Here is a 144,179-nt window from a genome sequence, read left to right on the forward strand (position 1 = left end):
CCACTTTGATGAGGGTTTTATCATAAGTGGATGTTGAATTTTGTCAAATTCTTCTTCTGCATCTATTGAGATGATTATGTGATTTTTATGCTTCTTTTTTTAACCCTCGTGTATCATAGTGATTGATTTGCCAATATTGAACCATCCTTGTAATCCTGGAATAAATCCAATTTTACGGTGTATGATCCGTTTTATATATTGTTGGATTCAGTTTGCTAATTTATTGTTGAGCATTTTTACATTTATATTATAAAAGTAGTCACTTATATTTTTCTTTCTCTGGTTTTGATATCAGGGTAATTGTGCTTCTGTTGAATGAATTTGGGAGTGTTTCATTCACATAAATTTTTCGGAATAGTTGAGAAGAATAGGTATTAGCTTTACATTATAATTTTGGTAGAATTTCCCTGTGAAGCCATCTGGAACTGGACGTTTGTTTGCTGGGAGGTTTTTATTATCATTATTATTATTATTATTATTATTATTAGTTTAGCTATTAGTGATCAGTCTGTTTAAATTGTCTGTTTCCTCTTGATTCAGTCTTAGCAGATTGTATAAATTTGTCCATTTCTTCTAGGTTGTCCTATTTATTGACATATAACTGTATGTAGTATTCTCATATGATTTTTTTGTGTCTCTGTGGTATTGGTTGCTGTTTCTCCTCTTTCATTACTTATTTTGTTTATCTGACATCCTCTTTTCTTCATGATGAGCCATGCTAAAAATATGTTAATTTTTCTTATCTTTTCAAAAAACCAGCTCTTGGTTGTATTGATCTTTTCTATTGTTTTTTCAGTCTTTATTTTATTTATTTCCTCTCTGATCTTTATTATTTCCTTCTTTCCACAGATATTGTTCTTTGTTCCTCTTTTATTAATTCCTTTATTTGAGATTTTTCTTGTTTCATGAGGTAGGCCTGTATCACTACACACTTCCCTCTCAAAACTGCTATTGCTGCATCGCATGGGTTTTGGAAAGTTGTTTTCCCATTTTCATTTGTCTCAAGGTATTTTCTGATTTCCTCTTTGATTTCTTCATCGGCTTATTGGTTTTTTAGTAGCTTATTGTTTAGTCTCCACTTGTTTTTGATTTTCTCCTTTTCCTTTCTGTAGTTGATTTCTAGTTTTCTAGTTTCATACTATTGTGGTCAGAAAAAATGCTTGATATATAATGTCTAGCCTCTTAAATTACTGAGACTTGCTTTGTGACCTAGGATGTTGTCTATCCTGAAGAATGGTCCATGTGTATTCTACTGGTTTTGGATGGAAAGTCTCATATATTATGTCCAACTGGCTTATTGTGTTATTTAAGACTACTGTTTCCTTATTGATTTTCTGTCTGGATGATCTGTACACTGATTTAAGTGGGGTGTTAAAGTCCCCTCCTATTATTGTATTGTCAAATTCTCCCTTTATATCTGTTAATATTTGTTCTATATATTTAGGTGCTCCTGTATTAGATGCATATATGTTAACAAGTGTAACATCCTCTTCTTGTACTGATTCCTTTATCATTATATAATGTCCTTTGTCATTTGTAATAGACTTTGTATTAAAGTTTATGTTGTTTGATATAAGTATTGCTACCTCTCCTTTCTTGTCCTTTTTATTTGCATGAAATACTTTTTTCCATCCTCTCACTTTCAGTCCATGTGTGTCTTTAGTTCTGAAGTGAGTCTCTTGCAAGCAGCATATAGATGGGTCTTTTTTTTTTTCTCCAATTAGCCACCCTATGTCTTTTGATTGGAACATTTAGTTCATTGACATTTATTACTTGTTTTACTGTTGTTTTTGTAGTTATTCTCTGTTCATTTCTTCTTCGTTGTTGTTTCTTCCTTTGTGGTTTGACGATTTTCTTTAGTGGTATGCTTGTGTTCCTTTCTTTCTAGCTTTTGTGTATCTATTGTTTGTTTTTGATTAAGGATTACCATGGGGTTCATATATGTTGACCTATAACTGTCTGCTTTTTTTAAACTGGTAGTCATTTAAGTTCAAGCACGTTATAAAAGGTCTACATATACAACTGGACTTCCATTTTGAAAATCTCTTTTTGGCAGCTGTTTTCAGTATAGTTTGTAGGAGCTCAAGAATGGAAGCAAGGAGACTATACAGGAGAAATGGTGGCTATTAGGATATTTCCTCTCAGCTTAAACCCATTCTTCTATGTTATGCCTTGTGATCTGTGGTAGTACTCTCTAAACCTGCTAGCTTACAATTAGTTGTGTCAATAGAGGTGCCAGTGGCTGCCTGGAAGCTGAAGGAGAAAAGAATGACACTGTCCTTCCCTTTTGCCTCTTCCCCCTTTGGCTGGACCCCAGCAGTTCACTAATAGTTCCAGAGGCAGTAACTGATTTCAGTTTGTAGGTTCTTCACAGCTCCATTAACCAGCATCCTTGTGCCTTCTCTAAGCATAAGCATCAACATTTCAGTGATTCTGAGTCTCAGATCCATAAGTCCCCTGCTTGAGCTCCTGGGCTACCTTTTTTTTTTTTTTTTTCCCTTGTCTATAGCACCATTTAGACCTCATGAAACACATACACAAACACTAAAACTGAAAAGAAAAGCAAGAGAGTGACTACTATAAATGTCAGAACAGTGTTTACCCCCAAAAAAGGTCAGGAGGATCTAGAAGGGGAAACTTGGGGGGATGGGGACTTCTGCTGTGATTGAAACTTTATTGATATGGGTAATAATTTTATGATAATTTGTTGTATAATTATTCACTATGCTGTATATTTCTGTTTTATACACTTTCCTGTGCATTTTTTTCACAATAAAAATCATAGAAAAATTTAATGTAATTGAAATATTCTCTCAATATGTGAACAATATCAATAAATTGCTTAATAGATCTCTAAGTTGTTAAAACAAAAGCAAATCTGGGAAAATCTACCAAATAATTGGGTTAACAATGTTCTCTCCTCAATTCAAATTTGTATGCAATGTTTTGATACATGTCTTTTGAATTTTTTTCCAATCTTTTTCTTCTGCTATTGATATATATATGATGTTTTTTCCTTTTATTTGTTATTGCAATGAATTGCGTTTATAGCATTTTAATGTTAAATACATCTTTCCTTCTTACATTAAAGACAATTTGTCCATTGGCTTCTGAAATTTAAATTGAAGGAAGATTAAAAATACGAAATTTCATTTGAATGCTTATAGGATTACTCAGACTTATCACTTTTGCATAATTTAGTTAGTAAGTAATTTTATTGAAAACTTAAAATTCATTTGTTTTGATTTATTCATATAAATACTGTATTTTAGTTTTTTAATATTTAATTTTATTTTATACTGTAATTCGTTTATTTGTGCATTCTATATCGGTCTCAAAGTTATTTTTTAGCTATTATTCTTTTAAAAGTAAACTTTGCCTTTGCTAACTCTTTACATCTTATAATTTTACTTTTCCATTCTCTTTGCCTTCATCCTCTTATTCCTCTTCTAACTTACCTCTGTAATTAAAGCATTAATTATCAGCTTCTCTTTCTCTTCTAAGAACATACTATTCTTTAAAATACATTAGAAACTCATGTTTCTATATGTAACAACTTCTGTTTCCTTGCATTCTCAATGGGTTTTAAACTTTCATTTTTTGGATATTTATATTTCTAAATGTATGGAATTTTAAGTTGGCTTTTGCTTACTTTTTAGCTTAATTATATAGTACATAGAGAAGGCTGCCTGTATGTTACAGTTATTTGAAATTTGTTGATATATTTTTCAGGGCCTAATATATTATGACTTTTTGCAAATGTGTGAAGTGTTCTTGAGAAGAATGTGTATTCTGTAATTGTTTGGTGCAGGATTTTATATGTGTACTTGTTAATTGTACATTAAAAACATATTATAGCTCAACTATCTATACTTGGGATATTTGTCTTGGCAGCTCTCACAAGATAAAGATTTAGCTTCTCTTTGGACTTCTATCAATTTTTGTTTCATATATTTACCAAAGCTCTCTTGTTACATGCAGACAAGTATAAAATTGTTAATGCTTTCTGAGTAATTGAGTTCTTCATCATTACATAGTGATTTCTAGATGATGATTTTGCATTAAAATCTATTTTGTGTTAAATCAACATAACTTTATTTTGATTAACATTTTAGGGGGGTTTCCATCCATTAAATGACTTAAAGGCATTCAATGTTAGAACTTTCTGGTGCCTATCTCATACAAAGCCTGTAGTTTGATTTTGCATTTTCATCCAGACTGACCATTACAGTTTTGTGTTTTTAATCTAGCATGTCTAGTTTGTTGGCATATTGTATTATTACTGATATTTTGCACGTAATTCTATATATTGTGTACTTCCAAATCACCTCTCTTTTTTTTATCCTTCTTTTATTCTCTTTTATTACCATATTATGGACTGCGTAAGGTTACCCTTTCCCATGCCACTTTATTTCTTGCCATCAATTTGGATGTATATAACTTAAAAAATTCTTTTAGTTGGCACTTTAATATTTTTACCTTGCATACTTATTTTTAAATTCTAGAATAAAGTGGTATTTTAACCTTCTCAATACCAGATTTTAAAACATTTTAACACACCTCCCCATCCAAAATTACAAGATTTTAGTTTTGTCTTTTTACTGTCAAACACATGTGATGCATTCTGTAGTCTTAGAGTTTATTGCATATTTATTGCATTAACATCACATAATAGATAATTTTACAAATTTCTGAATATTTAGCCTAATGTTTGATTAGAAAATATCTTAAATTAAAATTTATTTTACATTTGAAAGATAATTTTCTTCTGAATTATGTACCTTTTTATGGGATGCATGCATATATTTCTCAAATCTTATTTCCCTTTAGAATTATCTTGTAGTATTTTAGGTCATAGCATTCAAAGTTCCTATCTTTAGATAATGTTATTTAATTGGTGTAGGTTGAAACCTGAGCATCTGTACTTTTATAGACGACCTCCCCTCCACTCTCACTCAGGTGATTACAATAGCAGCCAAGTTTAAAACAACTGGTTAAACTAAATTGTGGGCTCTTTGAAATCTGAAAAAAAAATGTCTTGCTATTTTTTCTATTCCTAGTACACAATACATCAGACACAGTGGTTGCATATTAGACAAATAAGAGAATAACCATGTATCATAATGACATTCAGAGCTCATATAGTACCAAAATCCAGCATGATAACACAGTTCTTCAACTCAGGTTAAAAATTAGAAACAAAAGTAAACAAAACAATATCCATTCACTTTTCTCTTGAAGTGGTTTTTTTTTTAAGGTTTCACTTGCTTTTTGAGAATAGGATTATTTCCATCATCATAATTTTCCATCTCCCTATTTTATACATCTTTTGAAACTGTTAGCCATTGTTAGTATTTCACAATGCACCTATTTATCTTCATTCTATAAAATCAGACTTATTTATTTGCTGAATATAACTGAACAAGTTTAAAGTTAGTGATATTTTTAAATGCAAGCAGCAATTTTGACTTGCAGCTTATTCCACAGGACAGCTCTGAACTAAGGTTTTTTTAGAACTGCTAGATCTCTGATGAGGTAGGTAGGCTTAATTAATGCCAAATGATGCTCACACCAGGAAAGAGACTTCTTGCAGTGAGGGAGGAAGCAGCACATTTAATTTGTTATTACTAAAGGAAATGTGATACTGGGACTGGATGTTGTAGAAGGCAGAAGGGCCTATCTAGCAATCTGTCAATTTAGGCTCATTTGCATTCAATAGATAATAAAGCTCTATTTAAATAAATATCAATACGAGCTATATTTGTGTTAGATTGATTGCTCTTAATTTTGGTTTCTAGCATTTTTTGAAAGTCAAATTCAATGTGGAGAGCTACAGGGGAAATGTCATTCAGTCACATCTCACCATTACTATAGATCATTCTGGATCTTCCTTGATTGCCAGTTTACATATTAAACTTTCTATGTAATCATTAATTCATACTCCTGGTTGAAGATATATTGGCACATATAATAAACAGAGTCTACGTATATTTGTATGTGTGCATATAATTCTCATATATATGTTTTTATTTTCTTTAGACACATTTTCTAACATATCTAGGAATGAAGTTTACAGAAGTCTATTAATAAGACTGAAAATTTTTTCAAGGTTTCATTGTAGTTCTAAACTTTAAAAAATGTATTTAACTGATTTTTTATTTGGTGCATACAATTTTATAACTACTGTGTTTTCTTTATAAATTTTGAACTTTATCATGACCCAATGTCCTTTTATACTCCTCAGTGATTTGTATTTTAAAGTCCATATTTTCTTTTATTTTTATTTTAGTGTACATGACTATTGATAGGTACTGTTCCTTGGAATAACACCTGTAGAAAGAAGGTGAGAAGACACTGCTGTATACATCTTTTAGCATGTTTATAATTGTTGCTTTGAAAGTATTGTGTGATAACTCCAACATCTGTGTCATCTCAGATGGTCTTTGCTTTTGAGAATTAATCCCATTTTTCTTATTTGCCATATGTAGGCTCATTCTGGATTTTATCTTGGACATCACAAGTATTATATTGTAGAGACTGTACTGTTACATGACTCTGAAGAGTGTGGGGTTATTGATGTTATTGTTGTTGTTGTAATAAACACTTAATTTTGTTGCATTCAAACTTCAGTTAATTGAGATTTAGATGTGGTTGTTAGAATTATTTTTAAAAAGTAGGAATCTACATGGGAAGAGCTAAGAGGTCTCTATTTCTCTGAACTTGGCATGCAGAGGCAGGCTTCCTGTGGAACCTCTGTTGATGGTTTCCTGTTAGCACACATAAAGAAAGGCTCCTTACTCTCCAGGCTCCCTGTACTCTTTGAGGTAGGTAAGACTTAGCCTACATAAACAGCTTCTTTTGCTTTTAGAAATCAGAGTGTACTTAAACTCAATGAATTAAAAGAAGCTAATATTTGCAATGATCCCTTTAACCATAGATCTCTGAAGCCAAACTCTGCCGCTTTCCTCAAACCTACACTCTAATGCACTTCTCTTGATATTTTAACAGGTAATGAGGGAGAAAGCCCTGTCCTGTCTGCCAGTTTTATCTGCCAGGATCATAAGAGTGGCCCAGTTCATTACACAATGCTGCTGTGTAGATCCAAGAAATCTTTTGGCTTTGAAGAGTCAAATAACTTGAAGCTGGGCATGGTAAAAACTGAACCATATTCAGATCAGCATGATTTTAGAACCCCCAGATTTTGCCTATATTCTCTACCTTGGCTAAATGTCCTGCTTCTGTAGTTGACCAGTTTTTGGTTATACAGACCAGGCTGTACCCTGGTTTTGGTCCTAACACACCACAACTTACTCCACTGTATCTGATATTAGGTTGTTTAATAAATACAAGTAAAACATTCCTGGTCTATTATATACAGAGAAAAACTATAAAGATTTTATAATATAGATGATATGCATATATGGCAATATGTTTAAGTATACAAATTAGTAACAGTTTTGAAAAAATTATAAAATTAATAATCATTATTCAAGGGATGTGACTATGGCTTTGTATGTCTTCCAATAAATTGCTACTCAAAATGTAGTCCACTAATCAGAGCCAGTCTGAGAACTATTAGCTGGTCTGTCACAAGGTAAGTGCAGACATCTGCACAAGAGTGTTTTTTAACACATTTCTATAGAAATTTTTGAAGCAATTCTTATCTGAGAAATGTAAAAATAATTAAAAATGACCTTGCATTTTTATGTCTTTGTTTCTCTATTTTCTAATAGTCCCTTTTTATTGTATTTTATGGCGTTATTTGTCTGCAATTGTTTGGAAATTTTAAAATTATATATCATATTCTTTAACCAAAGACAAATTATCTTTAACACTGCCTTAGCAACTAAGGATATGGCTGTAAGTGTAAGTATATTGATAAAAGCATGCCTGTACCTGGTAGAGAATAACTCAAGAACTTCAGTCAAGAAAAGAATTTGAGACAACAGAGTTTAAGAGGATCATTGCAGTGTCAAAGTGAAGGATGCCTAAGGACAAGAAAAGACACTGCAAAACTTAGTGTATGACGTGGAAACTGAGAACCTGGTTCAAGATGACAGTGGGGTAGGAAGAGTAGAAATAAGACTTGAGGGATATTGATAAAAAACATCAGTAGGCCTGGACACATTTTCTCAAAGGGTATTGTTATACTGTCAAATAAATCCAATAATACAAAGGATTTTCCTGTGGGACATAATGAACTTTGTGACAGTTTTGGAGTCACAAGGCTTCAAAGAAATAAAATGAATAACATTCTACATGTATATTATGCCTAAAGACCCATAATCTCAAGAGTATAGTACTTTAGGATTCTTATTTATTTATTTATTTATTTATTTATTTATTTATTTATTTATTTATTTATTTATTTATTTATTTTAGGCCATGCCATGGGGCATGCAGGATCTTAGTTCCCTGACCAGAGATTGAACCTGGGCCCCCTGCACTGGGAACGATAAATTTTAACCACTGGACGGCCAGGGAAATCACTAGGATTCTTAAAATGTACAAATTTGCTCTTATTATAAAATTTTCCATGGAAAAAAATTTTTGAGTACAAATTTAATAAGACATTTCTAACTTGAATATAATTTTAAGAGAAAAAACAGTGAAGAAAAAATACTTGTTTTATGTCTGATAAAAAAAAACTGATGGAGGGGTGATTGTACAGAAATGTCAATGTCAGTCTTTACTTTCTTCTATTTATAACAACTCAAAAATAATTACGAAACACATGAAATATATTAGGAACATATTTTATATATCTAATCAAGCTGATTTTTAAAGTAAATGCAACCAAAGCATTTATCAACAGAGATTATCTTTCCCACAGTCTGTTAGAACAAGTTTAGCACAAATAAATTCCAAAGATGATTAAGTTCAGAACAAATAAATATCTCAAAATCTAAATTAATGCAACAATTCCAGTACAGTCAGAGGATATGAGATAATTATTCTTACAAGTAGCATTTATTAATTAATTTATTTGAGAACCTCTGCAAGTTTTTTTTTTTACTTTATTTTACTTTATTTTTTATTTTTTCAACATCTTTATTGGAGTATAATTGCTTTAAAATAGTGTGTTAGTTTCTGCTGTATAACAAAGTAAATGAGCTATACGTATACATATATCCCCATATCTCCTCCCTCTTGTGTCTCCCTCACACCGTCCCTATCCCAACCCCCTAGGTGGACAGAAAGCACCAAGCTGATCTCCCTGTGATACACGGCTGCTTCCCACTCTCTATTTTATATTTGGTAGTGTATATATGTCCATGCCACTCTCTCACTTCGTCTCAGCTTACTCTTCCACCTCCCCGTGTCCTAAAGTCCATTCTCTATGTCTGCATCTTTATTCCTGTCCTGCCCCTTGGCTTTTCAGAATTTTTTTTTTCCTTTTTTTAGATTCCATATATATGTGTTAGCATACAGTATTTTTCTCTTCCTGACTTACTTCACTCTGTATGACAGTCTCTAGGTCCATCCACCTCACTACAAATAACTCAATTTCATTTCTATTTATGACTAATATTACATTGTGTATATGTGCCACATCTTCTTTATCCATTCATCTGTCCATGGACACTTAGGTTGTTTCCATATCCTGGCTATTGTAAATAGAGCTGCAATGAACATTGTGATACATAACTCTTATTTGAATTATGGTTTTCTCAGGGTATATGCCCAGTAATGGGATTGCTGGGTCATACGGTAGTTCTATTTTTAGTTTTTAAGGAACCTCCATACTGTTCTCCATAGTGGCTGTGTCAATTTACATTCCCACCAACAGTGCAAGAGGGTTCCCTTTTCTCCACACCCTCTCCAGCATTTATTGTTTGTAGATTTTTGGATGATGGTAATTCTGACCGGTGTGAGATGATATCTCATTGTAGTTTTGATTTGCATTTCTCTAATGATTAATGATGTTGAGCATCCTTTCATGTGTTTGTTGGCAATCTGTATATCTTCTTTGGAGAAATGTCTATTTAGGTCTTCTGCCCATTTTTGGATTGGGTTGTTGTTTTTTTGATATTGAGCTGCATGACCTTCTTGTATATTTTGGAGATTAATCTTTTGTCAATTGCTTCATTTGCAAATATTTTCTCCCATTCTGAGGGTTGTTTTTCATCTTGTTTATGGTTTTTTTGCTGCACAAAAGCTTTTAAGTTTCATTAGGTCCCATTTGTTTATTTTTGGTTTTATTTCCATTTCTTTAGGAGCTGGGTCAAAAAGGATCTTTCTGTGATTTATGTCATAGAGTTTTCTGCCTAGGTTTTCCTCTAAGAGTTTTGTAGTGTCAGGCCTTACACTGAGGTCTTTAATCCATTTTGAGTTTATTTTTGTCTATGGTGTCAGGGAGTGTTCTAATTTCATACTTCTCCATGTAGCTGTCCAGTTTTCAGAGCACCACTTATTGAAGAGGCTGTCTTTTCTCCATTGTATATTCTTGCCTCCTTTATCAAAGATAAGGTGAACATTTATGTGTGGGTTTATCTCTGGGCTTTCTATCCTGTTCGATTGATCTATGTTTCTGTTTTTGTGCCAGTACCATACTGTCTTGATTACTGTAGCTTTGTAATATAGTCCGAAATCAGGGAGCCTGATTCCTCCAGCTCCGATTTTCTTATTCAAGATTGCTTTGGCTATTCAGGGTCTTTTGTGTTTCCATACAAATTGTGAAATTTTTCTTCTAGTTCTGTGGAAAATGCCACTGGTAGTTTGATAAGGATTGCATTGAATCTGTAGATTGATTTGGGTAGTAGAGTCATTTTCAGAATGTTGACTCGTTCAATCCAAGAACATTGTATACCTCTCCATCTCTGTATTATCTTTAATTTCTTTCATCAGTGTCTTATAGTTTTCTGCATACAGGTCTTTTGTCTCCTTAGGTAGGTTTATTTCTAGCTATTTTATGCTTTTTGTTGCAGTGGTAAATGGGAGTGTTTTCTTAATTTCTCTTTCAGATTTTTGATCACTAGTGTATAGGAATGCGAGATATTTCTGTGCATTAATTTTGTATCCTGCTGCTTTACCAAATTCATTGATTAGCTCTAGTAGTTTTCTGGTAGCATCTTTAGGATTCTCTATGTATAGTATCATGTCATCTACAAACAGTGACAGTTTTAATTCTTCTTTTCTGATTTGGATTCCTTTTATTTCTTTTTCTTCTCTGATGACTATGGATAAAACTTCCAAAACTATGTTGAATAACAGAGGTGAGAGTGAGCAACCTTGTTTTGTTCCTTATCTTAGTGGAAATGATTACAGTTTTTCACCATTGTGAATGATGTTGGCTTTGGGTTTGTTATATATGGCCTTTATTATGTTGAGGTAAGTTCCCTCTAGGCCTACTTTCTAGAGGGTTTTTATCATAAATGGTGTTGAATTTTGTCAAAAGCTTTTTCTGAATCTATTGAGATGATCATATGGTATTTATCCTTCAGTTTGTTAATATGGTTGATCATATTGATTGATTTGCGTATATTAAAGAATCCTTGCATTCCTGGGATAAACCTCACTTGATCATGGTGTATGATCCTTTTAATATGCTGTTGGATTCTGGTTGCTAGTATTTTGTTGAGGATTTTTGCATCTATGTTCATCAGTGATATTGGCCTCTAGTTTTGTTTTTTTGTGACATCTTAGTCTGGTTTTGGTATCAGGGTGATGGTGGCCTTGTAGAATGAGTTTGGGACGGTTCCTCCCTATGCTATATTTTGGAAGAGTTTGAGAAGGATAAGTGATAGCTCTTCTCTAAATGTTTGATAGAATTCACCTGTGAAGCCATCTGGTCCTGGCTTTTGTTTGTTGGAAGATTTTTATTCACAGTTTCAATTTCAGTGCTTGTGATTGGTCTGTTTATATTTTCTATTTCTTCCTGCTTCAGTCTTGGAAGGTTGTGTTTTTCTAAAAATTTTTCCATTTCTTCCAGGTTGTCCATTTTATTGACATAGAGTTGCTTGTAGTAATCTCTCATGATCCTTTGTATTTCTGCAGTGTCAGTTGTTACTTCTCCTTTTTCATTTCTAATTCTATTGATTTGAGTCTTCTCCCTCTTTTTCTTGATGAGTCTGGCTATTGGTTTATCAATTTTGTTTATCTTTTCAAAGAACCAGCTTTTAGTTTTATTGATCTTTGCTATCGTTTCCTTCATTTATTTTTCATTTATTTCTGCTTTGATCTTTATGATTTCTTTCCTTCTGCTAACTTTGGGGTTTTTTTGTTCTTCTTTCTCTAATTGCTTTTGTTGTAAAGTTTGGTTGTTTATTTGAGATTTTCCTTGTTTCTTGAGGTAGGATTATATTGCTTTAAACTTCCCTCTTAGAACTGCTTTTGCTGTATCCCATAGGTTTTGAGTCATCGTGTTTTCCTTGTCATTTGTTTATAGGTATTTTTTGATTTCCTCTTTGATTTCTTCAGTGATCTCTTGGTTATTTAGTAGTGTATTGTTTAGCCTCCATGTGTTTGTATTTTTTACAGACGTTTTCCTGCATTGATATATAGTCTCATAGCGTTGTGGTCAGAAAAGATACTTGATAGAATTTCAATTATCTTAAATTTGCCAAGGCTTGATTTGGGACCCAAGATATGATATATCCTGGAGAATGTTCCATGAGCACTTGAGAAGAAAGTGTATTCTCTTGTTTTTGGACGGAATGTCCTATAAATATCAATTAAGTCCATCTTGCTTAATGTGTCATTTAAAGCTTGTGTTTCCTTATTTATTTTCATTTTGGATGATCTGTCCATTGCTGGTAGTGGCATGTTAACGTCCCCTACTATTATTATGTTACTGTCGATTTCCCCTTTTATGACTGTTAGCATTTGCCTTATGTATTGAGGTGCTCCTGTGTTGGGTGCATAAATATTTACAATTGTTATATCTTCTCCTTGGATTGATCCCTTGATCATTATGTAGTGTCCTTCTTTGTCTCTTTTAGTAGTCTTTATTCTAAAGTCTGTTTTGTCTGATAGACAAAATAGATATATATATATATATATATATTTTAAGCATCTTTATTGGAGTATAATTGCTTTACAATGGTGTGTTAGTTTCTGCTTTATAACAAAGTGCATCAGTTATACATATACCTATGTCCCCATATCTCTTCCCTCTTGCATCTCCCTCCCTCCCATCCTCCCTGTCCCACCCCTCTAGGTGGTCACAAAGCACCGAGCTGATCACCCTATGCTATGCGGCTGCTTCCCACTAGCTATCTATTTTACGTTTGGTAGTGTATATATGTCCATGCCACTCTCTCACTTTGTCCCAGCTTACTCTCCCCCTCCCCGTATCCTCAAGTCCATTCTCTAGTAGGTCTGCATCTTTATTCCCATCTTGCCCCTAGGTTCTTCATTACCAATTTTTTTTTATATTCCATATATATGTGTTAGCATATGGTATTTGTTTTTCTCTTTCTGACTTACTTCACTCTGAATGACAGTCTCTAGGTCCACCCACCTCACTACAAATAACTCAGTTTCATTCCTTTTTATGGCTGAGTAATATTCCATTGTATATATGTGCCACATCTTATTTATCCATTCATCTGTTGATGGACACTTAGGTTGCTTCCATGTCCTGTCTATTGTAAATAGAGCTGCAATGATCATTTTGGTACATAACTCTATTTGAATTATGGTTTTCTCAGGGTATATGCCCAGTAGTGGGATTGCTGGGTCATATAGTAGTTCTATTTTTAGATTTTAAGGAACCTCCATACTGTTCTCCAGAGTGGCTATATCAATTTACATTCCCTCCAACAGTGCAAGAGGGTTCCCTTTTCTCCACACCCTCTCCAGCATTTATTGTTTGTAGATTTTTGGATGATGGCCATTCTGACTGGTGTGAGATGATACCTCATTGTAGTTTTGACTTGCATTTCTCTAATGATTAATGATGTTGAGCATTCTTTGATATGTTTTTTGGCAATCTGTATATCTTCTTTGGAGAAATGTCTATTTAGGTCTTCTGCCCATTTTTGGACTGGGTTGTTTGTTTTTTGATATTGAGCTGCCTGAGCTGCTTGTAAATTTTGGAGATTAACCCTTTGTCAGTTGCTTCATTTGCAAATATTTTCTCCCATTCTGAGGGTTGTCTTTTCGTCTTGTTTATGGCTTCCTTTGTTGTGCAAAAGCTTTTAAGTTTCATTAGGTCCCATTTGTTTATTTTTGTTTTTATTTCCATTTCTCTAGGAGATGGGTCAAAAAGGATCTTGCTGTGATTTATGTCATAGAGTGTTCTGCCTATGTTTTCCTCTAAGAGTTTGATGGTGTCTGGCCTTACATTTAGGTGTTTAATCCATTTTGAGTTTATTTTTGTGTATGGTGTTAGGGAGTGTTCTAATTTCATTCTTTTACTTGTAGCTGTCCAGTTTTCAGAGCACCACTTATTGAAGAGTCTGTCTTTTCTCCACTGTATATTCTTGCCTGCTTTATCAAGGATAACGTGACCATATGTGTGTACTCCAAGCTTTCTTTTGATTTCCATTTGCATGGAATATCTTTTTCCATCTCCTCACTTTCAGTCTTTATGTGTACCAGGTCTGAAGTGGTTCTCTTGTAGACAGCATATATACTGGTCTTGTTTGGTATCCATTCAGCCAGTCTGTGTCTTTTGGTTGCAGCATTTAATCCATTTACATTTAAGGTAATTATCAACATGTATGTTCCTTTTACCATTTTCTTAATTGTTTTGGGTTTGTTATTGTAGGTCTTTTCCTTCTCTTGTGTTTCCTGCCTAGAGAAGTTCTTTTAGCATTTGTTGAAGAGCTGGTTTGGTGGTGCTGAATTCTCTTAGCTTTTGCTTGTCTGTAGAGGTTTTAATTTCTCTGTCGAATCTGAATGAGATCCTTGCTGGGTAGAGTAATCTTGGTTGTAGGTTTTTCCCTTTCATCACTTTAAATATGTTCTGCCACACCCTTCAGGTTTGCAGAGTTTCTGCTGAAATAGAAGCTGTTAACCTTATGGGGATTCCCTTGTATGTTATTTGTTGCTTTTCCCTTGCTGCTTTTAATATATTTTTTTGAATTTAATTTTTGATAGTTTGATTAATATGTCTTGGCATGTTTCTCCTTGGATTTATCCTATATGGGAGTCTCTGCGCTTCCTGGGAGTGATTGACTATTTCCTTTCCCATGTTAGGGATGTTTTCAACTATAAATCTCTTCAAATATGTCCTCAGTCCCTTTCTTTTTCTCTTCTTCTTCTGGGACCCCTATAATTTGAATGTTGGTGTGTTTAATATTGTCCCAGATGTCTCTGAGACTGTCCTCAGTTCTTTTCTTTCTTTTTTCTATACTCTGCCTTGTGGTAGGTATTTCCAGTATTTTATCTTTCACGTCACTTATCCCTTCTTCTGCCTCAGTTATTCTGCTATTGATTCCTTCTAGAGGACTTTTAATTTCAGTTATTATGTTGTTCATCATTGTTTGTTTTCTCTTTAGTTCTTCTAGGTCTTGTTAAACCTTTCTTTTCTCCATTCTATTTCCAAGATTTTGGATCATCTTTACTATCATTACTCTGAATTCTTTTTCAGGTAGACTGCCTATTTCCTCTTCATTTGTTTGGTCTGGTAGGTTTTTACCTTGTTCCTTCATCTGTTGTGTATTTCTCTGTCTCCTCTTTTTGCTTAACTTACTGTCTTTGGCGTCTCCTTTTTGCAGCCTTCAAGTTCTTAGTTCCTGTTGTTATTGGTGTCTGCCCCCAGTGGGTAAGCTTGTTTCAGTGAGTTGTGTAGGTTTCCTGGTGCAGGGGACTGGTGCCTGTGTTCTGGTAGATGAGGTGGGATCTTGTCTTTCTGGTGGGCAGGACCATGTCCGTTGGTGTGTTTTGGGGTGTGTGTGAACTTATTATGATTTTAGGCAGCCTCTCTGCTAATGGTTGGGGTTATCTTCCTGTCTTGATAGTTGTTTGGCATGGGTCCAGCAGTGGAGCTTGCTGCTCGTTGAGTGGAGCTGGGTCTTAGCGTTGAGACAGAGATCTCTGGAAGACCTCTCACTGATCGACATTATGTGTGGTTGGGAGGGCTCTGGTGGACCAATGTCCTGAACTTGGCTCTCCCACCTCAGAGGCTCAGGCCTGACACCCAGCCGGAGCACCAACACCCTGTCAGCCACACAGCTCAGAACAAAGGGAGGAAAAAGAAAAGTAATAAAATAAAATAAAAGTTATTAAAATAAAAATTAAAAAATTATTAAAATAAAAGAAATTAAAAAGTAATAAAAGAAAGAAGACAGCATCCAAACCAATAAACAAATCTACCAATGATAACAAGTGCTAAAAATTATACTAAAAAAAAAATTACAAAACAAAAAAAACAGACAGACAGAACCCTAGGACAAATGGTAAAAGCAAGCCTATACAGACAAAAATCATTCAAAGAAGCATACACATACACACTGACAAAAAGAGAAAAAGGAAAATATATATATATTAAAAAAAGGAAGAGAGCAACCAAATCAATAAACAAATCTACCAATGCTAATAAACTCTAAATACTAAACCAAGATAAACATAAAACCAGAAACAAATTAGAGGCAGAAAGCAAACCCCAAGTCTACAGTTGCTCCCAAAGTCCACTGCCTCAATTCTGGGATGATTCATTGTCTATTCAGGTATTCCAGAGATGCAGCTCACACCAAGTTGATTGTGGAGATTTAATCCCCTGCTCCTGAGGCTGCACAGAGAAATTTCCCTTTCTCTTCTTTGTTTGCACACCCCGTGGGGTTCAGCTTTGGATTTGGCCCAGCCTCTGTATGTAGGTTGCCCTCTGGTGTCTTTTGGGATGTCTGAGGTCTTCTGCCAGCGTTCAGTAGGTGTTCTGTAGGAGTTGTTCCACATGTAGATGTATTTTTGATGTATTTGTGGGGAGGAATTTGATCTCCACGTCTTACTCCTCCACCCTCTTGAAGGTCGTCTTCTGCAAGTTTTTAAGCTAAGGGTCACCTAAGTAAAATTCTTCAGTGTATATCTTGCAAGTCAGAATCAATTGCATTATTTATTTCTACATCCTTCTATAAAGAATGAAAAATGATTGGGACTTGATTAGTATAAACAGAAATATGTTGTAGTGATTCCAGGTATTTTCATAAAGAAATTTATTATTGAATAATTTCATTCCTAGCTGAAACAGAGATTTTAAGATATAAGGAGGATGTTTTTGTAAAAAAAATAGATATAAAGAAAATGATAGCAATAGATACATAGTTTGAATTATACATATAACTCTTTGGGTTCACTGTTTACATAGGGTATTTTATTTCTGACTTTTATATAGTCTAACATATTAAGGTAGATTATATGAAATTATGCCAGATTTAATTAAATGGAGATTCTGTTACTATGTGAGTGTATGTGTGTATTTATGTGTGTGTCTAATGTCATATTTTTATGCATACTGGGCATGTCAGCGAATATCCTTAATACCTTAAGCCCAGTTTGGATGACATATGCCTTTAATGCATAGTGTAGTTACAGTCAGTTTTCATAGTTTTGACCCCTAACACAAAATAAATATCTAAAAGAGCACAGCTTTAGTAATTCATTTAAACTCACTTCTTCATGTAAACTAATCTACCTATATAAGGTTCAAATATATTTGGTGCCTAGATAACTGTTCTGTCAATTTTATAGCCCCTTGCTGTCTCTTACTGCCCAAATTCCTCAGTAGGCATCATTTCCATCCATTTGAAATGTTCTAGTAATACTGAATCCCCAAAGGGAACTGGTCAATCTCTCTTCTCCCAGGAAGCTCCTTACTCCTCCACTAATTTACACACAGTGAACTGCATGGAGAAGTTTTGGAAGAGACTGTCTTTGAAAGGGTCTATACAGCAATTTGTGACACCTTTCCACTCTTACAAAACAATGTATTTTACTTTTCTTACACTTATGTTACTTATAGGAGCCTAAAATGGGTTCCACTACAAAGAAGCTGCCTGAGTGTCTAGTCTTCTACATGTAAGATGTTTTTAAAAGTTGGGGGCAATCCAAAAGTAGAGCATTTTTCAGTGAATAAATGAAATTTAAAACTTTAATTTCCCTCTTATCAGAACACCTAGCTACATCTTACTTCTCCACAGATTCAAATTTAGAAGAATGGGTTTAAGGTTCAAATATAAATTACACCAATTTCAGATTATTATTTTTGGTTTTTATGCTTGATCTATCTTTTAATTCCAATGATGGAAAACGACCCTCATCAATGAAAAGCCCTAGATATTCAGGTAGGTGTATGTGTCTGTGTGGTGCAGAGGGAAGGGGGTCACAGAGGCGATATGAATAAGAGGAACCTATGTGGGTAAGTTTACATTGTTCAATATATAATAATATTTGATTTTTGGCCTGTATACTGGTGTAATTTGCTTGTGGTAGAGTAGTTTCTGACATAGTACCTCTAAAATTATTGGGTTACCATCAACAAATTTCTATTTTCTTTTATCTGTGTAATATCTAAGCCATCTGTGTATTCTGCTCTACAGAGGAGAGGAAGTTAACACCAGTAACATCTATTCTGTAAATAAATCCCCGCCAAAAAAAAAAAAAAAATTAAGGAATCATTGTGTGATATCTCTTTACATAGTTACCCAAACTGCATAAAAGCAACAAAGAAACAAACCTAAAATCACCAAAGGCAAAAAAAAAAAAAAAAAAAAGTAAACTATTGGAATTTTTACATTTTAATTGCCAACACAATAAAGTTAAAGAAACATTTTCTCTGGCACAAGCAACAGTGCCCTTTGTTCTCAGCAGAATGTGAAATTTTGCTATTTATGCTATACATGAATAAAACAGATTGCTAGCCTTCGCAGAATTACACTTGGGACAAGCTTTGAATCAAATGTTTTTACCTTTTTTCTTCCTTTTTTTAAAAAAAATAGCAACTATCCCAGCAATTTTGATATTAATTCATTTCTATGGTCCCTGTCTACAACATGCTATGTGTGGTTTATTTTGTTTATCTTATCTTGCTACCTTATTGTTATTATGGCAGTTTGTCCTTTTCTCTTATTTGCCATAAACAGATAATCATTCCTTTATCCTTAGGTATTACGTTTTTCTAACATATGTTAGGGCCTTGTTTTGGTCCTATTACTTAAGATACTCACACTCTTCACAGTTGAATGTTTTGCAGTAGTGGCTGATATAATTTTTTCAGTAAGAGACAAAACTTTCTGGACTTCTTCCTTAGTACTTGGGCATTAACAACCTCTCTAAGACCATATGGTGCAGATGGCCATCCCACTTCATCTGGCACCTTTCCAAATTCAGTTCAAATTTAATTCCAAATTATTCAAAGTCAACTTATTGCAAGAAGTTAATCTGCCTTCTTTTTAGTAACAACTGGTGTGTGGCTATAGATAAATTTAGAAATGTGATTATTAAGTGGACCAAAAAATGCATACATTTGTTCTCTCTGAAGTAATATATTAATATTTTCTAAACTATCATGTGTGGAAGCTGTTACAATGTCAAGGTGCTTCTTTTTTCCTTTTTATGAAGTAACGTTTATTACCACAAACTAAAACCATAGGGCTTTACATCAAAAGCAAATATGTAAAATCTTTAATAACAATATATAAAATAATACTGGATAAAGCCCACAGTAAAAAAATGACTTGTTGTGAAACATTTTAATACTGGAAAAATACTTGACGGATGAAATTCAAAGATAAAATAAAGCATATCCTGTTTCCATTCAGATTTTGACAAACTTAACTAAACTATCATTATCTTTAATAAATTACTAATAAAAAATAAATATTTCTGTATGATTAAATTCCTAAACAGTTAACAAAATTTGAATATTTAAGAGATACTGATTAAACACCTAGTGTGTTCAAAGAATTGTGCTAGATTTAGAAACAAATGATGACAAAAAATTTTTTCATCTTCAAGAAACTCACAGTTTAATGAAGAACACAGTTGAATAAATGAATAATGGCAATATAATCCAATATGCTGAGTGCTATAATACAGATTTTAACAATATGTTGGGGATTTAGAGAAAAACAGCTCTTATTTCTGTCTAAGAGAGTGAGGGAATGTCTGACAAAAGGGAAGATAGGAGCTTGTTTTCATTGAATCCAAATATCCTAACTACCAAGAACATTAAATGGGGAGGAAAAGGTGCAAAGAAAGATATGAACAAATGATAATGCCCAGCACATAGGTTAAACAGAATGTAGTAGAAATAATGTTGGTAAATGTCATAGTGTCAAGAATTTAGCTGAGCTACTCCATGGTATTGCTACCTCAGTCTCCATTTTGTTTGGCCAAATGGTCTACAGAGGTGCCTTAAACTGATATTAGCCCCTCATGCAAGAGCATGTCCTACATAACAGCCCTCATAGTCACAAGTAAATGTAAGTTCCTGATATGACTTCCTCAATGGCCCTTGTGATAAACAATCTCCCTCGCCTCCCAGAGCCTTCCCAGGGCCTTCCCCTTGCACACCCATTGTATAAGAAACTGCAGAGCTTACCAAAACCCCCCTTTTTTTTTTCTGGTTTGAATTGACCAATCTGGCTTTAGCCTGGGAATCCCAAAGAACTCCACCGACAGACCCTAATAAAGGCATGTGCACCAGTTCCTGTGCCTCTCCCTCTAACTGCACCCTGCTTTGACCTCCCCTCACAGTCCCTGAAGGCATGCCTTTTTTCATCCTGGACTTGTGAGGGATAAACTACTCTCTTTCAAGTCCCTTGTGGTCTTTTGTTGAACTCTGGTTCATCATTCAACACCCCGGGCTCTACTTAACAAGTGTTAATTTAACTAAGTCGCAATACACAGAAAAGGAAGATTAGGATATTTTATGAAAGAGCTTTATCTCATAGTACAGGGTTTATGTTTTGTCTTTAAAAACATTAATTGAGTGAAGGTGCTCAAACATAAACATGACATGATAGAATTCCATTTTTAACAAGAAAATTTTGGTATTTCTGTGGAAGAGGGAGAGAAGTCAGAAGAGACACTTTGCAGGACAAAGTAAGATATTGCTGTAATAGAGAATGTTGGTGAAGTAGAAATAATGCAAAATTGGAAATAAAGATGAAGAGAACTATTCAAGAGCTCCCCTCCTCACCTTTGTAAAAGATAGAATACTTGGTGTTTATTGCATGTGGAAAGAGAAAAATAGAAAACATCTATATCATCCAGGTTGGAGGTGATTTTGTGATGGAATTTATACTGGGAACATCCCAACTTTTTTTTTTACTTTACTGGATAACTTATATTTTTCTCTTATATTTTGTTCCTGTTAAAATAATGGGAAGTCAAGCCCTGATTTTCCATCCATCTTCTCCTGTTGTCACTGTCAGAGAACTAGCTTTTTAGTATCTTAGTTTCTATCATATATCTGATGAAGAGCGAATTTTCAAATTATATAAGGGACTCGTACAACTCAATAGCAAAAGGACAAACTACCTGAATAGACATTTCTCCAAAGAAGACAACAAATGGCCAAAAGGTATATGAAAAGATAACCAACATCAATGATCATCAAGGAAATGAAAATCAAAACCACAATGAGATATTACCTCACACCTGTAAGGATGGCTATTATCAAGAAGAAAACAAAACAAGACAAAACAAAAAGATGGTAAATGTTGGTGACAATATGGAGAAATTGGAACCCTTGCATACTTTTGGTGGAAATGTAAATTGGTACAGTCATTATGGAAAACAGTATGGAAAGTCCTCAAAAAGTAAAAAGAGAACTACCATATGATACAGCAATCCCATTTCTGGGTTATTTATCTTACAAAACAGAAATAAGGATGTCTAAGAGATATGTGTACTGCCATGTTCACTGCAGCATTTTTCACAATAGCCAATATGTAGAAACAGCATAAATGCTCATCCATGGATGAATGGATAAAGAAAATGTGGTATATACATATATGGCATATTATTCAGTCTTGAAAAAGAAGGAAATCCAACAATATGCAACAATGTGGATGAATCTGGAGGGTGTTATGCTAAGTGAAATAAATCAATCACAGAAATACACTGTTAGATTTCACTTATATAAAATACCTAAAATAGCCAAATTTGTAGAAGCATAGAGTAGAAATGTAGTTGCCAGGGGCTAGAGGCAGGGGGAAATGGGGAGTTGCTAATTAACGAGTATAAAATTTTAGTTATGCAAAATGATTGTTTCAGGGATCTGCTGTACAACAGTGTGTCTACAGTTAACAATATTGTATTAAACACTTAATTTGGTAAAAGGGCTAATCTCATGTTAAATGTTCTTAATACAATAAAAATGGCATTTTCTATTTTCTCTTATAACATTTATCTTAAAATGATGTAGCATTAGGTCTTTGTTCTTTGGTATGAGTAAATTAAATTTAAAAATATATATGATGCACATAATTTAGCCTGTAAAATTACTAGAGAGATATGCATTCTTAAACATAATTTAGCCTGTAGAATTACTAGAGAGGTATGCATTCTAAAGTTCACATATCTTGAAATATGTGAACTTTAGGATAGTGGGTAATTCAAATTTCCTTCTTTCCATACATGTGTTGTTTGTCAGAGAGAAAGCATTTGAAATTTTGTATCATCTTAATTGGCTTTCCCCTACAACTCTTAGTCAAACTACTCAGTAGGGTACGGCACTTCTGATTTCAAGTGATAATTTAAAGATGAGCCTGTCAATCTTAACAGAATCTATTAAAAATTTTCTAGAACATTTAGAAAAATAACACATTTATCTAGTTGTGCCAAAGTTTGTTACTACAGTCTTTACAATTTCTTTACAGTGAAACTAAGACTTAAGACTCTAAGTCTTAAGAACTTGCATTGTCTTTGTTCTGGGTTTGGTTCTTTCATTATTTCAGTTATAATGTATGAATATGGAATCTCTCTTTTTCTTCTTCTCTCTCCTCTTGCTCTCTATATTGTCCCTAATTTCCAAAGATAACCCTGTTAGACTAGTGCTAATTAGTAAATGATATTAATTTGGCTTTATTCATTGTAACTATTGGCCATCACCTAAACTACTATTACATGCAGAGATAACTCTGGCATCCAGCATTACCAAAAAAGAGATACAAATGGGAGAAAATAAATCCATCCAATCTTGACTCAAATTAACTTTTCTTCCACTTTCAATTGAAATTGTGTTTGAAAGAGAAAGAGAATAGGAAGGAGGGAGGAAGGGAGAAAGAGAGGGAGAGAGGGAGGGAGGAAGGGAGAGAAAGCTATAATACTATATTTTTCCATCCTAAACGTATTATTTTTAAAAGTATTATTACTTTTATAAACTCCACACTGATTATTAATGTAGAAATGTCTAGTGTTGCTTATTTTTCCTTCCTAAAAAGCAGAAAGCTGATTATGAAACAAAATAATTTTTAAAGCCAGTGTAAAAACTCAATAATTTTGGTTACATAGACCTGTAAAATTTAAATATAGGAATATTAAATATTGTGAATAGTATTGACTTCATATAGTTCTAGAAGCTTACAGCAGACACCAATGCTTTGGGCTTTGTTTAGTACATTTTTTTATTTAAAAATAATTTTTTTATCATATCCAGATCCCTTAGGCACCATTCCTACCCAAATAGATTTTAAAATCAAAACTCGTTTAGTGCCATAACAACAGTGCTATTGCACCAGCAACAGCACAACTGAAGAGTTGTTCCTAAACACAAACCTAGGATCACTATTTATTCTCCTTGTGTAAGCACTAGGTAAGCTGAATGACTCAACCTCTGTTTTCACTAATTCATATCTGACTAGATATGAAACCCCCATTGCTGATATACAGTTGACAGAGTCTTTGTTCTTCTCATTATTGTTGTGTTTTGGGGTACACGTTTTATTGCCCCATTAAAAATAATGGATGATTGTATTTAGATTCATTAACAGGATAACAAAATAAAACAATTACATAGGCAATAACATCAGTAACCCAACATGTTCAAAATAAGAAAAATCAACTGGTAACAAGTAAAAGACAAAAACTACAAACTGTAATTTTACAGTTAACTCAAACTTTATAATTTAGTTTTAGCATAATATGATCCTTTACATTCAGTTAAGGCTGTAATTAAGGAAGTTACCTTTTTTCCTTCGATTTGTGTTTACTTTGTAAATGTTTTGTGGTATCCAAAAAACAAACAAAAAAACCGAAAACAAAACATGGACTATAAGCTACCCCTGAACTATCAGCTCAAATAAAGCATACTTAGCTTTATACTTATGTGTAAGTTGTACTACAAGAAAATTATATAAATATCTACAAGAATATCTTTCTATTAAAAGGTCGAGCAATAGTTATTTTTTTAAAAAATTCCTTTAATGGCTGGTGTTACTCAAGGGTATAGCTTTCTTTTTCTCTTACTCTCCTAGGGTGATACATCCAAGCCTTCAATTATAATCTGTATGAATTGCATGTGTTATCTGTTATGTATTATGAATATTGAGTCACTTTATAATGGAGCCCTTTTGAGAAGCTGCAGTTCAACCTTCTTGTGCAATGCACATAATCTTGGTGTGATTTATAACATACTGGATGGTATTATTAATACATATATTTATATGTATGTACACATATATAGAGAAATTACAGGGTAGATTTCATTGATAGCTATATTAAATTAACGTAAAATTCTAACTTATGCTTTCTTCCGGAGAACTTTTTATATAAGGAGGTTTTTATATTGGTACATGTAGTATATGAAAATTAGTGATAAGAATAGTCACCGTTTAATCTGGACCAAAAGCTGTGCTAGGTGCTTTCCGTATGTTACTTCATTTGATTCTAAAAGGAAGACTAAAATCTTTTAAGTTCACACTTTTTAATAAATGAAGTAGGAATTTCTGCCGTGGCTAGTAAATTTAACTACAAAACCAAAGCTTTTCACTACTACATTCTATTAGTATCCTTGGAAAGCGCAGTATTGGGAGAGTCAGGGACCCATAATAAGACTTGCTTGGCAGGGTGGAAAAATTTTGCTCTTAGGGGATGAAAAGTGGTTCAGGATATTCCTGAGTATGTATGCTCAGAACTCTGTCTAGTAGTTCAGAGTATAACTGTGTACAGGTATTTACATATATACATATATATGTAGGTGTGAAAGTGCATGTGCTAAGAACTCTAGTCTGAATTAGAACCAGTATGGAAATCATGCAAAAGTTGGCATTAAATATATACATTCTAAGTGGTGAGAAATTTATATCAGTAGGAAGGGCAATAAGGAATTCAGGGTATACCCAAACTATAAGTATTCAGGAGGTCTTTCAGTAAGTAACAGAGCACTATCCAAAAGCATTCTAGTCCCCAGAGAAGACTGCTGGAAATGATGAGTTCTATCCTAGAGAGAACATACTAAGTCAGGTACTAAACCAAAACTTTGAACCTAGTGGCAAAAATCTGTTTACAAAAATGAACTTGTGGACTTCCCTGGTGGCGCAGCATTTAGAAGTCTGCCTGCCAATGCAGGGGACATGGTTCCGAGCCCTGGTTCGGGAGGATCCCGCATGCCATGGAGCAACTGGGCCCGTGCACCACAACTACTGAGCCTACGCTCTAGAGCCTGAGAGCCACAACTACTGAGCCTTCACGCCACAACTACTGAAGCCCGCATGCCTAGAGCCCAACTCCACAACGAGAAGCCACCGCAATGAGAAGCCCACACACTGCAACGAAGAGTAGCCCCCACTCGTCCGCAACTAGAGAAAGCCTGCATGCAGCAATGAAGACCTAACACAGCCAAAAATAGATTAAAAATAAATTAATTAATTAAAGAAAAATGAACTTGTGTTAAGTGAAATAAGCCAGACAGAGAAAGACAAATACTGCATTGTGTCACTTATATGTGGAATCTCAAAAAGAAAAAAAAAAAAGTCGAACTCATACAGAGTAGAAAATTGGTTGTCAGGGGCCAGGGCAGTGGGGAAATAGGGAAAGGTTGGTTAAAGGGTATAAGCCTTTGAGGTACAAGATGAATAAGGTATGAGGATCTAATGTATAATAAGGTTACTGCTGTATAATAGAAATTTGCTAAGAGGGTAGAATATAAATGTTCTCACCACCAGCTGTCCCCCCCAAAAAACCCACAAAAGAACAAACAAAAAATACCAAAAAGCCAAAGGTAAATATGTAAAGTGATGGATGAGTTAACTCCATGTGGGAAAATCCTTTCACAATGTATAGGTATATCAAATCATCACGTTGTACACTTTAAATACCTTACAATTTTATTTGCCAATTATACATAAATAAAGCTGAAAAAAAATGAAGCTGGACTGGATTATTATAAAATGATATTTATTGGAATTAGTTATCTATTGGTGCATAAACAAAATGTTACTCAAAATTTACTGGATTATGGCAACAATAATTAATAGCTCACAGTTTCTTTGGGTCAGGAATCCAGGCATAACTTAGCTGGGTCTTTTAGTTCAGGGTTTCTCATATGCTGCAATCAAGTGGTCAACTGAAACTGTAGTTCTCTCAGGGATCAATTGGAAAAGGATCTCTTTCTAAGCTTAGTTTCTGCATGGTTTTAGGTATATATCTATATGCTGACAACCTGTATTTAAGTAAACGTCTTTGCAGTCATCAAGGGAGAATACTTTGTTTAATAGTTTAACCAGAAAACATTCATAAAAAAAATAGTACCTGAGTTATTTATGTTCATTATAGTTTGTGCTTCTTGCTTAAATGTCAGTTTGGTTTTATATGAAACTCCAGACTAACATTTTTTTTGAGTATCATATGTGTTAATTATTGTCTACTGACCAAAAGCATATTTGTTGAAAAGTCTGATATTTTGATATTTCAAAATAATTTTAGAAAACAATCTTAAAGTTTAGGTGAAAGAGTGCTAAAAGTTATAACTCTTAAAAAGAGGGAGCAGAGAAAAATAAATGGAGTCCAATACTATGAATATAAATATATGTTTTTTGTTTTGTTTTATCTTTCTAGTAATAAGACCACAACATGAGATCTAATCTCGATAATTTTTTTAACGACTAGAGCTATTTCATTTGAAACATAATTCTGTAGGGTGAACTTTTTTTTAAATTTAATTTTATTTATTTGTTTAAACAGCAGGTTCTTATTAGTCATCCATTTTATACACATCAGTGTATACATGCAAATCATAATCTCCCAATTTATCACACCCCCACCCCCATACCCCGCCGCTTTCCCCCCTTGGTGTCCATACGTTTTTTCTCTACTTCTGTGTCTCAATTTCTGCCCTGCAAACCGGTTCATCTGTATCATATTCTAGGTTCCACATACATGCGTTAATATACGGTATTTGTTTTTCTCTTTCTGACTTACTTCACTCTGTATGACAGTCTCTAGATGCATCCACATCTCCACAAATGACCCCAATTTCGTTCCATTTTATGGATGAGTAATATTCCATTGTATATATATATGTACCACATCTTCTTTATCCATTTGTCTGTCGATGGGCATTTAGGTGGATTCCATGACCTGGTTATTGTAAATAGCGCTGCAATGAACATTGGGGTGCATGTGTCTTTTTGAATTATGGTTTTCTCTGGGTATGTGCCCAGTAGTGGGATTGCTGGGTCATATGGTAATTCTATTTTTAGTTTTTTAAGGAACCTCCATACTGTTCTCCATAGTGGCTGTATCAATTTATATTCCCACTAACAGTGTAAGAGGGTTCCCTTTTCTCCACACCCTCTCCAACATTTGCTGTTTGTAGATCTTCTCATGATGCCCATTCTAACTGGTGTGAGGTGATACCTCATTGTAGTTTTTTTTTTTTTTTAGCTACTTTTTTAAATTTTTATTTATTTATTTATTTTTTATTTTTGGCTGTGCTGGGTCCTCGGTTCGTGCGAGGGCTTTCTCTAGTTGAGGCAAGTGGGGGCCACTCTTCATCGCGGTGCGGGGACCGCTCTTCATCGCGGTGCGCGGGCCTTTCACCACCGCGGCCCCTCCCGTTGCGGGGCACAGGCTCCAGATGCGCAGGCTCAGTAGTCGTGGCTCACGGGCCCAGCCACTCCGCGGCATGTGGGATCTTCCCAGACCAGGGCTCGAACCCGTGTCCCCTGCATTAGCAGGCAGACTCTCAACCACTGCGCCACCAGGGAAGCCCATCATTGTAGTTTTGATTTGCATTTCTCTAATAATTAGTGATGTTGAGCACCTTTTCATGTGCTCCCTGGCCATCTGTATGTCTTCTTTGGAGAAATATTTATTTAAATATTCTGCCCATTTGTGGATTGGGTGGTTTGTTTGTTTAATATTGAGCTACATGAGCTGTTTATATATTTTGGCGATTAATCCTTTGTGTGATGATTCATTTGCAAATATTGTCTCCCATTCTGAGGGTTGTCCTTTTGTCTTGTTTATGGTTTCCTTTGCTGTGAAAAGCTTTTAAGTTTCATTAGGTCTCATTTGTTTATTTTTGTTTTAATTTCCATTACTCTAGAGGTGGATCAAAAAATATCTTGCTGTGATTTATCTCAAAGAGCGTTCTCTCTCTGTTCTCCTCGAAGAGTTTTATAGTTCCCAGTCTTACATTTAGGTCTCTAATCCATTTTGAGTTTACTTTTGTGTATGGTGTTAGGGAGTGTTCTAATTTCATTCTTTTACATGTAGCTGTCCAGTTTTCCCAGCACCACTTATTGAAGAGACTGTCTTTTCTCCATTGTATATCCTTGCTGCCTTTGTCATAGATTAGGGGACCATAGGTACGTGGGTTTATCTCTGGGCTTTCTATCCTGTTCCATTGATCCATATTTCTGTTTTGTGCCAGTACCATATTGTCTTGATTACTGTAGCTTTGTAGTATGGTCTGAAGTCAGGGAGTCTGATTACTCCAGATCCATTTTTTTTCCCTCAAGACTGCTTTGGCTATTCGGGGTCTTTTGTGTCTCCGTACAAATTTTAAGATTTTTTTGTTCTAGTTCTGTAAAAAATGCCATTGGTAATCTGATAGGGATTGCATTGAATCTGTAGATTGCTTTGGGTAGTATAGTCATTTTCATAATATTGATTCTTCCAATCCAAGAACATGGTATATCTCTCCATCTGTTGGTATCATCTTTAATTTCTTTCATCAGTGTCTTATAGTTTTCTGCATACAGGTCTTTTGTCTCCCTAGGTAGGTTTATTCCTAGGTATTTTATTCTTTTTGTTGCAATGGCAAATGGGAGTGTTTCCTTAATTTCTCTTTCAGATTTTTCATCATTAGTGTATAGGAATACAAGAGATTTCTGTGCATTAATTTCGTATCCTGCAACTTTACCAAATTCATTGATTAGCTCTAGTAGTTTTCTGGTGGCATCTTTAGGATTCTCTATGTATAGTATCATGTCATCTGCAAAGAGTGGCAGTTTTACTTCTTCTTTTCCAATTTGTATTCCTTTTATTTCTTTTTCTTCTCTGATTGCCATGGCTAGGACTTCCAAAACTATGTTGAATAATAGTGGTGAGAGTGGACATCTTTGTCTTGTTCCTGATCTTAGAGGAAATGCTTTCAGTTTTTCACTGTTGAGAATGATGTTTGCTGTGGGTTTGTTGTATAAGACCTATAGTATGTTGAAGTAGGTTCCCTCTATGCCCACTTTCTGGAGAGTTTTTATCATAAATTGGTGTTGAATTTTGTCAAAAGCTTTTTCTGCATCTATTGAGACGATCATACAGTTTTTTTCCTTCATTTTGTTAATATGGTGTATCACATTGATTGATTTGCATATATTGAAGAATCCTTGCATCTCTGGGATAAATGCCACTTGATCATGGTGTATGATCCTTTTAATGTGTTGCTGGACTCTGTTTGCTAGTACTTTGTTGAGGAGTTTTGCATCTGTATTCATCAGTGATATTGGTCTGTAATTTTCTTTTCTTGTAGTATCTTTGTCTGGGTTTGGTATCAGGGTGATGGTGGCCTCATAGAATGAGTTTTGGAGTGTTCCTTCCTCTGCAAATTTTTGGAAGAATTTGAGAAGGATGGGTGTTAGCTCTTCTCTAAATGTTTGATAGAATTCACCTGTGAAGCCATCTGGTCCAGACTTTTGTTGGAAGATTTTTAATCAGAGGTTTAATTTCATTACTTGTGATTGGTCTGTTTATATTTTCTATTTCTTCCTGGTTCAGTCTTGGAAGGTTATACCTTTCTAAGAATTTGTCCATTTCTTCCAGGTTGTCCATTTTATTGGCATAGAGTTGTTTGTAGCAGTCTCTTAGGATGCTTTGCATTTCTGTGGTGTCTGTTGTAACTTCTCCTTTTTCATTTCTAACTTTATTGATTTGAGTCCTCTCCCTCTTTTTCTTGATGAGTCTGGCTAATGGTTTATCAATTTTGTTTATCTTTTCAAAGAACCAGCTTTTAGTTTTATTGATCTTTGCTATAGTTTTCTTTGTTTCTATTTCATTTATTTCTGCTTTGATCTTTATGATTTCTTTCCTTCTGCTAACTTTGGGTTTTGTTTGTTCTTCTTTTTCTAGTTCCTTTAGGTGTAACGTTAGATTGTTTGTTTGAGATTTTTCTTGTTTCTTGAGGTAGGCTTGTATAGCTATAAACTTCCCTCTTAGAACTGCTTTTGCTGCATCCCATAGGTTTTGGATCGTCGTGTTTTCATTGCCATTTTTCTCTAGGTATTTTTTGATTTCCTCTTTGATTTCTTCAGTGATCTCTTGGTTATTTAGTAATGTATTGTTTAGCTTCCATGTTTTTGTTTTTTTAACGCTTTTTTCCCTGTAATTGATTTCTAATCTCATAGCATTGTGGTCAGAAAAGATGCTTGATATGATATCAATTTTCTTCAATTTACTGAGGCTTGATTTGTCACTCAAGTTCTGATCTATCCTGGAGAATGTTCCATGCGCACTTGAGAAGAAAGTGTAATCTGCTGTTTTTGGATGGAATGTCCTATAAATCTATCTGGTCTATTGTGTCATTTAAAGCTGTTGTTTCCTTATTAATTTTGTGTTTGGATGATCTGTCCATTCGTGTAAGTGAGGTGTTAAATCCCCCACTATTATTGTGTTACTGTCGATTTCCTCTTTTATAGCTTTAGCAGTTGCCTTATATATTGAGGTGCTCCTATGTTGGGTGTATATATATTTATAATTGTTATATCTTCTTCTTGGATTGATCCCTTGGTCATTATGTAGTGTCCTTCGTTGTCTGTTGTAAAATTTTTTATCTTAAAGTCTATTTTACCTGATATGAATATTGCTACTCCAGCTTTCTTTTCATATCCATTTGCATGGAATATCTTTTTCCATCCCCTCAGTCTGTATGTGTCCCTAGGTCTGAAGTGGGTCTCTTCTAGACAGCATATATATGGGTCTTGCCTTTGTATCCATTCAGCAAGCCTGTGTCTTTTGGTTGGAGCATTTAATCCATTCATGTTTAAGGTAATTATCGATATGTATGTTCCTGTGACCATTTTCTTAATTGTTTTGGGTTTGTTTTTGTAGGTCCTTTTCTTCTCTCGTGTTTCCCACTTAGAGAAATTCCTTTAGCCTTTGTTGTAGAGCTGGTTTGGTGGTGCTGAATTCTCTTAGCTTTTGCTTGTCTGTAAAACTTTTGATTTCTCCATCAAATCTGAATGAGATCCTTGCTGGTTAGAGTAATCTTGGTTGTAGGTTCTTCCCTTTCCTCACTTTAAGTATATCATGCCACTCCCTTCTGGCTTGTAGAGTTTCTGCTGAGAAATCAGCTGTTAACCTTATGGGAGTTCCCTTGTATGTTATTTGTCATTTTTCCCTTGCTGCTTTCAATAATTTTTCTTTGTCTTTAGTTTTTGCCAATTTAAATACTATGTGTCTTGGCGTGTTCCTCCTTGGGCTTATCCTGTATGGGACTCTCTGCCCTTCCTGGACTTGGGTGGCTATTTCTTTTCCCATGTTAGGGAAGTTTTCAACTGTAATCTCTTCAAATATTTTCTCGGGTCCTTTCTCTCTCTCTTCTCCTCCTGGGACCCCTATAATGCGAATGTTGTTGCGTTTAATGTTGTCCCAGAGGTCTCTTAGGCTGTCTTCATTTCTTTTCATTCTTTTTTCTTTATTCTGTTCCGCAGCAGTGAATTCCAGCATTCTGTCTTCCAGGTCACTTATCCATTCTTCTGCCTCAGTTATTCTGCTATTGATTCCTTCTAGTGTATTTTTCACTTCAGTTATTGTATTGTTCATCTCTCTTTTTTGTTAATTCTTCTAGATCTTTGTTAAACGTTTCTTGCATCTTCTCGATCTTTGCCTCCATTCTTTTTCTGAGGTCCTGGATCATCTTCACTATCATTATTCTGAATTCTTTTTCTGGAAGATTGCCTATCTCCACTTCATTTAGTTGGTTTCCTTGGGTTTTATCTTGTTCCTTCATCTGGTACATCACCCTCTGCCTTTTCATCTTGTCTATCTTTCTGTGAATGTGGTTTTTGTTCCACAGGCTGCAGGATTGTAGTTCTTCTTGCTTCTGCTGTCTGCCCTCTGGTCTCGATAAATTTTTAAGTGCACAAAAACTATGTTTTGAGGTTGTAATAACTGAAACATACTAAGTTTAAATGTAACTTAAAACAGTAACATTATGTTTCAGGAGTTAGAGTGAAAACCAAATGTAGCTATTGGTTATTGTTGATACTAATTAGTAGCATTAATATTTGATGGAATGTTATGCAAACATTAGACTGAGGCATTTGAACTAATTATTATTACATTTTCACTAAAAATAAATTATACAAGACTATCAAAATCATATATATGTAAGTGCATATACATACATATGTGTGCATACTTAAAACTGAAGGAAAGTCATCAAAATTAAAATAACTCTAGGTGCTCTGATTTTAGGTGACTGTCCATGTTTTACAAATTTCTAAGATACATATATGGCATGTGTCATACATACAATTCATTTACATTACATATTTATTGCATGTAATTTCATTTAGGCATGTAATAAATAGTAATTTGATTTGCATGTAATATACTTAAGGTCATATGTGTCATATTCTAACATGTATAATTTAATATAAAAAGCATAACATTAATAAAAGCAGCTTTTGCCTTTGTAGATAAGCACTTCTTTCACCCCAGTCCCTGCCAACCACTGACATCAGTTCTGTCCCTCTAGTTTTACCCTTTCCAGAATGTCATATAAATGGATCATACACTTGCAGTCATTTTGAGTCTAGCTTCTCTTAAAATAATTCATTTCTGATTAACTGATGTATTTGTATCACTAGTATGTTCCTTTATATTTTTAAGTAGCATTTTTTCATTTATATGCACAAGAGTTTGTTTTTCCTTTCTCCATTTGAGGGTGAGTTGCTTCTAACAAGTAAATCTGCAAATAGCATTTGCATTCAAGAATTTGTATAAACAAGGTTTTTATTTCAATTTGCAAGTACCTAGGTGAGAGATTGCAAAGTCATCTGGTAAATGTTAACTTATAAGAAACTGGCAAACTGTTTTTCAAAATGACTGTACCAGTTGCATTTCCGCCATAAAATATGAGAGTTCCAGTTGCTCAGCATTCTCATCAGCAATTGTTAGTATTTCAGAAAGATTTATTCACTCTAATAGCCATGAATGGTGAATTAAATAGATCACTTTTCAAAGGATAATCTAGGCTTGCATTACTTGGGTAAATTCCACTTGGTCACTACGTATTGTCCTTTATACATATTGCAAAATTCAAATGATTATTGTTTGGGGATTTTTGCATCTATATTCAGGATGAATATTGTATGGCAAATTTGTTTTTCTTTTACTGACTTCTGCTTTGGGATCCAGGTAATACATGCTTTATAACATGGATTATGTGTTACTACCTCTTCAATTTTTTGAACAAAATTGTGTAGGATTCGTATTCATTTTAGAATATTTTTATGAGATATAATTCACATACCATAAAACTCACCCTTTTAAATGTACAAATTGGTGGGTTTTCAGTATATTCACAGAGATGCGCAATCATCTCCATTATCTAATTACAGAACATTTTCATCACCACCGTGAACAAACATGTGCCATCTCTGTGTCAATAGGATAAATCTGACTTCTTCATGGTGTATAAGGCTTTTAATATATTGTTGGTTTCTATGTGCTAATTTTTTAGGACTTTTGCCTTTACTCTTATAAGAGATTTTTTCTGTAGTTTTCTTTACTTGTGACATCTGGTTTTGATGAGAAGGTAATGCTGGCCTCATAGAATGAGTTGGTAAATGTCTCCTCTTCCCCTTTTACTTTTTGGACTATTCTGCAAAAACTTCGTGTTAATATTTTCTTTAAGTATTTGGTGGAATTCAAGAGTGAAGCATTCTGGGCCAAGGTTTGTGTTGTGAGAAGTTTCTCGATTGTTAATTCAATCTCTTTACTCATTACAGATCTATAGCAGTATGTCTATTTTATCTGTGTTAACTAACTTGTTGGCTTAAAGTGTTCACAGTATTTCCTTATAATCCTTTCTATCCTTTAATATCTTTTAGTCAATAGTAATGTTCCCTCTATTCCTGATATTATGAATTTGAGTTGTTGGGTTTTGTTTGTTGTTTGTTTGAGGTCAGTCTAGCTAATTGTTTATCTTTTCACAGAACCAACTTTCGGTTGTGTTGCTTTTCTTTATTGTTTGATTTATTTTCTAGTCCATATATTTCTGCTCTAGTCTTTAGTCTTTCCTTCCTTCTACTTGTTTAGGGTTTAGTTTGCTCTTCTTTTTCTACTTTCTTAAAGGTGAAGTTTAGGCTACTGATTTAAGATCTTTCTTCTTTTTTAATACTCATGTTTCCCTCTATATACTGCTTAAATTGTAAGCTATAATTTTTGGCATGGTGTGTGTTTGCTTCAATCAACTGAAAATATTTTCTAATTCCCCTTTTAATTTCTTTGATGGCCTATTGGATATTTAGGAAAATGTGATTTGGTTTCTACACTTTTAAAAGTTTCTCAAATTGCATTGTGTAGTTGTTTTCTCATTTCATTTGATGAATATACTTTGTATTATTTCAATTATTTTAACATTTATTGAGACTTGTTTTATGGTCTAACATACAGTCTATCATGGAGAATTTTCAATGTGCAGTTGAAACGAATATATATTCTTTTGTTGTTATATGGAGTGCTGTATAGATGTTTAATTGGTTTATAGCATTGTTAAAGCCTCTATTTCTTTATTGATGTTATACCTACTTGTTATATCCATTATTCAAAGTGGGATAATGAGCCCTCCAACTATTATGAAATATTCTATTTCTCCTTTCAATTCTTTCCATTTTTTACTTCATGGATGTTGTGGCTCTACTGTTAGGTTCATGTATGTATTTATAACTGTTTAGTCTTCTTGATGAATTGACCTTTTTATCAACTAAAATATCCTTCTGTGTCTCTAGTAAAACTTGTTGTCTTAAGAGTCTATTTTCTGATATTAATACAGCCACTGTCACTCTCTTATGGTTACTGTCTGATAGCATATCATATTTTACCCTTTTACTTTCAATTATTTGTATCTTTAAATCTAAGTTGTGACTCTCAAAGACAGCACAGAGTTCCATCATGTTTTTGTTTTTACCCTTCTGCCAATCTCTGCTATTTCTTGGAGTGTTAATCCATTTACACTTAATAACTAATAAGGTAAAATTTATGTCTGCATTCTGCTATTTCTTTTCTATATATCTTATTTATTTTTTGGTCTACCTCTCTATCATTTTCTACTTTCGTACTAAAAAAGGTATTTTCTAGTATACCATTTTATTTCTTTTGCAATATATTTTTCAGTTATGGCTCTGTGTTTTCCCAAGGGGTTACAATAATCAACAATCCAATTCAGATTATTACCAACAATCTCAATAGTACACAATAACTTTTCTCTAAAATAACTCTATTTCTTCTCCCTTTATGGTGTCATGATTGTCATACAAATTACATCTTTATATATTTTAAACCCATCAACACAAGTTTTATAATCATTGAATATATGCTTGTATCACTTAATAGTTCTGGAGTTTGTTGGCAGTAGATTCCTTGAGATTTCTTTGTAGAAAATCATATTATCTTCAAATAGGGATAGGTTTACTTATTCCTTTCAAATCTGTATGACTTTTCTTTTTCTTGCCTTATTGCAATGGGTTGAACTTCCAGCACAATGTTGAATAAGAATAGTGAGATCCTTTGCCTGTTTCTGGTTTCAAGGGGAAGGCTGTCAGTATTTCACTACTTGGCATAATGTTAGCCGTAGAATTTTTTTGTGGATTCTGTTTATCAAAGTCAGGAATTCTGCTCTATTCCTCCCTTCCTCAGAGATTTTTCTTTTCAGTGCAGTTTTTTTCTATTGTTTAGAGTTGATCATTTCTATTGTTTTATCTTTCCAGTTCATTGATTACTTCCTCTATCCCCTCCAATCTATTGATGAACCCATTCATTGATCATTTTAAAAATTTTTGTTAATATATTTTTCAGTTATAAAATGTTCATTTGATTCTCCTTTATATTCCTTGCTTAGAATTTCTACTTGTTTTCTGAAACTCACTATTTTTCATTTGCTTTAAATGTTTTCATATTTACTTGGTGAAGAATTTTTATCATGGCTGCTTTAAAATCTTTTGTCAAGTAATTCTCATGTATTTCTTATGTTGATGTTGGCACCTAGTGATTTTTTTCTAATCGTTTGAGATCTTCTGGGATCTTATTATAATGATTGATTTTCAGTTGAAACCAGGATATTTTCATATTATGTTGTGATACTGTTGAAACTTTTAAAACTTTTAAAAAACTTAAGCTGGCTACATTACTCCAACAAGGGAAGGGGAGAGAGGCACTGTTTTGTAACTTCCAATTAATGGTAGAAGTATAGGTTCCTGATTCAGCCTCCATTGTCATTTGAGTGAGTTGGGCATCTAGGTAGAGTTGGCAGTTCCACATCCACTGACATAATGGTGTGGTGGTAACTTCTGAAAGTGCTGACTCTCCATAAGGTCTCCTCTGAGAGCACTACAGTGGGGAAGGGTAGGATTTCCCCTTAGTGCTTAGCGCCAGTGAAATTCCAGGCTTCTCTTGTAGTCTCCACTGAAATCATGATGGGTGGAGGCTTTGTTATCACTGATGAAGTTGAATGGTCTCTCTACTTGGCTTTATCTGACAGCACCCAGGTGAGGATTCTGGAGATACTAATTATAGCCTCATGAGTGTGGAAGTTCAGGCTCCCCATTAACACTTTGCTGGTGTAGGTGAGTGTATGGCCACAATATTTTCTGTGATGTTTGTTTGGAGTATAGTGGGTATCGTCTAAAGTTTTTGTCTTGCTAGATTCTCCCTTTTCCTGGTCATTTGGCTAGAGAGAGAAGACTTTGGTTGGAGATTTACTTCTGTCTGCAGCCACAGGCATTTCCATTTTTTGTTTCTTCAGCTCCAATTGTGACATACACGAGACAAAAAGAAAACCCAGGAACTCAATGTACTTTGCCCCTTGCTCCTAGATTCGTAGCTTATCTACCTTCTTTCTATCTCTCAGTCTTCTTATATTTGTTTTGTATACATAATACTCTTGGGATTTAGTTATACTTAGTAGGACGATAGGAAAAAGTATATATGTCCATCTTCCTAGATGTGGAAGAAGCTCTTCTTCATATTTGAAGAATTCTTTTCTTGGATATAGAATTCTTAGTTAACATTCTTTCTTTTCAGCACTTTGAATATCATCCTTTTCAAGATTCTCTCTTTTCTTTGGCTTCTGACAGTTCAGCTATGATGTGGCTTGGTGTGGATATCTTCAGGTTTAGGCTCTCTGGAGTTTGTTGAATTTGCTGTATATGCAGATTAGTTTTTCATCAAAATTAAGAAGTTTTTGGCCATTATTTCTTCAAATATAGGTCTGCCCCTTTCTCTATTTATTGATATTTTCTACTTGTCAAGATATTGTTCTCATACTTTAATTCTTTAGACATGGTTTTCTGTTATTTTTTAAATATACTTTTAACAGTTGATTTAAAGTCTTTGTCCAATAGGTCAATGTCTGGGCATTTTCAGAAAGAGTTTCTATTGACTTTTTTCCCTTTCCAATTTCTTTACATGGTTTGTAATTTTTTGTTGAAAACTGGACATTTTAAATAATATAATGCAGCAATTTTGGGAATTAAATCTCTTCCACTCTTCAGGAATTACTGTGGTTGTTTTCGTGACTACTGTTTTTTTGTGATTTCCCTCAATTAATTCTGTAATGTTTGTATTATTTGTTGTATATGACCATTGTGGTATCTGCTTGATGATACTAAGAGTAAGCTAATGATTGGACACACATTTTTCTTAAATGCCTTGAACCAGTAAGTCTCTGAGCCTTTGCCAACAGATTTTGTGAGTACCTTGGGGGACACTTTAAACACTCTTGTAATTTAAAATTCTTCCTTCGCTTTACTTACTGCTATCACTTATCCAAAAGATCAGGCTACGATTATATACTGGGTGGGGTTGCGTATAGATCTCCACATGCATCTGGCTTTTTAGACTCCCAGGAATAGGCTGGAGCTTTTCAAAGGTCTCTACTGACGTCTTATTCCCAGCATTTTATTTAACAATTTTTAGTCAGCTTCTAGTTTATACACACTGTTACTGCTGTCTCAAACATCTGCAATGATAAATAATTGCCACTAATTGTTTTTGATAAGGGCTCCAGGGAAAAGGCTGTTAACACTGAGCGAGTTCTTAGGTCAAATTAAAACAAGCAATGCCAGTGGCTGTTCACACAGAATTGCAAGAGAAGTCAAATAATAAAGATTATCTGGTGTGGGGACTTTGTGGGGAGGTTGAAACACATTCTTTTTAAATGACTGCTGATCTCCCTAGTGCCATAAGTACCATGATTATGAGGTTGTTGGTGTTCAGGGTTAATGTGGAATAGGGGATGGAATAGGGAAAACTAAAATGCCACTGATCTCATCATCCTTAACAAGAATAAGCCATTTTTCTTAGATAAGTGTTTCTCAGATTGTTGCAAGTCTTTGGTTAATTTCCTGAATTCTAAAAATTGATTCAGACAGTTTTTGCCAATGTTCTTGTACGGTTATGAAGCTGCAGGCTTACAGAGATTTTTACTCCATCATTGCAGAAATCTTCCTCAATATTATTTCCTAAAAATTTGATTGAATTTGCTAGGGAAATCTTCTGGTCAAGGAATTTTTTTTTCCTAAATATTTTTATTACACATTCAATTTCCTTAATCCATACAGGCTTACTTACTCATGTTACCTATTTTCTCTTGAGTATACATACATAAACTCTTTTTTGAATTATTTGTAATATTCTCTCATTACATTTAAAATGTCTTTATGGTCTGTAATAATGTTTCTTCTTTCATTCTTGACATTTGTGATTTATGTCTTCGCTATCACTCTCTTTTTTCTCCCTGGTCAGTCTAACTAGAGGATTCCCATTTTATTGATATTTACAAATAAGCAGCTATTTATTCATTTTCACTATTTTCTCTATTGTTTTATTGCTTTCAATTTCAGTGATTTTGTTCTTATGTTTATTATTACCTTCTTTCTGCTTTTTCGTAGGGTAATTAGTGTTTTTTTTTTTTTTCTAGCTTCTTATAGGGATAACTGATGCCTTAAATTTCCATAAAGCCCTGCTTTAGCAGCTTTCTTCAGATTTTGGTATGCATAGTATTCATTTCCATTCATTTCTTTATAGTGCCTAGTTTCCTTTGTCATTTCCTCTTTGACCCCATGGTTTACTCAGAAGGATGTTTGTGCAGTAATTCAAGCATCTGCTTCAGTCTGGGATGATAATGATGGACTGATCTTTCATTTCATTGTGAGTAATATTTCCCTGCTTCTTTGGATACCTGATAATTTTTTATTGGCTCCACATATTGTCAGTTTTACCTTGGTAAGTGATGGATATTTTTGTATTCTTATAACTTGTTTTTGAGATTTGTTCTGAGACACGGTTAAGTTACATGGAAACAGTTTGATCTTTCAGGTTTTGTTTTTAAAATTTGTTAGGCTGTACCAGACAGAGTAGTGTTTAATCTAAGGCTAAGTGTTCCCCATTTCTGAGGCAAAACCCTTCTGGATACTCTATCCAATGCTTCATGAGTTGTGAGTTTTCCAATCTCTCTGGCAGGAACAGGCACAATCCCAAGCTCTAAGTGCGTGCCAGATGCTCTCTTTTATCACTTCAGGTGGTTCCTTACTCATTCTCAGGTAATTTCCTTTCATGCGTGCACTCATGCATATTTTGCTGAACACTCTACTGGGAGTCTCTGCAGATCTCTGTGGTCCTTTCTTGATGCAGCTCCATTATACTCTGTCCTACAAACTCTAACCCCTTTTATTTTCCCAGATTCATAGCTCCCTCTTCTCAAATCAGATAGTAAGCTGGGCTCTGCTTGGGAGCTCTTTCCCTGTGCTACAGGATGGGAGCTTTCTTAAGGAACTGTAGAGCTCATCTCTTTTGTTTTCTATCTTGTAGGTATTATTGTCCTCCTTTGCCATTATTGTGTCTTTCTCTCAGTGCTCCCTTCTCTCTAGCCTTCACCACAACAGACGGTTTCTCCAGTCTCCCTACCACTCTGCTCCCAATCCTGCTTGCATATGCTCAACAAAGAAAGGAGGAAAAAGAGACTTCAAGTGGGTGTGAATTCTCCTGTCTGTGGCTAAAAGCGTTCTATAATCTCCTGCTACCACATACTTGGCCTTCAGCAATTGGTTAAAATCTGTAACTAAATTCTCCTTTCTGGCTTGTATTAGGGCTGGCCTTTTTCAGATAAACAAGTCCTTGCATCAGGTTTCTTCTTACAGGTGTCTGTTTTTCCTTATATTTCAACTTAGTTGACTGCTGTACATCTTCACTTCTGAAAGGCTCAAGAAAAATTGTGATTTTGCTCTTCTGTAGTAAATTTGGGGAGACACCTTCTGGTTTTCTCCCTCTTATGTGAAAGCTTACACTTAACTTTTAAACATTTCTCTTTTAGGGATGGGGGTAACGAATGGTGACAAGAAACAGGAAAGATTAATTATAAAAGTGCCTAACAAGCTTACATTTTGTCTTTAATATGTGTATTAGTTTGCTAGGGCACCATAACAAAATACTGTAGATCTGGTGGCTTAAATAACATAAGTTTATTTTATCATAATCCTGGAGGCTAGGAGTCCAAAATCAAGATGTCAGCAAGTTTGGCTTATTCTGAGGGTTCTCTCCTTGCTTGTAAATGACCATTTTCTCACTGTGTTCTCATGTGGTCTTCCTGCCATTTGTCTTCTGTGTCCTAATCTCCTCTGCTTATAAGGACACCAGACATACCCGATTAGGACCACCCCCCCATCTGACCTCATTTTATCTTAATTACCTCTTTAAGGGCCCTATCTCCAAATAAAGCCACATTTTGAGGTACTGGAGGTTAAGATTTTGAAATATGAATGTGAAGGAGGACACTTCAGCCCATCAGCATATTTAAAGCAGCAATCCTGCAACTTAAGAGTTCATTTTTAACGTTGTATATTTATAGTAATTTATAAAGCACTTGCTAAAATATTTGAATTTGAAAGAGAGGAGGCTATTTTTAGATGTTTAAGAGTCACTTCTCATATACAAGTGCAAAACCAGAAGAATACCAAGAAAATAAATAATAATTGTGAAATAAATATTAGCTTTTAAGTATATTATCCACTTAACTACTATTTCAGCATGTACACACAGTCAGTTCTGAGAGAAACTAAGCAGTATTTCAACTCCATAATTCCAGCTGTTACCTTTATATTGGAAGATGAGATCCCATTAGGTTAGAATGCTTTTTAATAATTTTAAATATGATAAAATTTACCCATTCAGTATTTGTAACTATGAAAAACATATACTTTACAGAAAAAATTTCTGTAGATCAGCAGAATCATATAAATTAGAATATAAAAACCCAAGGCCTCAGAGGTAATTTAGATATCCTAGGGATGGTTTCTTTCTTATATTACTGTCAATGATATTTGCTTCAATTTAAAATGCAACATAGCTGTTCCCTGCAAAGTAGCTTAAAATGTTTGCTTCTTTGTAGCACATTATTACTCCAGTTATTCTACTTCAAATTATTCTATTGCTTTTCTTATTTGACTTTTACCAGTATCGGTTGTTAGTTTACATAGTTTATGTCTGCACACACATATACCACACATATACATTGTGTGTGTATGTATATATACATATATTTATATATACTCTCCTTTAGCTATCTCAGTGTATGGTGCATAAATGTATTCTCTGAATTGTTTTTCCCCTATGATCAGAGGTTTGAAGGATGGGAAGGCATTCCCATATACTATTCCAGTCCTTAATGCCACAATGAAATTCATCAATTTAGAGCTTCTTCATGCACATATTAAATCAGTCTTCTAATACCACACTCCAAATTTATACCTTTCCTGTATGCTTTCTCCCTCATAGATTTTTCAGTAGTTTTTCGAGGCTTAGCCAATGACAGCTACTTAAATTACATGTAAAGCAAAATTTTTAGGAAATCTCTGCGACCCTTTAACTTCTGAAACTCTATTTCTCTGCCACTTGTAGCACCACTCTTAATAAGCAGGTTGGTGAAAGGAAGGGAAACTGTAGTAAAAAATAATGGATCAAATTATATCTAGCTGGCAGATCTCTTACACTCTTTGAAAGTAGAAATAAACAGTGTCTTTCTGTCCACTGCACAAATTTTCCCATTGTTCCATCAACCACTGAACTCAAAGAATTCACACATTTCTACCTTTTTCCAGCAGGTAATACTTTTTTGTTTCTTTGGCAATATTGGTTCACGATCATGCACACAAGTAAACAAAGTAGAAATCATTTATATTGACTGGTAAAAGCTGATATTTGCATGCATTCACAAAGAACTGATTGCAAGTATATCTAAATACATAATCTTGAAACCATATGTATGTAAAGGAATAAAAAACATGACAAATTCTCAAAACTGTTTGCTTTAAATGTGAACATCAGAAGTTTTATGTTTTCCCCAAAACAAAAGGGTTTAATTTTGTTGATTCAGATTTGAAGTGATCTTCTAGGTCAGGCAGATATATATTCCTGTATTCATATGGAAGTCGGCAAGATATATTTGAAAGAGTAAGCTGGATAAATATTAGAATATATATTTAATATTTATTTGAGAGATTATAGTTATCTATAACTCTAGCTTTCACAGCAAAACACAGAGGAGTGGTAGATATAGAGGAGCTAAGGCAAAACACAAAAACAATAAAAAGCATCTGTACCTTGAAATAAAAACAGAGCAACAAACAAATAACTATCTTTTCTATGGCATAGTACTGCAGGTTAGCTGATAGCCACTAAAAGCCCTTTACTCTTAATTTTTCTTGCCTGCAAAAGCCATTAGGTAAATAATGGCCCATATATAATTGTTCCCCTTGTTTTTCTTCACATGATTTTAATATGTGGGCCTGACCTTAAGGAATATTCTCACTAGCTGTGGAAGCAACACACACACAAACACACACACACACACGCACACACGTGAAACAGTTAAATAACAACACAAAGCAGTTTATGGATAGGAGCCTGTGTGAAAGGTTTGGACAAAAATCACTGTTGAATTCAGTATTGGTGATGAGAATGACAACTTTATGAATGTTAGAACTAATATAAATGCCTCTACATTTCCTCAAAGTATGGCGCTCACTCAGGCTTTCAGAGGTAATGTTAGAATTGGTGGGAATGGGAATGGAAACTAGTTTATAGGAGAAAAGTATGGCAGGGAAATCTGGGGTTGAGCATAGGCAGCCTATGGATAGTGAAAGCACTAGACCAGGAACCAAGCTATCTCCTAACCATCTTTGTGACTCTGGATGTGAATTTCATTTCTTAGGTCTCACACTCATAGAATGTCAGGTGGAGGACACAGTGCAGGCCTCAAGTCTCCTGACATGCTAACCCCAGCAAAGAAGGTCTACTGTCATCTGTCATGTGTGTCAAATATACATCTGTTTGGGGATCAAAATATAATTATGTTTGAAAAATGTTATATTAAAAATTTTTGAGAATCACTGGCTTCTAGCTATGATGTTTTACTGAAATATTATTGAAAAAACTCACTGATCATGGCAAGAGTGTAGTCTTTATACCACTAGAAAATTCTAAAGACAAATTAACTGCAGATCCACATTAATAGTTTGTACTGTCATAAATAAAGCCCAAGTCATACACTCATACATGCCAGGAAACAGCATCCATGGCCATAAGGGTGCTATACCAAAGAAAGGTAAGTCAATTTAGCTGAAATTTTGAAAGGAACAAAAGCACATCTATCTCTCTCAGCCCTCTTTTCCTCACTCTTGCCTCCCAGTTTTAAGCCTTTATCCTTTGGCAATATAGGCATGCTCAAGTGTCTTTGCATCCTTCTCTTATACTGTGGCTTCTAATGCAAACTCTGGGGTATGATTCTTATGCTTAATGACCCTCCTTACATCACTGTTGCCAACAGTCACTCACAAGTATTGCAATGTTTCTCTTGATTTTCAAGAACATTTCTCACCAGGTTAAACATCTTTTAAGCCATAATTAAGGCAGACTTGCACTGTGTTAAAACTTCTATTTTATTATTCTTTTTTCAAAAATTTGTCACAAGAGTCTTTGATGTTAGGTAAGATGATGGTACAAATGCTCATATATGGACTAACACTTGAAATTTTCTTTCTTCAATACTAAGTCAATAAATGTAACTTTAATTTTCTCCAATTTCAAGAAAATTTATTGTTAACACACTGTAGTAGAAATAGAATGGACTCGGTAGCTCAAAAGTCCTTGGTTCATACTCTAATTTTTAATTTTCTAACTATAACCTTGGGGAAATTACTGAATGACTTACAGCATCCACATCTATAAAATAGTGATTTAATTTTGTTTCACAAGATGGTGTGAGAACTAATTGCCTAGTGAGATGCTGGGAACATAGTAGGAATTAACAAATTGAAATTTCTCCAATTTCTTCTCCTGCCAGCAAATTAATTTTGAGTTTAAGAGGACCTGTGTGTGCCTCTAATTTCCTCCAACATGTCTGGCCAAGATGCACTCTGATAACTGTGTAATCCCGCAGGCCCAAGGGTACCTTACGCAAATTTCTGTGGTAGGCATAGAAGGAGCTCCTTGTGGCATCCTGACTATGCTTTCTTCATGTGTTAGGGCCTGACTTGTAATATCTCCCAACTGAATACATGACCTTTTCATATACAGATTTCATTCTATTTCTAGAATATGTCTTGGAGTTTCTAATGCCATCCTGCTCCTACTGGAATAAATACTATTTCCAATTGTCTGCAGCAGACATCCTCTTAAGGCTGCTATTCAAAGCTTCCCTAACACTGCTGTAAATCCAGACCAGGAATACCAATGAAAGTTGGCCCTGGTTTTCTAAGTGAGCTGAGCATTATCTAGTTATTTATTCTTCCAATAGACATTTGTGTAGTATTTATGTGCAAGGCACTGTTGTAAGCACTTGGGATACAATGCTGAAAAAGGCAGGCAAGGTTGCTCTTATCAAAATGGGGATTCTATGGATAAACAGTTAAATAATGTAAATTAGGGCTTTAGACAGATGAACACTGCTTAGGTGTCAAAGGAGATTAGAAAAGGAATTCCTGAGGATAGGGTATTAAACTGAAACCTTAATGCTGGAAAAGAGCTGACTCAGCAAAGACCTAAAAGGTTGTTATGGAGAAACAGTATGAAGTATTCTAAAACAGTTTGTAGCTATGTCATTAGCTTGATAGGCAGACCAATTACCCTTTAGAAATTTAGGGATTTTTATATAAAAATGTTCATTACTATTTTATTTTTCTGTGATATTTATGTTTCCCTTATAAAAGAATTGAGTAAGGCTGTTGGTTTTAATTTTGAGGAATATATTTTGTGTGGTTCAGTGTTCAATATTTTACCTAATTTTACATTTATTTTTAATATATTCAGTATTGTAGTTTTTAAGAAAATCACTAGTAAAATCATAACAATTTATTTATTGTGGTTCTGTCATCTTGCGCTTTTCTAATATCCACATATATTTAAATATAAAATCTATTTAGTTGGAATAACTTATTTTCCCAAGAAAAAATACATTCTTTGCTTATTTACCTTGTATTGTCCTATATTGAATGTCCTCTCAAAATTATTGTTTCCACTTTTCAACAAGAGTATATCCATCAATATGGTTCTGGAAAAAAATAAATATAATTAAAGTCAAGTGGTTTATAATTTGTTGGTATAATTGATTTTACTGAAGGCTTAGGCATCTAAAATTAAGTATACTTTCCTAGAACTGAAAAGTATATTCTTATCCCTATGTTATCTCTTCATTAGTAAATGCTGGCATATTTAGTAATTGAGTAGTATGTAAGCAACACAATGCAGGGGGATTTATTTTAAGTTTCCTTAGATTTGTATAGGGTCTAGTGGGGAGCAAAATTTTCAGTTTAAACCACTTTTTGTTGTTTTTATTTTGATTTATTAATACTTTAATCTGAAGTAACAAACATGGAAAAATATAACTGTTTTTCATAATACAAAGCTCTGTTGTTACACAGAAAGATTCCACTGTCAAAAAGACAAAAATTAGAAACTTAGCAGGAGCATTACCAACAATTTGGCTACATCTAATTCTACTATGAGGTGATATTTGTAGGTTTAGAACAGCAATTCTCAATTCATGAACTATTGGACCCTTGGAGGTTCCTGAGACACTTTGCAGGGAACTGTAAGATCCAAACAATTTTTATAATAATCAAATAATTTTTTATTGCCGCCATAACAAATTACCACAAACTTTTCAGCTTAAAAACAACACAAATTAACAGTGTCGTAGATAATAAGTCTAACACAGATCTCACCAGACTAAAGTCAAAAGGGTCGGCATGGCTGTGATCCTTTTTGGATGGTCTTTGGGAAAACCTGTTCCCTTATTAACTCAGGTTGTTGGCAGAATGTAATTCCTGGCAGTTGTAGGACTGAAGTTTCATTTTCTTGCTGGCCGTCAGCTAAGGACCATTTTCAGTTTCTAAAAACTATGCACATTCCTTGGTTCATGGTCCTCTCACTCAATCTTCAAAGTCAGTAACAGTGAGTCAAGTGCCTCTCACACAATGCAAATCTCTGTCCCCACCCCCTTTCTCTCTCTCTCTCATTGTAGCTTGGTAAGGTTCCCTGCTTTTAAGGGCTCAGGTGACTATATTGGGCCAACTGAATAACCTAGGGTAATCTCCTGAACTCAAGGTCCATAAACTTAATGACATTTGCAAATTCCCTGTTATGTTAAGATCACATATTCACAGGTTCTGAGGAATAGGACATAGATATCTTTGAGTGATATTATTCTGCCTACCACATTAAGACTTTTGTCTTTTTAACCCTGTTGACAATTGAACTGAGAGTGCAAAGGCAATAGCAAGCATATAAACTGTTAGCATTTTAGCACAATCAAGGCATTGACATCAAACTGTATTTGAAGTTACTATATTTTCACCTCCATGTGTTTGCAGTAAGATAAAAAATAAAGCACATAAAGACTGACCTTGATGAAACAGCAAATTATTTTTAATGACAATCCTTAAGTACACCTCTTTTTAATATTCTTTGTCATGAAAAGAGAAGTGTTCATAAATATTTCTGTTGTATTCTGAAGTATGATGGTTAACTTGAATAAAAACAACTGTGCAACTGTTTGAACAATATACATAACTAAACTTTTTTCAAGAAGCTGCATTTTTGCTTGAATGAACAGCAGACAAAATACGGTCATCTAGACTTGTGTATTTGGCTGAAAAGTACAATGCACATGACACTTCAAGAAACGAACTCATACTGTTGCCAAAAAAAAAAAAAATTAAGACTTTAAGCCAAAATACAAATTTGGAAAATTTTTATGTGCCACCATGAAGTTGACAACTTAACCAGCTTCAGGGGTGATAATAATGAATGCTATTTTCAAAAATACATTTTAGGGACTTCCCTGGTGGTCCAGTGGTTAAGAATCTGCCTTCCAATATGGGGCATGCGGGTTCGACCCTTGGTCGGAGAGCTGGGATCCCACATGCTGCGGGGCAACTAAGCCTATGCGCCATAACGGAGGATCCTGCATGCCGCAACTGGGACCCAATGCAGCCAAAAATAAATAAATAAATAAATATTAAAAAAAACAAAAATTTATAATGAAATGTAGCACCACTTGGAATATCTGCATAATTCAATGAACCAGTATTTTTCAAATCACAAAGCATGTAAATATGTGAAGGTTTTATGATGGTCATTTATAAATGAATTAAGTATTTTTTTAAAAAAATCACTGTTTTAATGTCAATATGGTAGATATGGGTAAATTATAACCACATACCAAAAGTTCTTTGGGTTTTCCATAATTTTTGAGATACAAACTAATCCTGAGATCAAAAGTTTTAAGGAAGGCAGAATTAATTGATGTTTTAATGTTTCATTTTAGTAACTGTTAAGTCTACTATTAATGACATTGTTAGATATTAAAGATAAAATGTCAAATCTATGTTGTTACATGATGGAAACATATTACAAGCATACCTCAGAGATATTGTGGTATACCCACAATATATTGTGTTCCAGACCACCACAATAAATATTGCAATAAAGCAAGACACACAAGATTTTTGGTTTCCAAGGGCATATGTTATGTTTACACAATACTGTAACCTATTAAGTATACAATTGCATTATGTCTAAAAAAATATCTTAATTAAAAAATACATTATTGCTAAAAAATGCTAACCATCATCTGATAATGCTAAAACTAATTTTTTAAATCTGTAAAAAAATGCAATATCTGTGGAGTACAACAAAATGAGGTCTACCTGCACATAATAATAAACAAAAGTTATTGGTTGCTTTGTAAAGGTATAATGATATTTTTTATATATTGGGAAATATTATTTTCGCTTTGTTAGCAAAAATATATGTAGTTTATAGATTTAAGAGTAAATATCTATCTCTCTTTTCAGTTCTGTCAGTTTCTTTCTCAAGTATTTGGAAGCCTGTGTGTTGTTGAGTGCATATATATATTGGGAATTGTTAGTTTTTTGTAGAGTTAACTCCTTTGTCTTTACATAATGGCCCTCTTTGTCCCTGATAACCTTCTTTGTTTAGACTTTGCTTTGTATGAAATTAATATAGCTCTTCCAGCTTTCTTTTGATTAATCTTATCATGGTATATATATTTTTATCCATACCTTTACTTTTAACCTGTGTCATTATATTTAAATCCATTTCTTATACACAATATATAGTTGCTTTTTTGTATCCATTCCAAAGGTCCCTGGTGTGCTAAAACTATTGATATATTTCAAGTGATTATTGAGATAGTTAGATTAATAGTTACCCTATTTGTAACTGTTTTTTAAATTCACTTTATGATTATATATAATTATCTACATATATATAATACAATGAATGCATTATAATTAAGGTTTCACTATAAAGGGTTTAGGGGAAAGATACAAATAAATCTACCTCTCTTAGGCCATGAATAGGAATATTAAAAACATGGTTTACAGGGCTTACTCAATGGAGAGTCATTATTTTGTATAGCCATTAAAATAGTTATAATAGAAAATTCTAATTTTTGGCTATTATTAGTTCTGGTTAGGGATACTTAAGTCTATATCAAGACATATTGGGAAATTTAAATTCAGATAAATGATCTTAGAATAATTAAGTCCTGATTCTTATCTTTGTTCCATCAAAGATCCATTATCTGAATTTTGTATTTTAGGACCTCCCTGGTAGTCCAGTGGTTAAGACTCTGTGCTTCCACTGCAGAGGGCGTGGGTTCGATCCCTGGTTGGGGAAGTTCTACATGCTGCGTGATGTGGCTAAAAAAAAAAGAAAATGTATTTTGTCAGAAAGAGAAAAACAAATATCGTATATTAATGCATGTATGTGGAACCTAGAAAAATGGTACAGATGAGCCAGTTTGCAGGGCAGAAGTTGAGACACAGATGCAGAGAATGGACATATGGACACCAAGGGGGGAAAACTGCAGTGGGGTGGGGATGGTGGTGTGCTGAATTGGGCGATTGGGATTGACATGTATACACTGATGTGTATAAAATTGATGCCTAATAAGAACCTGCAGTATAAAAAAACAAACAAAACAACTAATACTAAACTTTCATTGGGTTATTTGTATGGAAATATGTTAATATAAATGTTTCAGACATTACATGAAATTTCTAAAAATCTTATATTTGTATTTGTATGGAAATATGTATGGAAATATGTTAATATAAATGTTTCAGACATTACATGAAATTTCTAAAAAGCTTATATGTTCTGGTATAATGTTATAAGTAATAATCCTAGTTATTACTTTAAAATGTATATCTCAGAAATAACTAATTTTCTTGTCAACTGCATTATTATGAACTTTCATCAAATCTTTAACCGTGGTCATTTTTAAGTCTTTTGTCATTTACAGACAGTTCTGGGTGTACTCTGATGATTTTGCAAATATGTTCCTATAAAAAAAAAATGTATTTTGTATTTTAATTGGAGATTTATTGTATCATAGAAGCTAACAAATTTTATATGGCAAGAAATGAAGACTACAATGGTATAAAAAATTTAGTTTATACACCTGTACACTAATTATATGTGCTTAGTATGTAGTCATTGTTATTTGATTTGAAAATCCTGCCTTTAAATTAGACCTTTAAAGAACAGGATAAATTGTCCTTGGCTTTCAAACTTTTTTTTAATAACAGAGAATTAGTATAGCTGTAAGGCATTCTGACCTAATGAAAAAAAAAATACTTAATATGAACATATTTAAAAGAATTAAGAGTATTGTAACTCAGATCCACCTTAAAAAAACCTGTGGTCTAATTTAGGCAGTTCACTTTTCTTTCATTATTAAAGAGAACTTGGATTAGTAGTTTAATATTGATATAACTAAACATTCAAGAGACATTATAACTTTACCACTTAGTTTTTCCTAAATAAAAGTAATTATTTCAATTGTTTCAAAGTGGTCTTAACATAACTGTGTTTGAAAAGTTCATAAAGGAAATCAAATTACCAAAGTTGATGATGAGAAATAATTAAAAGCAATCTTACACTGTCAGCATTATGATAGTGTCTTATCAAATTCAAGTTACCCCTATTTTATTTTTTTCATCAGGTAAGTTGTTTTTTCCTAGTGCAAAAATATCTTTCCATCAAAGTAATTCTTTAGTAAATACATGTTTGTTGTTACTGAGCTTAGAAAGTTTATTGGTATTTCATTGAGGTCCTTCTTTCAGATGGCTTTATTCTAAGTTTTCTAAGAGATTGTCAAAGGTCAACCCTTAAGAGCAAATCAATGATTTAATTTAAATCAGATTTCTAGAAATTGCTAATCCTTCATTTATTGTTCAACACTCTAATACACTGGTTTTAAGAAGTTAAATGGCTATGAATTTCACTGAATTGTACACAGTACAGATGTAGGATTCTCTCTTTAGTAGACTCTGTTTGGGGGGGATTTAATCATTATATCATGTGAGTTTCTCCACTCTTTCTTTTCTTCTCTCTCTCTCTCTCACATCCACAGACCAAATACTACTTGTCAGTTATTTTTCTTTGTCATAGGTATCATCTTATAAAACACAGACTTTGACTATTTTAAGACAAAATTATTTTCAAGAAAATAGGTAAAAATTACTGAATAGATACAATGCATTATAATTAAAGGTTCATTAGGGTTTAATGAAAAGACACAAATAAATCTACCCCTATTAGACCATGAATGAGAGTATTAAAAATATGGTTTATGGGCCCTAATCAATGGAAAATACATATTTTGTATAGCCATTGATATAGTTATAATTAAAAATTCTAACTTTTGGCTATTATTAATTTTTTTATGAATATTTAAGTCTATATCAGGACTTTATGTTGGCAAAAAAACTGCCTATACATGAAAAATAAAAGAGTATATATACTAATAGGGATTCTTTCTCTGTTATTGCATGACAAAATTGAAATATTAGGTTTATGCCTGTAGTTATTTATGACTTTGTTGGAAACAGTTCAACTTATTTTTTAAAAAAAACTTCTGATATCAACAGGAATTGAGATGGCATCAGATTATAAAAAGAAATTTAATTGGTTCTTCATTTCAAAGAAACATGAAGGTTTATTGAATTTTGATACTGAGCTGCTTATTTTCCAGGCTAGAGAGAGACATCTCACTTATAACCTATATTCTAGTTTTAGTGCCTAATTGCCAACATAGAGTCTTAATTTATTCTATTGTGTCATTAGTACTAAAAGGAAAATAAATGTTAAAATGACTGTATTTTTTAAGACAAATTACTCAGCAAAAGGCTATTACTAGTAACGGTCATGTGGTTATGTCATATAGAATATATAGAGACCTTTATGTCCATATCATGTAGTTAGAATATGTACAGACCTCTATGTCTATATCATGTAGATTGTACAGTGTCATGGTAAAAATGCAGTTTCTAGAGTCAAGATGGTGAAGATTTAATTTTAATGCTATATATCTTTACTATGGGACTTGGGTAAATCATACAATGATTAGTCCTTAGGTTTCTCATCTGCCTAAATGGGAATATTTATTATAGATTTACTTTAATGATTAAATGCAAGACTCTATGTAAATGACTCACCAGATTTGCTGTCACATAGTAAATTCTATAATAAGCATTAGCTATCTATAAAGTATGATTGCTATATGCCTGGAAAACCTTTGCCAAATAATTATTTCCCTCCCAGTGTCTTAAATTTCACAATTATAATAAGAGAAGTTTATGAGTTGAAAGGGACATCAGAGGTCAGAATGGCACTGCTTGACTTAGAATGTTGTAAAGCTTTCATAAGAGAGCTTGTGGTTAGAGATAAATGCTTTTTTGTTCCTCCCTTGGTGATCTTATCTTAGAATGCAAATGCTCTGGGGAGGAGTAATTTCTTGAGTTGATTCTCACAAAGTGATTAGCTGCTGAAGAGGGCAACTATCTTTTATGGGAAGGCACATTTGCATAGTAGTTTTAGAAACATGGGACCTGAAGTTGAATAGTGGTTCTAATAATTACTACTAATTCTGGGTAAATTATTTCATTTTCCTTTGTCTCAGTTACCTCTGTAAAATGTGGATAAAAATTTTACCTACCTCATCACGTTGTTAGAGTTAAATAAGTTAATAATTGTAAAGCATCAAGAAGAATGCCTAGAACATAATGAGAACTACACAAAAGCCTTTTATTATTATAATATCATTATTAATCCAACAGATATATACGAAGACATGAAGAGGTACCATGGAGGAAACCACCTTTAAAGAATTGCAGCTCAGCTGCAAATCATCTCATTTGTTGAAATTTGAACGAGGTGGTCCCAAATTATTAGCAATCCCAGTCACCTAGCAGAAAATTATGTATATCCTTTTTGGAAGAAAATGGCAATATCTAAAGCCACAACATATTTCTATAATTAATACTATAAACACACTGAGACAAAATAAAATAATTATGAATGCGAAGAGAAAAGATAACATAAAAGAAAATCAACATAGGCAACTGGAAGAAGAAACACACACAAAGGTTAAAATTACTATTGTTAACAGACACAGCCTTTAAAATGTATATGTTGAATAATATAAACAACACATTTGAAAATTTCAATAGAAATTGGAAATTATGTAACCCAAATACACAATGTAGAAATTTAAAAATCAATAGGTGAGTTTAGCAGGAGATTAGAAAGGGTTAAAGAGAGAGTTACTGTACTTGTAGATAGATTGTAATAAATATCCAGAATGAAGCACAGAGAGACAGAATATAAAAAACTATCAAAGAGAGGGAAGAGGCATAAAGTAAATGACGAGAATAGTTAACATATTTTAATTACAATCCCAAAAGAAAAAAGAGAGAGAGAGAGAGAGAAGTCATATTTGGAAAAGAATGAATGAGAACTTTTTAGACTGATACAAGATATCAAGGGAGAGATTAAATATACCCTATAAAACACAAACAGTATAAACAAACAAACAAAAAAATCCACAATTACACATGCATATTTTTACAGAAAACATTTAAATAGAAGATTCTTTGGGGAGCCAGAAAAATAAGGCAGATTACTTTCAAAGGATCAAAAATTAGACAACTAACTTGTAAATAACTAACTTGTACCAGTAATGGAAGCTAATTATATCTTCAAAGTAGTGATTAAAAAATCGCCTCAAAAGAATTCAATAGGATAATTCATCCTAATTTGAAAGTACCCTTAAAGAAACACTGACATCCTCAGAAAAATTTAAAAATAATTCATATTTACTAGAAGTACTATAGGATAGAATAGGGTATTTTTCAGCAACAAGGAAAATGATCCCAAATGGAAAACTGACAGAGAGAACAAAAAGATTTCAAAATGAGTGTACAATTTTACACTGAAACAAAGTTTTATAGGTCCATTTGCTCCACATGCTGCAGAATATTTGGTGTTTTCATTTTAGCTATTTTAGTGGCTATGTAATTGTATCATTTTTGTATTTATTTATATTTATTTACTGGCTAATGATGCTGAGAATTTTTAATATATTTATTGGATTTTTCTTTTAAGAAGTATCTGTTTAAGTATTTTTCCAATTTTCATTGGTTTATTCACCTTATTACTAAGCTCCAGATTTTTATTTTAAAAAATATACTGTGGATAGAATTCCTTCTCAGTCAGATATGTGACTTACAAATATTTTCTAATAGATATCTATTGATTACACTTTTTGATGAGCATAGATGTTTGGAATTTTTGTAAATTCCAAATTAACAATGTTTTATCTCGTAGTTCATACACTCTTTGTCCTCTTCAAGATATCTGGTCTAACTCAAAATTGTGAAGTTATACTTCTGATTTCTTCTACTGTCCTATTGATTTTAAGTTTTGGTCTAACAGTCCATCTCAAATTGATTTTTGTGTAAGCCATGATATGAGCCAAGAGCAGCAGCACCTTCTCCTGCTGTTTTTTTCCTTCTTCCTCTTCCTCCTCTTCCACCTCCTCTTCCTCCTCACCCATTTCCCCCCACCCCACTATGCAAAATCTACACTTAAGAAGTGGTGAGTTATGATTCTTTTTCTCGAGGATAGAGTATCTACATGAATTATTTAAAATTCTCCATGGGAGATTTGTTTATTCTCCATTTTAAAATTAATCCAATCATTTATTTGTATCAGCATGGACTCATAGTTATTTTATACATTGGTTTAAAATCCTATACTATTTGATTTATTTTGTTGTTCATATTGTTTTGAGACTCATGAGAGGAGAAGCCAAAATTTTTGGTGACTCTGTATTGCAAAGTTATTAAGGGTTAACTTTTAAACAATTGACAAGATTGTTAAAAAAAAAAGTAACTGTGGATGTAAATGAGACAGAGAACTCTCTGTGCAAATGATTTAGTCTAGAAATTAATTAATATAGCACTTGGCATCAAGGGGCTAAGTTCAATCATTAATGCCTTATCATGTAATAATCAAAATTTAAGCATAAATTTTTCAAATAAATATTATATATACAAAACAACACACTTAAAAAGAGGAGGAAAAATAGCTGCCTCTGCTTTGCAGAAACTATATTCTAACATCCAAAATCAAGTTAAAAAACAGACTTAAGATAATGTCTAACTCCCTGAACTAAGAAAATTTAAATCAGTGTAGGCTTTTATGAATGGTTGAAGGAAGCATCAACAAGGAAAAAGCAGCATATCCTTAATATAATACCTATAATGAAAAATATTTCTGTGGGATGATATAACATGAGATGTAATAGAAACGTGTTTGTCTCTTTTATTCTAAAAACACTACTGTTTACATTGGATAATGGACACAATACAGATAAACTTCATGAAGTTGTATGTAAAAGTCTGCAATGCTTAAAGGGTCCATAAGTAAATCAACAAAAGATGATTTACTATTAAAATGTTCTTAGACATTCTATGTGACATGAATAGATGGGTGATGTACAGTCTTAAAATGAAAAATTTATTCACTTAAAAGTGTTTAAAATTATTTCCAAGGAGTGATGATAAATAACCCCTATGTTCAGTGAGAAGCTAATACAGAAAACAGAAACATTTAGGAGACTTCCCAAATAACATCATTACATTTAGTAGTAAGGGGAGTAAAGCCAAGTTTCTGTGTATGATTTGCATTTTCTGTATTATCAGAATACAAATTTTAAATGTAACTTTGAATTTGAAGAACGATCTACATTGCTGCAGACTTTAAATAATTTAATTACCCACAGAGATATGACATCAGATATGACAGACAGAAACAGCATTATTAGAGTAATTTCTGACTTAGGAATTTCTAAATCAAAGTCTTTTTTTCCTATATCTGGGGAGAAAAGCTGTTAAAATTAGCCACATGAATTAGTTCATTTTATAGGTAAGCTGTTTGTGCTCAAAAAATGTTAATGACCTTTCCAGCTTTTCATAGTAGCAGAAGCAGAATGAAAACTCAAGACCCTTCCCTTACTCACACTTTCATTTTTCTATTCAAATGTAAAATAGACATTTTAAAGAACTAGAGCATTTATACATTTTTAAAACGTGATGGTAATAAAACTAAACTTATCACAAGTGTTCATAATCATTGTGTCTGGGAGTTGTGCACACGGCATCCTATAGTTGCTGTTGGTGATAACAAGTAAGATTACAGAAATGGGTATGTAGCTCAGATTCTGCAGTTCAGTGTTCAAGAGACAGCAGCATAGTGGTAAAAAATAGTGTTTGCTGTCTTTATTTTTATTAGTTACCAGTTTTGTGGGTGTGAAAGGTAACTGTGAGGAGACTAGCTATAAGAAAAGCAACAGTAACTTTTCTCTCTCATTATTAGTTACAGCATTAGCTCTTGAAATATCTTGTCCAGTTTTAGCTCCACTTACTTCCAATACTCCCTCTTCCCGAAAAGGTTTTAAGCACGATTCCATCTACTAGTCTATTCTTCAGTTAAAAAAAAAACTGTGCTGAACTGTGACAAATTACATCAATAAACCTTGATAGTATAAATGTATCATTATATGACTAAGTCTAAAATAAGTCTCCTTCAAAACCTTTTTTTTTTTTTCTTTTTGGTAGAAGGAAAAAAAAAACCACACCACTGAAATTCTCATTGAATCATTACAATAAGAAAATAAAGCAATTATCCTGTGATCCTCAAATTATAAGTAGGAATATTCTAACTCATATGTTAGAGAACTTCATATGTTGTAAATTTTATATTTCATAACCTTTGAGCCAAGTTTGGTCTTATGAAAGCAGAGGTATTCCAAGAATACTCCACCCCCTTTCTCCCTTGGGACCTACACTTTAGAAGTGGAAAAAACAATTAATTTCTTAACCTTCCTTGAGAGTGAGATGGCCCTGTGACTCAGTTTTCATCAATGAAGTATAAGGACAAACCAGCAAATTTTCTAGGGAACTTACATGAAATTTATTTCTGATTTTAAAAAACATAATGGAATAGCTCACTGGCAGGTCTTTTTCCTATTCTTTCCTCACTGAATGGTAATATGATCTATAGAGCTGTTGAAGTCACATTGTATCCACAGGCAATAAACACAATAAACGAAAGCCAACACACAAAACAATGGATGAGCAAAAAGATAGAAAGAGAACATGAACTTAATAATATCAATGAACTACTGAAACAATCTTTCAACTTCCTAGCTCCAGATTCCTCATTAAGTAATGGGTCATCTTGTGGTTTAGGACACTGATAATCAAGTGTTCTGTTGCTTGTGGCTGAATGTATCGTTTTGTGAGCTGAAGCCTTCTCTGAGATTCCAGCAATCATATATAAAATTGAGATGTAGTTCTAAAGACGTGGTGGTTTACATTTAAGTAAAAGTGAAATTATACATAGAGAATACCACACTTAAGCAAGTAGGACCTCTGGACTCAATTTTTCAAAAGAATTGAGTTCATTATGCTTTACACAACTTTGGGGCCAGGGGTAGCATTTATTTCTGTTCTTCTAGATTTGCAGATAAACATTGGAAAAAGGCCCCTGACCTCAGTTAAATAAAAAGAATTTGAGATATTAATCATGGTGAATGCCATAAACTATACCAGAATATTATATGGAAAAAATACCACTGGCTTCAATAACTTTAAAGAACTAATGACTACTCTACAGTGTACATTGAAGTCTTAATGTCAGTCTCCAGAAATTCTAATTATTCATCCAATACGATCTTGTACATAATTAAGGAAAAATTCTTAGGCATCATGTTGCTGGATTAGCTAGTATTCAAACATTCAAGTGAAAATTATATCTTCATAAGTAAAAAAAGTATGCAGAGGTTAATAACCTAGATGATGTTGTTTTCTAAAATACAAATATAAAAGAGTTTAAAGTTTTTGAATATTTCAACTTTGGGTACTATTTTGTAAGAGATTCTTAAATGACTGACTTCAATTAACACTGTCTCGCTTAAGGCACTTGTGATAGCTTAAGTACCTTACTTGGCAACAATGATCGAGTGAGGATTTTTAAATCAAAAAAAACCTTTATCTATAAAGATAATGAAATATTAACGTGGAATAACTAGACTCACTAAATAAAACAACCATTTTGCATGTAACATTTAACATGAGCATAATTATATTGTTATGGCTGTGTTTACATACAATCTATTCACCCATGTTGCATGTATTGTTACAAAATGGATATTTTTGGTTTTAATCTTATTTTCCTGGGACTCAACTAGATTCAGGCCACTCAGTGTGTAACAGCAGCTAGGAACACAGCTCTAGCTTACATGGGCTTATTCTAAATGAATCACATCATTGCTTCAAGGTTGTTACAATAATTGCAGTGATAGCTCAATCACTCTCATCAATTTACCAATATTTTCTTCCTGGGGTATTCGTTCTTTCATTATTTTTTAAACTTGTTGCTGCTTTCATCATTTCATTATCAAAAGAATTTTCTTTTGATATTTCCTTCCTAATTTAAATAAAAATAAAATTAGCTAAAATGAGCACATTGCTTTTTTCTGGGTCTATTCCTCCTCTGGGAGGCATTTTCAGAAACTATCTTTTTCTTTTTAGGTGGGAATCATTTTACCTTTTTGGTTGAATGATGAGTGGTAGCGAAACTCTCTTTTATCTATTGTTTTCTTTCAATCAAAATCTCCGTATAACCATGAGGCTACACTAAAATATGAGGGCCCTATTTTAAAACAGAACAATAACAACAAAAAACCTAAATAAATAATCAACATGAACAAAAAAAGACCATAATGGGTAAACAATAGTCTACATTTATGTGGGGAATAAAAATATTTTTTATACTGTTAGATGATCATTCTATAAGACTGGTGAACAGAAAGCAGATTTAAATAATAAGAAATCCCTTTACTATCAGGAAAGAACATTACAATTTGATGTTGAATTCTTTTGAAGAGGGCTCTTGATACAAACCTAGAAACATAGGCGAAAGTTGCTTTGATGATTACTCAAGTTTTGTTTGTTTGCTTAATGTTTGTTTGATAAAAAGCACTATTCATTATATCTGAAATCCCTTATACTATCCTGAACCATCTGAAGAATAGAGGCAAAAAAGGTAAGGTTTGAAGCCTATTAGAATGGCAGCATACTGCACCAATCCATACTGGAACACAGGATGTTGATGGTATTCCTCTGGCTTGCTTCTAATCTTAAGCCACTGACCAAAACCCAGGAAGAATGAGCAGGCTCACCATTTTTATTTCTAAGAGACAAAATGCAATAAGCAACATATGTTCCTGCTCACACTAACACAAAAGTCTCATTTTGGTTATTAATATTGAAAATACTCAGACTGAGTTAAACCATTAATTATTGTGACAGCATTTATTCTCCCAGTGGCTTATATACGATTAACCATAACATATGTTGCACTGTTTAAAAAAAAAAAGTAAAGCAAAGGAAGAATCAGTGAAGAAAAACTGCATTTTTTCTGGCGATGTGATGAAAAACACACCTGTACTCTCTCCATTTGTCTCTTTTACTCTAGCCTCTTCCTTATGTCTTAATTTGTGTATCAGGAAGGTTTAAAAAGCTCTTCAACTGCTTCTGCTTTGAAACAGAATTTACATTTTAGCTAGTAAGACTTTGACATCTGCATGCCAAAAAAGAAGAAAACAATAAATATGTTGAATGCACGTGTCAGTCCAAATCTCAAAGGCAGCATATTCCTCAGAAATATCAATTAAGGTGCAACATTTTGCTTTAAGTGTGAAGTTTTGTTTACATTCTTTAAGGGGTGTTGCATCCTTTTAGAAAACAATACTGAGTGTATTTAATACACTAAGTCCCCTACATATGAATGAGTTCCGTTCCGAGAGGGCGTTCGTAAGTCCAAATTTGTTCATAAGTCCAACAAAGTTAGCCTAGGTACCCAACTAACGCAATTGACTAAATAATACTGTACTATAATAGGTTTATAATACTTTTCACACAAATAGTACATAAAAAACAAACACAAAAAATAAAGAAACCATTTTTAATCTTACAGTACATTATCTTGAAAAGTACAGTAGTACAGTACAACAGCTGGCATACAGGCGTTGACATCGAGTGAACAGGCAAGAAGAGTTACTGACTGGAGGAGGGGGAGGAGGTGGGAGATGGTAGAGCTGAAGGATCATCACCAATAGGAGAGAGAGGGCAAGCTGCAATTTCACTCATGCCTGAAGGTACATTCACATCTTTGAAAGTTCGCAACTTGAAGGTTCGTATGTAGGGGACCCCCATACATGATTTAGTTTATCTAAGAAAATCTATCTATGGATCATTATTCATAGGAAAAATATTAGGATAAAGTGCAAGTTGAGGAAATAGGAAAGACATGTGTACATCTTAACCTACAAGCTGTAGTTTATATTAATATTAATATCCTGGGCTTCTCCAATTATTAGTTTTCAAAGGGAACTTATGACTTTTGTAAGTTGTATATAAAAACAGATCTCAATTGGAAATGGCTCCCCTTTTTTATGAGATTTTATATACGATGTTTACAAAATGAGGAACTATGGCAAAACTTAGGAGGGAAGGGATGCTTTTGTATAATTTTCATAAGACTTTTGTTGCTCTAAACATATATGCTGTGATTACTAATGGGCAAACAATGAGGTTACTGACCTATTTTGGCAGATTTTAATTTGCTTCCTTCTGATTCTAATTGCATCTGGTGAATACTAGAAAAGGAACTGCTGGGCTGGAAGGCATTGCTGACATACAGCCAATCAGGTGTACACACAGCCAGTGGGAGTTCTCTTCCCATAGCATACAGCCCTGAGGTGGTTCCAAGCAGCTGGTGCCCTACCAGAACCGTGTGTCACGTGGTTCTGCACACAGAGGTTCCCTACAGTAAGCAACGGCTTCCCTGCAGCTTTCTTATTTCTGTGCAAAATATCCCCTTCTTATTGAGAAAGTGCTGCTAAATGTCTATGCTTGCAAAGCTTTGGAGAATTGAGGAAGCAGAGAAAAATTGCCCTTAGTTCCTGGTACCCTGAACTTTGAGCAATGTTAATGGGAGTTATGTGAGCATAAAAGAAATGCAAGGGCAGCAGGACTGCACCCTCAGTGGTTTGCAAAGAGCAGCCTAAGCTGCAAGACCCATTAAAAGTTAGCTGAGCAGTATCAGAAGCTATTTCAGGGCTGAATACATTTACCATACTGCTCTTCACTTATACCAGCTGTCTCCAAACTAGTACTACTACTATGAACTAAAGGGGTTTTTTTGTTGTTGTTATTTAAAATAGCTCCTCTTCACTCAAAGATGAGTCTTACACTATGATAAGCATTTGTTCTTTCTGGATTATTGGGTCATTATGAAAAGAGTATATTTCCTGCTAATTATTTTTTTCTTCAAAGAGAGAAAGGCAGTACGCTGCAACAGACTGCATGAGAACTAGAACTGAAGGGCCTGCCATTAGTCATGTGCGTTTTCTTAAAAAGAATCACTTAACCTTTCTGAACCTATTTCCTCATCTTTAAACATAAGTTAATACCATTTCACTTCATAAAATTACTTTTATATCTCAAAGACAAGTAATATATTTGGTAACTACTAAAATGGTATCTATTATTAACATTATCATCATTAGTTTAGTCACTTTCAAACCACCCAGAGCAACAACAAATGCATATTGAGACACTCTTTTGTTGGAAGATTTGTTTATGCTTATCTTGTATGTTCAGTATAATTCCTAAGGAGGTGACTATTGTAAATTTTGGTTTCGGCTAGGTTTTTCAGTTGTTTCTTAACACAAAACAGGTTACTGTAATCAAAAATTTCTTAAGTAAAAAGGGAGATCAAAATCCTCCTTTATAAATCTCAGTATACTATGGTAAAACCACACACAGAGCAAACTATGAAAGTCTTCAGAATTCTATGTGTGCCCCTGGTGCTTACAAGAAGTTTTCCGACATGAGTGCATTGGTGAAACGGTCAGAAAATGGATCGTCCAGATTCCATCCAGATTTCGTTCTCTAACTGTTCTGTTTGAGCTCTTCCGTGCAACGTGCATTTCTATTTCCCACAGTGCCAAACATCACTCTCTCTTCTGATATTATACTTACCGACAAAGGCTCGAAAACTTGCCAGTTGATCCAAGTTCAGTCTCCTTCAGCACCACGAATTTCAAACTTTTTATCATTTTTCCTAGCTCCTTCTCCTTCTACTTACTACTAGAAAACCTAAGTATATGCTATGTAGTTAGAAGACACTATTCTCCTTAACAATTTTTCCCTGAAAATACTTTCCACAAATTGTCTTAAATAAAGCGTCTCCCAGACCAGCAGTAAGACAACATCTACGTCAGTATATCTACGTAGGTGGAGCTATGGACGTAGAGGAGGCGCTAGAGGAGACGTGACGTGAGGTACCCGTCGTAGATGAGACGTGACGCGACGTGACGTGACGTGACGTAACGTGACGTAGACGTAGGTGTAAGCGTACGTATTCCGGGCTTGTTTGTTGAGCGAGTGACTTTTCTCTTCTCAGTTTTCCAGCGGTTTTGGAGAACGGCCTCCACGCAGGACGTATTAACCTGGTGAAGCAGAGCCGCAGGCATAGGAGTTACTTCCAGCACTTCTCCTGTCCGGCTTTGTGAGTTTGGGTAAGTTACTTTAATTCCCTGAGCCTCGTTTCTCTGAACATTCGAGAACATGATTATAAATAATTAATTGAGAATAAATTAGATTTAAGCAGCACACTGGACCACCCTTCACATGGTAATTGTAGCATTTGTTTTTGTTGCATTCCTGCTCTTAAGGTAATACCTCCCCTCCCAACAAAATTTTTTTTAAAAATTAAAAAAAAAATGCCTCCAGTGCAACAGCTGGGGTTAAATAGACTGTTGCCTCTTTGGTATTTTGCTATTTTACTGTTTAGTGCACATGTTTTACAGACGAGCCTATATCTTCGCAGAAGGGTACCTTATGAAAAATCTAATACGTTTTAATCCAGGTGTGATGGTTATAACCCTCAACTTCTAAACTCTGGATTTTATAATCTATATTATAAATTTTGTTGTTGAAATGATATTAGTCGTAAAAAAACATGGTATTGTTAGAATAGGTACTAGATTTGCATTGTTAGGATTTTTGAAAAAACAGCAAACGACAGATGCCAAGGTTAGTATTTGATTAACATTAGGCTAAATTTGGAATGTAAGAAATGTTAATTTTCTCCAGCAACTTCAAGGTTCTGCACGAGTCTTCGTTCACAGACGTGCACAGGGTAGTAAACATTAATGATAGATGACACACATAGAGTATGGGTGTTTGATTTTTCATCCAGATATATTTGCATTTCCATATAAGGTTTCCTCATTCTCGTCCATTTCTTCCTCCTCCTCCTCCTCCTCCTCCACCCTCTCATAGAGCAATTTTGATGAAATTATATTCCATCATTTTCAATCCTCCTCATGTATTGTTAATGTATTAAATAGTGAACAATACATGGCTAGCATAATTGAGATTCTGACTTTTCTGGGCTAGTCACATGACAACCGAGTAGAAGCTAATTATGTATCATCTTTAGAAATCTGACATATTTGTGTCACTTTTCTTTTTAAATGCACTAAAGTGCCATTTGCCCTGCTTCTTATCAGGCTAGGAAAGCTCCAAACAGGGAGTTATTGTAAAAGTTAAAGGAGATTCCAACTGTGATATATCCATAAAATGTATCTCTAAAGAAAGCTTTGATATACATTGCATATGTGGTATAGCAATTACATTTTTTTAAATTTATATTTATTTTTGGCTGTGTTGGGTCTTCTTTTCTATGCGAGGGCTTTCTCTAGTTGCGGCAAGCGGGGGCCACTCTTCATCGCGGTGCGCGGGCCTCTCACTATCGCGGCCTCTCTTGTTGCAGAGCACAGGCTTCAGGCGCGCAGGCTCAGTAGTTGTGGCTCACGGGCCCAGCTGCTCCGCGGCATGTGGGATCTTCCCAGACCAGGGCTCGTACCCGTGTCCCCTGCATTGGCAGGCAGATTCTCCACCACTGCGCCACCAGGGAAGCCCAGCAATTACATTTTAATACTGCTTGTTGCCAGTTGAGTTTTCCAGCACCAGAGATTGAGATGGAGTTTGACATGCAAGATATTTATTAGAGATCAACATCTCTAGCCTGCAGTTATATTGCAGGATAATCCTGCAAGGAGCTCTGGAATATAACGGCTCATCAAAGTGCCCAATATGACTTTTGCTGAGTTCTGTGATGCCAGAGGTAGAGACCTGGGCATCTAGCACTGCGTAGACAGAACTGTAGGGATCCAAGTCTTTTTCCCATTGGCAGCACAGCAGCATATAAAGGTTTTGATTCACTGTATATACTGCATCCTAAGGATGGTGCCTAATTCTTGTGTAATAGCATCTTCAAGCTGATACTTCAACTGCATATTCAGGAGACCATACCGTTCCTCTATCAGGCTGACCAAAAAAAAAAAAAAGGGTGGTATGGTATTTGATACAACCAGTAGACCCCATGTAACTTGGCTTACTCCCATATCCCCTTTGCTATAAGTTGATTCCTCTGGTTTGGTACAATATTGCATGGTATTTCATGCAAGTGAATCAACCAAACTATAAGCCCCCAGGTCATGGTGGTAGCTGGGTCAACACAGCAGTTGGGAAAATGCATATCCTCAGTACTTATCTCTTTTTGGTAGAACAAATATTTGGCCTTTCCAGGTTAAAAGGGCTATAATATATAATTTTCCACCAACTGGCCAGTTGTTCTCCTTGAGGAATAGTGTCATACTGGGGACTAAGCACGTCTCTTATTGCTGGCAGATTGAACATTCAGTATCAGATATATATAAATGACCCTCAGTGAATAGGAACTCATATTGTTGGTCCCATGAGTAGTCTCCATCTCTCCCAATGTGACCACTCTCTTTTGTATACAGCATGCCAACAGTAGTGTGGCTGATGACTTAGGCTGCCTGACATCAACTAGCTGAGTGTTCTGTCTGCTTGTTAATTAGTGTCTCTTCTGTGGTACATGCTTTAAGATGTGCATCCATACAAAGGTCTTCGCACTTTGTTCCCACTCCCTTATGTCTGCCATAGGTTCATACCATGGACCCGTTCCATACTTTCTTTTCCCAGGGTCCTGACCAGCCAGGCCATTTGCCACAGCCCATGAGACCATATAAATTCTAATCTTAGGCCACTTTTCTTTCTTTACAACAGAATGGGTGGTTGTATGGACAGCATGAAGCTGTCCATTGGGAAAAATTTCATTCATCATTAATTTTCCAGTCCACTCCTGAAGAAAGCTTCAGTGAAGATGTTGCTTATACTTGGCACATCCGTAAAGAAAGTGTCACTTTTTACTTCATCACTCTTCAAACAGGATACCTTATATACCAGAGGTGTGGCCTGAGAAACTGGTGCAACAGTGGTGGGTGATATGCAGATCTGAGCTGTTTGTTCATGCAGCTTATTTATCACCTCTAGCTCTAATCATAATTGATCACAGAGGTACAACTTTAATATGATGGATTGCTTGTTCATGTACCTGAAAATCTTTAGACTTGGCCCATCTGACAGGATCCAGCTCATGGGGATAGTTCAGTCTCATGGTCCCTTGCTATCCCATCATCAGGCACTCCTCCACCAGAAGCACACCGGAATTTTTTTCTCAAAAGGCGTGTGCGTTGTAGATGGAATGGCCTTGCTCCAGAGCCCCAGAGACCTTTATTATGATTCTTCCACTAGCGTTTCCCTTAGGTTCCATGAGATATTTTTCTCCACCACCACTACCACCTCTAATGCCATAAGGTCTGTCGGAATGTATGACAGCTCACATTACAGCCTGGATCTGCTGTAGAGCCCTTTCCTATTTTGGGCCACACTCAAAGCTAGTAGCATTGTGTCACACAGTATACGGCCCTGGACAGTATTCCCAGATGTGGAGTGTATTCCTCTAGAACCTAAAGAAGCCTACCAGGTAATATATTTCTTTCATCGTGGTTGGAGGTACATGCTGCAATTATTTGTCTTTTTTTTTTTTTACATCTTTATTGAAGTATAATTGCTTTACAATGGTGTGTTAATTTCTGCTTTAAAACAAAGTGAATCAGTTATACATATACATATGTTCCCATATCTCTTCCCTCTTGCATCTCCCTCCCTCCCTCCCTCCCTATCCCACCCCTCTAGGTGGTCACGAAGCACCCAGCTGATCTCCCTGTGCTATGCGGCTGCTTCCCACTAGCTATCTATTTTACATTTAGTAGTGTATATATGTCCATGACACTCTCTCACCCTGTCACATCTCACCCCTCCCCCTCCCCATATCCTCAAGTCCATTCTTTAGTAGGTCTGTGTCTTTATTCCCATCTTGCCACTAGGTTCTTCATGACCTTTTTTTTTTTTTTTCCTTAGATTCCATATATATGTGTTAGCATAGTCAATTATTTGTCTTTTAATTTGGAACATTTGTTCTGGCATGCCAGTGATCACTAAATTCCTAAAAATTTTACTGAAGTGGAAGACCACTGAATATTTGTAGGTTCTGTCCCCATCTGTCGAAGTGCATGTGTTTTACCAAGATTTCCAGTGAACTAGCCACTTTTTGCTTCTGTGGCCCAGTTTGGCTGTTGAACTAAATGGAAGCCACTACTCTTGTGTATTTTGAATCTTTAAGAATGGAGTTATTTTTTTCCATCCCCTTGGGATTTGATACTGTTTTTGAATTATTATCTTGCTTAGGTTAGGGGGTAGTTTTAATGGTTGCTATCTGGCCTTCTGTATAATAGCTGTTAACCTATAGGCCTAGGCCCAGTGTTAGGCTTGCACAAACTGTTATGTATGCCAATCCCAATTATATAGTTGGGGAACAGGAAAATTAAAATTAGGTAGGTCTTTGGACTCACTGGAACCAAAATAATCTGGATCTTAACCAGGACTTCATTTTTTACCTGCCCATCACATGCTCCCACTCTCATATCAGGGCAGAGTGGAGTAAGGAGAGGGGCATAATGATGCATCACATTAATGGGTATCAATGTCAACCTTTTATGTAACGTTCTTCAGTGTGACTGGAGATTTCCCATTCACTGATGTACATTTATCTAAGTAGATAATTGTAGGAATCTTTGGGGAAGCACTTATAGAATTTTTATCAAAGTACTTTCTGTAGTGTTGCAGGGTCCTTCCTCCAGTGGGCCCAGCTGAATCTTCAGGCAGTGGGTTCTGTGTCTGAAAACTGGCAGGAGTTTGTGACCTTTTTCTGGGGGGAAGGGGTGGGAGGTTTAACTCCCCTCAGCTGCTTGGTAATCGAGCCTTAATTTTTTTTTTCTTAAGGTAGAAGCTGAGTGGTGTCCTTATTGGCTGCCCATTTATATTTTCCCTAGGGACACTAAGTTCTTTTAACCATTTCCATAATTTTCTGTGAGTCATTACTCCTTGTCTGCAATTTGAACCTGTTACTCATTATGAAATTTTAGTCTACTTGACTTCTGGCAGTTAAGCATTGTACCTTGCCTTTATTGTTTTGGGATCCTGTTGTGCCCATTTTGATCAGGTAGTCGAATTCTATAATGACTTTTCCCACTACAAGAAGAGGGCCACTGTTGACTTTTGTATTATGCCAGTGCCCCTTCACCAGCGTATTCCTTAAGGTTTCAGTAAATGGTGCATCATAGGCCATCTCCTGGACATAATTCTGTGGGGTGTCTTCCATTGGGCCTTTTAATTCTTTTCTAAAGCATCAGCCATGGAAGTATTGAGTAGACTGAAAAGTCCTAAAGCACTGTAGGCCCAACAAGCTTCAGCCATCATCATGGAGGAACATACATGGTCCACCAGGTATCCCACATTAGGCCTAATGGCTAGGCCTTTATATCAGCAGCTTCATGAGTCATTGGATAAAAGCCACACTCAGAAGCATACTCTCCTGGGTGTGATGGCTCATTGTGGTGAAGGGAACCTCTGAAGGAGGTTAGTCGGAGGCTCTTTGTTTACAGCTGAGCAGCAATTACTTTCATGATCTCTGTGTCCACAACACTACACATAAATCATTCAGCAAACACTTATCAAGTATGTACTGGGTATCAATTACAGTACCAGACACAGGGATTATAAAAAAGCAGGAAGAAAACAGATGCAGGCCGCACTTCCAAAGATCATAAAAGTTAATGTGGGAGATTGATAGATAAACGAGTGCTTATAACAGCATTAAAGAGATCAACGAAAGAGACATGCCTTGACAGTCTGGGAGTATCAAGAATGGGCAGCTTACGCAGACGATGAAGAACAGTGAAAGGAAATGGAGTATTTGAAATAAATATTGAAGTAGGTATTAATGTAGATAAAAATTAAGTAGAACATTTAAAGGACTGTATAATCATATGGAAGTAGAAAAAATGTGGCCTATTTGAGGAAGTTTCAGCATAATTTGGGCATAATATGACAATGGGAAAGTCTTAAGAGTAAAAATGAAAAGGTAGGCAGGATTTGGATGATAAAGGAGAATGCGTGACATGCAAGGGAGTATAGCCTGTAGGAAATACAGAACCATTGAAAAGTTTTATTCCAGGCAGTGAAATGATCAGTATTGCACTTTAGGATATTTACCCTGGAAACAACATATAGAATGAATTGTAGTAAAGTGAGCCAAGGTACAAGTTACTGTGGTAAATAAGTGAGAAAAAAAATGGGAGACTTAAAACAGTGGCATTTTTTGCTCCACAGTAGAGTTGTGTTTTTAAAAATCTCTATTTTAATATTAACAGCATTAATGAATATACTATTAATTTAATATTAATTAAATGTGGGATCTATGTATATTCCCCCAAACTTATAGTGCCTCAGGGAAGGTTGCTACAGATACTAACCATGGGTAGCTAGTAACATCATGACTGTGGTGAATTAAGATGAGAAGGGGAAGGAAGCTGGTTTTGTTTAGGTCACTAGCGTGAAGTCTGTCCCCCATATCCAGTGTATCTAAGTTGTTTCATAAATATTTTCCATGGCTCAAAGAGTCCATAGGAAAATTCCTTTCTTCTCTGTGTCTATTCAGGTCAGGAGAATTTTGTATCCTCCGCATACACATTATTTTGATATTCTTTCAAAAGATTACTCTTCCTTATCCTTTTTAAACTATTCTCATCATTTCACATACTCTCTCTAGAATATCAGATGGTTCCTTTTTTAGCCCAAGTGTTCAAGTTCAACTAAAAAACACTGATTTTCACAAACAAGATATGCCCATTTTGTTCACTGCTTGTGGAATCATATGCTGTCTTATCTTTGTCTGTCTTGAGTCATCCCTAGTCTGTAAGTGTGTCCTGCTTGTTTTAAGTTAGTGCTGGGCCACAAGAGCCCCTTCAGAGGTAAGTAGATGAAAGCGCCATTTGGGGAAATGTTTTAAATGATCTATATACTGCATTTTAAGCAAATACTTGACTGAAAATGCTCCTTTTCCCAAGTACAGCAAGGGTAGAGTTGTCAAGCTTTTTCCTGTTTATTGCTATCAAATTCACATATGTATCTTCAATATTCCATGTTGTAGTGTTCTCAATAGTTAGCACATTAATCATGCAATATCTTTAGTAGGAAGCTATAGATCTTTTTAAAGTATTTGTAAGACATTTGGATTTGAGCTGCACCTCATAACTTTTTACTTCGGGCATGCATAAAGAATAGGTTCTCTAGTCTATTTTGTAATGGTGTGACATCATGACTATATTCACATCAATGGAAGTGATCTGTGCCAATTCCTGGTTGGACATTTTGGGAGGGTAATTGTGTCTCCTTCATACTCTCTTTTCTGCTTGTACCAGCTGGATGCAGAAGAGAACAGGACCTCAGAAGAAGGCAGAGTCCCAAGATAGAAAGAGCCTAAGCCTCTACATGATAGTTTGGAGGAGAGCTGCCCTGCTGTCCTAAACTCCCACTAGGGCATGTTAGATGAGCAAGAAATAAAATCATGGGACTTTAATCCACTGAATTCTTGAGGGCTGTTTATTCCTTTGTCTTACCTGATCAGTACAGTGTTTAGGCACACTTTTGGCTGGAATATACTTTTGTAATGCATCACGCCCATCTTACCACTTAAAACTTCAGTGGTCCAAGAGTATAGCCCACTTCCTAGCCAGATCCTCAAAGACCTAAGTAAACTGGTTTCAACCTGTATTTCCAACATCATCTTTCACCACTGCTCCCTCCTGATACTAAATTATTTTCTACTCCCTGGAAGTGTCATGGTCCTACAGGTTTCTTAGCTCTTGGCACACATTGTTCCCTCTGAATTCCTTCCGGTCTACTTTCTTAGGAAATTTCCACTTCACTTTCAAGACCCTGCTCTTATATGAGTGGTTTATTGATACCTCAGTTAAGCATTAGTTGCTCTTCCCTAGGTGTTTCCAAATCCTACATGTCCATCATTACTGAAACACTTAGAACTTTTTATTGTAATCATTTGCATATGTATCTGTTTCTTATTCTGTACAACAAATTGTTCAAGAATGGGAAACTTTCCATATGCATCTTTATAGTCAGTGTATATTGAAAAGACAAATTAGCAGTGTCTGTTTAAAAGAACGGATAACCTACAAATTAGTCATTTAAATTCTCTTTAATGTGAATATTTAATTTGATTGACCTGAAACTACTTTTATTTACAGTTCACCTCTCTGTGCCCTTTTTAGGACATCTACTTAGAGTCTTAGGGATTAGCAGATAAACTTATTTTCTATAATTTTCACCTACTCAACTTGTGAAATATGTTTTTCTTCTTACCATTTCAAAAATTCTTAAAAGAAAATACTTCTAAGGTGGGTAATACAAATGTAACTTATGTCTTTCTTCCTAATAATCTGAAACTCTCCAGCTACTTAAGGCCATCCAGTAATTTAAGATTTAGAAAATTGGCCTCACTCCCATATGGTGGAAAGCATAGCAGTCCTGTCAATGTCTCTAGGGGATACTCTGGGCAGCGGATGCAAAGCAGTGTTCCCCTTAAGGATTTTTGTCTCAAGGTTGATGATAAGATTCTAAATGTCCATTTTCCTTTTTACCTCAGATATATTCTTTCTCTTTTCTGCATCATGACAGCCTGTTGGATACCACTTTGATCCCTTCCCTCCTTAAAACATGACTCAAATCAAGGCTAGCTTTAAAGATTTCAATTAGAAGGATATTATATTGCTACGTAAGACTTAAATCTGAAAATTAGATATACTGTTTTTAATAGTTTTAATAGTTTCCTAATCGTTCCTTCCCATAGAATTAAATTTGGTCACTTTTCCTATAAAGGTTTCAGCCCTCCAATGTATTCTTCAGCCATGCCCTTCCTTTCTGACTTTCCCTCTTTTTCTGTGTAGATTCTTGCCCCTAAACACCCAAATCCCAGCTTTTGATTTTATTTTTTCCAGGAAAGTGGTATGTACTGTTTCACAAAATATTAAAAATTTAGTGATGCATTATATCTCCTGTCATATGAGCATGAAGTCTGGTAGCTCATACTTAAGACTATTAGCTCCCTACAAAATGGCTAAGAAATCATAGCTCCCTTGAACCAAAGGATTCACAGTTCGGTTTACTTTTGAAGACAGTTGTGGAGTAAACTGGAGTATATTCAGTTTGTGCTGTAGCTGTTTCTGGAAGCCACATGGATTCACTACTTAAGCTTAGCCCTAGGAAGTCAGTGGACAGTTCTTCACTCTGGATTGTGTCAGACTCAAATCTATGTAGAGGCTCAAAGGAAACCCATGCTTAGGTTCAAAGAATATATCACTTTTATGACCCCTCACATTTGCCATTGTTCCTCAAAGCACTTTACTGTGCCACAGTGTTTAGGTATCTCTGTTTTGAGATCTACATGGGGCAACCAAGCCAGAATCAGATGCATTCCCCATTGTTAGTCATGTACATGTTGTTCAATAATTAAACTCCCTTTTCCCTTGAGTTAGTATTGTTAGGGACCTAATTACCTTTTCTAGCCATTTGACTTTTGCCATGTCTACTATGTTGGAATCTTTCAAGAGTGAATTTGTTTGTTTTGTTTTTCCTCCCTAAAACTTTTCTGGCTTAACAAAGCCCATATTTCCTGCCCAGTAGCAGGATTGGATGTTGTCTTGCATTTCTACACTTAGAGTAAACGCTAACCAGGCTAATTGTGCCAGAGAACTTGGAGAGAAATCAGTTGCTTCAAAAATCACTAGTAAGCCAAGTCGATTCAAAGAATTCACTAGAATGGCACCTTTGGTTCCAAAGTTTGCTTCACTTGGTGCTGGCAGAAATACACAATTCAATGAGTGGGAGATTTACTTGCTTTGTTTGCAAATTTCATATACAGTGAATTTCATTTTATCCTCAAATCAAACACTTTTCATTGTGCTCTGCACAAGCACCTCTTAAGTGCCATCTCTGTTCTCCCTTAATTCTTATATAGCCAGATTATCAAAACTGTGCAACCTTCCCCTTGTTAGCATTCTAATGTATTTAGAGAACCAGTTGATGAGCCATGTTATAGACAAAGTCCTGTTAATCTAATTCTAATCGTTCAGTTAAATTCTAAGTACCTCCCCAATTTTTACACACGACACTTCCTCTAAAGATAATACACACACACACACACACACACACACACACACACACACAAAAATACAAATGCATTGATCAGTAGAGTTTATTTCTGATTTAATACATTTTCTCATAATTAGTACTTCAGTTAGCTTATTAAATAGCAAACTAGATCATGCCCTCTGTATCCTTGGAATGCCTTACACCATGCCTCTGTTTTCCTGTTCTAGGAAAGTTGCCCTTCAATTTAAACTCTTCTGAGTTTTATTTTGGGATACAGGGCACAAGCTGTGGTGTACATTGCTTCTTTTTAGAAGACTAAAAGTGGAAGTGAACATTACTTTGCGCCTCTTCCCATCTCCTATAAATTTCCTGTGTATCCTGCCTCTCCTGCTTCTGCCTCTTTGTCCCTGTTTTACTAGATTTTTGCTATAGGTAATTGGAAGAGTCTGCATTGTTAATGGAACCTCTCTACCTGTGTGACCAGGGCAGCTCCTTTCTCAAGTCCTTCTTACATTTCCACAGTACTGCTTAAATGAACAAACAACCAAACAACAGCAACAGAATATATATATGAAAAAATATATATGAAAAAGATGTGTATGTATGTGTGTGTATATACATACATAGAGATATATAGATATGTATCACTTTACCTCGGGGGCGGATATTGCATGATCCAGTGTTAGAAACTGGATACTTACTCCAGAACAGTGCTCTGTGTCAAAGGTAACTGAGAAAACCACCTCCTAAGGCCAGGGCATGAATCTCAGAATTCCTTTGGAAGTCAGTTAAACTTCCTTCTCTTTTTTTTAGGAACTGGGTTTCCTCCTGTTAAAGTTTCTTTACAGATACAGGGAGAATAGGTGGTGTTTCCTTAAGTTGAATGTGTCCCCAAAGCTCTTTGTAAGGAGTATCTCTAGGAAATATTTACTGAAACAGCATTCCCCCCCCACTCCCTTTGGAACCTTTTGTTCTGTGATTCCTGGAGTAAAATCTCAAACAGAAGTACAGAGGATATGACCAAAAAGATTTGTACATTTGGCAATCATGTTTGGGTGATTCTTCAAAGCTCTTATCATTTGCACTGTGTATCCTTATTAAGTATTACAGTATTAAGTATATTAAGTCATATATTTATAAACATTTATAAAATAAGACTATAAAATATAACTTACCATTGAAGTTTTAAATTTAACAATATTTCATCATTTTCTATAAGATATAGAAGTAACATAACATTATAGAAATAATGCTCACTTGAAGAATATAAAATACTTTATATTCCAAATGCCTAATTTTTCTAAATAAAATGTAGTTTCTCAATAAATATTTGTTAAACCAATTAATGCCTACATGATGGACTTTTGATTGGGTTTCTATATTAATTTCACAAGCTCTGCTAATGCAAAAGTTATGTTTTAACATTTCCTCTTTCAACACCACTCCACAATAATTGACCTAACATTGGGATTAGGAACTTAATTTTTATTTGAATTTCCTCTTCACCTATGAAGAAGAGCAATCTGGATTATAATGAGTTCCTCATTAAATAATTGCCGGATATCTGTTTTTAAAAGCCAGCTGTGTTCCTGTTTTAATTATTCCAAGTTTTCATTAAAATCTTTTTATCAGTTATTGTTTAATGTGTTGGTGATTCAAAATTAAAATAATTAGATTATATTTATAATCTCAAAAATTTGGAATTGTTTATGGAAGGTTAATTGAGAAATAATTACATTGTAACACAATATGTGACAACAGAGTTTGTGAGAAGTCTTAGAGTCTCAGGGTTGATTTCTCTCCAAAATGCTATCACTGAGTTACAGCTATTTTCTGTGGCCTGCTAGTTAGTGCTTACTCCTATCCCTGAATTCTGGGTAGCTATGATGGTTATTGGTCATGTCACCTTCTAGTCTGCGTTTTAACTTTATGCATGGCTTCTTAAAGATGATCCTGTTGTATTTCATTTTCTTGCCAGAAGTCTCACAGCTGCACCAAAGCTGCCAAATTTGGTGCCTCATTCCCAATATTTAGGTTTTATAATGTAACCAACGTGTGTTAATAAGTTCATCTCCAACTGTGTCACATGATCTACCTTGCCCCTGAACTTCCTCTTTGCTACTGGTTGAGAGTGGTGGTGGTGGTAGCAAAGGGGGGAGGGTCTGCACAAAAAATTGGCAGGAATATGTAATGGAATTTATCTTGAACTTCCCTTTTCCTTTATCGTGTCATAGAGGATAATGGAACACAGGATATAGCGGATAATGGGACAGAGACGTGTCGGTGACTTAGAAGTGTAGGTGAAGTGGGTGACTACCTTAATAGAAAGAATTTATCATCTTAGATGTACCTCTGATAGGAAAATGTCAGTTTTCATATAAAAGACATTTAGAATGGCTCCCAGCCTAATAGAATACTGCAAATTGCTATAGTACAAACAAGGAAGGGATGGCTATCTTGTGCTGTCAGGGGAGATTTCTCAGAGCTGGGTTTGAAAGAATAGACAGCAGTTCACCATTTTTAAGCTTCAAAAGAATTGTACACTTAGAGACAACAACGTACACACACACAAATGTATGGAATTATGGAAGTGCGTAAAGTGATAGTTGGTTCTGAATGGGTGACATGGTGAAAGGCCATGCAGGAAGAGAAGAAAGCTGGTAGGAAATCAGTCTGAATAGCAGACTGGCTGCAGATTTGGAAGGACTCTGTCGAGCGCTAAAGTTTTAGGACTTGATTCTAGCCGTAGTATTAATAAATCAATAACTGTTAAGCTTGTTCTTCCTAATTTCAGTGAAAACAATATAGAAAGATTTTTTCAAATGATAAATTTGAGATCCTCTGTGATTGCTTCTCATTTAACCTCTGGCAGTGTTTCCAGAATAGTTTCTATTTAGGTCACTATTCAGCAGTTCTCACAACTGACAGAGTTTACTTCAGAGTAACCCTTCAGGGTGCACCTTCAGAAAGTTATGCCAAGAGTTGTATCATTCGGATTTATTCTTTGTTTAACATCTTTGTAAATCTATGGAAAGTCTTAAGGATATAGAATATTGAGAACTTAAATCATTATCAGTAAGATTTCTTTTACACTTCAAGTTCTTATTCAGTATGTATATCTTTTTAGGACATGGGAAATAACCTTGCTATGTCCCTTCTGTGTGACCTTCAGTAAAATTTTTTGTAAGTTTTAAATTTGCAGCAAGTGTTAGAAATGCATTAGAGACTGATGTGTGATCAAGCTATAGTTTCACTACAGCTCCTTTTTATGTTTCATTACACTTCCTAACACCTTAGCATAGTTTCTGTACCATGGTATTAACTGCTTTCACTCCTCTTAACAAGACATTTTATATTGAACTACCTACCGGATCTAACCGTGAACTGTGTTGCCAAGGAAGAAAATTTTCATGGGATTTAAATTACAGTCATTTTCCAGTTTGTAAATTGAGTACTAAAGATGATGTCATTGAGGTTTTTACCCATGCAAGTACCTGTGCCATAGTCAATACCTAAATACCTAATGCAGTTGTAGAGCTGGAGAAAGATAATGTATTAATGAAGGTTTCCCTAGGATAGGAGCCACACTTCCACCTTCCTTACTGTGATGACATTCATGAAAATAGCCTGTCATAAACGAGACAGAGTTGGGAAAACTTCATGGCAAATTTAACTGAGGAATAACTGTTTTCTCCATCAAGAGAATTGCCCAATAAATGTTTTGCAGAATTTAAAAGTCATTCCAAAATTAGTTTCAAAGAACTGACTGCAAATGACAGTCCCCAAATGTGTTCTTTTCTTCTTCTTTTTCTCCCTGTCATTGCCAACTCAGAGCATTAAGGAAATCTAACATTGAAAGGACTACTCCTGTGAGATGTGAAAATAATTATATGTTCTGCCTGAACTGATAGGCAGAGAAACGTTCTGTCTCAGATTTTGCAAAGCATGCCAATTTTGAGTTTGCATGTTTTCTGTTTCTACTACCCACCAGTTGGAGAAGCAGTGATTGGAAAACAAAAGCATTATCCCTACAGCAAGGAACCTTGAAAATTGGATAGATGACATACTTTTCCACTTTTAGTGTAAAATGAATAAAAAGTGATGTTATTTCTCACTGTAGGTTTTTGGGTAGATAATAGAAACAGTTTTGCAAATTTGAGCCTCAATAATTTTAATATAACTAGTTCTGTTGCATTAAGAATATAGTGTTATAAATACATATTTATGGAGTCAATGTGATTTAGAAAAAATGTTTCTAAGAATGATATTCCATAAAATGAATCTAGTTTTTCATTGACTTCAATTTTTATTTTTTTATTGGAGTATAATTGCTTTACAATGTTGTGTTTCTGCTGTACAATGAGGTGAATCAGCTATATATACACATATATCTCTTCCCTCTTGGACCTTCCTCCCACCCACCTCCCCCATCCCACTCATCTAGGTCATCGCAGAGCACTGAGCTGAGCTTCCTGTGCTTCATAGCAGGTTCCCACTAGCTATCTATTTTACATATGGTAGTGTATATATGTTAGTCCTAAAATCCAAGTTCATTTCCTATTTAAAAGAAGTTACCAAAAGAGTAAATTTTAAACAATTTGAAAATGAATCAGCTTTTTCAGATTGTTGGATGCTATAATACTAGTAGTGATTTTGCAAAAGTCGAATGCTGTAATACTTTTAGTGATTTTGCAGATTTCCATTACTTTGCAACATTCCAGTATCTCATTCTTTGCTGTTGATAGTCCCCAGGCCCCATTCTTGCTTTTACCATATCTGGTAGACCAAACACTTATTTTGTTGACCTGAAATCAACTGTTTTTTTCCAGTTGTTTTTAAGGTCTCGAACAGCTTAAGTAACACTGAAATTTTTTAAAAAAATGTACAGCAAGCGTTACCAACAAATTTGTTCTTTCTTTGGCATGGGATGAGAATATCTTGATGAACACAAATTTTAAAATAACATTTTCTGATTATAGCAGGGATACATCTATTTTGTAGAAAAAAATTAGGCAAATTCAGGAAGGCATTAAAAATTGCTCTAGTGATATCTCATATTAACAATTTTGTACATTTTTAATAGTCTTTTAGAAAAAAAAATAAGGTGCTATTTGTACAACTTATTATTGGATAAGATGCTATCTGCAACTTTTTTCCCCACTGGTGATTTTTCCAGCTTATGTTTAGCTAGATACAAATGCATGAATGCCTATTACCACACTATATGAAAGACTTGTAATCACTTTTACAGTTTTCAAATATTTTCATATTTAGGTTGTTTTTCAGATTGTTAATAGCATAAGGGAAATATAGATGACTACACAATCCACATTAATATTGGAATCAGATGAACAAACAAAAAAATAAAGATACCCTAAGTTTCTGTCTCAAATACTGTGAGAATTACAATGCCCTTCTCAAGATTTTTGTTTATTCTTGGGGACTTAAATTGATGTGTTTTCTCCACTTTTCCCCTCTAGTCTCTCAGTATTGCTGATATCTTGCCTTCAGTGACGGATATTTTCCCTTTCACATGTATCTCTAAATCTGGAGAAAGTAGTCCTGTTCTGCAGAGCATCACCAGCACAAGATTGTTCTATTTTGGTGTTTTTGTTAAAGGAGTAGGGAAATGGGGAGGATTACATAATGGCAGAGCAAATTATTTAAAATTGAGCATCATATACTGCCACAATAAAAGTTCTCAGGAAATCCCACAGAAGGTACTGACCCACTTGTCAATGGTTTTTTCCAGGATCCCTGTCATCCCACCATAGGACTAAATATTCTCTCTCTCTCTCCCCACCGCCTTTCCCCACTTTCTAGCCCTCTACCCTTCCACTTTTTTTTTTTTTTAATCACCAACTGTGTTATTTCTCTCTGGCTATGCCTGCCACTTCGAACACTTCCCATTTTGTTACACAGGGCAGTTGAGGAATACCCACATGCCATTTGTGAAGAAGAGTCCTTGTCTTTCTTAATTGAAAGCCCCATCAAAGTCCATTAAAGTATTGTTTTTATTTTGTTTTTTTGAAAGAACTGTTTATTCTACCAGAGCGATTATTGCTATCTAGAAGGCAGGTATAGCCAGAGTCAGCTACTTTTTTACAGCATAAATAAGGCAAAATGATTTTATCAGCACAAAAAGAAATGATGAAATCTCTGATTACTTCCTTAAGGGAAATTAGTAGATGGAAATTCTGGTATCAAAATAAAAAGGATATTCTGTACATCAAGACGTTTTGTCAGGAATTGTAATATTTATTTTTATTACCATTGAGATATAAATTGATGTGGAGGTTGTCCTAGAATATTAAGATTATTATTTTTTTCTACAAGATTAGAAACTGTATTCTGCCAGAACACCTGCCCCAAGTACTATAACTAGCCCATTACTCTACATGGCAGCCATTGAAGTTTGTTCACATTTGCAAATGTAGTCCAGAAGGACATGTAGTGATCCTTCTTTAAACACATAACTTTTCTGATAATTGAACACCTGCTTACATCAAGTATAGGTTTGGAAGTTTGGACAGATCTCCATCTGCTTAAACTTCACTCCTAGAATACCTCTTAAACGTCATTGCAATGACCAGTAATTTTTCCAGGGCCAATACCTGATAGTGATATTGGAGGATGCACTTATGAAAATGGTACTCTTCTTTCACAGAATTGACCTCCAGCTAATACCGTCTATAGCTCTGCGATATGTTAAACAGATTTTTCACTTTCTGAAGCTTCTGACCACACCCTCAATTAGTATGGAAAAGACCTTGAAGTCCCCATTTTCTTTCTGCCTCCTGAGAGTACCTAAAAAAATGTATCAGCTTGGTCGTAAGGAAATACATTTGCTGCAAAACCTCCTATGATAAATCCTTTTAAACTATTCTCTATCCTTATCCACATGGAACACCTCTCTCCCTTTCAGAGCAACTATGATGTATAAACCAAAGTTTCATATTATTCTTGATCATGCCAATATTCTGGCAGCCAGCAGTAATCCAGGGTTACAGACCCCTGAGGGAACATCCAGGATACTGTTTCATATATAAATCATCAGTGTAAGAAAAGTGACAGCTAATGGTCAGAAACACAGGAAGATGTAATCAAGTAAGAAATGTAGTTTTACTCAAGTTCCAAGATATCATTCCCATACACGGGAACATTAGAGAATTAGGACTTGGGCTCCTTCACAGTAATGGCATAGTGAGCCTGGTAACAATTTTCCTTCTCCCTAGAGATTCTCCCTATGTCATCACTTCTAGTAACCCCAAGCCTGCTCTTCTCCATGTGCATTTTTCCTATTTCTTAATGTTTTTGTTGTGACTAGTCTGTGTAGATGCTTCCTACTGCCCATGGCCTACCCAGCAACTAAGAATAAGTGTCTTAAGTGCGCTGTAATAGAGCTTCCGTATTTCTCATGTGATGATATCTTTCTACAGTACCTGAGAGGGATATGAACCAGAAGAGCAGCCACTCCATTATACATAGCATGTCAAGAAAGTTGTGGAGCACGCTTGGGCCTTATAAGAAGAATATATAAACCCAAATCCCACTACAATATCTCACTACAGTAATGCTGGTTTGGGGCAGAATCTCTTCTGCTCTGCCTCTTAAAATGGAGCATGTATTTAAAAAGCTAGATGTGTTAAATGATTACTTTGTCTTTAGAGGTTAAATAGGCCACCACCTATTCCATACCACACTCCCTTTTTCTCTTCTTATCTGGCCCATCATTTTATCTCTTTTTAATTCTAAGTATATGTTAAATATACCATTAAGTCTCACAAGAAATTAGTGAATAAAAAATTATACTTCCTCTCCAATTCCACGAACTGAAAATATGTCTAAGAAGCTCTTTGACAAGAGAAGGAGATTAAACAGGTTTAACTGACACTGCAGGTTGGGCTTAGATGGGCAGGCATTAACAGGAGGCCTCGCTGTATCCTAGCAGGGCGATGATTACCAGACTGGGATTCAAAGCAGATATCCAGGCACTAATATAAAGAAATAAAATAGCAGATCACTGTAATCACTGAAAAGTATGAGAACCAACTTCCATTGTCACTTTAGGGGAAAGACAAGGTGTGCAGGGATAAAAGAAAATGAAACTTTTCTACCATTATTATTTTTCTCCTTTTTAGAAAGACATTGCGATCAGTGCAGAGGCAGAGGATACATGTTACTATGTATAATGATATCATTGTGGTCTATTTTACTTTCATTTTCTCTGTCTTTTTAATCTTCTCATAATATATTTAGATAGTTAATGCTCTCTTGTTAAAATGGAAAATAAAAGTCCTCAGGCACAAATAATAAACTCCTTTCACAGTTATAAACTCTAGATGTCATTATTGGATCTTGAACTCAGATTTTCTGGCTCCAGAAGCACAGATATGGTTCTGGAAAATTGGCTTAGATTCTAAGTGTATTGAAAGATTAGGGCTACATCATACTTCCTTGTTCATCATGTCTGAATATTACACAGCATCTTGTTTGTATACATTCAGTTCATCCTGTGTGATTTAATTTAAATTAGGGCAAAGAAGCATTTGATTAAAACAGGTGTATAAAGTCTTAGAAGCATTCCCCAGCATCATTTATTAATGTGCTGCAGTGAAATTTGAAAATCTTACAATGTCTACAGATGATTATAAAACATACATTGACATATGCTCTTTGAGTAGGAAGAAACTGGGTTGGATTATATATCCATCTAGATTTAGAATTGCAAACAATAGTATATTCTATATTAGAAATTAGAACTATGCATTTATGATCTGTACTATGTCTAAACTTGAATATACTAGCGTTTGGATTCTTAAAATTTATAATACAGGGACTTGTGTTGTGTACCATAAACCTTAGTCCAGATAAATGATTTCAGTGTAATTAGTTATCTCTCCATCATCATCCCAGTTTCACTTTTTACTATTTTTGTGAAATAAGAGGAAACTATCAGTGTTTCCCTGTGCTACTTTTCTGGGCACCGTTTCCTAAATTCATTTCATGCACAGTATCCTACTTGAGCTTTTAGAATCAAATATCTTTATTATTGCTTTTGTTTCCCCTATCAGTCCTATCACAGTTTCAAACATTACACATTCACTCTAAATATTTTGTCTTCTTAAAATAAAGGGTGTTTTTAAACCATATCTTCTATGTTTACCTGTCACTTTTATCTTATTGCCAAAAGTTTATAATATTTTTCCTTATTTTACCAGACTTCACTTATGATTCTTACAGCACCTTTAAACCATCTTCTTCTCTTGCTAAGGATTGTTTGTAAATGAAGATGAAACCTGGTCTACTACACTCTAAAAATCAACCTGAAAAATTCTGATCAGAGGAGAAAGCAAAGCAAACACAATTGTAATCTTCATTTGGTCATTGAGAAGCAAAACGTTTGAAGAAAGATTGAGTCCTTGAATTAGTCTCCCTCTGCATTTCTTCCAGGGCTTAAGAAAACTTGATGTGCTTGTGCTATTGCTCCAGATCTGTATTCCCCATGACCTCATTATCTGAAAAAAAGTTCTTCAAATGTAGTGTACCAGAAGGGTTTTTCCTCTTAAAATAAAATCCCCCAAAAACTGAAGAAAGGGTTTGATATGTTCTCTTGAAGAAAGAAAAAATAGTAGATATTGTTATGGGGGAGTCCAAAGTTGCTTTTCATGGGTAAGTTTAGAAAGAGGGGAGATTTTCAAGGGCATACCCCATAGTACGCTAATTAAGACTATTTCCAAAGGGTGTAAATCCCTGCTTATTGGAGTCATGGTGAACCGTGGAGGTTGGAATCTATGATTTCATTTTTCTAAGCAAAATTACACATTTTAAAAAAAGGCACATTTGTAAATGGACTCTTCAAAATGTAGCTTAAAGAAAAAACAAACATATAAATCAGTAAAGCAAGCTTAAAGAATTATGATGTTATCCTTACTCTTAAACTAGGAGATTTTAACTCTTCAGCAATAAAATTAACAAAAGATCCTAGGTAGATAAATTACTTCAATAACAAAACTTAGCAGTTTTGAATTACATTTATTTATTTATTTATTTATTGACTTACTTATTTTTGGCTGCATTGGGTCTTTATTGCTGCATGCGGGCTTTCTCTAGTTGCAGAGAGCGGGGGCTGCTCTTCGTTGCGGTGCGCGACCTTCTCATTGCGGTGGCTTCTCTGGTTGCGGAGCATGGGCTCTAGGGCGCGTGGGCTTCAGTAGTTGTGGCACGCAGGTTCAGTAGTTGTGGTGCATGGGCTTAGTTGCTCTGCGGCATGTGGGATCTTCCTGGACCAGGGATCGAACGAACGCGCGTCCTCTGCACTGGCAGGCGGATTCTTGACCACTGCGCCACCAGGGAAGTCCCTCAAATTACACTTCTTATCAAGTCTTGTTAATTTCTACCCCCAAACTAACTCCTTTTCCTTCAGAGTCACCGTTTTTCCTCCTGTCCTTCAGACTGGAAGTTAACAGTCTTCTTTCTATCTTGTTTTTTCCTTCAGTCTTTTTATACTTCCTTTCAAAATTCTGGACAGTTTTATCTTAAACATACGCCTCTCATTCATCCTTTTCTTCCCTACATGGTCTGCCACTACTCTTTCCAGGCTTTTCACCATCCAAGGGGTGAGTTCTGAGTGTGAATTAATACCTCATTAATTATTACCCTTTACCTAAGTCATCCCTCATATTACTCCCAATCTTCTAAAGACACTTTACCACGTGCTACTCCCTTCACCATGACTTTTTAATCACTTTCTGTCTGGTGCACCATGTCAAATACATATTTCTCTTCCTTTCTTTGGAGTTTTCACAACACCTCATGCGTGCTGTGTGTCGGGAACTGTGCTAAGCAGGAGAGGACAAGACACAGCCCCTGCAGTTCTTGAGTTTACAGTCTAGTAGAGAAGACAGTCACTGAACAAGTAATTACAAGGACATTGAGTTTTATAAAGGAAAAGTGCAACAAGCCAGGTGAATATTTACAGGGGCTCTTACTATTTTTATTCTACTTTATGTGCTATTCTTCCCACTACACTTTTCTCTAGCGTGGACATTCCTTTGCAATCAAGCCTGCTAAACTCTTTAACGTTCCCTAAAATACATCACACTATTTTAGTAACTGGGTGTTACTCTCCACCCTTCTGCTGTACAAGATCGTTAAAAACCCAGGGAGAATAGCACCCCAGATACAGCACTTTCTTCTGTGGTTCTTGTGTGTCCTCTGCATACTTCTATTATGATACTTATCACATTACACATAATTATAGTTGTATGTGACTGCCTTCTCTTGTTAGTATCTTGAGGGCACGAAGTGTGTTTTACAAATATTTGTAATATTCCAGCGTCTTGCATGATGCTTGTCATTTTTTTTAAACTACTTAATAAAGGATGTGTTGGATTGCATTGAATTGTTTTTATAGATTAGTTGTTTTCTATTCTCTTCTAAATATATTATCAGGTAATTAAATAAAGAGAATTACTATAACTCATGTTTTCTATAGTTCTACCCCAGTGAACATGGCATGTGTCCATGTGTACCATATTTCTCACCTACACTGAAATCCCTTTACGTTGCCAAGCCCTTATTTGCTTCCATGGCCTTGTTCTTACCATTTACTTCCTGTTTTGTGCTTCTCAAACTGGTGTGCATATCCCTATAATTTTGGAAGTAGAAAGCTTTGTGTAATTATTGGATAAAGTAACAGAATAAGCAGTCTAACATCTGGGAGCATCAGTTTATCTCTAATACTTAAAGAGAAATAAGTAATTCAACATTTAAATAATTTTGAATGTTTTTAAAACAACTGCTGATGTATCGTATAGTATAATACAAAATGTAAATCATTTCCAAGGAGAAATGTGAGACTTCCAGAAAACTTTAAACTTGCAGAGAGCTGTTGGACCTAAGCTTTGAAAATGTACAAAGGTACTTTGGTGGCAGAGTATAAAGAGTTCTGAAGTTGAATGGAATGAGCATGAACTTTGAAGGTATCCCGGTCTTCATTACAAATCAAGGGTCTATTTCTTACTAGCTGTGAGTCCTCAAAAAATTAATTTGTCTCTTTGAACTTTAGTTTTTTCACCCATAAAATGGTGATAATAATTACTTCAGCAGGTTACTCTGAGTATTAAATGAGATGATGAATGTAAAGTGCCTGGTACATATTCGACAAAGTATGACTGAGTCTCAGTAATTGAGAATATCAAAGTAACATCTGAAGAATGTTTATCAGAGATATCCTGTGATCAATAATATTATAATTTCTAACTTAGAACTTTCATAGCCATAGGTTTTCTTTGGGCACAATATTAAGAAAATTAGTAAAGGAGAACCCTGTGTCATAAGGAAGTGTGCTATGGAATAGTTCACATTTAAGTATAAATTTAAACTCAGTTTTATTTTAACTAAAAGAACTACCATCTGGTCAGTGTCCGAGGTCTCTTAGAAATGAATTGGAGGTTTCATCTCAATGCTTAAGGGACACACATACGCATAATATGATAAACTAGAGGCTACTACTAGATTTAGCACTCTTGTCACATGCTCTAGTGGAAAGGATAAGGTTCAAGTGGCACAGAGCAAAACTCTTCTCACATTAAGTGCTTGTCTCTTAAGCAAGGCTTTTGAGAGCATTTCAGTCCCTCAGGAAAGAGTATTGCAAATCTTTCTACAATTACCATGGGAGCAAACAGGAATGTCAAGTGATCAAATTGGTAACAAATTGAATAAAATTAGATGGCTAAAGGCAAATAGATTCTGTTCTCCCTTACCATTTCAGAGAAAAATTAATAATCAACGTGTTCTAATCAACCCTTCTCCCTTCTCAGAGGAAAAAATAAAAGCTGGCTAGGATGCCAAAATAATTTATAGAATATGTATGAAAATATAGTGTCTTTTTTTTAATGTAGAGAATTTTCCATTTTAAATATGTCCATAAACACTTAAAATAGAAACCATAGTAGTTTCAATTTATTAGTTGTTTCTTAATTTACTTTTCCTGCCTTATCGTGAAATTGGCAGGATTCCAGACAGGCAATTATATATCCATTTGAAACTGTTAATCCTATCATTGCTTTTCATAGAACCTAGAGAAACCATTGTTTTTTGCTGCTTGATAGTAGGAATTGTAAGAAAATCACTGGAAACACAGCAACATGATATGAAATAAAATTGTTCTTTGAGTGTATTTCTTGAACATGCATTTTAAGTGGAGAATTCACTATGTATAACTCTGACATTCACTGGTGATGTGGAGTAAATTGATTTCCCTGAAGTCATTTAACTAACTGAACTATAATTGCAAGTGTAATCAATTTACTGCAAGGGCTTAAATTCCTTCTTTTGTCATGCTTTCCACAAGGAATGTGTGTGAAATTGTCTTACTAAACAACTGTTTAAAAAAATCATTGCCAGGTATAAGAATTCTCTAGTTTAATATTAGGGGTCTATTCTGAACCAGATCTTTATGGAGCTGTAGTTGAGGAAAGAATACTACTGGGTAGAATATCTGCCAATTTTTTTTTTTTTAATCACAGTGAAAGTAGAGGTATGTTTATTCTTTCCAGGATAATGAGATGCTTTGGCACATTATTTGCTTTAGAAGTGGTACAAATAAATAAACTATGGTACATCCAGAAAGTAGAATATTATTCAATACTAAAAAGAAATGAGCTATTAAGCCATGAAAAGACATGGAGGAACCTTATACGCATATTGCTAAAGAAGGCAATCTGAAAACACTATGTACTATATGACTCCAAGCATATGACATTCTGGAAAAGGCAAAACTATGTCAAGAGTAAAAACATCAGTGGTTGCCAGGGGTTGGAGTGGGGAGAGGAATGAATACGTAGAGCATAGAGGATTTTAAGGGCAGTGAAAATACTCTGTGTGATACCATAATGATAACTATATGTCATATATTTGTTAAAACCTATAGAATGTACAGTACCATCAATGAATCGTAATGTAGACTATGGACTTTGAGTAATTATGATGTGTCAATGTAGGTTCATCAGTTTTAACAAATGTTCCACTCTGGTGGGGGATATTGATAATCTGGGACCCTATGCATGTGTAGGGGCAGGGGTTGTATGGGAAATCTCTGTACCTTACTCTTTTGCTGTGAACCTCAAACTGCTCTAAAAAAGTGAAGTTTAATAAATTTAAACCGAAATACAGAAAAGTATTTTTTAAACTAAGAGAAAATGGTACAAATGTATTTCACAGAACAACTTTGTAGCAATACCCCATGTTTTATACAACAGCCCCATAAATAACTATTATATGGGTTTTGATGAACATACTAGAATTTTCATCAAAAGTAACTACTTTTATAAAATCTAGATGTATTTTGGATTTTTCTCAATTTTTTATCCCTTCATTATTGATAAATCTCAAATGATATGGTTATTTTGTCACCAAATTCCGATTTTGTTTTGTAAAATTAAAATCAAGGTAACAATTGGATTCTTCAGTCATTGACTTTTTTACTTTTCTGCCCTTGAAGTTATTTATTCACATAGAATGTTATTCATTTAATAAATGCATTGGCAGAATGAGCCTTCAAAAAAATGCTGAGCTAATTGTATTTACTTTTTCTAAAACTTGGTCCTTAGTCACTTTTACAATATACATTGAGAAAGTATTTTCCATATTCTCTTTTTGTATTCTGAAAAGTATTTCAATGAATTTGTATTCCACTTGCTCTTCATTGTATTTTTATTTCATGTTTATGGATAAATGTAAGTGATGACATGTTGTTCCAAGCTATCCTCATTGTAATACTTTCTATTTTTTGAAGCCAAGATATGCCCTTCTATTACTATGTATGCTCATAATTCTTATTCCTACAAGTCCCTAGGACCACATAGACCTGTTAATACTAATGTTTAGTTCACTCTACTCATTGATTATAATACTTAACCTGGTACCTAGACATCTGAAGCCATGAATATTCTTAGGATTCTTTTCTTGTGTTCTTCTGAGAATTACTTATCTATATAATGTCACTTTTGGTGATTTATGACGTCTAAATTGCTCAAGTTTAATTTTATCTGGAATATTTACTGCTTTACTATTAATTCTAGTTTAAAAGCCTAGGATTGGGGCTAGATGTTTTTTATTAAACACTTTCTTTGGGTTTTTGTGGAATGCACTTTGTCATTTATGAAGCATCTGTTAATCTGGCAACATAAATTATGGTGAAGAAAAACAGTTTACGTCTTAATTTGTGTTCTAAAGGCATGCCTTTGATTGAAAGGATAAATAAAAATTGTCATTTGTATTTGTAAGTTTTTTGAATTTTTGGACAGACTTCAAGTTATGTATTTTAGGGTTCCTCTGGCCCTGTCACTCATAGAAGAAGCTAGTGGTGAATGGGTGTGTGAAATATGGCAGGCTCTCTATCACATCTGGGGACCTAAGTTTTATGCTTATTTTTAATGCCTATAGGTTAAAGTTTCCTGAAAGGATGTCATAAAAGAGTTCTCAACTATAAACACACAAAAAATATAGTCCATGAATAGGCTACTGGAATAGGCCTGAGAAATATGGAGAGAGAGATTCTAAAATTCAAGAAGTATGTCTCACTGACATTCTTTTCCAAACCCCAGTCTAGGTGTGGAGACTCATGAACTTACATGAATTCATAAGCTAAAACCAGGGTATATCTTTGGTCATTTGCTACTGGCTGATGCTAAGGCCAGTCTTTCCTGAACTCCCTAGGGTATTTTACTGCAGGTTAAGTGCAAGTAGAAAAATTTAGAACAATAACCTGCTTAACCTTCGAAGTTAGCTGACAAAGATATATACTCCATTTCTATGATGTAGAATTGTTGCTGAAACTAGATACCCATGGTAAGATTACATCTTCCAGCACCCAGTTCCTTAATGGGGCTCACATGATTGAGTTCAGTGATTAGACTGTGAGTGAAAGTGTCTCTTTCTGAACTGAGGCGGTTGTATGCAATATGTCTTCTGTTTTTGCAAGCTTTGAAAACCTTGTGTTGAAGGTGGTAGTTAGGGTCTCAAGGTAGATGGAACATGGATCTATGGATCATTCCTCGTAAGAGAGAAGCCTAGGAGAGTCACTTAGACAGAAAGATCATCATTGTACCTTAAATAAGGGAGAAATAAAATATTACTGTTTTAATCTTATGAGATTTGAGGTGGAAATTTAGGTCATTGATATGACAACCTTCTTATTTTCTAATGTAAACAATTATTGCTTATACAGAAAATATAGACGCTCTCTAAACTTATAAAGCTCTCTAAACTGTGCTTTATTTGCATTCAACAAATTTTGACACATTGCTTTTATTTTCATTGAATTGAATTTAAAATGTTTTGTAATTTTCTTTGTGACTTTGTCTTTGACCATTGGGTTACTTAGAAGTGTATGACTTAATTTACAAATATTTATACATTTTGTGTATATTTCTCTTTTATTGACTTAAATATTTCTTATGATTTCTATTGTATAGTTTATTAGATTTATTTTATGATTCAAAATATATTTTGGTGAATATTCCAAGTTCACTTGGAATAAAATGTGTATTCTGCTGTTGTTGATAGAAGTGTTGTATAAGTTTCAATTAGATCAAACTGACTGATAGTGTTTTCCAGATTATTTATATCCTGTCTGATTTTCTATGTATCTTTTATATTGATTCCTGAGAAAGGAGCATTGAGAATTAAACTATAATTGTAAATTTGTCTGTTTTCATCAATTCAGTAGTCATTTTTTGCTTCATGTATTTAGAAGCTCTGTTGTTATTACCTAAACATTTAGGATTGTTAAAATCTTCTTGGTGAATTTTCCTGTTTATAATTATGCAGTACTTCTCTATCCTTGACAATATTTTGTTCTGATATCTCCTTTATATGATATTAATATAAGCATTCCAGGATTCTTTTGTTAGTGTTTGCATTCTCTATACTTTCCACCCTTTTATAGGTTTGCATCTATCTCTGTCTTTATATTAAAAATGAATTTTTCATAGACAGGTCAACAGTGTCTTTTTGGGTTCTGATATTTTTAATCCAATCTGGCAACCTCTGCCATTTAATTCAAATTTAATACAGTTATTGCTGTGGATAAATTGAAATCTTACATTTTTCTAGTTACTTTTTATTACTGTGGTCATTCTTGATTTGTTTTTGGTTACATTTTCCCTCATCGCTGCCTTCATTGAGTTGCATTATTTTTAAAATAACTCCATTTTGTCTTAAGTGTTGGATTTTTGGTCATTCCTCTTTATTTAGTTTTACCAGTTTGCCATAATGTTTATAATATATTTTAATGTATCACACAGTCTATTTTCATATAATATTATGCCACTTAAACAGTTAAAACCTTAAAACAATATAATTTTAATTCTTCACTCTCACTTTCTGTACTATTATTGGCACAAATTTTACTTTACTTTTACATGTGCTATAACTTACCCCCAATACACAAACATACATATCATTGTTGCCATATTTTTTCATTTAAGAGCCCATCATCTTTTAGAGAAATTAAAAGAAAAGAAAAATGCCAAAATATTTTATAGTAATGTTTGTATTTATCATTTATGGAATTATTCATATTATGGAAATATTCATATCAACACAGTATTCTTTGTGTTCATTCAAGTTTCTGTCTTTTGTCATGTTATTTCTGCCTGAAGAAATGTCTTTATGTTTCCTACACCACTGGTTTGCTGTGAAAGCGTTTATTTTGCCATTATTTTTGAAAGATATTTTCACTGGGTATAGAATTTTAGGATGAAAGTGTTTTCTGTTTTTCTTTTTTTTTTCTTTGCAGTTTGTCATAGATGTAACTTCATTGTCTTTGGCATAGTGTGTAACAAGAAGTTTGACATAAATCCTGTCTTTGTTCCACTGAATATTGTTTCTTTTTTTCTCTGAACACTTTCAAGAATTTGTTACTATATATGGTTTGTAGTAGTTTGACTATAATAAATTAAGATGTATGTATGGGTGCGTTTTTAACCTATCTTGGCACTTTTCTGAGCTTCTTGGACTTTTAAAAAAATCTTTAATTATATTTGCGAAATTATTGTCTATTTTCTCTTTAAATATGTTTTCTGATTATACTCTCACTCACTTCTTCTGTGACTTCAGGTATCTACAGGCAGCGCCATTTGATATTGCTCAACAAGTCTTGTTAATTCTGTTCTGTTTTTCTCATTGTGTTTCTTTTATATTTCAGTTTGGGTAATTTCTATTCACGTTTTCTCAGATTTTATTATTTCCTTAGTTGTGGAACGTTTGTAACTGCACTGGAGTAAGTATTCATCTCTCACACAATGGATTATCTTATGTCCTAGCAATTCTATTTCATTTTCATATTTTTATCTACCTGCTGAGAGTCCTCTTTGATTTGTGGATGGTATACACTTTTTCCATTAGATCCTCTAACAGCAGTGTTATTTTAAAGTCCCTATCTAATACTGCCAACATCCGTATCATCTCTGAGTCTTGTTTTGCTAATAGAATTTAATATAACGTGTATTTTTTCATGTGTAGTAGAGTAGAGACCCCTTTATCTTTGAAGCAGTTAGTGTGATAGAGTTGAGTCAATCTAATCAGAGGTTGAGCTAGATTTGTTTTTTGTTTGGTTGGTTTTGGTTTTAGTGTCCACGGCTTTGTATTCCTCTAGCAGTGGAATGATGTTGCCTTGTGATCAGATTGGGCCCAGGTGAGCCTGAATGTTTTATTCAGTGGTAACACTTTACTTTCAACTTTCAGCCATCCCCCAACATCTGCACCTCAGAGGAGCTCTCTCTCCACACTCTGCCCATCTCCAGCAGCAGACCGGTGTTACTTGTTATACCATACTAGGCTTGTATTGTGAGAAAAAGGGTTCTTTTTGGTTTTGGTCCAACCTCAGTCTCAGGGATGTCCTGTGCATATGAACCTCAAGGGTGAGGCTTTCTCAGTATTCTTGTTCTTTTTCCTTATGGCAGACAAATTCTTTCTTGTATGTGTTGGGGGTCTTGGGTAGGAGTTTTATGTCCCTTCTCCATTGATAAGATAGTTCTTGTTAGTTTCTGTATACTATCTATATCATTCAGGGTTCTACTACAGAAAATGAACTAGTAGATTTATTTTTTCACCTTGGCACCCATACACATCTCCTTAAATGAAACTTAATCTCAGAATGATAACAAAGTCATATTTTGACTTGCTATAATACAGATATCCTGTGTGTGCAACTGTAAACGTACTGACACTTTCCCTGGAAGGGAATGCAGAGATTGTGTATGATATTCACTCTTCTCCGTGAAACTTAAATACAGTGAGTTTAGCTATTAGTAATATATATTTTGCTATGTAATAAAGGAATAAGAGAGGTAGGAAAACAAAAATATTTGCTTAATATACATATTAAAATATATATGACAGAATAAGGAAGAAATACTAATAACAATTATATTCCTTATTTCTGCAACTGGTCACATGATTGTAGCTGGTTTTAAACTACCTTCTTCTACTACCCATTACATATTTCCTTTGTCCTCAGTAAGCTCCTCAGCTGGTTATGGTTCCTTGCCTGGTGGGATCATCTACACTTCATTCCTGAAGGCCCTGGGCCATTAGCTATCCTGATGGAATTGAGTTGTAGTTTTCCATTGACTTCAATCACAGGACATGGCAGTACTAATATACCCTAAGGGATGTCTTGTGTTCCAGACATATTCTTCCTTACCTCAGTTGTGTAGTAGCATTCTAAATTCCCCTTGGTAATAAGGGTCAGTCACCCCATTCAGCACAATAACTCCTTTCTTTTCCAGTTGATTCAGAGACATGAGAGGCTCCAAGTGTACAGGTGACAGTCAAATTTTAGTTTAATGAAATTCATTGTTATGTCTCTTAGTGGAAACATTCATCCCTTTGGGACTAAGACATATAGACCAGAAGAGTATATGGTCCCAAGGATGAGCAGTACAGATTTTTCTAGTGGATCAGTAAGGGTAATAGTGATTACTCCATGATTCCTGGACTCAAGAGAATCCTGGAAATGAGAGAAATAGCACCATATATTGGACATAGATTTAGAGCATATATAGCCTTCTTGAGGACCTTGTCCCATCCATGCAAGATATTTTCAGCTAGCTAGCACTGTATTTGAGTTTTCAAAAGATCATTCCACAATTCTATAAAGCCAGCTGTTTCAGGATGATGGAAAACATAGTAGTATCAGTGAATTACTTGGGAGGTTGGGAATTCAATTTGTGTTATAATTTAGTCACCTTCAGGATGAGACCCTGGATTTGGTTTTCAGAAATCTTAGCCCTGTGGCTACAGGTTTCTTTCAGGGCACGTATAGATACTTCCACATCATTTATGTAGAGCTTGAGATATGGATTTCTAGCCCCAAACTCATCCTTTTCTTTCTCCATATTTTCCAGTGCAGTTAGGAGCAGCTATTATACTCCCTAGTTTGACTAAAATATTCTAAGATATCAAAAACATCGTCATACAGAATCTTACCTTTTATAAGTATTTGATTGGAATTAGTAATGACATTGTATGTATATTGTCACATCATGCCATGAACTACCAGTGTCCTCTTTACCACTGGAAATAAGAGTCTTTAATGTCTTTAAATCTAATCAAATTAGAGAACCAATTCCAGAAAAAACAGAACCAATTCAGAAAATTCATCCTCAAGTTCCTGTTCCTCTAGAACCACTCTCAGTACCAAAATCTGTTAGGGTTCTACCAGAAAAAAACAGAAGCAGTAGGAAGTATCTGTATATGTAAAGAGAGCTATTAAAAGCTCTTGAGTTAAGTAATTGTGTGGACTGAGGAGGAAGTCAAAAGCTGGAAGGCAGGCCTATAGACTGGAAACTTGGGCAGGAGCTGACTCTGTGGTCTACAGGCAGAATTTTTTCTTTTGCAGGAAACCTCAGTTTTGCTCTTGAAGCTTTTCATCTGATAGGCTGAATCTGAGTAAACTCAGATTATTGAAGATAATCTCCTGTACTTAAAGTCACATGTGATTGTAGATGCCAATCAAATCCACAAAATACCTTCACAGCAACATCTAAACAACTGGATTAGTGTTTATTTGAATAACTGGGTAGATAGCCTAACCAAGTAAACTAACCATCACTGTATTTTATGACTAAGATGATTTCCTTTTCCTCACCAAGGAGTAGAGAGTTACATTTTATACCCTTCTCCGGACTACCCTGAGAGGAGAGGAGAGGAATTTGTAGGTTTTGCTTCCTCTTTTCCACTAGCTGAAGACTTTTGCTTTCTGGGAGACAAGGATCCAGAGAAAGTGGTGGGGATGTACTTGTCCTCACATAGATGATTAACTCCTTTGAGAGAATATGTGTCACTCCCCCAGCATTTTAAGGCCTTTTCTTTTGAAAGAAGGGTTTCAGGAAGTATGTAGTTCTTGTCTCTGCTCCCCACAAGTAGTTAATCACCTTCTGTCACCTGAGCCAGCCAGCATGCTCTTTCTGACATCTTGCTCTGCACTCCATATTTCTTGAGAATATCTGGTTGAGTCCCAAAGAAAAGATCTTTATGAGAGGGCACAAAATCCGCTTGTGTGTGGAGTCCCCAAATATTCCAGACTGACCTACGAGTCCATCCTTAATCTTTCAATTCATTTCATTATGGTTTTTGCTGATTTCTTCTTATCTGCTTGTATGGATGCTGGTGTCTCTTCCTCCTAATCTGTGTCACAAGTGAGATGTGAGTGTGTCCCTTTCCTCATTAAAAGGGCTTGTCTCTCTTTAGAAACCCAGTTACATGGTTGTCTTCTGACCACTGCTTAGTAATGGCTAAAGAAAAGTTATGATTATGTAGCTTATGTCGCTTTTTGTAATTTTAAGATTAAAGTGACCTTCTTTGAAGCCTTCTACATCATAAGTGGAAGCAAAAGTATACTATAGTCTCTTATTAAAATCATATTCGTGATGTATGTAAAAGTAATGTTCTGCTCTTACCACTCAGTTTGAAATCATAAAGACATTTCCTTAATTTTCACAATCATTATTTTTTAAAAGAAATAAAAATTTAATATGGTTTTAAATCTCTGAGCTCAAGCTTATTATAAAGTCCAGATTAGAATAGACAAAAAGTTTAATTGTTAATATGGTGCAAAAACTTGAGAAAATTTAGTCAGGAATTAGAGCATGGATTAGTTGTCTTTTTGGATCAATACACGTAACTCACTGGTTATTACAAATGCTCAGTTTGATCATTTGTATGTTACTGATTTTCTTTTATACATTTATTTATTTATTTATGGCTGCATTGGGTCTTTGTTGCTGTGCGCGGGCTTCTCTCTAGCTATGGCAAGTGGGGGCTACTCTTTGTTGCCGTGCGCGAGCTTCTCATTGCGGTGGCTTCTCTTGTTGCGGAGCGTGGGCTGTAGGCGCGCAGGCTTCAGTAGTTGTGGTGCGCATGCTCAGTAATTGTGGCTCACAGGCTCTACAGCACAGGCTCAGTAGTTGTGGCACACGGGTTTAATTGTTCCGCGGCATGTGGGATCTTCCCGGACCAGGGATCAAACCCGTGTCCCCTGCATTGGCAGGTGGGTTCTTAACCACTGAGCTACCAGGGAAGTTCCTGTGTGTTATTAATTTTTATACCGTATTGCTATTGTAAAAGATGTAAAACTGTACTAATCCAGATGAAAAACTCTTCATTATAAAAAGACCTTGATCAAGGATTATGAGTATAGACTTTATAGCATTGACTAATCCTAGCTGGTATAGATTGACCAGGTACTTAGATCCTGGCCTTCCTGGAGTATGATGGTGACTGTTGATTAACTCTGTGGAATATATACTCAAAGAGGAATGATTCTCTATTTTTAAATTTGGTCAGTAAGTTGTTCGGGAAATAAGGTATACAATTCTAGATTTTATATTTACACTGGGTTTTAGAGAATCCTATTGAGGTTTGACGTTTAAGGCATGTCAGATAACTGGAAAGTGCTTAATTGACAAGCTTAATATAAGAAATCCCCCACCTTGAGGTGACTTTGGGTCTCACGGTACCTCGATGCTTCAAACATGCATCAATGGTAGGTAAGATCTGGAGGCAAAATGCATCCCATGTGATCCATGAGAGAAAGGACAAAGATAGATATCCCGTTGACATCTCCAAACCCCTTTTGGTAAAAATGTTTTTGCTGTTGCCTATTACTGTATTATACTTTGTCTAATAAAGCTCTTCTGTGAGGATAAACCACTTGAGTCCTATGAGTCCTGTTAGCAATCAATGTTTAAGGTAACCGATGTGCAAATAGCACACCAATATTAATAATGTGGTGTGTATCCTTATATCACTTCCTTTAGTATAAATATAAGCACATAAGTTTTCCTTCTATATGTTACATAGAGGTAAGTTCATCTTATATGCATTACTTTGAAACTTGACTTTTTAGTTAAACTCTATTATTTCTTTTCTCCCATATCTATACATAAGGAACCATCTCATTCTTTCCAATAAATAAATATCATTCTATATTAAATAAACATTTAAATTTCTGATCCCTAATAAACATTGTGTGAAAATTGCCATCTCTTTAAATATATCAATTTTTAATCTATTTGTAAAATCTAAACTTGGAATAAAAAGGGCATGATCAGCAAACTGTCTAATATTAATGATGTGACTCATTTAATCATAGAGAATTAAATAGTATAGTTCTATTCAGTCATCTAAATTTAAAGAAAAATATAAAACAAGTACAAATATTATAGCAAAAATAATTCATAGAGGAATATAAGGGAGATATAGTATAATTTTAAATATAACTAGCAAGGTGATCACAGTTAGGGTTTGGGTGCATAGTAGAACTTTGTCATTCACCAGAGATATATTCCAGGACATTTTGAAATTCATAATTGTGTAAAACTGTAGCATATGATTTATTATTTGTATGATTTGTGGCTCTGGAGATTAACTGTGTTTATATTTTAATTGAGAAACACACTATATTGTGATGTGTGTGCTAGTTGATTGTATTGAGAAGATAAAGTTTTGACTATATTGATAGAGTGAAGGCTCAAAGTCAAAATTAAGTTGAGTTACAAACTGAGTTTTGTACTCTGTATACATTTTTCTTCTTAAATTATGCAGGTTTCTAAGAATATGCTAATACTTGGCTTCATCTTAAAGACATAGAATATGGTATTTTATTTTCATTATTTTAGAAATAATAGGTATGCGTCAGTGTTTTTATATATATCATATATACTTATACCATTATATAGTTTATGTATATACTAGTATATATAAAACATATATACCTACATATGTATATATAAAATCAGTATTTTGAATATGATTTAAAATTTCTGTGTTTTACATGAACTGCTTTTTTTTAATGAATGGATAGCAGTGTGGTAAAGTTTCTTATTACTTCTGTGTTTTTGTCCATTATGTTAAGCCAATTCTAGGATGGTCAAAGAGGCCTAATAGAGGAGGTACAAGAGTTGCAATGGCCATTAGTCTCAGGGTTTCCTTATATCAGTCTTATAATTCTCCAGCCTTTATGTTTTTGTTAATTTTATTCATATTTTAAAATTATTTTTGCTATATATGTATTTTGATTCTGTGCTAGTGTCACATAAAAATTTATGCCTAATGTACCTCTAATATGGTTGTTCATGAGATTTAATAATATGAAATGGATCTTTCTGCTCTATGTAATTATTTTCTTAAATATACTTTGGAGAGCCTCCCATCAAGCTTCTGAGATAGCCTCAACCACCAGAGGGCAGACAGCAGAAGCAAGAGAAACTACAATCCTGCAGCCTGTGGACCAAAAACCACAGTTACAGAAAGATAGACAAGATGAAAAGGCAGAGGGCTATGTACCAGATGAAGGAACAAGAAAAAACCCCAGAAAAACAACTAAATGAAGTGGAGATAGGCAACCTTCCAGAAAAAGAATTCAGAAAAATGATAGTGAAGATGATCCAGGACCTCGGAATAAGAATGGAGGCAAAGATTGAGAAGATGCAAGAAATGATTAACAAAGACCTAGAAGAATTAAAGAACAAACAAACAGAGATGACCAATACAATAACTGAAATGAAAACTTCACTAGAAGGAATCAATAGCAGAATAACTGAGGCAGAAGAACGGATAAGTGACCTGGAAGACAGAATGGTGGAATTCACTGCTGCGGAACAGACTAAAGAAAAAAGAATGAAAAGAAATGAAGACAGCCTAAGAGACCTCTGGGACAACATTAAACGCAACAACATTCTCATTATAGGGGTCCCAGAAGGAGAAGAGAGAGAGAAAGGACCCGAGAAAATATTTGAAGAGATTATAGTCGAAAACTTCCCTAACATGGGAAAGGAAATAGCCACCCAAGTCCAGGAAGCGCAGAGAGTCCCATACAGGATAAACCCAAGGAGAAACACGCCGAGACACATAGTAATCAAAGTGGCAAAAATTAAAGACAAAGAAAAATTATTGAAAGCAGCAAGGGAAAAACGACAAATAACATACAAAGGGAACTCCCATAAGGTTAACAGCTGATTTCTCAGCAGAAACTCTGCAAGCCAGAAGGGAGTGGCATGATATACTTAAAGTGAGGAAAGGGAAGAACCTACAACCAAGATTACTCTACCCGGCAAGGATCTCATTCAGATTTGATGGAGAAATCAAAAGCTTTACAGACAAGCAAAAGCTAAGAGAATTCAGCACCACCAAACCAGCTCTACAACAAATGCTAAAGGAACTTCTCTAAGTGGGAAACACAAGAGAAGAAAAGGACCTACAAAAACAAACCCAAAACAATTAAGAAAATGGTCATAGGAACATACATATCGATAATTACCTTAAACGTGAATGGATTAAATGCCCCAACCAAAAGACATAGACTGGCTGAATGGATACAAAAACAAGACCCATATATATGCTGTCTACAAGAGACCCACTTTAGACCTAGGGACACATACAGACTGAAAGTGAGGGGATGGAAAAAGATATTCCATGCAAATGGAAATCAAAAGAAAGCTGGAGTAGCTATACTCATATCAGATAAAATAGACTTTAAAATAAAGAATGTTACAAGAGACAAGGAAGGACACTACATAATGATCCAGGGATCAATCCAAGAAGAAGATATAACAATTATAAATATATATGCACCCAACATAGGAGCACCTCAATACATAAGGCAACTGCTAACAGCTATAAAAGAGGAAATCTACAGTAACACAGTAATAGTGGGGGACTTTAACACCTCACTTACACCAATGGACAGATCATTCAGACAGAAAATTAATAAGGAAACAGAAGCTTTAAATGACACAATAGACCAGATAGATTTAATTGATATATATAGGACATTCCATCCAAAAACAGCAGATTACACGTTCTTCTCAAGTGCGCACGGAACATTCTCCAGGATAGATCACATCTTGGGTCACAAATCAAGCCTCAGTAAATTTAAGAAAATTGAAATCATATCAAGCATCTTTTCTGACCACAACACTATGAGATTAGAAATGAATTACAGGGAAAAAAACGTAAAAAAGACAAACACATGGAGGCTAAACAATACGTTACTAAATAACCAAGAGATCACTGAAGAAATCAAAGAGGAAATCAAAAAATACCTAGAGACAAATGACAATGAAAACACGACGACCCAAAACCTATGGGATGCAGCAAAAGCAGTTCTAAGAGGGAAGTTTATAGCTATACAAGCCTACCTAAAGAAACAAGAAAAATCTCAAGTAAACAATCTAACCTTACACCTAAAGAAACTAGAGAAAGAAGAACAAACAAAACCCAAAGTTAGCAGAAGGAAAGAAATCATAAAGATCAGAGCAGAAATAAATGAAATAGAAACAAAGAAAACAATAGCAAAGATCAATAAAACTAAAAGTTGGTTCTTTGTGAAGATAAACAAAATTGATAAGCCATTAGCCAGACTCATCAAGAAAAAGGGAGAGGACTCAAATCAATAAAATCAGAAATGAAAAAGAAGAAGTTACAACAGACACCGCAGAAATACAAAGCATCCTAAGAGACTACTACAAGCAACTTTATGCCAATAAAATGGACAACCTGGAAGAAATGGACAAATTTTTAGAAAGGTATAACCTTCCAAGACTGAACCAGGAAGAAACAGAAAATATGAACAGACCAATCACAAGTAATGAAATTGAAACTGTGATTAAAAATCTTCCAACAAACAAAAGTCCAGGACCAGATGGCTTCACAGGTGAATTCTATCAAACATTTAGAGAAGAGCTAACACCCATCCTTCTCAAACTCTTCCAAAAAATTGCAGAGGAAGGAACACTCCCAAACTCATTCTATGAGGCCACCATCACCCTGATACCAAAACCAGACAAAGACACTACAAAAAAAGAAAATTACAGACCAATATCACTGATGAATATAGATGCAAAACTCCTCAACAAAATACTAGCAAACAGAATTCAACAACACATTAAAAGGATCATTAAAAAAAAATATATATATATACTTTGGAAATAATTTTGCCATCTTCTTTTCTCTTTTTTACCATCTCCCTGTTTTATGCCCATCAATTATTTCTAAGCTTTCTTTGTTGTCTTGGTTTTGTTAAGTCTTTTGTGTAAGCAGCCTTTACTCAGATTTCTTTAAAAATGTTTTACTCTGCAAATAAGACACATTAATTTTAGATAAATGGATATGCAAAAAAAGATTATTTGTAATTACCTCATACCAGAGAGTAACACTGTTTACGTGTTGGCATATCTTTTCAGATGTTTTATGTATATATACTTATTGCTTATTATATCAAAAGTGAAATAGTTTTGATACTGCTCTGACCTTAATAAAAATGCCTATAATGTTTCACTAGTAAATAAAAAACATTGATGGTAAATTATCAGAATTTTTACTTATTGTTATACCATTTTAAATTTTATTAAATGAATTTTAATATCAATTTTAGTGATTTTTTTTTTGTTTACATTTTTTTTAACTGTACCTGCATTGGATTTTGTTAATAGATTACCTATTGCTGAATTTATTTTATGGTTTTGGATTAAAACCTAAATGTTTAATTATATATAATTATTTGAGTATCTGCCATGTCAAATTATTAAAATTTATTTGGGACTGGCATCTAAGTTCCTTGCTGAGATCGATCTTTAATTAATGTGGTATTTTTTCTTAGGTATTTACATCAGAGGGCTTTTTGTTGTTGTTTTTTCTTTCTATAAAAATGGGCTGAGATGATTTCTGTCTTTAATTTAAATGTGCTAAAATTTAAGTAGATTTTTGGGATGTTCTGAGAATAGGCCCCTTTGAGAATTTTCAAAGTATGGCCTGAGGATTCCTTGTATTTCTGAGAAACTTTCAGAGGTACACAAAGTCCTCCCTTCACAGTGACATACTTGAGTGAGGTCAGATTTTCTTTGCATATTAAATCATAGCAAAATAAAATAATAGATTGAATGCAGAAGCAAATATGAAAGTCCAGCTTTTTCTATTCATCCAGATATTAAAGAAATTTGGAAAAAGTATAAAATCATGCCCCAATTCTCACTCTGTTTCTTTTTCTTTTAGAATATATAGCCATTTTCCATTAAAAAATACATCGTTAACATTTGATGAATTATTTATTGTATTTTAAAATAAATATTTTCAAAATTCAGTTTTAATTTCTCATATTACAACTATCTATAGATATAACCCACCTAAACAAGTCATTGGAAATCCTCAAAAAAGATTTTATGTTCTGTGTATCAGAATGTTTAGAATCATTCCACTAGCTCATTAACCACATCAGCTTTCTCTTTTTGGTGTTGTAGAAGCTTTTTCTTGTGTGGAAGAATACATATCCCAGGTAGTTTTGGGTTTAGATTTTCAGATCTGTTATAAGTTGCAACAAAATGAATATGCACGTTATTTGGAAGGTAGGAATAGAGCATTATGAGAACATTCATCCGTTGACGCTGACCTTTGTGCTAGCAAGCATAGTCAAAGAGCCATTAGGTTTTACTATTGACCTGTATCAGACTTGCTTTTATCAAACCTCTAGCTTCATAAGGGCTATGAAAAAAATGCGGAGGACCCATTTCATGGTGCAGATATTGGAAGAAGAGGAATAATCCTAGAACCAATACTGCAGAGGTAGATTCTTGATTAAATACTTCCCTGATTATGCCAGGATGGCAAATTCTAGGGTTTGCAATGTGGATCTTGGAGTTATTTCTAAAAGCTAAGCAAGCTTCTAATTCTTTAGTTTTTGCAACAATTCTATAATTCTGTAAATCAACTCAACAATTCTGTAATACATTATGATTTATTATTCCAATGCAAATGGCTGGTATAGATTCAGTTCTCTGGAAATGAACCCATCAGATGAAGTTACTACTTTTTGAAATATGCTAAGTCTTGCTTTTAAATCTGTCAAGCCCACAGCATATTTTGAGGAATAAATTTGGCCAGTGTTTTCATTAATTTATAGCTATCTTTATATTTTATAACTATTCTTTATGAATTTTGACAATATCTATATTTCTAGAAAATTACCCAATATTAGGAAAATTTGAAATCCAGTAAGTATAGTTTGATACTAATTATGAATATCTGTGATTAAATCCTACACATATAGTGTGTATAGTGTTGTCCTTTCTTTTTTTTTTTTTTCTTTTTTTTTTTGAGAAATACTGTGAAAATTCTCTCTTCTGTTGGTCAGTTCAAGAAATTATCTCGGGATTATTAATCTATTCTATTTTTTTTGTTTTCAGATTTGTTTATTTCTACTTTAACTTTATTGAAAACTCTTGCTTTATCATGGATTTTTTTTCTCAGACTCATTATGTGAATGATTAATTCATGACTGTTCATGAGTTCATTTGGAACAAATGCAATAATTTATTATTTATATGTAAGTAAATGTATATATATATACACACACACACACACACATATTAATTTTTCTTTCTTTGATTAATGACTGAAAACATTGTGTAGGCAACCTGCTGTTCTTGTCTGGCTTTCAATTTAGTCAAAAAGATTATAATCATATTTTATAAATGTTCACGTAATATTTTAGTGCCTAGATATTTATAGCAGATAGAGCTTTGCTGTTAATAGCTTGCTTTATCAATGTTAATCTTCTCTTAATTGTTTTGCTTTTCTGTATTTCTGTCTATCTACATATCTATCTATATTGTGTTTATATACACATAAATGCTCATACCAGTTTCTTATTTACTGGAGTTCACAATAAAAAAAAATAGAATTATTTTGTGTGACTAGGTTTACCTGTTACAAAATTTATAAAATAGAAATCAAATTTATAATAGTTTTATCAAGTCTAAGTATTTTCATTTTTATAATAGATTTATCTTCTTATATGTACTTTACGACCTGTGTTTTGTTGTTTTCTTAGCATCCGGAAAGGCTTACTAATGTTTTTCACACTTTCAGTATTGAAAAAATATTTTAATCTCTGTTTATCTGTCAGCATTAAAGGGAACACAGTATTTTGGGACCTGTTATTAAAAAGAATGATTGTATACTTTTTATTTGGTCTAGTCCTTGCTTAAGTAAACTTGCTGATATTTATATATATAGTCTAGATTTAATACAAGATTTTTGGTATTGTATTATTATTTTAATAGTATGTACTTTTTTTCTTTAAGATATTAATAATATGTCAATATTAAAACATGTACAACAGTAATTTTCTTATTTTACATAGCATTATTGTTGAGAATCATTACTTTCATACCATTATTTTATTTTATTATGCTGGTCTCGAGTTCCACTTTCGTTTTTCTATTTTAAAATATTTTTCCAGCTTTATTGAGATATAATTGCCAAGTTATAGTCTCTTCAATAAATGGTGTTGGGAAAACTGGATATCCACATGCAAAAGAATGAATCTAGATCACTGTCTTACACAATATACAAATATTAACTCAAAATGGATTAAAGACTTGAATATAAGACCTGAAACTATAAAACTCCCAGGAGAAAACATAGGTGGTAAGGTACTTGATGTTAGTCTTGGTGATGATTTTTTGGGTTTGACACCAAAAGAAAAGCCAGCAAAAGCTAAAATTAACAAGTGTGACTACATCAAACAAAAATGCTTCTGCACAGTGTAGGAAACCATTAATAAAATGAAAAGGCAATGTACTGAATGGGAGAGTATAATTGCAAATCATGTATTTGGTAAGCAGTTAATATTCAAAATATATAAAGAACTCAAATAACTTAATAACAGAAAAGCAAACAAACCAATTAAAAAGTGGACAGAGGATCTGAATAGACATTTTCCAAAGAAGAAATACAGAGGGCCAACAGGAACATGAAAAGGTGCTCAACATCACTAATCCTCAGAGAAATGCAAATCAGGACCACAATGAGATATCACCTCACACCAATTAGAATGGCTATTATCAGAACAGATACGAAATAACAAGTGTTGGTGAGGATGTTGAGAAAAAGAAACCCTTGTGCAGTGTTGGTGGGAATGTAAATTGGTGCAACTACTGTGGAAACCAGTATGGAGGTTCCTAAATATAATTAAAAATAGAACTATATATGATCCAGCAATCTCACTTCTTGGTATTTATCTGAAGAAAATGAAACCAGTAACTTGAATAGATACAAACACTTCCGTTTCCTGTTATATTTGCTTTTAAAAAAATATTGCCCATCTATTTTCTACCCCATTTATTTTTTTGAAAATTAACATTTTTTATCAAATTATTTGAACTCCATGCAGGTAGTATATTATTTTTTTGTGTGTTTGTGGAGCTTTTTTGGGTAGCTTTTCTTTTTATTTATTTATAATGACCATGTATATATACACATATGCATAAATGTATATGTGTTTATGTGTGTATATATATGGCTATATATATAGCTGTATAAATATACACATATGTAGGCTATACATATGTGTATATATATTTATTTATTAAAATTCATAAATATTTGGTCAGTGATTTTGCCCACAACTTTCATGCTTATGCAGTTGTTGCATGTTTACATTCATTCATTCACAATTTTTTTTTCAGTAGCTACCGTATTATAAAAACTGGGAATATAAAATGAAAAAAAAAACAGCAAAATGATCTCAGCCTGCTTGGATCTTACATCCTCAATTAAGGAGACAGATATTATACAATATGACTAAAATATACAGTATGTTGAAGGTTGTCTAACAAAGGGCTTGGATAATCACACATTTCACATGGTGTAGAGTAGGACTTACAAGCAAAAGGTTAGCTGTGAAATGACAAATAGTTTCCTGAAGACTTTTGTTGTGCTACAGAAAGGTTTTCATCAGTCAAATTTGGCGTTATGCACATTGCATTGTGTTCCAGGAGGGTAGCTGTGTTCCTTTGCTGGTCTGCATTTAATTGGGAGTCTAGGAGACGGATAGAAGCCAAATATATAGTTTAGGCATTTTATAGTCATCAGTGGCTTTGCCAGGGAGTTCAAACACTCTTCACCTGAAATCAGATGCCCAAAGGAGTTGCATACCTGTGGTGAAAACTTTCATGGAGGTTGAGGCTAGGAGTAAAGAATTAGTGGCAGGGGAGGCTATATGTTGCCAGGCAACGAGAGAAAGCTGCAGTCATTCAGTGGACAGCAGGAAAGGGAGACAAAAAAATATCTGAAGACTGGGGAAATAAGCTATTTTGAAAAGGGTGCTCAGGGAAAGCTTCATTTATATGCCAAAATTTAAGTAAAAGCTTGAAGTAGGTGAAGGAGTGAGTCATGTGCTTATTTGATGAGGAGAATCCCAGATGACAGAATATCAAGGACAAGGGACCTGATCTTGTAAGTAGTTTTATGGACTTTGGCATTTACTCAGAGTAAGCAGAGAGCAATGGAAGGATACAATATAGAAGTAATATTCTGAGTAAACTTTTAAAGATCATTTTGACTGTTAAGAATACTCTGTTGGGGAATAAGAGTATAAAGAGTGAGGTCACTTAGGATGTTATTTAAATAATCCTGGTGTCTTATTCAAGGTCTTCGGAGAAGTAGATGCCAAGATAGGATTCCACATAGAACAGATTTATTGAGGGGAACACCTGTGAGGGAAAATGGGACGAGCTAGAGGAGGCTGGGTGAAGATCTGACCCCTGTGAAAGATGAAGGGAGGAAGAAAGGAAGGAAGAAAAGAAAAAAGGAAGGGAAACAAGGCAGAAGGAAAGGTTCTTGGATTGCATTGTGCTCCTAAAAGTCTTGGCAAGACTGACAGGGAACTCTAGAATCAGTGTCACCTCTCATGTGACCCCCACATCTCTCAGGAATGTTTCTGCATTAGATCCCAGCCACGTTCATTCGTTGGTTGAAGCAGCCCCTGGACAGCATGGCTTCAGCACAAATGCAGGTTTGGATTTCAGAGTGCAGCAATTGGAGCCATTTCAGTCAGCTTCCTGCAGTGGAAATTTGGAGTGGCATATCTTCCTGGCCACTACACCAAGTTAGCAATGATGGTGGATTGGACAAGTAGCAAGGTACCAGTAGAGGTGATAAGGAAGGAGTCTAAATGGAAGCTAGAGCAAACAATATTTTATGAAGGATGGGTTGTATAATGAGAGAGAAATACAGGAGTGATCTATAAAGAATTTGTCAAAACTAGCTAAAATTAGTCTGTAGGAAAATGATAATTCTAATTCTGACATTTTAGATCAATGTATTTATTACATCTCCCCTTTAATGTAGTGTTGTTCTTAACATTCTAGAACTTACTATTTTTTATCCCATTTGAAATGTTTTTTTTAGGGACTCTCACTGATACCAAACATGCCATCTCTTTTTTTGAATCTCCAGAATATGCATATTTGCAATATGAATTGGTTTTTACATTTAAAATCTGTTAAGTTCTGTAATTGAGCTTTTTAAAATTGATAGCCACTGAGTTTCTCTAATTTTTCATCTGCTAGAGGCAAAGAATGTTACTTTATCTTTGTTTTCTTTGGAACCTAGACAAGACCCTGGAAATGAGACTAAGTAAATGTTTTAGACCTGTATTGAATTTAAGATACTTTACAGGGTTTATAAAAGTAGAATAAGGAGTTAAGAGAAGCATTTTTGCAAATAATTCATATCAACAAAAGTTATATTTTGTATGAAATAAATTTAAATATTCATTGTAATGTACATATTTGTCAGTATGCACACATACCTGTCAGTAATTTTCAGATTCACTGATATTCTTGCTATAACATTCAATATTTTCAGAGCTGTGAGTCAAAGTTTGAGTAATGTCTTCTCATTTGAGTAACTGAGTTTAGGTGTAACATACCCAGTGAAATCTGAAGTACAAACTCGCCAGCCAATTGAAATGATTGAGCATATTTTATTTCTTTTCTCTGAAAGCTGTGTTATAGCTGGAGTGCTTTCAAAACTTAATTTTTTTTTTCTAGAGAGTTTTTTTTATTAAATAAATTTAAGTACTTTTCCATTTAGTATGTTACTTTTTTCTCCTGGTAGTACATCCCATTACCTAATAAGTTTTTTCACTACCTCAGGCTGTCAGAATTCAGTAATTTATATTTTTTTGTATCTAGAAATAATTTAATTAACAATCTTTGTGTTCAACAGTCCATTGTAAAAGTACGAAAATTGCTGTAGTGCAAACTCGTTAACTTTTTAAAGTTTTATTTTATTGGAGTATAGTTGATTTACAATATTGCTTAAGTTTCAGGTGTACAGCAAAGTGATTCAGTTATACATATATTCATTCTTTTTTAGATTCTTTTCTTATATAGGTTATCACAGAATATTGAGTAGAGTTCCTGGTGCTATACAATAGGTCCTTGTTGGTTGTCTTGTATATAGTAGTGTATGTATGTTCATCCCAAACTCCTGACTTATCCCTCCCCCCACACGTTTCCCCTTTGGTAACCATAAGTTTGTTTTTGACATCTGTAAGTCTGTTTCTTTTTTGTGAATAAGTTCATTTGTATCATTTTTTAAAAATTAGATTCCACATATGAGTGATACCGTATGATATTTGTCTTTCTCTCTCTGACTTCACTAAGTATGATAATCTCTAGGTCCATCCATGTTGCTGCAAATGGCATTACAGTATTTCATTCTTTTTTATGGCTGAGTTATATTCCATTGTATATATGTATCACATCACAAAACCAAACAGTTAACGAGTTGGATAAACAAACTTGTTAACTTTTTGATTTTGTGGTCTCACTGTAATTTGAAGAGAAATGTGTCTCTCCTTCTTTTCATATTATTTTTTAACAGCATCAAATTGTACATCTGTTAGCTTTGCTGACAAAGCTAATAAATTAAAAAGAATTGTAACCTTTGTGTAAGTAAATTAGGTGTTATAAAAGTAGTGGAGGTTAATTAATGCATGCAGTCAACCCAGGTGCTTTAGTCACCTTGATTTGTCTGCAGTAATGTATAGGTGAATTTTCTTTACACTTTCCCTTGTCTAAAACTTTCAAAACATTCATATAAAAGTTGTACTTTGTTTGTTCGAAATAGTATCATCTGACAGAGTCACTTGATTTACTAATAGTGTTAGCAGAAATCTCAAATGAAGTTTCCTATTGTGACTCTAAAGCATTATTCATTGTACAATAGACAAATCCTGAATGATGGCCCCATATATTTTATCACTAGGTCAATGAATGCTATTTATGTCTTCTCTTATGTATGCATAAACACTGAAAGTTAAAAATTAAATTGTGTAAGTATTCAATACATGTCAATTATTACACTATACAGGAGATCTCAGTGGAGACAGTTTTGTCCCTCAGGGGACATTTGGCAATGTCTGGAGAAATTTTTGGTTGTCACAATTGGGAGTTGCTACTGGCATCTAGTGGACTGAAGACAGGGATGCTTCTAAACATCCTATTGATACAATGCACAATGCACAGGACAGTGCCCTGTGACAAAGAATTATCCTATTCAAAATGTTAATTGTATGGAGGTTAAGACCCTAATCTAGAAATACAATCATAAGCAAGATAGAATTGCTCATCTCTCAGATAAAATTTATAATTTACCAAAAGAGTACGCTAGTAATCATTAATTCATACAGTATTCACTCAATATAGAAAAGTGGTCTTATGTTTAAAATATAGTTAAAATTTATAATTTGATAGGTTTAAAAGGGCACAATAAAAATACCCTTTCTTCATTTGTTTTTGGGACCAATTAATATGTAGATATAGGGAAGAAATCATCAGTTTTACTACTTGCAGATGTTAGGTTGGAGGATGTTGCTTAAACATGCAGCCACCCAGTCTTACCTTATTCAGCTTATCTTCTTTTATTTCTCCATTTCATTGTGAGACCATTGCCTATAGAAAAATCCTGGAAGAGTAAGGATAATGTTTATAAAATTATGATTTCTGGAGTAAGACCATAACATATATTAGCATTTTGGCCTAAAAAGAGTTACTTTCCCTTTCTGCAAAGTTATGCTTCTTCAAGTGATGATAATGTTATCTATGCCATGTAGTTTTGCAAGGATTAAAATGACAATACCTGCAAAGAGTTAAGAATAAAACTCAACATGTGGCAAATCTCCCCAGTACTTGTTGGTCATTCATCTTTTATAGTCTCATCTGAAACTAAGAACAGTTTCAAAATTAAACAGGAATTTATTTTCTTTCCTCATTCTTTAAGAGGAAAAACAAATCTTTAAGCAAAGATATGTATTCTTTGGGAAGAATACTAATAAACGATCAGAAGCTGGTATAGTTGTAATGTTCTTCATCTTATATTTTTTATTAGAAACTTAAGGAAGTTTCTTTCATCAGAAAGAAAGATTAGATGTCTACTCCAGGTCAAGCTTACTGGTTATAATTTTCCAGGGAGAGTCATCAGTTTTTCCATTATCTTAAGTTCACAGGAGAGAAACAGAAATAAAAGTAACTTAAGAGCAAAAAAAATTTGATGGAAGGGAAAAATTCAGTGACTTGGCAGGTTACTAATTTTTCAATTGAAGTAAAGCAAATCATAATGTTATCTAGTTACTGTACTGCCTACAAACAACACATATAATCACAGTATATAGTGTAATTTTACTTACTGTTTCATAAAATCGGAAAATTACTGTGCTATTTTTTATTGAACATAGGATAACAAAATTCATAAAAGAAAGAGGAAAAACACTAATAGTAAAAAGAGAAGATGCAATTGGTAAGATAGACATTTCTTAACTGTATCACTCATTTTACTCAGACAAATGACAAGTGTTTATTTCACTTATTTTGATTGAAACTCACTTGCTCTTCTTATATTTTTATAATTAATTGAATGTTTAGGAAAATATTTTAATTTTTACATGCCTCAAGTTATGCCTCTAAAACCATATTCCTTCATCTTATTTGGTATTATTGATTTGTGAACTTGGAAGAGAATCAATAAAATTTGACTTTTTTGAAACCTTTTCACGAATGTGAAAATAATCTCTGATGCTGTTAGATTTTGTATAGAAGGAAACTTGTGATTATGAGAACAAAAATGAACTTAAATACAAGAAACCTTTAGCTGAAATATCACAATATCATTTTAACTGATCGGCTGCATACACACAAGTAGGAATTAATCTTCAGAATAATAAAACATTTCAAGAGATTGATAATTAGGGTTTGAATTTTAATATAATGGCTTTAATTTTATCTTGTCTATTGCTTAGTAATTAGTAAATTCAATTTCATGTTTAATTTTGTTTTAAATTGCCTGTTGCTCATAAAATGAAGTGAGACAGAACATAAGGGTAAAAGGTCTGCTCTTAGAATCCAACTTTAGTTTTTCCTGCCTGTTTCACAAAAGAGAGTTCCTAATCTTTTTAGTAATTCTGCACCTAATTTTCCTCATTGACAAAGTGTAACTATCACTAAGGTGACTTGTAAGGTATGTCTTTCAGGTGTTTTTTGACTTGAACTAATAAAGTAGTTCAAGTATATTTATGAATTATAAAGTCATAGGTTTATTCAAATGTGATAAGCAAATTATTGCTTTGTGCAATAGGTGAACCTTAATTTAGACAGGAAAATTTAACTACTATATGTTAAATAGTATTTTTCTTTCCACTTTCATTTTTTTCTAAATATATTTCCTTGGTAAGGAGAAATCATGCAGCTTTCAAGACATGATAACATAGCACTTGGAAACTGAGGAAATAATATGTGCAATTTTATTTATAAAGACAATTTTCAGAAAATTATTTATTAAAATCAAAATACAAGATTAGAAAATTAGCTTTGATTGATATATGATTGTACTAAAAATGATCATCTATTTCATTTACCATATTATATTGAACATCCATTTGAAACCTAGTATTCTCATTACCTGACCCTTTAATATAATAAAATGAGTAATTGATTATTCAGATTCTAATGCTTGGACTAGTGTGGAAAGCTGCAGCCTTGTCAAATAAATAAATTATTTGAGTTTGAGTGAGGAGGGGATATATAAGCCAGAGACATAGTCCCTAAATATGTAAATATTTATTTTCCAAAAGGAAATTCATATCCAAAATTCAAATGATAGAGGCTTTGTGGTTTAAATATTTTTCTGATTTACTTTGTAATGCAGTAATGTAATGACTACAAAGTAGGCAATTTAATGTCTAAATTTCGGTGAAAATATTTTGACACCTCATTGAATATTATTTCTAAGACACTACCTTTGAAATAGAGAATTTCCCTCAGACTGCAGGTTTTCTTTCTTCTTGAATCCTAGCTCACTTTTACATTTCATAAGCTTACTCACGCTACCTTATTTAAGGAAACATTAGCTTTTTTCTCAGTACTTCTGTAAGTCTCAGAAAATATTAATAAGTTTTTAAGGAGTTGGCTCATACTTTTGCTTGATAAATCCCAAAATCATTATTAATCTGCTTCTTTCTTACCTATTTTTAATATAGAGGGTGGAAAAGCAAAATATTCACTTATCATGTGAAACTAGGGGTGTCCAGTATGACGTTTTCAGGGTCATTAGGGAGGTTTCTTAAGAAAGCTTTACTTAAAAAATAGACAAATGCCAGAAAAAAATATGTTCATGGCATACTTTCATTCTTTTTCCTACCTAAATGAAAATGAGGTGTCTGGTACTGTAGCAACAGTCTTGCATCCATGCGGACAAAGTACAACCATAAAAACCTAGCTGCTAGGATGGAGAAGCAGAAACAGAATGAGGTTTAGTTCCTGGTGACACCACTGAATAAGTCAAATTAAATCAGCAAATGCCTACTTCAAGACTGTTAAGTGAGAAAAATAAACCCTTATACATTTCAGCCTCTATAGGTCCTTTTCCTGATCCTTGCAGCTAAACACATCCCTTACTGAAACAAGTACCTACTATATATATAACATATGCATTTAATTTAAAAAATACTTCCCCTTTTCATGAAAAATAGTTCTCCAGGGAAGGTACTACATCCCCTATAATGTGCTAAAGTTCTTTTTTTCTCTTTACTGATACTTCTAGACATTCTCTTTTCCTCTTACTTAGAACACCCCAGGTTTGAATTCATCTTCAAGCCATTACACCCACTATTTTTACTTATTTGGACAGTCTGCTAACCTTTACTTGAAGGTTTGATCTCCTGGATTATTGTCACATTCTCTAGTGCTATTCCTGTAGAGGTTTCCCTCTCAGGAAAAAATATAAAAATTTTCTGTAGATAATCTAACAGGCTTAAGTCTTATAAACGTAAGGCACATAAAAAAGCAGGGTTTATGTGAGGGTCTCAGAAGTCAAGAATTATTTCCAAATCTGAATATCAAAAAGTCAAATACATAGTCCCAGTTTTCTACTCCTTGCAGAAATCAAATAACCATTTCAACATCCCAGAGAGGAATTCAGACTTTTTATTAGAGAAATTGAAGAGGCCCCAAGGAAAAGATCTACCTTTTGATAATAAGTAAAGTCCACAAATAAGATATATGTCTGCCTTTATAGTCGACTAAAAATGAAGGCGGCAGAGCTCAGAGGTTCCACCGTAGTCACAGACATTCTTCACCAACAACATAGTCCCTTTCTTTTCTCTTGATTATAAAAAGAAAGCCAGAGGCTACTAGGCACATGAAGAAAATCTGCAGCATGGATGAGATAGGTAATCAGAATAAGCAGGAACACACAAGGAAGAAACACCACACCCTTAGGCCAAGAATTATAGATTATGTCTCCAAATGAGGTCTTGTGATATACCTCACAGAGCAGAGATTCTCTAAGTTATGAATGGTTTCCATGTTATATTCCAGAGAATTGCTTAATTTATATGTTCTCTAGGCAGCAATGACTCAAATTCATTGCGTGTGTGTGTTCGTGTGTGTGCATGCTAACAAGCTTTACTGTGAGTAATCCTCTTACCGGGAACATCATGATAAGGACACTCAAGACATAAGGTCTCTTCACCAAGAAAATAATCATTAGTCTATTTATTCAGAAACCCAGTTAGACAAAGATATTAGACCAAATCATCTGTATTCTTTTCTTTCCCTTGGGGGAATCCATCTGGTAAAGTGAACATGTGGATTAAAGGACAGCTTTTGAAAATCCTTTCTCCCATCTCCAAATCAGTGAAATGGGTAAAATTTTAAAAAGACTGTTGATGATATTTATTTTAAAGGATTTGGAGCAACTGGAACGCTCAGACATTGCTGGTAGGAGTTTAAAATGGTACACATTGTTGGAAAATAATTTGATACTTATTTAAAAAGTATACATCTAGCCTATATGATGTGTTTGCACTCTTAGGAATTTAAATGAAATTTAAAAGAAAGATAGATAAAAATACATATTCACAAAACACTTGACAGAGATGTTCATAGCAGCTTTATTCATAATGGGCAAACACTGAAAACCATAACATGAAACAGAATGAGGAAAAATTATGACATATTTACAGTACAATACTATACAACATGAAGAGGAGTGAGGTACTGATACATGTAACAACATGGTTCTCAAAATACTATGTTAAAGAAGACAAAAACAAAGCTTAACATTGTATGTTTTCATTTATATGAAATCTAAGAATAGGTAAAAGGAATGTATAGTCATAGAAATCAGATCAGTCATTGCCCCTGGACAGGGCAATGGTAGATATTACCATGGTGGAATTGACCAAAGAGGGCAAAAGAACATTTTGAGATGGTTGAAACAATTTACATCTTGTTTTGGGCAGTGGATACACAATTGCATGCAGCTGCCAAAGCTCATTCAGTAAACTGTTGTTTATTATCTTACTTTCTGTTTATTGTTTATTATACATCAGTTTTATAGAGGTATGTTTATTATGCATACACATATAATTTGTTTATTGTATATAAATTAAAGTATAGAAAAGAAAGATGTTTAAGAAGATTTTAAAATATATCTCCAAAATTATTAAAAAATACATTTTTTCTGGAAAAAAAGGAAAAAGACACAAATAAAGTAAAAAGAATCGGACTGATACCATATTTTCGAGTCTTCCGGAATGTTAGAAAACAATAACATGGTTTCGTTATAATTTTGAAAGAAATTATTTTCAAGCTAGAATTCTATATCCAGTTAAATTTTTAAGCAGCATGAGAGGAGAATGAAGGCATTCAGACATTAAAGGACTCAAAAATTATGTTCCTTCGTACCCTTTCTCCAGAAAGGAGTGAAAGTTGGGCTCCCTGTCAGGAGAAACATACTAGAAACATTGGTTCCAAGAAACTAGATTTAGCATTCTTCCCTCACTGAAATCCAGATTCACTGGTCTTCTTGCTCCATCTTATAATAAATTCATTAGCATTCTCTGCCTCAAGACACTTGCACTTTCTGATCACTCTTCATGAAATTATCGTTTCCTATATATCTGCATGGCCTGCCTCTTCTACTCATCTAGGTTCTATTCCATTATTACCTAATCTTAGAGGTCTTTCCTAACCATCTTCCATTACACAGGTACCCTCCCCTTACTTGCTTACTCTCTAACCCCTTGTCCTGTTTAATCAGTCTTCATACCATTCATCTCCATGTGATATTTAATGTAATATAACACTGTGTTTTAATTGCATTATATATATATGCATGTTATATGTCATATAGACAGATACATAAGTCTTTAACTACATTATAGAGTGTTTGCTTATTTCTATCTATTCACAAGAGTGTAAGCTCTGTGTTAATAGACATTTTGTCAATTTTTTCACAATATCCCAATAAGAAAATTATTGGATACATAGAATGGTATTTATTGAATGAATAACTATCTTTTATGGGAGGCCTTCAATCTCCCTATCTCCTTCCTCCCACCCCCCCGCCCTGAGTGCCCACCAAACACCTCTCCAACAAGAGTATTCTACTGCTACTATTTTATCCATTGTGCTTGCATATTTTTGTTTTGTTTTATTTTTTTCTTACAAAGATAATTTCAGTTAAAAATTTTGATGACTCTCAAAATAGTAACACTGTTGATCCTTTGTTTATAACTTTGCATACATACAAAGTGACTTCTACCTACTTAAGGAGTTTCTTTTCTGCTATATTTTGACTATACTAAGAGATTAGGTGCATGCCCAGTGCAAAAACATGCATTTTCATCCTGCATCCTCAAAACTTAGCCTAATATGAAGCTGAAATGGGTGTTCAATAAGGGGTTGGATATTGAAAGTATTGGTTAATGAGTAAGTGTATTTCAAAATAACTTCATTACCCAAACTTCCCTCTGTATATTTCACCAGTGATAATTTAAATTAATCCATATTGTCAGTTTAGAATGGGGAATATTTTCATAGCCATCAACTTTAAACATGTCTCTCAAAACACTGACACCAACATACTGCAACTGACTATAAAATATTTGTTCAATCATTTAATTAATACAAGATATTAATATATGTATTAATATATAATTTTTCTTAATTCATTCATCCGCTGATGGAACTTCAGTTGATTCCATGTCTTGGCTATTATGAATTATGCTGCAGTGAACATAGGAGTTCAGGTATCTCTTCAAGAGAGTGATTTCATTTCCTTTGAATATATAACCAGAAATGGGATTGGTGGGTGGATGGTTCTATTTTTAATTTTTTGAGGAACCTCCATTTTGTTTTCCATAGTGGCTGTACCAATTTACACTCCTACCGACAGTGTACAGGGTTCCCTTTTCTCCAAATCCTCGCCAACACTTGCTATCTATTGTCTTTTTGATAATAGCCATTCTAACATGTGTGAGATGATATCCGTTTGTGGTCTTGATTGGCAATTTCCTGATAATTAGTGATATTGAGAACCTTTTTCATGTACCTGTTGGTCATTTGTATGTCTTCTTTGGAAAAATGTCTGTTCAGGTCCTTTGCCCATATTTTAATTGAACTATTTGTTTTTTTGCTATTGACTTGTATGAGTTCCTTTTATATATTGGATATTAATGCCTTATGAGATATATGGTTTGCAAATATTTTCTCCCCTTTTGTAGCTTGCCTTTTCATTTTGTCAGTTGTTTCTTTTCCTGTGAAGAAGCTTTTCAGTTGATGTGGTCCCACATGTTGATTTTTCCTTTTGTTGTTTTGCTTTTCGTTGCATATTCAAAATTTTATGGTTTCAATTTTTACATTTAAATCTGTAACCCATTTTGGGTTAATATTTGTGAACGGTGTAAGATAGGGTTCCAGTTTCACTCATTTGCATGGGATTATCCTATTTTCCCAACATCGTTTATTGAAGAGACTGTCCTTTCCCAATTGAGTATTCTTGGCTCCCCTGTCAAACATCGGTTGATTATATTTATATATATGTATGTATATATATATGTTATGTATATATATGGATTTATTTCTGGGGTCTCCATTCTGTTCCATTGGTTTTTGTGTCTGTTCTTATGAAAGTATCATGCTGATTTCATTACTGTAGCTTTGTAATATAGTTTGCAACATGATGCCTCTGACTTTTTTGTTCTTTCTCAGGACTGTTTTGATTATATAGGGTCTTTTGGGATCTCATAAGAATTTTAGGATTGTTTTTCTGTTTTTGTGAAAAATGCCATAGGAATGTTGATAGCAACTGAATTGAATCTATGGATGGCTTGGGGTAATATGGACATTTTAACAATAATAATTCTTCCCATCTGTGCACATGGAATATTGTTCCATTTAATTCATGTCTTCAATTTCTTTCATGAAAGTCTTATAGTTTTCAGCAGACAGATCTTTTACCTCCTTGATTAAATTTATTTCTAAGTATTTCATTATTTTTTGATGCTATTGTGAATGAGATTCTTTACTTCTTTTTCAGATAGTGTATAGAAATAATTGATTTCTGTATGTTGATTTTGTGTCTTGCAGTTTTACTGAATTTTTCAGTGGAGTCTAAGATTTTCTATATATAAGATCATATCTGTAAACAGAAATAATTTTACTTCTTCCTTTTGGATTCCTTTTATTTCTTTTTCTTGCCCAATTACTCTAGTTAGGACTTCCAGTACTATGTTGAGTAGGAGTAGTGAGAAGGAGCACTCTTTTCTTGTTTCTGATCTTCAAGGAAAAGTTTTCAACCTTTCACTCTTGAGTATGATGTTAGCTGTGAGTTTGGCATATATGGTCTTTATTATGTTGGAATATGTTTCTTTGATACTAATTTGTTGAGTTTTAAGATGAAATGATGCTGAGTTTTGTCAGGTGCTTTTTCTGCATCTATTGAAATGATCATATGATTTTTATCTTTCATTCTGTTAATGTAGTGTAGCACATGTACTGATTTGCGTATGTTGAACCATCCTTGCATCCTAGGGTTAAATCCCACTTGATCATAGTATATCAAGTGTGTGAAAATAAATTTCAGTAGTTTAAATCACTCAGTCTGTGTTATTTTGTTTTGGCAGCTTTATCAAATTGTTACAAATGTAAATCAGTTTGTTTTGAAATCATGTACAAGATATACAAGCAGCTCATGCAGCTCAGTGTCAAAAAAACAACCCAGTCAAAAAATGGGCAGAAGACCTAAATAGACATTTCTCCCAAGAAGACATACAGATGACCAATAAACACATGAAAAGATGCTCAACATCACTAATTATTAGAGAAATGCAGATCAAAACTACAATGGAGTATCACCTCACACCGGTCAGAATGGCCATCATCCAAAAATCTGCAAACAATAAATGCTGGAGAGGGTGTGGAGAAAAGGGAACCCTCGTGCACTGTTGGTGGGAATGTAAATTGGTACAGTCACTATGGAAAACAGAATGGAGGTTGCTTAAAAAACTAAAACTAGAACTACCATATGACCTAGCAATCCCACTACTGGGTATATACCCACAGAAAACCGTAATTCGGAAGGACACACGCACCCCAATGTTCATAGCAGCACTATTAACAATAGCCGGGACATGGAAGCGACCTAAATGTCCATTAAGAGAGGAATGGATAAAGAAGATGTGGTACATATATACAGTGGAATGTTACTCAGTCATAAAATGGAACAGAATTGGGTCATTTGTAGAGACATGGATGGACCTAGAAAGTGTCATACAGAGTGAAGTAAGTCAGAAAGAGAAAAACAAATTAGTGCATATATGTGGAATCTAGAAAACATTATAATTTTAAAAGCATATTTTAAAATATTTTCCTCTTTTATTTTTTTTTTTTGACCAGTTTTTCTTTACAGCAACGACTTCAGCTTTGGAGAACCCTGTGCTCTAAAACAAATCTTTAAATTGTTTTATTGTTTAGGAAGAATACCTATGCATATTTTTTATGATTGAATATTTGAGAATTTTTTCTTTAGTCTAAATCAGCAAGTTAACCTCAGGTGAGTGTTATGTTTTAGAGTCAAAACATCCTGTATGGAGACATTTATATGCAACAATTCTTTCTTTTCTTTAGTCGTCTTGCAGAATCCAGTTGAATCCGTATTGTTCATAAGTATCTAATGTGTGGGTTGCCTATTTGTTTACACGTTTTTGGTTGTCACCATTGAGGAAATATTTTCTTATGGAGAACAGAGAACACACATTTTATAAAATTTGTGTTTCTTCTTGATTTAAACCTACTTTGGAAATGCCTGCATATTCTCTGAACATTGGATCCTTTTTCATGATATCCAGAATATGTTTATAGGTTTTCTTACTTTTTATCAGTATTCATTCTTAAAAATAATTGATTCTCATTGCCTTGTATTGGTCAAGACTGCAAATGCCAAAAATAGCATGTAGGTGAAAGTATGCAGCATGATGAAAATTTTAAAAATTCATTGATTCTGTAAAAATAAAAAATGTCTTTCAAAAGCAGTTTTATGAACTTTTATGTAATAAAGATATAGAACTTTCTTAAATAAGATGGCCTTAAACATTGCTAGTTTTATTTTCTCCTGTATGTAGAGAGATAATTCTTTTACTCCTGATATTTTATTCTGATTGATTTATAAAAAACCCCCATAAAATTTTAATAAGATCTGGTGTTGATTTCATATTTCATTGATAGTAATTTAAAAACTATCATTCACCATATGCCTAAACCATACACAATTTAGAGAGGAAAGCAGTTTTGCTGAAAGGAAGTTGCTTTTGATTTAACACTCTAAGAATTATAATCTAAATTTAGTAGAACCTTTAACTTCAAAGTGACAGTGTACAGCCAACTCTCTCCCGAAAGGTTTACTATTTCACTCTCTCTTTTTTTAATCTGCAATAAATAAATAATCAAAATCTGTCAGATGCCACATATAACAACTTCAGATTCTGGGAAATTCAACTCTTTGCCCTGGATGATTCCACAGAAATACTTTTGTTTAGGAATGGAGATGGGATTTCTTCCCAGAGACCTAGAGACAGTTCCTGGGGACAGACCCTGTGTGTGTGTGTCCCACTAGCTTCCTACACAGGTAAAAGTCAAAAGTCTGTGTTTTCATGGTTTTGAGGATGAAAGAAAGAGTTGTCTTCACATGTTATAATAAGTGGAAAGTATATGTATAACAAATTAAAGATAAAAATAAGTGTGAGTAGGTTAGAATTTTAAAATTTTACCTTTTTTACTCACTTTTATGCCAAGCAAGAGATAAGGAGAAATGACTACTGTGTGAGGAGCTAAGTTGACTTCAGAGTATTCCTCCCTCATTCTCTTTGGCAACCAGTCAGCCCGTCAACGCAGTTTTCCCATCAATATTCTGACCTCTGTCCATGAACTGAATTATTTGGTAAATCCGCCATGATTCTAGCATTTCTCACCTATCATCTTTGGAACTTTTTTATTTAGAAAATACACCAGAATTCTAAATAGATGAATTAATTCTTTCTTTCTAATAAATATGACCAGGCAAAGTTTGGTTTGATTCATAATCTAGAGAAAAAACAAAAACAAAATCAAGACAATGACAATAGTATAAATCAAAAAGTTGCAGGTAAGGGAAGGAATGATGAAAAGAAGAAACAAAGCAGACCTCACACAATATTTTCCCATGATCATTGGCTTGGATTCAGGAAAAGTATGAAGAATAGAAGGTATTGACAAGTATGGAGGTAGGATCCCAACTCTAGAGCAATAATAAAAGAGGGAAATAATTACCATTTCAACTCAACAGCTCTCCCACTCTACTCTGTAGTTGTTAAAAATCTTATTAATGGAAAAATGTTAAATGATAAAAATATTATAAATACAGGAACATGTTTTTGATGGGATATCAGAATAGTCAAAACTAAGACAAAATTAGAAAATATAAAATACCAAACGATATGATGTTGGAGCAAAAAAACAGAATATGACCATAGAGGGACAAAATCTGTTAGTATTTTGTTTTATATTCTTCCAGTGTCTGTATTTCTGTTAGTATTCTGTTTACTTAATTGAGGCTTAATATATGCCATGAACAAGTCTATGAGCGTTACATGTATAAACTCAATTCTATTCAAGAAACTTGAAATAAATACTAATTTTGTTCTCATTTTATGAATGAAGTAAGATAAAATATTTAGAGAATGGCAGAACGTTTTTAGGCAGCAGTGTACAAATGTTAAAATATTTTCACTTTTCATATAAAAATGTAGTATAAGAAGGAACATTAAAAAAATTCTAGTATAGTTTATGCAGCACTTCTGACTCACGTGCTCATTTAATCATAATACAGAGTTCCTATGTTTTAATCCAACTGCAGATTTTTCTGTCGTATTACTGCATTTCCAGTTCTTTTCACCAGTATTATTTTACATGGAATTCCTCAGCACAGTAAGTGCTGTGATTTTGCTTGGTATTTGCTATTCATTTGTTTCTCTTGCCTTGCCCTCCTCACCAGTAATTTCTCCCACACGCACATACACATATTCATTCCCTCACACACTCACACTTGGACCTAGCTTTTCTTTACCAGAGGTCTCTGTTCATCATCCCTCACTAACCCTTGCATGTGGAAAATGCAGAGATCTCTTCTCTGTGTGTATGTGTATTGCTCCCTTCTATTTTGTGATCTTTTTCTGTGCAGCGACAGAGTTTGGGCACATTTATGACACTCCAATTATGTTTATAGTTTTCGATCATTTGCTTTGTTTTCCTCTCAATTGAGGAATACTGATTTATAATTACAAATAATTCAAAAATTGTATCAATGGTCCTTGGAACAAGAAATGTTAAGCAAAATGTAACAAATATAATTGTAATTAATTAATAATTAGTAGGCAGCTCAAATATTTTTCCACAGATGTCTAAGCTAGGAAAAGGCCTTTTTACCTTTCTATCTGTTTTTTTTTTTGATTAATAAACATTTTATAATTATTTAATTTTGCACCTAATTTCCAGTGAATAGAAGTGGAGTTCAAATATTACTGAGAAAATTAATATGTTACAATTGATTGCTTAATCTGACCTCTAAATATTTTGCCTTTTTTTTTTTTTTAAACATCTTTATTGAAGTATAATTGCTTCACAATGGTGTGTTAGTTTCTGCTTTATAACTAAGTGGATCAGCTACAGATATACATACGTTCCCATATCTCCTCCCTCCCGCATCTCCCTCCCTCCCACCCTCCCCACCCCACCCCCCCAGGCGGTCACAAAGCACCGTGCTGATCTCCCTGTGCTATGCGGCTGCTTCCCACTAGCTATCTATTTTACATTTGGTAGGGTATATATGTCCATGATACTCTCTCATCCTGTCACATCTCACCCCTCCCCCTCCCCATATCCTCAAGTCCATTCCTTAGTAGGTCTGTGTCTTTATTCCCATCTTGCCACTAGGTTCTTCATGACCTTTTTTTTTTTTCTTTTTTTTTTTCCTTAGATTCCATGTATATGTGTTAGCATACTGTATTTGTTTTTCCCTTTCTGACTTACTTCACTCTGTATGACAGACTCTAACTCCATCCACCTCATAACAAATACCTCCATTCCATTTCTTTTTATGGCTGAATAATATTCCATTGTATATATGTGCCACATCTTCTTTATCCATTCATCCGATGATGGACACTTAGGTTGCTTCCATGTCCTGGCTATTGTAAATAGAGCTGCAATGAACATTTTGGTACATGACTCTTTTTGAACTATGGTTTTCTCAGGGTATATGCCCAGTAGTGGGATTGCTGGGTCGTATGGTAGTTCTATTTTTAATTTTTTAAGGAACCTCCATACTGTTCTCCATACTGGCTGTATCAATTTACATTCCCACCAACAGTGCACGAGGGTTCCCTTTTCTCCACACCCTCTCCAGCATTTATTGTTTGTAGATTTTTTGATGATGGCCATTCTGACTGGTGTGAGATGATACCTCATTGTAGTTTTGATTTGCATTTCTCTAATGATTAATGATGTTGAGCATTCTTTCATGTGTCTGTTGGCCATCTGTATATCTTCTTTGGAGAAATGTCTATTTAGGTCTTCTGCCCATTTTTGGATTGGGTTGTTTGTTTTTTTGTTATTGAGCTGCATGAGCTGCTTGTAAATCTTGGAGATTAATCCTTTGTCAGTTGCTTCATTTGCAAATATTTTCTCCCATTCTGAGGGTTGTCTTTTGGTCTTGTTTATGGTTTCCTTTGCTGTGCAAAAGCTTTTAAGTTTCATTAGGTCCCATTTGTTTATTTGTGTTCTTATTTCCATTTCTCTAGGAGCTGGGTCAAAAAGGATCTTGCTGTGATTTATGTCATAGAGTGTTCTGCCTATGTTTTCCTCTAAGAGTTTGATAGTGTCTGGCCTTACACTTAGGTCTTTAATCCATTTTGAGTTTATTTTTGTGTATGGTGTCAGGGAGTGTTCTAATTTCATACTTTTACATGTACCTGTCCAATTTTCCCAGCACCACTTATTGAAGAGGCTGTCTTTTCTCCACTGTATGTGCTTGCCTCCTTTATCAAAGATAAGGTGACCATATGTGCGTGGGTTTATCTCTGGGCTTTCTATCCTGTTCCATTGATCTATATTTCTGTTTTTGTGCCAGTACCAAACTGTCTTGATTACTATAGCTTTGTAATATAGTCTGAAGTCAGGGAGCCTGATTCCTCCAGCTCCATTTTTCGTTCTCAAGATTGCTTTGGCTATTCGGGGTCTTTTGTGTCTCCATACAAATTGTGAAATTTTTTGTTCTAGTTCTGTGAAAAATGCCAGTGGTAGTTTGATAGGGATTGCATTGAATCCGTAGATTGCTTTTGGTAGTAGAGTCATTTTCACAATGTTGATTCTTCCAATCCAAGAACATGGTATATCTCTCCATCTATTTGTATCATCTTTAATTTCTTTCATCAGTGTCCTATAATTTTCTGCATACAGGTCTTTTGTCTCCTTAGGTAGGTTTATTCCTAGACATTTTATTTTTTTTGTTGCCATGGTAAATGGGAGTGTTTTCTTAATTTCACTTTCAGATTTTTCATCATTAGTATATAGGAATGCAAGAGATTTCTGTGCATTAATTTTGTATCCTGCTACTTTACCAAATTCATTGATTAGCTCTAGTAGTTTTCTGGTGGCAGTTTTAGGATTCTCTACGTATAGTATCATGTCATCTGCAAACAGTGACAGCTTTACTTCTTCTTTTCCGATTTGGATTCCTTTTATTTCTTTTTCTTCTCCGATTGCTGTGGCTAACACTTCCAAAACTATGTTGAATAATAGTGGTGAGAGTGGGCAACCTTGTCTTGTTCCTGATCTTAGTGGAAATGGTTTCAGTTTTTCACCATTGAGGACAATGTTGGCTGTGGGTTTGTCATATATGTCCTTTATTATGTTGAGGAAAGTTCCCTCTATGCCTACTTTCTGCAGGGCTTTTATCATAAATGGGTGTTGAATTTTGTCAAAAGCTTTCTCTGCATCTATTGAGATGATCATATGGTTTTTCTCCTTCAATTTGTTAATATGATGTATCACGTTGATTGATTTGCATATATTGAAGAATCCTTGCATTCCTGGAATAAACCCCACTTGATCATGGTGTATAATCCTTTTAATGTGCTGTTGGATTGTGTTTGCTAGTATTTTGTTGAGGATTTTTGCATCTATGTTCATCAGTGATATTGGCCTGTAGTTTTCTTTCTTTGTGACATCTTTGTCTGGTTTTGGTATCAGGGTGATGGTGGCCTTGTAGAATGAGTTGGGGAGTGTTCTTCCCTCTGCAATATTTTGGAAGAGTTTGAGAAGGATAGGTGTTAGTTCTTCTCTAAATGTTTGATAGAATTCGCCTGTGAAGCCATCTGGTCCTGGGCTTTTGTTTGTTGGAAGATTTTTAATCACAGTTTCAATTTCAGTGCTTGTGATTGGTCTGTTCATATCTTCTATTTCTTCCTGGTTCAGTTTCGGTAGGTTGTGCATTTCTAAGAATCTGTCCATTTCTCCCAGGTTGTCCATTTTATTGGCATAGAGTTGCTTGTAGTAATCTCTCATGATCGTTTGTATTTCTGCAGTGTCAGTGGTTACTTCTCCTTTTTCATTTCTAATTCTATTGATTTGAGTCTTTTCCCTTTTTCTCTTGATGAGTCTGGCTAATGGTGTATCAATTTTGTTTATCTTCTCGAAGAACCAGCTTTTAGTTTCATTGATTTTTGCTATTGTTTCCTTCATTTCTTTTTCATTTATTTCTGATCTGATCTTTATGATTTCTTTCCTTCTGCTAGCTTTGGGGTTTTTTTGTTCTTCTTTCTCTAATTGCTTTAGGTGCAAGGTTAGGTTGTTTATTCGAGATGTTTCCTGTTTCTTGATGTAGGCTTGTATTGCTATAAACTTCTCTCTTAGCACTGCTTTTGCTGCATCCCGTAGGTTTTGGGTTGTCGTGTCTCCATTGTCATTTGTTTCTAGGTATTTTTTGATTTCCCCTTTGATTTCTTCAGTAATCACTTCGTTATTAAGTAGTGTATTGTGTAGCCTCCATGTGTTTGTATTTTTTACGGATATTTTCCTGTAATTGATATCTAGTCTCATAGCGTTGTGGTCGGAAAAGATACTTGATACGATTTCAATTTTCTTAAATTTACCAAGGCTTGATTTGTGACCCAAGATATGATCTATCCTGGAGAATGTTCCATGAGCACTTGAGAAGAATGTGTATTCTGTTGTTTTTGGGTGGAATGTCCTATAAATATCAATTAAGTCCATCTTGTTTAATGTATCATTTAAAGCTTGTGTTTCCTTATTTATTTTCATTTTGGATGATCTGTCCATTGGTGAAAGTGGGGTGTTAAAAGTCCCCTACTATGATTGTGTTACTGTCGATTTCCCCTTTTATGGCTGTTAGTATTTGCCTTATGTATTGAGGTGCTCCTATGTTGGGTGCATAAATATTTACAATTGTTATATCTTCCTCTTGGATCGATCCCTTGATTATTATATAGTGTCCTTCTTTGTCTCTTGTAATAGTCTTTATTTTAAAGTCTATTTTGTCTGATATGGGAATTGCTACTCCAGCTTTCTTTTGATTTCCATTTGCATGGAATATATTTTTCCATCCCCTCACTTTCAGTCTGTATGTGTCTCTAGGTCTGAAGTGGGTCTCTTGTAGACAGCATATATATGGGTCTTGTTTTTGTATCCATTCAGCCAGTCTATGTCTTTTGGTGGGAGCATTTAATCCATTTACATTTAAGGTAATTATCGATATGTATGTTCCTATTCCCATTTTCTTAAATATTTTATGTTTGTTATTGTAGGTGTTTTCCTTCTCTTGTGTTTCTTGCCTAGAGAAGTTCCTTTAGCATTTGTTGTAAAGCTGGTTTGGTGGTGCTGAACTCTCTCAGCTTTTGCTTGTCTGTAAAGGTTTTAATTTCTCCATCAAATCTGAATGAGATCCTTGCTGGGTAGAGTAATCTTGGTTGTAGGTTTTTCTCCTTCATGACTTTGAGTATATCCTGCCACTCCCTTCTGGCTTGCAGAGTTTCTGCTGAAAGATCAGCTGTTAACCTTATGGGGATAACCTTGTGTGTTATTTGTTGTTTTTCCCTTGCTGCTTTTAATATGTTTTCTTTATATTTAATTTTTGACAGTTTGATTAATATGTGTCTTGGCGTGTTTCTCCTTGGATTTATCCTGTATGGGACTGTCTGTGCTTCCAGGACTTGATTAACTATTTCCTTTCCTTTATTAGGGAAGTTTTCAACTATAATCTCTTCAAATATTTTCTCAGTCCCTTTCTTTTTCTCTTCTTCTTCTGGGACCCCTATAATTCGAATGTTGGTGTGTTTAATGTTGTCCCAGAGGTCTCTGAGACTGTCCTCAGTTCTTTTCATTCTTTTTTCTTTATTCTGCTCTGCAGTAGTTATTTCCACTATTTTATCTTCCAGGTCACTTATCCTTTCTTCTGCCTCAGTTATTCTGCTATTGATCCCATCTAGAGTATTTTTAATTTCATTTATTGTGTTTTTCATCGTTGCTTGGTTCCTCTTTAGTTCTTCTACATCCTTGTTAAATGTTCCTTGCATTTTGTCTATTCTATTTCCAAGATTTTGGATCATCTTTACTATCATTATTCTGAATTCTTTTTCAGGTAGACTGCCTATTTCCTCTTCATTTGTTAGGTCTGGTGTGTTTTGACCCTGCTCCTTCACCTGCTGTGTGGTTTTTTTGTCTTCTCATTTTGCTTATCTTACTGTGTTTGGGGTCTCCTTTTCAGAGGCTGCAAGTTTGTAGTTCCCGTTGTTTTTGGTATCTGTCCTCAGTGGGTAAGGTTGGTTCAGTGAGTTGTGTAGGCTTCCTGGTGGAGGGGACTAGTGCCTGTGTCCTGGTGGATGAGGTTGGATCTTGTCTTTCTGGTGGACACGTCCACGTCTGGTGGTGTGTTTTGGGGTGTCTGTGGCCTTATTATGATTTTAGGCAGCCTCTCTGCTAATGGATGGGGCTATGTTCCTATCTTGCTCGTTGTTTGGCATAGGGTGTCCAGCACTGTAGCTTGCTGGTCGTTGAGTGAAGTTGGGTCTTGATGTTGAGATGGAGACCTCTGAGAGATTTTCATTGTTTGGTATTACGTGGAGCTGGGAGGTCTCTTGTGGACCAGTGTCCTGAAGTTGGCTCTCCCACCTCAGGGGCACAGCCCTGATGCCTGGCTGGAGCACCAAGAGCCTTTCGTCCACATGGCTCAGAATAAAAGGGAGAAAAAAATAGAAAGAAAGAAAGAAAGAGGATAAAATAAAATAAAGCTATTATAATAAAAATTAAGAAAAAAATATTATTAAGAATAAATGTATTCAGTAAAAATTTTTCTTTAATTTTTAAAAATAGACCTATTAATTTTTTGTAGTTAAAAATAAGAAAAAAATTATTAAGAAAAAAATTTATTAAGAAAAAAATTTTTAATTTTTTAAAATAAAAAATATGAAAAAACTTATTAATTTTTTTTAATTTCTAAAAATAGAAAATAAGGAAAAAATTATTAAGAAATCATTTTTTAGGAAACAAAATTTTTTTTTTTGAGTAAAAAAAAAAAAAACACGGACGGGCCTAACCCTAGGACTAATGGTGAAAGCAAAGCTATACAGACAAAATCTCACCCAGAAGCATACACCTATACACTCACAAAAAAAGGAAAAGGGGGAAAATTAATATATCCTGCTCCCAAAGTCCACCTCTTGAATTTGGGATGATTTGTTGTCTATTCAGGTATTCAACAGATGCAGGCACATCAAGTTGTTTGTCGAGCTTTAATCTGCTGCTTCTGAGGCTGCTGGGAGAGATTTCCCTTTCTCTTCTTTGTTCGTACAGCTCCCGGGGTTCAGCTTTGGATTTGGACCCGCCTCTGCCTGTAGGTCGCCTGAGGGCGTCTGTTCCCCGCCCAGACAGAACGGGGTTAAAGGAGCAGCTGCTTCGGGGGCTCTGGCTCACTCAGGCCAGGGGGTAGGCAGGGGCACAGAAGCGGGACGAGCCTGCAGCGTCAGAGGCCGGTGTGACGTTGCACCAGCCTGAGGCGCGCAGTGCTTTCTCCCGGCGAAGTTGTCCCTGGATCACGGGACCCTGGCAGTGGCGAGCTGCACAGGCTCCCAGGAGGGGCGGTGTGGAGAGTGACCTGTGCTCGCACACAGGCTTCTTGGTGGCAGCAGCAGCAGCCTTAGCGTCTCCTGCCTGTCTCTGGGGTCCGCGCTGATAACCGCGGCTCGCGCCCGTCTCTGGGGTCCGTGCTGTTAGCCGCGGCTTGCGCCCGCCTCTGGGGTCCACACTGATAGCCACGGCTCGCGTCCGACTCTGGAGTTCATTTAGGCGGTGCTCTGAATCCCCTCTCCTTGCGCGCTGCCAAACAAAGAGGCAAGAAAAAGTCTCTTGCCTCTTCGGCAGCTGCAAACTTTTTCCTGGACTCCCTCCCGGCTAGCACCGAAGCCCGAGCCTCAGCTCCCAACCCCCGCCCACCCAGGCGGGTGAGCAGACAAGCCTCTCGGGCTGGTGAGCGCTGCTCGGCGCCGAGCCTCTGTGCGGGAATCTCTCTGTTTTTCCCTCTGCGCCCCTGTTGCTTTGGGATCCGCGCTGATAGCCGCATGTCGCACCTGTCTCTGGAGTTCGTTTAGGCGGTGCTCTGAATCCCCTCTCCTTGCGTGCCGTGAAACAAAGAGGCAAGAAAAAGTCCCTTGCCTCTTCGGCAGCTGCAGACATTTTCCCGGACTCCCTCCCAGCTAGCACTGAAGCCCGAGCCTCAGCTCCCAGCCCTGCCCGCCCCGGTGGGTGCGCAGACAAGCCTCTCGGGCTGGTGAGTGCTGGTCGGCACCGATCCTCTGTGCGGGAATCTCTCTGCTTTGCCCTCCGTACCCCTGTGGCTGCGCTCTCCTCCATGGCTCTGAAGCTTTCCCCCTCTGCCACCCACAGTCTCTGCCCACGAAGGGGCTTCCTAGTGTGTGGAAACCTTTCCTCCTTCACAGCTCCCTCCCACTGGTGCAGGTCCTGTCCCTATTCTTTTGTCTCTGTTATTTCTTTTTTCTTTTGCCCTACCCAAGTACATGGGGATTTTCTTGCCTTTTGGGAGGTCTGACGTCTTCTGCCAACGTCCAGTGGGTGTTCTGTAGGAGCACTTCCACGTGTAGATGTATTTCTACTGTATCTGTCGGAAGGAAGGTGATCTCCGCGTCTTACTCTTCCGCCATCTTGCCCCCAGCCTCTCTATCTGTTTGTGAATCAATTCTTGTAGTCCTGGCCAATTTCCTATTCTTCTTATTAAAAGACTCATACTATTATTTAATGGATTCTTACTGTGGTACTGTGTGTGTGTATACCTGTGTGTGTATGTGTGCACGCACATAGTTTCTTTCAATCTAGTGTGCTCAAACTGGTCGAAAAGGGATTTCTCTCTTTCTTGTCTTTGTTTTTATTGTTTTTTTGTGTGTGTCATTTCCAACCCATTGTGTACCTATCTACATGTTTTCAAATTTGAAAATCACTCAGGTATTGTGATTTATTAGTATTTTGTTGCTACAGATGAGAAAGGCCCACCATAGGGTAATGTGTGTGGCAGTGTTCACTCAAGAAAATGTAAGGTAATACAGCAGATACTTCTTTGTATGTGTCAGATAAAGATTTTTTAAAAACAGACTAGCTAACAGAACTATTAAATTTTAAGTTTGAACCTCAGATAATTCTCTTCTTTTCATGTATAATAATACTATATATTTACATCACCTTCATTTATTTTATTTTCTTCTACAAAATTTCCTCTTGCACGTGTTGTAAAAGGACAATTACGAGGGTGTTTCTTGCAGCATATTTTGACTCTAAAAGCCAGGAAACAATTTAAATATTTATCAGTAATAATTTTTAAACAAAATAACATTGTGCAAGGATTTAAAAGAATGAATGAATTATGTCTTTATATATCAATGTAGATAGATCTCTAAAACAGAATGTAGGTGAAGAGAAGATGCTGATTGATTGAAAAAGAAGAATACAGTTTATTTAAAAAACATATAAAATGACTAATACGTTGTTTATGAAAATCATATCTGTTTATAAATATAAAACTATTGGGATGGAGAGATATGCATGACATTTTTCATAGTACTTTTCTTTTGGAGAGAAGGAGAGCTAAGGAGACTGAGTGAAGAGAACTTCAACTAAATCTGTTATAATTTATGTTTCTATTTTCGATTTTCAAAATGGCAGAGAGCAATATAACCAAATGTTTAAGGTAAACTTGCAGTAGTGGGAACTGGGCTCTTTGTTATTTGTCCTTCATAGTCATTTCCATTTTTAAAATTTCTCACATAGGAAAGAGAACTATTCATTCTCTGCAGGAAACAAAAGCTTCTGCTTTCTAAATTGTTCTACGAAACTGTCCTGAATATTATCATATAGAAAATAGGTAAAATTGCTTGATCATGTTGATAAACAACATCAGACACATTGATGATGATTTAAGTCAACCCCATTATTTTTTAAATAAGATCAAGACCCAGTGGGTTTAAAATGTGTACAGTTGTTCCTAACACACATTTGTTAAACATTTTTACCAAAGAAGTAGATTTGGGTTCTGTTGTGGACTAAACAACATTTTGTTGACGTTTATAGTAAAACAATTGAAATTTGAAAACAATCCCAGGTTATAATGAGTAAATTACTAAAAGAAGACAAAAAACTTTAAGGGTAATTCATTTTACAGAGAGCCTGCTCTGCTCTGCTATCAGACTGTTCCCCACGAACCTTTCTCTGGGATTGGATTTGATTCATAATCCAAAAAGGTGTTACTAGAAGTGATGCTATTTGCCTTGGGCAGTATGCTTGAGCAAGAGAAAATCTGATCACAATATCAATCTTAAGAAACACTGGAAAAATAGATATGTTTTAGTTAAACAAATAAGATACGCTACAAAAATACCAGTATTTGTGAAAAGGTCCTTCTGGACAAAAGTTCATCCTTAATGTTCCTGAGACAAGTGCTTGGCTCTCATGAAGCATAAGCAGTCTTGCCTCTCAACCCATGAGAAGATAGAACTTATTTAAGATTTGCCAATAACATATTACTTGGACTATATTACTTCCTGCCCTTTAGGGATGGGTGTCTCAACATAAAGTAATATTTATTTCAGATACCACACTAAATATTTTTGTTGTCTTCAAATTGATTTTTGTGAGTAATTCCTGTCTCATAGACCCATCAGGATGACTTAGTTTAAAGGGTACCCTGAGAGTCAAGACAGGCCAAGGATCTCAATGAAACAACATGACTTCAGAGAAAAACAGTTAAAATAACAAATTGACTGCAATAAGGACAGTGAAAGAACTGCCTAAGACTCACAAGAGAAAACTGAGCATGTGATAATGAAACTACTTTGTCTATTGCTTTAAAACTGTTCAGTGAAATCCTGAGATCTCGCTGCCCTTATTGCCTGTAATAGGGTCAAAGAATGCCTGCTGTAAAGAGTAAGTAATATCTTACTATGTTTTTATCAAGTATCAATACATATATTAAGGAACCAGTAGAAAATATGAAGACAACATTTTCAATCAACGTTCTAAACCTTATAAAAATCTATGCAGTTGAACTTTTTCTATTAAAATAGCAGCATGTTCAGGACATGCTCTTAATTAGAAATCTAGCTATGTAAATCCCAGCTGAGCTTCTCATGTTTCCAAGTTGAGCTTTGAATGAAAATATTTATTTGCCTTTATTAGAGTAATATCTATAGACACACTATTCCAAATAATCCAACAAATGAGGTAGCAATAATAATGATTTTTAAAAATTGTAATGTGTGTCTATTTCACTGTATTGTAGGCGTGCATGTTTACAAGAAGTGTTCAAATCTAACTTAAAAAAAAAAGTTTCACTTATTTCCCATAGGAGTAGTTTTATTAATGACCTAATATGTGTAAAGTGCTTTCCACACACAAAAAACCAGTAATTTTCAAAACGTTATTGCTGAGAAAAAGAGAATTGCTAAGTTTCTAAAGGTATATTAACCGTGGTAAGCCCTCAGGGTATCATTTACTTTGCTGGGAAAAAGTTTAATTGTTGAAAGATGCTATAATGCATGAAAACAATAATGCACTTAAAAATATGTGCATTGATTTCCTTCTTAGCCATTGAAACTCCAGTCGGTTTCCCAGTGACTTTACATTCCTGCATTTCCAGTGCTTTCATTCTGTTGAACTCACACCTTTACTGAACTTATTTAAAATGGGGTTGATAATTGCTTTAGCCATTTTCTTTTCTTTTATACCTGTAAAGAGTGGGTCATAATTTATGCATCAACTTTTATTTTCACCTTTTTTTAAAGTAAGATTTTGGATCTCATGCTCTATTTTACTGTTTTTGGTATAATACATTTTGATGAAAGCTTCCTAATTTAAATTAAAGCATATTTCATTATTTTCCTTTTAAGAATTTATTTCAGTAGTGATTTGTTCAGAAACTTATGAATTCTCTTCATCTGGTTACACTTTCATTTCTTCTGAAGCAACAATGAACTTTTGACATTATTAAGCAACATTTAAATATATTTTTTTCATCTTTAAGGCCTTTATTCTAACTCATTCAATGATTTTTTAAATTTAGTCACATTTTTTACCTCTGATTTCATGTTCTCATTTAATATAATTATGTGTATATATAGATGATAAGGATGAAATACAATTAAAAAAAAGATGGAAATATGTATAGCTGTGGAGTAATAAATTTACTCTTTTAAGGATAAGACTGAGAGACATACTTTCTTGTTCATTTATCTTAAATAAAATTTTGTCATCTTACTTGGAACACATAGTTTATGTATTATATATTCATTTGTTTTTGGTGGAAGTTGTTTGTTTAGAAATTACCTGAAGACCACTTTCATTGTCATCTTTCATTTTTCTACTTTTTTGAGATATAAATGACATATAACATTATATCAGTTTAAAGTGTACAACATAATCTTTTGAGTATGTATATGTTGTGAAATGATTACCACAATAAGTAGAGTTAACATTCATCACCTCACATGATTACACATTTTGTCCCTGTGATGACAACTTTTAAGATCTAATTTCTTAGCAACTTTTAAATATACAATACGATATTGTTAACTATAATCAACATGATGTATATTATGTACCCAAAACTTATCTATTTTATAACTGGAAGTTGGTATCATTTGACCTACTCCTCCATATCACCCACCCCACCCAAACTTTGACAACCACCAAGCTGTTTGGTTTCTATGACTTTGGTTATTTTCGATTCTAAATGTAAGTGAGATCACACAGTATTTGTCTTTCTCTGGGTGACTTATTTCATTTGGCATACTGTCCTCAAGGGTCATCCATGTTGCAAATGGCAGGATTTCCTTCTTTTTTATGGGTGAATAATATTTCATTGTGTGTATATATTATATATATATATATATGTATATGTATATGTGTGTGTATATATATACATATATATATATATATATGTATATATATACACACACATCCTTTTCTTTATCCATTCATCCACTGGTGGAACTTCAGTTGATTCCATCTCTTGGCTATTATGAATTATGCTGCAGTGAACACAGGAGTGCAGGTATCTCTTCAAGAGAGTGATTTCATTTCCTTTGGATATATGACCAGAAGTGGGATTGGTGGATGGTGGTTCTATTTTTAATTTTTTGAGAACCTCTATATTATTTTCCATTGTGACCATACCAATTTATATTCCTACCAACAGTGTACAGGTGTTCCCTCTTCTCTACTTCCTTGTCAACACTTGCTATTGTCTTTTTGATAATAGTCATTCTAACATGTGTGAGATGATATCCCTTTGTGATTTTGATTCTAAGTTCCCTGATAATTAGTGATATTGAGAACCTTTTTCATGTACTTGTTGGTCATTTGTATGTCTTCTTTGGGAAAATGTCTTTTTAGTTTATCTGACCATTTCTTAAATAAGGTTGTTTGTTTTTGCCATAGAGTTATATGAATTCTTTATATGTTTTGGATGCCAACCCCTTATCAGATATATGGTTTGCAAATATCTTCTATCATTCTGTAGGTTGCCTTTTTATTTTGTTGATGGTTTCCTTTGAAGCTTTTTAGTGTGGTGTAGTCCCACTTCTTTATTTTTGTTTTTCTTGCCTTTTCTTTTGGTGTCAAAGCCTAAAAATCATTGCCAAGACCAATGGTAACCCCCTGTGTTTTCTTCTAAGAGTTTTATAGTTTCAAATCTTAACATTCAAGTCGTTAAGTAATTTTGAGTTAATTTTTGTCTTCGGTGTAAGAGAGGGGTCCAATTTCATACTTTTGTGTTTGTCCAATTTCCCCAATTTATTGAAGATACAGTTTTTTCCCCATTTATATTATTGGTTTCTCTGTTGTAAATTGATTGACCATATATGTACATGCTCTATTTCTGGACTCTCTGTTCTGTTCCATTGAATGTGTCTGTTTTTATGCCAATGTCATACTGTTTTGATTGCTTTAATTTTGTAATGTAGTTTGAAATCAGGAAAGGAAACATGGTGCTTCCAGCTTTGATCTTCCTTCTCAAGATAGGTTTGGCTATTTGAGATCTTTGTGGTTCCATATGAATTTTAGGATTGTTTTTTCTATTTCTGTGAAAACTACCATTGTAATTTTGGTAGGGATTACATTAGATCTGTAGTACATAGTACTACATTCTTTGTGCAGTATGGCCATTTTAACAGTATTAATTCTTCCAACCCATGAGCCTGGAATATCTTTCCATTTATTTGTGTTGTCTTTAATTTCTTTCATCAGTGTCTTATATTTTTCAATGTAGAGATCTTTCAACTCCTTGGGTTAATTTTTTTTTTTTTTCCAAAATGAAGGCAAGAAAATTTTATTTAATGGAATATTATATAATAACTATGAGTTGCATGTGTCCTTGTGTAAATTTAATCCTGGTGGTGTTTTTTTTTTCTTTTCGATGCAATTGTAAATTGTAAATTTTTTAAATTTCTCTTTCTCATAGTTCAAAAATTAGCATTCACAGCTGATTTTTTTTTTGCATAGTCATTTTTAAAGTCTATTTAATATAAAAACCAGCTTAATATTAAATTAGTAAATAATGGTATAAGTGGTATACAGATATAGAAAATACTATGAAGACCATGAACCAATAAGGAAAACACTACTGGTGAGGGTACAACTTGGTGAAAACTTGCTTCCTGGACTGGGAGCCTGAGCACAAAGGGGTCTGCCCTCTGACCTGAAGGGTAGACAATGGAAGGAATCTGGGCAAATAGACCCAAAATGAGCACAATCTGCATTGAGGAATGAACATCCAATGGTAACAAAAGGAAATTTAATTCAATATAAATTTGGATTCATCACATAAGGGAGTGGTGTATTATTCTTAATTTCTGTTTGGAGACAGAGATTTTAAGAAAATTCCCTCTATAGATAAAGAAAACACCTTCATTCCCACCCTCAAGGCTAGACCCCTGTCAAGAGGTCCAGCTGCCAGTTGTGGGACAGGCTGCAGGTGCTAGGAGAGCTCTGTGCCGCAAAGCACAAAAGTAGGTGGCTAAATCTCCAGGGTGGGAGGCTGAGATATATAAAATACTAAAACTTCTCTTTTCCAAACAGTTCTTTAAAATTGTTGTCTGCCTGCTGTTTCTGGCTTGATTGAATTAAAGTCAAAGATACAAGTCCTTTCCCAGGCTCCTGGCTGAACCAATGGAAGTTGAAAACGGTTTACTTTTGATAAGTACAATTAAGAACGGCACGTGCTCTCTTCTGGATACTCAGGAATGAAGGACTCTGGTCCAGTATACATGGGCTGCTCACTCTTCACTCTGTATGACAGTCTCTAGGCCCATCCACATCTCTACAAATGAGCCAATTTTGTTCATTTTCATGGCTGAGTAATATTCCATTGTATATATGTACCACATCTTCTTTATCCATTTGTCTGTCTGTGGGCATTTAGGTTGCTTCCATGACCTGGCTATTGTAAATAGTGCTGCAATGAACATTGGTATGCATGGAAACACAGCTAATTTTTGTATATTGAGTTTGTATCCTGCAACCTTACTGAATTTGTTTTGACAGTTTTATGGTGAAGTTTTTAGGGCTTTCTATATATACTATTATGTCACTTGCAAATAGAGACATTTTTACCTCTTTCTTTTCGATTTAGATGCCATACTTTCATTTGTTTTCTTAATTGTACCATTCTTCAAATCCTGCTCCAATTTTGGATTATGACAAATGATGAAAAAAACTAAAATTGAGAGCACTTTTGCTATCCAATATAAATCTTTAACCAGCTTGTTTTGGGGAAAAAGCATCTTTTTTAATTTTGTTAAACAATCAAAATAGCATTTTCTCTGCAGTTTATTCCCTTTAAAATGGACTGTGTGGTTAACTTGACATACAAAAGTTTGTCATATACTTTAGGCCTGTAGGAGGGGACATACAAATTTAACATGTGTTAAATTTCAACTTGAGTAGGATATCAGTGAGTATCTAGTTTATGTGCTGTAAACTGCACAGTTAACATAAATTTACACAAAATTATTGACATTTCTGAAACACTAAAGATGTGACTTCTTTATGTATGGGCTTAGAAATATTAAAGGTATTCAGATTAAATATGATCGTTAATATTTATTTTCATTTGATTATGTATGCAGTCATAAGCAGCATTTAATTTAGTATCCTGATGATAATATCATGCAAGTCTGTCCACTTTTGCATGTTAACTATAAGTACAACCAATTCTGACATTTGGGTGAGCTTCTCTGGTTTTCTCTTTGATCTTCTATTTTAGATCCAATGGAGTATTAAAGACATGAGCCCTAAGCACAGAGGCTAAAATAATTTTGCTTAGAGACTTTGCCTCAATCCTGTTAGAGTTCTAGAATAGCTCTACACCACCATCTGTTTGAGTGAGAAAGTTAGGAATGAAACAATATATCTGTGTTCATGGTTTAGTTGGAAAATGTGTTAAATAAATATTAAACACAAAAATCTAGAAATGTATCAATAGCAATCCCGTTTTTTCTTGTGTTTAGTTTATATCCAAATATCAATGAAGCAATCTTGAAAATGTATATAGGGCAGTAACTTTTAGGCAGTCAAATCAGTGTGTTTTATAATAATGGGAAAATTGGAATAATTCAATCAAGGCATCCCATTATTCTATCACAGCAATTAGATATTCCATATATTTTGAATCCCTCTGCCTAGCACAACACCTAGAATTTGGTGTGCATTCAACAAATGTTATTTCCAATGAGTCACTAAATTCTTCTCTGCCATGGAGGAAGATTAGAGGAAATTTCTTTTAGTTGTACTCTCACTGTGGACTGACAGGAAGTCTGTAGGCATAAATGTCCCCTTTATAACACATACTGCTTTTCCTTAATAAGTGACTCTAAATTCATGGCACATTTTTTTTCCCTTTTGGTTAGAATACTTATCCAGCATCCCTGATAAGTCTTTCATTAGTTTTCTTGTGTTATAGCTCTGGTATATTCTTTGCTGCTCATCCCTGTACTGACAGTAAGAACTCTAAATTGTGGAAGATTCTGATGTTTGCCTTTTCTTTTCTTTTTTTTTTTTTTGTATAATGCTTCCCTTTTTTTAAAGCACATTCATGTATAATTTTGAAAATCATTTTAAAATACACATAATAAATATTAACGTTCTCATTGTAAAATAATTCAAACAACTTAAACAGTGTAATGATTCTCCTTGGCTACTCCCCCAGTCTAAGACACCTCTTAAAGGATAATTGTTTTATCAATTTTTTGTGAATATTTTTATGCATTTATATACATAATGAACTCATAGAAAGATAATCTAAATGGCATCATCCAGCAGCTACTTTTTGATTATCTGGTTCTTTATTATTATTAAATACATGTTCTATGTACATGATATATAATATATATCATTTATATTCTGTCTTGGTAATACTGTGTCAAGAGAATCCATCTTATTATTTTAAACTGATGTTTAATATTCTGTAGTACATATTGACAGCTCCCCCTCTTCAATTTTAAATTGGATAATCTCACCATTCTTTGGCGGCCATAGTAAGAAACTATTTGGAGGTAGCAAGATGCTGCCATGGTCAACCATAACAATACCAGATTAATTCCAGCGTGATGCTAGGAAGTGAAATTCCTGATCTCCCAGCCTAAAGATAAGACGTCCTCATAATAGGAGATAGAGAAGATAACAAAATGAAATTCTGATAATAATTTATTTATTCTGACTGGCATATAGATAAGTGGGAGAACAAGAAGACTTCAGTGTTTTAGATTTTTGGAAACACACACATTTGGAATTACTTATTTCAGAGAAACTGTATATCCCTCATACTTGGTTCCTTCCTTTTAATCTAACCAAGTTTCCAGCCAGAAAATCTTTTGCAGTGATTTGAAACAACGCCAGTGTGGCTTTATAGTGTTGCCTGATCCAAGTGCAAACTAGTCTTATAAATTTACCATTTTATTTTAGCATGTGCATATAAAATGAAAAGTAATTTTTCCTGTGTTATGTGTTTGATACGTGCAAAGCCCATCTTTGTTGATAAGGTGCTGCCAGTTGTTTTCCTACCAAGGGTGTGGAGACAATATTATTCTTCTTTTATCTAAATTACATGTAGAACCAGATGTTTACATACAGGTTTATCAGTTGGAATTAAACTGACCTATTTTTTTCATTGCTCTTGGATTTTGTTTAACAGTTTTATTGAAACATATTTGCCATACAATAATTTGCACATATTTAAAGAGTCTGTGATTTGGTAAGTTTTGACAGGAATACACCCATGAAAACATTGTCACAATCAAGGTAATGAACATATGAAAACTCAACATTTTGTTCCCAAGGCAGGCTATGTATTTTGTAGGGCCCATTGCAAAATAAAAATGTGAGGTCCCTACTGGGAATGGGGAAGTATATAAATCTCCTTCCACTATGGTTTACTGCCCCAACTCGTGGTGGACAGGAGACCTCTAAGGGGTGCTAACATTTGTGATGTAATGTTCTTGGTTCTGGGATCTGGGTATTCAAGAAGGCCCCTGTGGGTAACCTACAGAAGGTGCTATGATGCTACCAGCCCAACAAAAGCAATAAAAGACAAAAGTATATACTTTTGTATTTCATGGAGGAATGAGGACTCTTTTGTTTTGAATGATACTGATGAAACCATAGCCCAAGAAAAGATAAGGATTCTCTTTCAAATCTTCAGCTAAATTTAACTATATATGCATTAAAGACTTTATAATGTCTTTTTATTTCTGTATACTAGGCTTGAGAGCCAAGTGTGTGCCTTCTAATTTCAAGTAAGGAAAGATACTGAGTTGTTCAAGTGAACTTTCCCTATAAGCATTAATTGTAGAATTATTTCAATTTTGTGCCTAACTAAACACCCTTGAATGGATTATTAAATAAGTATTCATAAATCAAAGTGAGTGAATATTATCTTTGGGAAGGGTTCTGGAACCATAGCACTTTCACTATAAATCGGTAAGATGAGAGTAAGTAAATGAAACAATTATGATTAAAGCACTTCTACAAAAATTCAAATTCAGAAATTACCACACACACAAAAATATTTTAAAATTACAAACATATATGACCTAAAAGTGGTAAAAAATGGAAAGATAGTGCACAACATCCAAACTTGTTAAATTATAATCTCAGAAGAGATTGTGAAGACTTACACAGGACAATTGATATACTGGTACATATTTAGCTTGAATGTAAGGATATTTATAAAGTGTAATCTTGAGATTCAGTAATGTCATTTTATTCATGTGTTGGCCATATGCAAAGTAGCAATATTATACTGCATTTTATCAATTTTAAGACAAACATTTCCCCACGTTTTAATGTGTGAATGAAAATGGGCTTTGTCTTACAATCAATAACAGTTCCTGGTTTAATTGGCAGTAATTTTCCTTAACTATCTAAGAAATAAAAGTGTATCTTAAAAATGATAAATTATATTATTTTTAAAATAATGGTACTTATCTGTAAAATTTATTCAATTTCCAAAGAATGTATGACGGACACATAAATTTTCAGACCCTGAAAATAATGCAACAGCCATCCAGGGATCTCAGGTCTACGTGCTTGGTCTACAGGTTTGGAATGCATGCTCGTAATCTGGTGTAATCCAATACAAAGTTTTACTTGGGAACAAACCCATGCATTTTTCTCTGTAAGGTGAAATGACTTATGGAGGACGCTCTCCTGTGTCTCTGCTGTAGAATATGTATTTTATACCATGTTTTTATCCACATAAATGATGTCTACTATACATTATGAGAGGAGCATATAATTTATTTTCTGTATTGGGGCACTGTTAAAAGTCACCTTATAACAAAGTGAATCAGCTATACGTATACATATATCCCCATACAGTAGCAACTAACACAACAATGTAAAGCAATTATACTCCAATAAAGATGTTAAAAAAAAAAGTCACCTTATGAACATTATGATGAGTTAACAGATAAATGAGCAAGTGATATACCAGGCAAACTAAGATGTGTAGTCCCTCTATAGAAGGTTAATTTAGAAACAGGAAATTATTTCTCAGAGGACGTAGCCTGCTCATATGTAATTTATTCATAAAATCAAGCCGTGGTTCTTTAAATATGGTCTGCAGACTTACAGGGTCTCTGAAATCATTTCAGGAGCTCTGCAAGTTCAAAATTATTCTCATAGGAATATTAAGGCATTATTTGCCTTTTAAGTGTGTTGAAATTTGCACCGATGGTGCAAAAGCAATGGAAGAAAAAAATTCCTGCCACCTTAGCATAAATTAAATAATGCACTAAACTTTACTAGTAGTCACTATACTCTCTACTGTCATGAACTACAAATTAAAAAAGTAAGTTTCAACTGAAGTGCCCATGATGAAATAGTCAAATGTATTATTATTAAATCTCAACACCTGAGTGTTTCTATATGTGTGTCTGTGTGACAAAATAGGATGTACGAATTTAGCACTTCTGCTGCATACTGAAGTATGATGGTTCTCAGAGGAAAAAGTACCAGTTGATTGAGTTGCAAGCCAAAATAGCCTCTATTGTTTTGTAACACCATTTTACTTGGAAGAATAACTGATAAATAAACTATGAAAACTTGCTATTTGGCAGATATTTTCTTGCAAAAGAACAAATTGGGTCTGCCACTTCAAGTAAACTGACAATATTTATTTAGAGAGAAAATTTGAGTTGTCAAGGTAAAATTAGAATTTTGGAAAACTTTTTCCTACCATCTAAGCTTGGTAGCTTCCCAGTACTGAAAGACTATGATGAGATCAGTGGAGATACTACCAAATGTGACTTTTTGATTCCCACCACCTGGAGTACGCATAGTGCATAATTCTTTCCCCTTGAGTGTGGGTGGAACCTGTGAATATAAGTAATATCTTCTGGGGGTTATGTTCTATGACATGGAAAAGAATTTTACCAATGTGATTGAGGTTACTAATCATGTCTTTGATTTACCAAGAGGGAGATTATCTGGATGGGCCTGACCTTATGTTATGAGCCCTTTAAATCTGTTCCAGAAGTTAGAAACAGAGGTAGTCAGAGATTCAGAGTCGCAGAGATATTCTTTTTCTGGCCTTGAAGAAACAAATTTCATTGCTGTGGAGTGGGCCTTGTAGCAGGGAATGATGGGCATTTTCTAGGAGCTGAGAATAGTCGCTGATCAACAGCCAGCAAGAAAATGAGGACCTCAGTCCTGGAACAACAAGGAAGTGATATTTTCCAATAATGTGAATGAGAATAGAAGAGGACAAGAATCCTCCAATGAGATAGCAGCCCTGATCAAGGTACTGATTTCAGCTGTGTGAGACCCTGAGCAGAGAACTCAGCCATGCTGAACCAGGCTACAGAGCCATGTAAACTGTTAGAAAATTCATTTGTGTTATTTTAAGCCACTGCACTTGTGATAATTTGTTACATAGTAGTAGAAAACTAATACAGCTAGTACTGAGTTCTCTTAGTTGCTTTTGTTTGTTTTTAGTCAGAGAATTTTTTTCCTCCATTTTTCACAGTTTTCACTGTATATGGGCATACCTCAGAGATATTGCAGGTTTAGTTCCAGACCACCGAAATAAAGTGAATATCACAGTAAAGGAAGTTGCATAATTTTTTTGTTTTCCCGGTGCATATAAAAGTTATGTTTATACTATACTGTCATCTATGAGTGTAATAGCATTATGTATAAAAATAATGTACATATCTTAAAAAATACTTTATTGCTAATAACAATCATCTGAACCTTCAGGAAGACATAGCAGTAACATCAAAGATCACTTATCACAGATCACTATAACAAATGAAATAGTTTGAAATATTGCGAAAATTACCAGAATGTGACATAGAGACATGAAGTGAGCAAATGCTGTGGGAAAATGGCACTTATAAACTTGTTCTATGCAGAGTTGCCGCAAACCTTCAATTTGTTAAAAAACGCAATATCTGAGAAGTGCAGTAAAGCAAAGAGTAATAAAATGACGTATGCTTCTATAGAATTCTGGGTTTTTAGTTACTTTGTGGGTTTTTTTTTTCCTTGTCTGTTGTTCTCTCAACATTTTAAAGCTGCTACTCCGCTGATTTCTGCCTTTCATGGTGTTTTTATTAGATTTGCTATAATTCTTGTCTTTGTTCCTGCACTGTAATATGTCTCTTTTAAAACTTTTTTCAAGGTTTTTCTGTTCAATATTTGGATATGATATACTTAGGTTTGTATGTTTTTGTGGGGGGGGATTTTATATTTACATTGTTTGGAGTTCTCTGAGCTTTTTGGATTCTTAGTTTGGTGTCTGACATAAATTTTGGGAAAAGCATGACCATTTCTTCAAATATACTTTTCTGCCATGGTCTCTCCACCTTTGCTTTCTGAAATTCCAATTTTGTCTGCAGTAGACGGTTTGATGGTGTGCCACAGCTGTTGGATGCTCTGTTCTTTGTTCTTTCATTCTTTTTTTCCTTCTTTCTGTCATTGTTTGTTTGCTTTTATTTCTAATGACTAATTTCCAAGTTTACTAATTCTTCATTCAGCTGTTTTGAGTCTTCTGAAAAGTGTACCGAAGACATTATTTATTTGTTGCTGTGGCTTTTATTTCTAGCATTTATATTTGAACTTTTCTTACAGGTTTCATCTTTCATTTGATTTTGCATGTTTTCTACCTTTTCCATTAGATTTTTTTAACAAGTTAGTTATTTCAGTTTTTTTTCAGAGACTTCCAGCATCTCTCATATATGAATGTGGTACTGATGATTGCTTTGTATCTTAGAACTGTGTTATTTTTGCTTGCTTTTTAATATTTTTTACAGTTTTATTGAAAGGTGAAACTTTGATAGGACAGTAGAAAATTAGGTAAATAGATTTTCTACCTGGAACAGACATGACTTTCTTTCTGCTAGGCCTTAATGCTGGGGTTTGAGTTAATCTAGCTAGGAGTTGGGCTCGGTTTGAGATTTGTTACTATGTGTTTAAGATCTGTGCACCATACACTTCAAATCCCACTATTGGGCATATACCCTGAGAAAACCAGAATTCAAAAAGACACATGTACCCCAATGTTAATTGCAGCACTATTTACAATAGCCAGGACATGGAAGCAACCTAAATGTCCATTGACAGATGTATGGATAAAGGAGATGTGGTACATATATACAATGGAATATTACTCAGCCATATAAATGAAGGAAATTGGGTCATTTGTAGAGATGTGGATGGACCTAGAGTCTGTCATACAGAGTGAAGTAAGTCAGAAAGAGAAAAACAAATATTGTATTTTAACACATATATATGTGGAATATAGAAAAGTGGTACAGATGAATCTATT

The sequence above is a fragment of the Balaenoptera borealis genome, assembly GCF_965194805.1.
Source record: "Balaenoptera borealis genome assembly, chromosome: 8".
In the NCBI taxonomy this organism is placed as follows: Eukaryota; Metazoa; Chordata; class Mammalia; order Artiodactyla; family Balaenopteridae; genus Balaenoptera; species Balaenoptera borealis.